At 39.1% G+C, this 127,590-nt stretch overlaps 3 protein-coding genes and 1 pseudogene across 3 annotated transcripts; 2 read left to right on the top strand and 2 right to left on the bottom strand.

Moving 5' to 3' along the window:
• Positions 1-23,479: 23,479 nt before the first annotated feature.
• LOC148852582 (uncharacterized) lies at positions 23,480-24,028 on the bottom strand. The gene has a single exon (XM_088945833.1). The coding sequence runs from the start codon at positions 24,026-24,028 to the stop codon at positions 23,480-23,482; it is 549 nt and encodes a 182-aa protein (XP_088801959.1).
• A 1,455-nt stretch (positions 24,029-25,483) lies between these two features.
• LOC148852583 (uncharacterized) lies at positions 25,484-29,038 on the bottom strand. Its single transcript, XM_088945834.1, has 5 exons — positions 28,910-29,038; positions 28,066-28,197; positions 26,871-27,650; positions 26,007-26,224; positions 25,484-25,919 (listed from the first exon to the last, which is right to left on the bottom strand). Exons 1-5 carry the CDS (start codon positions 29,036-29,038, stop codon positions 25,484-25,486), a joined length of 1,695 nt encoding a protein of 564 aa, XP_088801960.1.
• An 8,285-nt stretch (positions 29,039-37,323) lies between these two features.
• Positions 37,324-38,526, top strand: LOC148852584 (granule-bound starch synthase 2, chloroplastic/amyloplastic pseudogene; annotated as a pseudogene).
• Positions 38,527-43,318: 4,792 nt separating this feature from the next.
• SYP132 (syntaxin of plants 132) lies at positions 43,319-88,816 on the top strand. Its single transcript, XM_088944357.1, has 13 exons — positions 43,319-43,628; positions 49,261-49,371; positions 49,550-49,606; positions 54,208-54,256; positions 68,345-68,433; positions 68,514-68,587; positions 80,705-80,747; positions 80,850-80,910; positions 81,026-81,051; positions 81,143-81,220; positions 85,394-85,474; positions 87,831-87,896; positions 88,388-88,816. The coding sequence occupies exons 1-13, from the start codon at positions 43,611-43,613 to the stop codon at positions 88,556-88,558; spliced, it is 924 nt and encodes a 307-aa protein (XP_088800483.1). The 5' UTR covers positions 43,319-43,610; the 3' UTR covers positions 88,559-88,816.
• The last annotated feature ends 38,774 nt before the right edge of the window (positions 88,817-127,590 follow it).

The following is a 127,590-nucleotide window of genomic DNA, read 5'->3' on the forward strand; positions in this document are numbered from 1 at the left end:
AATAATAAGCCAAGTAGGACTAGATTTATGTAATGATCTATGTCTTAAAAAGCAACTTAAGAGAGAAAAAACTAACTATAAGAGTTAGGTGATTTTTGCTACCAGTTTGGAGTAGGTCCTGAATCCACAAGTGCTAAACCAGCACAAAAAAAAAAAAAGAAGAAGAAGAAAGCCTAAATTTCACAAAAGGAAATATGAGAAAAACGAAAGAAAATCAAAATCTTCTAAAAATAAGAAAGATAAACCTCAACCTTTTCAGAAGCATGTTACAACAACCAAGGGTCTATGTACATGTAAATACGAAACCAGAACAAAAGATGAATAAAAAAAGAGTTAATATGCTCTCATTAAAGCAAGAATATCTATTAGAAATACTATAAGATATTCTTGATGAGGAAACTAGAAAAAAAACATCTACATGTGGCAATATAAAACAGTAAAGAATATCCACTCCCACTTTTGAATAAGAAAGAGAAACCTCTACCTTTTCAGAAGCATGTTGCAACAAACAAGGGTCTTTGTACATGTAAATATGAAACCAATACAAAAGACGAATCAAATAGAGTTAATATGCTCTGGTTAAAGGAAGAATATTTGTTAGAAATACTATAAGATATTCCTGATGAGGAAATTAGAAAAAAGCATCTACTTATGGCAATATAAAACAGTAAAGAAAAGGATAAAAAATCAGCCCCAAACCTTGTCAGATCTAAGGTAGGAAGTCAATAATCTAAAAAATGAGGTAAGATCGCTAAAAGCAAGAATTAAAATATTAAAATCTTATAAAGATTCAGTATACCAAGAACGGCCTAGTAGATCATTAGAAATGGAAAATGTAAAACCTACTGAATTTGTGGGAGGTGATGAAAACTTTCTGTATTCAATTGAAGAAGTCAAGTATCAAAAATGGTACTCAAAGGTAACAATTAAAATTAAAGATTTTAGTTTCTCAGTTATAACCCTAATTGATTTAGGTGTAGATATAAACTGTATCAAAGAAGGAATTGTACCTTCTAAATATTTCAAAAAAAAACTTTCTAGCAAGTAAATGTCATTGATGGAAGAAAGTTGGGGATCAAATACAAAATCCCTATTGATGCAATCCGACCCGAGGTGTTCTGAACCGAGGATACGATTAGATGATCCTACCAATTAGACAAAGTCGAAGAGAAAGGACAAAGCCACGCATGGAAATCTACAACTAGGAGAAATGTCAGAGGCCTGAGGAATTGTTCCTCGGGTAGGTATTCTGACGCTCAAGTCAGTTGGGTAGAGAAAGAGGTAGTCGGGCCGAGTAGGTTGAAATAACGCTTGGTCTGAATCGAAGAGATAGTGTAAAGATATTCATAGAGACTTCTTCAAAAAGTCCCTTACCTCGAGCGAGGAATACCTGTTTATAGCTAGGTGTCCATGTTCTAAATGGATAGTGCTTCCAGGGTTGTTGGGATAAGGTCGTCCGCTGAGATCTTCGGGAGGTTTCCTCTTTTTTTACGGAATCCGCTTCTTTGTCCGTGTAGGACACTCTTTCTTAGTCGTGCTCTTTTGTTACACGTGCCATCTATGGCTACTCGACCCGGAGGGAGGGACAGATAAAATGGATATGGAGTTTGGAGTCACCACCTAAATTTTTAGAATTGGGAATTTAGAAAAACCTGGGATTTTTCAAGAAAAACATTTTGTTTCCTTGATGACTCGTTGCTCGATGGGGATGAGATTCTTAGGGTTCGGGGACCAAGGTATGGTGCGAGAAGGTGTTAAGCACCCCACACACGTCAGGTTAAACCGACCTCTAGTTCACCAATGTTCGAAGGAAAATTTTATAATCTTGGGCAAATAAAAGAAAACACACATTGGAACTAAGAACACGTAAACAAAAAAAAGCACCATGGAGCATAAGTCACTAAAAAAATTCAAGAGAAGGGAAAATGATTTAATGATTAAAGTATGTAAGCTATGGCTACAAGGAAGTGAGAAAATAAAAATTAATGAAATCCTAGTGGCAAGCAATGCTAATGTACTCTAGAATGCAAGACTAGAAAAAGCAACAATAAACACTTAGGGAGGGATACTTGTATGCTGAATGGATTGCTAAAAACCAATGGACAATTAAACCATGAAAAATCTAAACGATTTTGACCGGTACTAGGAGTTCCTACCTGATCAAATGGTTATGCATGAGGAATGAAGAAATCTACAACTTAAACTACTAAAACACATACTAGCTGCGATGTTTATTGGTATAAGGGGTTAAATAAAAACTACTCAAGACCCTAGATAATGTGAAAGGACTGAACCAACTAATACAATGGACTAAGGGAGGAGAAAGTACACGAGCAATGACGAGGATTTGGAGTCCACTCACATCAAACCCATTACATGCTGAGAACGTAAACGTTGATAGGGGCAACTATGCAATGAGTTTTAAAAAGAAAGGAATAACCGCAATGCTTGCTGAGAACTAAGAGGACAAAGGAAGAAAGAAGAAAGAAAAAAGAAAAAAGAAAAAAGAATTAGAAAAAGAACGGACAGATTGGAAGGGTGAGATTGGATGTCCAATGAAACAAGCTAAATAACTAAATAATTAAATAAACCTGGACCTTCACTCTAAAATTTAAAACAGAAAAGGGGGAGATGAGATTTCGGTTAAAACATGTTCAATGCTAAGTGTAAAAGAAGTGAAAGTGATACTGATGCCGAATGCCGATGCTAAGAATAGATGTGTTAAAATTCTAAAGTGGTTTACACGATTAAAACAAAGAAAATGAATGCATGCACACAACCATCGAATTTGAAAATTGGTATATAGCTATGAGACAAAATAGAAGTTATAAAAGAAACGGTGGGAAATCGGATGCAATCCATGAGATTATTGTCTTTGCATACCTAATATGCTGATTCTATTAAACTACTTCCAAGAAGAAAACTGAGAACAGAAATTGTCTGAAAACAACTAACGTAATCGATGCAATATAAATGGTACGAACATCAACAACAAGACTAGGTAAATCAAGAAAATTTAAACAAGTATCTGGAATGACAAAGGGAAGAATTCCATGCGCATTGCTTGGTCCAGCCGTCATTATCAACTTCAAACTTCAGTTGTCTACCATGCCTCTTGAGTGCTATAGGTTATGAAGAATGTGCCCCAAATTATGTAGATGATCCACTGAAAGTATGTGGTGTCGTTGTTTCAAACATGCTTCATGCTTTCTTCCTTGACCATAGGGTTTCTTGGACTGATACTATTATGGAGGGACCCAAGAGACGTGAGAGGAGGTGGGGAGTGAGTTTAGGATGTGGGTTAGGGAAGCTTGGAGCTGTTTGGGACGTGAAGGGAGTATTCTCTGGGCTAGTGAGTGTAGGATCATCTCCCTAGGCTTTTCTTGTGTGTTTTGGATGTGAGAAAGGGGTGGTATTTATAGATTTTGTAAGAGGGGAATGGAGGGCTGAGATGGAAGATAAGGGAGATCAATGGCTGATGTTTGAATGGTTTTTGGAGGGAGATTCATTGAGAGAATGGTCTGTCAAGACAGCATTGTGAGAGATACTCTCAATCAATCAAGACAAAGAGTGAAAGATTTCACCAATTTACCTAAACTGGACATTCCAAGTTTAGATAATTTGGCTTGATTGGTTGGAAGCCATAACTGGTCAAATCATAGATTTTTAAGATGTTTTTATAGGCTGAGGGGAAGTTTGGGTCGTGGAATGCCCTAGGTTCGAAGTTATTGTGAAGAGGATTCTGAACGGAGGGCCTGGATCGAGTCTAGCTTCGGGTATCAAGATAGAGGGGTAAACAGTGTGGGATTTCGGTGATCTTGGTGTCATTGGGTTTGGGCTTCTAGGCTTTACGTACCTATGGTATCGGATTTTAGATTTGATGTGAAATGAAGATTAGGATCAAAATGACTCTGATCGAACGATCAGAATCGGTTTTGGCTTCGGGTCTCAGGATGAAGTGGTAAACGGTGTTAGATTTGGGTGATCTTGGTGTCGTTCGATTTGGATTTTCCGGCTATATGTATCTATAGTTTTGGATTTCTGATTTGGTGTGAAATGTGGTTTAGGGTCAAAATGACTCCAATCGGATGATCGAAATCGGTTTTGGGTTTGGGTCTAAAGATTAAGGGGTAAACAATGTCAGATTTGGGTGATATTGGTGTCGTTGGATTTGGATTTTTGGGCTCTATGTACCTATGGTTTTAGATCCTTGACGCACCAACTTTTGTAAAATTCCAAAAATAACCCCAGGTCGACCGCAAGGTTAGCTGAAGCATGCTTGAAGCTCAAAATGCTGTAGAAAAGACTAAAGGACACAAAAATGGGGTGTCTACACCATCAACATGGCTAGAGAGAACAGCCGCGGAGGTTGCCATGTTGCATCCTCAACTAGCTCAACCATCATCCGAACACCACTCCCTCAATTCTGAAGTTAAGGAGTGTAGTGCTCGGACACAACTAAGTGTGAAAGAGTTTTGCAGTCCTTGATTGAGGAACTTTAATTTTTTCGAGTTGATTAGCCTTGAGTCAAGCCGGTTTGCAAGGTGGACCAGCCAATTCAATGCTCGTGCTATTTCCGAGGTGGGTCGGTAGACACGTCATTTCATTTTCCCGAGGTCACGCGCGTGCGAAGGGCCATTGGCATCTTTTATAAAAGGAGAGTGGTGAGCCATTTCACTTTGTCATTTTGATTGAGCAATCTTAGGAGTTTGGCATGAAGTAGTCCTCAGCTGGTAATTCAAGTGTTTCGTGGTGTAATCTCTTCATCTCTTTGATAAGATGACTTCATCTTCCTCGTCTTCTTGTTCCTCCTCTTCGTCTAGTTCTTGCTCATCGAGTGGAAAGTCTGAGCTAGGATATCATCTTGAGGTTGTTGCGCTCGTGGTCCATGAGGCCGATGGCCACAGGGCCGGGGTCAAAGGGCCTAAAGGTGAGGGTGCTGTAGTGGAGGAGGTCACGACCCTTTGAGAGGTTGAGGTTGACGAAGCCGAAGTAGAGCTTGTGTTAGAAGAAGGGCCCAACACCCCTGTGCGGTTCGGTAGCTGCTTCGTGTCTTCACCTTGCAGACTGACTCCTGAGGACTTGGCTTGAATTAGGGCCCTTTATTGTATTCCCAAGGAGTATGAGCTAAGGTCTTTCGGTATTTGTGAGAGAGCTACTTCGGCTCAGCGAGTAAGCTTTAGATATACGGGCATAGCCTAATAGTTGGGCTAAGGTTTCCTTTTAAGTGAGGGTATTGCAGCGGTGTTGAGGTGGTACCATGTCTAACCGGTTTAGTTGATGCTCGACTCCTTTAGGTACCTAGTTAGTCTTCTCTGCTATTGCTCGGTTCATGATGTGGACATCACCCTGCCGATGTTTTCGTACTTTCTGCATTGGAAGAAGCACTGACAGGATTACTACTATTTCTCATCTCAACAACATAATAAGGTACTCATCGGGGACCCTCCTCGGTGAAATACAAGAAGGATATAGGTAGTTCTAAATGGATGAGAAGTGATTGGCCCATATCTAATAGAGTTTGGTTTCTCCTTTCCGACACACCGTTTAATTGTGATGTAGCATGAGGAGACAACTATGATACAATTCCATTGTCCTTAAGGTAGTCCCTGAATTCATCGAAGAGATATTCACCTCCTCGATCTGATTGAAGGGTTCTGATGTGTCTCCCCAACTATTTCTCGACTTCTTGTCTAAACTCTTTGAACTTTTCAAAGGATTCAGACTTATGTCTCATTAAGTACACATAACCATATTGAAAATAATCATCAGTGAAAGTTATGAAATAATAGTGCTGGTTGTGTGTCCTAACACTCATGGGACCACATACATCAGTATGTATCAGGTCAAGTGTGCACGTAGATCTTTCAGGCTTACCCATAAATGGTCATTTCATCATCTTGTCCTGAAGGCAAGGTTCACAAGTTAGAAGATCTTCTACAATTAGAAAATCCAAAGGACCATCCTTTACTAATCTTGTGATATGATCTATGTTAATATGGCCAAATCGGTAATACCACAGGCACATGGGATTAACCATATCACATGTTCTTTTCTTGGGGATTATTTCTAACGTAGTTTCGGTTATATTCATTTCCAGAGAAGGATGGAGGACATAGAGATCATTCTCAAATTCTCCATAGGTAAGGAATTTGTTATTCAATTTAACAATAATCTTACCACTGAAAAAAAACAGAATAACCATCCTTACAAAATTTTGAAAATGAAATCAAATTTCTTTTAAGTAATGGTACATAAAGACAATCTCTAAGCATTACAATGCCTTCTCTGAAAATTAAATCTACAGTTCCTATAGTTGTAGCTGCAACTATTGTAGAAGTCACCAAGTAAACAATTGGTCTCTATGACAAGAGATTCGAAATTACCTTCTTTGTTCTTAGATTTCAGGTATTGAGGATAGTTCCTCTTTCGGTGTCTAGTCTGTTTGCAGAAGTGACATTCATTCGATGACTTGTCTTTCTTCTACCTTTTTGGCTTGCCCGCTTTCTTCTGAGGCCTCTTCATGCCCTTCCACTTTCTTTTGACCGATTTTCCACCTTCAACAAGCACGGCTACCGACTTGTCCTTCATAATTAATTCTTCGACCCTCTACAACATATTGTTGAGTTCTTGAAGGATAACATTTAGTTTGTTCATGTTGTAACTCATGACAAACTGATTGAAGGAGGGAGGCAGAGAGTTTAAGACAGCATCAATCTTGGTGTCATCATCGAGCTTGGATCCAAGTGCCTCCAGTTCATTTATGTACCCCATCATCCGCATGACATGGTCATGAACTGGTTAACTCTCAGTCATCTTCATGGTCATCAATATCTTGAGGACCTTCTTATAGGCAGAACGATTCTGATCCTCATACATAGTCCTTAGACTATCCAGAATGTCTTTACAGACTTCAATCTTATCGAATTGTCTCTAGATAGCATTATCTAAAGATGCTATAACGCAACATTAGGCAAGAGATTTTTTCTCTTCCCATTCTTGACACTCTCTCCTACAAGCCTCAGGAGCCCTATTACCCGGATGTTCTGGAGATGGGTTCTTGGCAACCTTCTCCAATTTCTCGGACGTAAGGACCATATTAAGGTTCCAGCACCAGTCAGCATAGTTGGGTCCCTTAAGTTTGTTGTCATCCAATAGTTTCGCGAATTGTCTGTGTGCCATTTCTGATAAAATGCAACAGATATTAGTCCACGACCTAAAATTGATTCATGTTATCTTACATAGAATGGTATTTTATCTATGTTCCATCTCCATTTTTTTATCTTTGAGGTTTCCCTCCAATTCCAGTGATAGGGACACGGAGCATGTCCTTGGAAATATGGGAAATCACATAGGTGCATGGAGCCAACTGTTTCGGCTGCAAAACCCCACCACTATCTATGAAGGATCATATCCACCCATCTAATGAGCTTTCCCTTTGGCCGCCATCAGACAAGGTTCATTGCCATTTTAGGTTAAACCTTTCTGTCTGGTAAGTGTAGACCCGTCATATCGTGGACCCCAAGGTACTGCGAAAGAGTCTTCCATTTTAGGATAGGCCTCTCCCATCTTGGTCTATGACATCCCTATCATCTCATGAAGCAATCCAACCGACTGGACCAGCAAAATGGATAGCCCAATTTTATGGTGCATCACCCACCGATTCAGTCGGCCTTCATGCTAATGACAAAAGGCCTTTAGAGAATTCATCATATGATATTCCTTATCTCTTGCACTTATATTAATCCAGAGGGAATAAGCAAAATAGTCTCTATGTCTCTGGTTTAGGTCATACCAAAATGGCTCCCACTAACTTTCATAAAGTCTGATTCAAATGGGCCCAAAATGGGCTAGGATTCCGCGGGGTTCCTCTTGGGGAGGAAGCTGAATAGGGGGCCCATTGAGAAAGGAGATCATCCAAAGATCTTTGGGCATCGTGGCACTGATGTGCATTCAGCCATGATGTTCGCAGAGAGCCACATACGATTAAACATGGGCCAAGCACTTATGGCCTATGTACGAATCACATTCAACACATTACAAGCATTCACAATCACAAATTGATCTAATCAATTAAAAATTTGTAAAAACCCTAATTAATTTAAGTTAACACACAATCATCCCATTAAAGGCCCATGAATTATCCAATAATATCATCTAGGTATTTGGGCTAAACTACAAAAAGCAATTCGACCCATATAGCAGTTATGTTGAACTAGGTTGATGTTGCTTTAACTTAATTAGGTTTTCAAGAGAGGGCTGAATTGGTCCATGTGATGGCCATCAAACCCCTGGCCCATAACCAAATTTGAGCCATTTAAGACGTGACTCATGGGGTTGAGATCAGACCCCATCGAACCATTGGTTCGGTCCAACCAATTTGGACCAAACTAGGTCAACTCGGCATAGGGTTTGGTGTTCAAAACATGCAACAATCTAATCCGGACGAACTGAAAACCTGCAAAAATCTCCTTCTTCTTCTCCGTGCGCTCCAGCATGTCTTCCAATGTAAAAAAAAAATAGAAACCCTAATTTTCTATTAATTACATCAGAATAAATCCTAGTACATTTTTCTAAAATGAAAAAAATATTTATAGACCAAAGATCAAATAAATAATTCCCGGGTGTGCAGATCTTGGCACCAATTAAAGAATTCGATTTCCATCACACAAATAGTCCAAAAATCCAATAAATAATAATATAACAATATTAAAATTATATCAGAATATAATAAAATTATTTTCAGATCAAATTGCCCAAAATCTGAGAATCGATTTCTCAAAAAACAGCTAATTACGCAAATCGAGTAAAACAATTCTGTCAATTTGGGTTTTGCTTCTGATTTCGTTTATTTCGGTTCAAGATTGAACCTAGCTCTAATACCACTGAAGGAAGGGGAAATCCATCATATGGATTACCAAACCATGCCAGATGGTTGGGTGAAATTTCAAAAATTTTCTTTTTACCCTTTTCAGGAATCGTATTCCCAATTTTAGAAAAACTGCTTTTTTCTCGAATCATTCTTGCATCGAAACCAGACCAGATTTGAAACCAAAAGAAAGGGAAAAGTATACCTGATACAGATTCCAAAAATGTAGCTCCCTAAGTGGAAGTTCACGCCCAAAGAGAGTACCAAAACCAGCTTTCACTGAAGATGGCATAGCTTGAATTGAAGCCAGTTTAGCAACACAGTTTTTCAGCAAAAACTGTAATCCAACAGTTTGGATTGAGCAATGGAGGTAAGCACGAATTGAATTTGATATTCTCTTACAAAAATCAAAAATCATAACTAATCTTTATCAGTTCAAGAACTGGAGGTCAAAATACAGTTTCTGGGCGGCAAGAGCAGAAAGAGATAACTGAGAGCATATGTGATAACTAGAGCAGTTCGCCCTCCTCCTTTTTTAAGCCTTAATGATCACCACTCATAATCAAATTAAGAGGTTCCTAATCCAAATCTTTATTTGGATTTGGACTCTCTAAGTGGATAAGACTTATCGTCTTATCCTAATGGTTGATCCAGACCCATATTCAAGCTGTCATGTGACCACTTGATTAATCTAATTAATCATCGGCTTTTGTCCCATTAAGCAAGTGGCCCACGTCCCTAGGTAGTTGCTGGCCCATTTGGTTCTCTTTGTATGGCATGGGACCCCAAGAATGATCTCACATAAGCCCATATGAGTTCGGCCTAGATTCTGTGATGAAACTTGGCCGAATTCACTATCAAGTACAGTGAACCCTTGAGTCCATCAGTATGGGCTCTTAATGGGCCAAACCTTTACATTAAATGATCCTTGAGTCCAACTATCCTAACTTAAGTGAGATATAGCCCATCAGGTAAAACAACCCTAAATGGTCTCTTACACTTAACCTCTCAGCCCTTAATGATCAACCATTGCCCGATTGAGAAGGACATCTCCCCTGGCTGCAAGGTGCAATGTTGCACTCTCTGCTCAGATGGGTCCCAAGAATTAAAACCTTTTGCAAACCTATTCTTAAAACATAATACATATATATTATCATATAAATATATTTTTCAAAAAAAATCTCAAACACGGTTTTAATCGACTGTCGGCAGTTTTGGTTTACAACAGAGAGAGTGCAGTCCCAATCATTCACTTTGTCCGACAAAGGGGCTGATCCTGTCACTGTGATCACCCACTCGAGTGAATTGTCAGACTACCCTAACATACCCAGGTTTTGACCCACGAAGGATCTCACTAATTGGTATATCAAAGACAGTCCAATCCGACACCCAGTGTAGTACCATAATCGAGTATAGGGGTTATGTGTAATTTTTCAGTTTTGCCCACCAATCTCCAAGGTCTAGGGCATAACTGGAAATTGCTTTGGGTTCAGTGTTTTAAACAAACACACACTGGATGTGCTTCGGGTCCAACCCTAGCAACTGACACAAGCTGCCCCAACCTTCTTGGCAACACATCAGTATCAGCCTTGGCAGGATAAACTTCCCAAAGTCTATCCAATGGCTGAGAACATTCTAAACTAACATGAGTCTCATAAGAGTCCAATTTATTGGTAATTACACAAAAACACTCCAATTATAACATGAATCAATTATGTACTTTTTTTCTTTTACAATAAATGGATATGTACATCAATCTAATTGGAGCTAAGGGCATACACTATCTAACAGAAATTTGGTATTTTGGTAGAGCATGTTATATGTTGTTTTTCCCTTCTCTTTCTTTCTTTTGTTTTTTTTGTTGAGATGTTCTGCCTAAAGCTGGAAGGTAAGTGATGTCCATAGGTCATGCTTAGGTCTTCTAGTGGATGAGGTTTTGGTTTGAAGTTAGACAATTGGGTTTTTGACTTTATGGCCTCAATCTTGTGCTGGTCAATGTGCTTCCACGCTCTCAGTGATGTCGGGGGGCTTAGTGGTGCCTGGTCTTGGAGAGTCTTACACTCTTCGGGTGGCCTATCAGTGGTCCTTGGATGGCTTTCCTTCAACCGTTGGTCGACGGTGTGCAGAGTTCAATATCCATCCTCTTATCGTTGGCCGATGGGAACATCATTCCTGTAGCACCCATTGGGGCTTGTTTGTCTTCCAATCGTTTGTCAGCCAGGTTTATTAGTAGCTTATATCAGCTCGGCATGGCCATGTGTGTGAAGATTTGAGTGTCTCTGACAGGCTCAACATCCTTCCTTAGGCAGAAGGCCAAAGACTAGGGATGGGCGTGAGAGGAGTCATTGGCTAGTGGTAGAGATTTGAGTGTCTCTGATAGTGGTCACATTTTCGGATGAGCTAAGCTGCGTCTTACTTCATGGTGGGCCAAAAGCAGACTTGATGGAGTGTCTGTATGCTAGGGTTCATGCACTGGGGTGATCTCCGCAGATATCCTCGTGTATCTCCCTGAGGATGTAGTTGGCCTCTATTGGGGGGAGACACCTCAAGTAGGGAAGAGTGTGTGACCGGTAGTAGAGTTGGCCCCAGATGAGGCAATATCGGGTTGACCTGTGGGTGAGCCTCTTTGCTTTGGTCTGTTCCATCAGAAGGGTGCCGTCTTGGAGGCACAGTATTATGGGGTCCATCCATGATGGCTCTTGCTGGATTAGGAGGACTATCAGAGTTGCTTCTAAAATGTTGGGTTGTGTTAGAGTGTCCATCCTGAATGTCGTGCTAAGATCAACACAAGGCAATCTTCCAAGCTTTAATAGTGCATCAGCCCAAATGTTCTCAGCTTTAGGGATCTATTGCATGGTGAAGCTCTCAATTTGTTCAACGAGGAATTGCACTTTCTACCGGTAGCTTGCCATGGTTGGCACTCTTGCTTTGAACTAACCGGTAACCTGGTTTACCACCAGTTGGGAGTCATTGAAAGGTTTAACGCGCCTTGCTCTGAGGTCTAGGGCAAATCGAAGTCCAACTATCAGGGCTTCGTACTTGGCCTCGTTGTCAAATGCCTTGAACTCGAACCTCAACGCGTGGTCTAGGAGGGTGTTGTCTGAGCCAAGGAGGATGAACCCGACTCTGCTGCCATGTTGGTTAGATGACTCATCCACATGGAGAGTCCAGGCTGGTGGTACCTCGACTAGATTCTATGCTGAAAAGGTACACTCGGCCAAGGCCTGGGCTTTGATGGTGGGTTGAAGTGCGTAGTCGATATTGAACTCACTCAGTTCCACATTTCATTTGATTAGGTGGTCATATGTCACTTGCCTTTGCATGACTTGCTTTAGTGGCTGGTGGTAAATACACGGACACTATGTGCTTGAAAGTACAGCCTGAGCTTCCTAGCCGAGGTGACAAGAGCTAGGGTGACCATCTCTAGGTTCGAATACCGTGTTTCTAATTCAGTGAGGACCTTGCTGGTGTAGTAGATTGTCCTTTGAGTCTAACCTTCCTCCTTCACTAACACCAAGCTGACCACTTCATCACTAGCAAACAGGCAGAGCAAAAGTTGGTCTCCCGGGTTTGGTTTTGTGAGAAGGGTTGGCAAGCTTAGGTAACACTTCAGTTCTTCAAAGGACTGTTCACATTCCTTGGTCCATTAGAAGTCCTTTACCTTTTTAATGCTTTGAAGGGCAAGCACCGGTCCGTAGATTTTGACATGAATTTGCTCAACGCAACCACTTATCTAGTGAGGGGTTGCGCTTATTTGTACGTCCAGGGTAACTACATGTCTAGGATGGCTTGGATCTTTTTTGTATTTCCCTTGATTCCCTCTGTGTGACCATAAAACCTACAAACTTTTTGAAGCCAACACCGAAGGCACATTTCGTCGGGTTAGTTTCATTTGGTATTTCTTGAGTGTGCTGAAGACTTTCTTTAGATCAGCCATGTGATGCTCGAATTTCTTGCTCTTAACCAACATGTCATCCACATGGCTTCCACATTTTGGTCGAGCTATTCCTTGAAGATGTGATTCACCAACCTTTGATAGTTAGTGCAAGCATTATTCAGACCGAAGGGCATCACTTTGTAGCAATACAGTCCTCGATCGGTGATGAAGGTTGTCTTCTCCTGGTCATCCAAGTGCATCTGGACTGATTATAACCGGAGGAGGCATCTATGAAACTCAAGAGCTCGTGCCCTGTTGTTGTGTTGATGAGCTAGTCAATCCTCAGCAAGGGAAAACTGTCCTTCAAGATGGCATTGTTCAGATCAGTGAAATCGATGCAAATCCAACACTTTCCATTGACCTTCATGACCATTACCACATTCGCCAAACAATTCAGGTAACACTTCTTGGATAAAGTCAGCACCAAGTAGCTTTTGCACTTCCTCGTTGATTACTTTCCACTGTTCCAGGCATAGCTCCTCCTCTTATTCTATCCCATGGGTCGATAGTGCGGGTCGGCATTCAAGCAGTGGGTGATGACCTTAGGGCCAATCTCCAATATGTCTTTTGCGACTAGGCGAACACATCAGTGTTGTCTTTGAGGAGTTGCACAATGTCATCTCGAAGGCGGACTTCTAGGAGGGATCACACTTGCACTGTATTCTCAAGGTCTTTGCCGAAGAGGGGTACTTGGACGAGGTCTTCCACGGGTTGGTTGTGCTATGTCGCTAGTTTGTCCATTAGGTCGATGTTTTCCATGGTGACTGTCTTGATGGAGTGTGGTCTCCCTCTATAGGCCGTTAAGTAGCATTGCCTTGTAGTCCTTTGGTTTCCATGATCTATGCCCACTCCATATGGAGTTGGGAACTTCATGACAAAATGGTATGTAAAGACTGAGCATTCAGCATGGGTCGGCTGGGGACGGCATTGTAGGGAGACAAGACGCAGATGATAATGAAGTCGACCATCTCCGTGGTGGTGATGAGGTCATTGCCTATTAGCAGCGAAAGAGTGATTTTTCCTTGGGGTATAAAGGAGTCCCCAAAGAATCTCACCAGTGGAGTGTTGACTGGTGTCAAACGGTCTTTGTTGATGCCGAGTTGTTCGAAGGCTTCTTCAAAGAGGATGTCGGTTGAGCTACCTGTGTCCACCAGTATGCGTTGGACCTGAAAGTTGGCGACCTCAATAGTTTTCACGAAAGCATCATCATGTGGTGTCTAGACCCCCCTGAGGTCATCGTCGGTGAAGGTGATAGGATGGCATAAGCCTGTCTTCGATTTGTGGACCCAATTGCTCTCCCCTTCGACATGATGTAGTCTGGCATAAGCCTTGTGGGCCTAACTGCTCTCCCCTTCGGAGGCCATCCCGCCTGAAATGGCAGCAATGACTCCGACTGGGGGAGCTCGGGTTGGTGGCGCATCGAGACGACGCTCTTCTCCCTTCGGTTTGTGCTCATTGATGTATACGAACCTGCCAAGGTATCCGCGTCAGACGAGGTCTTCCAAGTGATGGTGTAGGTCGCGTCAACTTTCGGTCTCATAGTCGTGGCCTTGATGGAAGATGCAAAACTTGTCTCGATTTCTTTTGTTGCTCTATGACTTCATCTTTCCGGGCCACCAAATGAACCTGAGGTCACGGATCTGCATCAGTATCTCAGCCCATGGTGCGTTCATAGGAGTGAAGTTTCTGTATGTCAGTGGCGGGGTTCACGATTTGCAGTCGAGTTGGCGATCCTGTCTCTTATTGTCCCTATCTAGCCTGCACTCACCATGCTCTTTCCGCTTCCGTTCCTATTGGTCCTCTTCGCACCTTTGTAGTGCTTGGACTTCCTCAGCATTCATGTACTTTTATGCATGTTTCATGAGCGCGATCAAGTTAAACGGAGAATTCTTTTGCAATGAGAAGCTGGACATTGAGGAGCACAGTCCGCTCATGATCGTTGGGTTGGTTGCCCCAACTTCTCCATCATGGCTAGGATGCGGTTGACTTTTTGCTACATGGATTAGAATTGTGCAGGGTCGACCGTAGTCTGATGTTAGGCCTCCCGAGGTGGAGAGTTGCGGAATGAGTGGGATCCCTGAGATGGGGAATGGGCTCCAAAGCAATCAGATGTGTTATTAGGCATGATTGTTTTGAGTGTGCGGAAGGATGTTTGGGAAATGTCTTTTTGTACGTATCCCATAGACGATGCCAATCTGATGTTATCCGATCTGAGGTGTTCTAGACCGAGGACACAATCAGATGATACTACCAACTGGACGAAGCTGAGGTGGAAGGACGAAGCCACGCACGGAGATCTACAACCAAGAGAAAGGTCAGAGGACCGACGAGTTGTTCCCCAGGTAGGTACTCCGACGCTCAATTTAGTTGGGTAGAGAAAGAGGTGGCCAAGTCGAGTAAGTTGAAATAATGCTTGGTCCGAGCCGAAAAGACAGTGGAGAGATATTCACATAGTGTTCTTCAAAAAGTCCCTTACCTCGAGCGGAGAATACCTATTTATAGTTGGGTGTTCGTATCCTAGATGGATAGGGCTTTCGGTGTTGTTCGAATGAGGTCATTTGCCGAGGTCTTCAAGAGGTTCCTCTTCCCTGGCAGAGCCCACTTCCTTGTCTGTGTAGGACACTCCTTCTAAGTCGTGCTCTTCTGTTACGTGTGGCATTGATGTGGCTAGAGAGAGAATGACCACAAAGGCTGCCACATGGAATCCTCAACCAACTCAATCATCATCCAAACACCTCTTGCTCATATCTGTAACCAAGGGACCTGCTTAAAGGCTATGTTTTTTATGGTTAGAAACTTAAGGCAAGATGTTATATTAGGAACACCCTTCCTATTATCAATCCTTCCTTGCCAAATAGACTCTATAGGAATTACTACTACCACAGGTGAAATAGCTGTCACCTATAAGTTATGTCAAAAGCCAACAATAACGGCAATAAATACTTTGAGAGAACACTTAAAAAATAAAGTCAATTTTATTTCTGAATTACAAACCGAAATAAAAGAAAAATAGTTGGCTAAATCCTTAAAAGAGCCAAAAACCCCAAGTGCATTTTGGTATAGAAAGAAACACATAGTGGAACTTCCATATGAGGAAGGATTCGATGAGGATTAAATTCCTACCAAAGCCAAAGCCATCCAGATGAATAGCAAATTATTAGAAATTTACAAGAATGAAATTCAAGAATTATTAACTAAAGGCTTAATTAGACCAAGTAAGTCTCCATGGAGTTGTCCAGTGTTTTATGTATAAAACGCAGTCCAAATGGAAATAGGGGTACCAAGGCTAGTGATTAACTATAAACCACTCAACAAAACTTTGAGATGGATCACATATCTTATCCCCAACAAACAAGACCTAATTACTAGGTTATATGATGCAGAAATATTTTCCAAGTGTGACCTAAAATCAAGTTATTGGAAAATTCAAGTAAATGAGAAAGATAGGTATAAGACTGCCTTTACAGTTCCTTTTAGGCATTATGAATGGAATGTTATGCCCTTTGGATTAAAAAATGATCCCTCTAAATTCCAGAGAATTATGAATGAATTTCTTAATCCTTATACCCAATTCATCATAGTCTATATAGGCGATGTATTAGTATATTCTCAATCTTTGAAATTTCATTGGAAGCATTTGAACATATTTCTCAGAGTGATGAAGGAAAATGGCTTGGATGTGTAAGCAAGGAAAACAAAGCTTTCCCAAATAGAAATCATATTTTTAGGATATCAAATATCCAAAGGAAAAATAGCACCTATTCAGAGAGTAATATAATTTGCAGACAAATTTCTTGATGAAATAAGGGACAAAACTGAGCTGCAAATATATCTAGGTAGCCTTAACTATGTAGTAGACTACCATAAAGACTTAGCTAAAGATTGCTAGCTACTTCAAAAGAGACTAAAGAAAACTCCCCCTGAATTGAATGAGTAGTTCACTCAAATTTTGAAAAGAATAAAACAAAGAGTGAAAACCCTTCCATCCCTCATTTGGAAATTCCCAAAATCGTTGAAACAGATGCTAGCGAGATTGGATATGAAGGAACCCTAAAATAGCATAGGAATGGAAGAGAAGAAATTATCTGATTTACCTCTAGCACCTGGAATGAATCCGAAAGAAATTATTCTACAATCAAAAAATAAATGTTGAACATTGTTTTATGCATATCAAAATTTCAAGGAGATTTGATAAATCAGCATTTCGAACTACAAATTGATTGCAAGTCTACAAAAGAAATTTTGGAAAAAGATGTTAAAAATCTGGTTTCGAAACAAATGTTTGCTAGATGGCAAGCTATTTTATCAATTTTCAATTTTGAAATTAAATATATTAAACAAGGTTCAAAGTTTCAGAAATGTTAAGTGTATTGGAAAGGCAATTTTAAGATACATATCGGGATACGCCTTAGATACACATGCGTATCGGAGAAAAACTAAGATACGCATAGATACACTTGTAAACACAATAAATACTTTAATAAATCAAAAAAATACATCAACAACACTAAATATAAGACCTCAATGAGGTGTATATACATTAAATTTATATATTTTATTGGTTTTATAAAGAAATATATTATAGCTAATTCTAATTTCATTAAAAATCATATTCTTAACTATAATTTATAAATTATAATTCTTAAGTTTTAATGACTTATGGGATGAGAAAAACCCAACTCTTTTATCCAACCATAAAACATGCATTAGCACAACTTCTATATGAAAATATAATTAATAATTATTTATTGTTTAAATAATTACTATTTATTATTCATTTCCAAAAATTATAAAAAACAAATAAACATTTTATAATATATTAAAAAATAGTTATTAAAGAAGAATTTTCAATTGTGCATATGATAGATCATCCATAAAATTATAACATATTCAGTCATTGTGATCAAATGATAAACTATAATTAATTATTTATTTATTTTTTTAAATCTAAAAAAATAAAAAAAAATAATTATTAAAGAAGAAATTTCAATTGGTTTATGGATATGATAAATCACCCATAGAATTATAATATATTCAATTGTTATGATTCAATGATAAAATATAATTTATTATTATTTATTATAATTCTATAAATATAAAAAAATAAAAAAAAATATTAAAGAAGAAACTTCAATTGTTCTATGGATATAACAACTAAATCCATAGATCTAAAACATATTTAGACTTTATAGGCAAAGAAAAAACTTACATTTTCAAATTTTTTGTTAATTTATATTTTCCCCAAATATCTTCATGAAATTTCCAAAAATCTACTAATAGCACAAAAAATTGAAATTTTGAATGTAAGAAATGTAGATCAACATAAAGTTAAACATTCAAAAAAAAGGAAATAACCAGATATTATAAAAGATTGAAAACATTTACCTATTTTTGCCTTAATTTTTTCAAAAGTTGAAAAATCTTTAAAAAAATTAACGATTCACACTAGTTTCTTGTAAAATTTTTCAAATCTAGCACTCTAGGAATGAAGTTTGGAGTTTTAGAGTCATTTGGGGGTGAAAAAAATGCATATTTCGGGGAAAAGAAGCTTGTTTCCCCTTTAAATTTTTTAGTTTTTGGCTATATCTTTTTTGTCAATACGCCCCGATACACCCCCGATACGCATGAAAAAAGACAAAACATTCGATTTCCATGCGTGTCCAGTATTGGTTTTTAAAAGATACGATATTGGGCGTATCGTATCAAAATTTTAAACCTCGATATTAAAGGATCTGATAATGCTTTGCTAGACTTTTTGACCAGAAAATTCCTTTAAGGGCATTTAATAAAAGATGGCCAGCATGAGAAATGATCTCCCTCCAAGTCCTTATCAAAGGCATCAAAGAAGGACTAATCAGTCAAGCCCATGAACTTATCAGTTGGGGTCAAGCTCTTCTAGGAGTAATCAGTCCCCCCAGCTTTTTTCCCTTAATTAGGGAATCTTCACTAGCAATTGATGAGGCTAATTCAAGCCAGCACATAACTAATCAAACAGATCATGTTGTAACAATAAGTCACGGAGAAGCCTCAATGATAACTTCTCATGTCAACCTAGAAGGTGCCCTTCAGTGTATCGCCTCCAAATATCTAGAAGGCCATCATTTTTAGGGGTGAGCAAAAAATATGAAAAAATGAACCAACCAAAAAAACTAACCGAAACCGAACCAAAAAATTGGTTAACCAAACCGATAGGTTCGATTTCGGTTAACCTTATAAAAAAACCGGTGGTTAATCGAACTAACCACTATATATAGAATAATATTATATTTTATATTTTTTTAATTTTTTTAAATCGAATAAACCTGGGTGTGCACCTGTGGCCTATCCGCCTTTTCATTTTTCCCCTTTCCTAGTTTCCCACTTTTAAAATCGATTTTAAATGGGACAAAATTTTCAATTTTCCCCTTTCCCAAGTCCTAACAGGCTAGTGCACACTCGCCGGAGCCGAGTGAATAAACTTGGGCAAACACTCGCCTTTTCAATTTTCCCCTTCTTCGAAAATTGAAACCTAAACCAGTAAACCTAATAGCCTATTAGGTTTCCCCTTTCCCAGTTTCCCACTTTCCCCTTTCTCACTTTCTCAGTCGTTGTCTCTTCGTCTTCCCCAATCCCCAGCTTTTTCCTCCGTTCCAGTCATCCCTAGTTTTTCCCTGTGTCTCTTTCTCTCTTTAAGTCTTTGTTGCCTGTCATCTTCGTCTTCGTCATGCCAACCATCAAGCAAACAAGCATGTAGCAACAATGCAACATCAATCGCCACCTCGCCGGCAAGCACCAAGCCAGCTTAGCCAGCCCTAGCTACAACAACCAAGTAACCAACCAAGACGTCGGTCGCCACCTCGACTTCGCCAAGACCACCACCTCCTAGGCTCTGTCTGACTGTCTTTGTCTCTCTCGTCTCTCATCTTCGTGACTCTGGCACCTTTTAGGCTTTCACTTCAGGCAACAACAACCACCAACCAGTCCGACACCGGCAAATCATCGGCCACCACTTCGCCCTCACCGGTTTGCCCCTCTGCCATGCTGGTTCAAGTATTTTTTTCTTAATTTTTAATGCAAAAAAAAAATCAAACTGTGCTTAACCGGTCCACTAGTTAACCAATGGACTGGTTAACTGTTTACATCGATTCGGTTCTAGTTTAAATTTTAAAAAAGTCGATCAAGTCGGTTCGGTTAAAAAAAAACCCACAGTCCTGTTAACCAAACCGTGAGCACTCCTAATCATTTTATGGTCTACGAATCAGGCAAAGACAAAAAATACTATGAAAAGATCCTCCTTCATATATGATCATCAAGAATGCAGCATTATTTCTGAGAAAATAATAAGACTGAAATAGCTTATTCTAATCAAGTAATCGTCAAATTCATGACTAAGGAAGCATGGGGAAAATTAGTAAGCCCCGACTCATTACCAAGGCTATCCGAGGACCCAAAGCATTTAACTATTAGGACTATCTAGATGCTTGGCACAAAGTATTCTTAACCCAGAATTCTATATTTTGGCATTCGTGGTTCATTCGATTCTCTAAAGATTTCCAAGACCCACATCCAGAATGGGTATATGTTTGGTAGACCACTTGGGAAGCCTCAGATAATATTTTTCCCAAACCAGAGTAATTAGATAAAAACATAAAGTTTGGTCAAGGAAGATGTTATTTGGAATTTGAACATGTAAAACAATTTGAGTTCTTCAAGACTTACCATCTCCCTTGGATTCTAAAGTGGAGCTATCATCTAGATGTTTCATGGATTCCCCTAGCCATTAAGAGAGTTATGGAAATAAAGTGGTGGGATAAATTTGATCTCACATCAACTCTAAAGCCAATGGAAGACAATGAGGTGTTCTAGGCGATGTTTGAATCTTATCAAGAAATGTTCAGAAGCAAGTTTCCTAATCTGGACTCCATCGAACTCGAAGAGATGTCTCTTCAGTTCATAGAAAAGATGAAAGAAAAAGGCAAAGGAATCTCTAAGGACATCAAGACTGAAAGTATTCGGTCCTTAGCCCCCATTAAGGCCTGAAGGGAAGAGTGGGCCTTAGTGGGCCTCAAGGAAAAATAGCGGGATTTAAGGGAAGAATGTGCATGGCAGGAGCGGATCCTGGAAGATTATAAGGCGGAGTTGGAAGACCTGAAGAAATTTGAAGAAACTAGCGGGGTGTTGGACGCAATATCTGCCATACGGAAAGAGTGGGCCAAATGACCATTGATTTTTGTTGTGATGTAATGGACTATTCTAGGATTGTCCCGTCATTGTATGATAATTTTTGTTAACTAGTGCAGAATTTAATTGTGCTCAGTATTAATCTTGTTGCATATTGTAAAAGGTTTTTCGGATTCTAGATCTTCGTAATAGTCAACCGCATTGTGTATTTCTTGGCTTTTCGATGCTTGTGTGAGAGGGTTTATCGCAATGCGTTGAGGTATGTGGGGAACATAGTTGCAGTATGCTATCCTTGCGCCTGCACATATCACGCTATAGGGCTGTAGAGATAGGCGTTTTTACGATGTTCCTTTATCGCAATCGAATGCGAGTACTCTGTTGCTTTGTCACAAATTGTTTAGCGCTTATATGCGTTGCCATGCCTTAAATCAGTGAGGTCCTTCATGAGTTGTGTGATGGGCCCTTGGTCCAGTGCGACGATAGTAGTGTGTTATTATTAATGTTGTGTGAGTGAAATTTGTCCTATCAGATTTTGGTGGGGGTGTGGGGGTTGTGTGTCTTGTTGACAAAGCCCCTGGCGATTTTGTGGATATGTATCATCTCTACGCAGGGGTCACGCTAATCTTCTCTACAGCATTCCAATTTTATTGTTGATTGTTGTTCCTTAAGAAGTTAAGGCTATGCACTGATCGATATAGTTGGGGATCAGTGACGGCATAGATAGGTAGCATAGGTTGGATTTTCATTGCAACTATGTTTGGAGAAGTGAAATGTTGTTTGTTAGCGAAGTTTTATTGTCAATGTAGAGATAAATGAAGTTTATCTTCCATTAGTTCATCACAATTTAGACAGAGTGTTTGTATGAATTGAGTAAGAATCACTTCTACCATCGATAAATCCCTCAAATGGTTACATTGGGGTGCGGATGCGCCTGGGTTTGCCAAGACTTTAGTTGTGCCTGGGGTTTCCAAGACTTTGTTTGTGCCTGGTGTTGCCAGGGCTTTGTCTGTGCCTGAGGTTGCTAGGGCTTTGTTTGTGCCTGGGGTGTCGGGGCTTACTGAAGTGCTCGGGGTGTCCAGGACTTTGGTAGTGTGCCTGGAGTGCCAGGGCATACTGATGTGCTCAGGGTGTCTAGGGCTTTGTATTGTGCCTAGGGTGTTGGGGCTTACTGATGTGCCCAAGGTGTCCAAGGCTTTATAGTGTGTCCGGGGTTGCCTAGTTCATCACAATTTAGACAGAGTGTTTGTATGAATTGAGTAAGAATCACTTCTACCATCGATAAATCCCTCAAATGGTTACATTGGGGTGCGGATGCGCCTGGGTTTGCCAAGACTTTAGTTGTGCCTGGGGTTTCCAAGACTTTGTCTATGCCTAGTGTTGTTAGGGTTTGTATGTGCCTGGGGTTGATAGGGCTTTGTTTGTGCCTGGGGTATCGGGGCTTACTGAAGTGCTCGGGGTGTCTAGGGCTTTGGTAATGTGCCTGGGGTGCCGGGGCTTACTAATGTGCCTGGGGTGTCCAGGGATTTGAATTATGAATGGGGTGCCAAGGCTTACTGATGTTCTCACGGTGTCTAGGGCTTTGTATTGTGCCTGGGGTGCTAGGGCTTACTGATGTGCCTGGGGTGTCTAGGGCTTTGTAGTGTGCCTGGGGTGTCAGGGCTTACTTGATGTGCCCGAGGTGTCCAGGGCTTTCGCATGGAGCATGCGGCATGTAGTGCCCCGGGTTGTCGGGGCTTTGAGAGTATAATAGAGCAGCTTGTATTGCTATAAGTAAGGTATTTATGTAAGCAAGTAAAAGAGTGATCATTCATTTTGTCACAGATTGTGGTTATGAACAAGACATGTATATAAGCAAGTAAAAGAGTAACTATTCATTTTGTCACAGATGCATGTATTCTTAATTGAAGGGTAGAGCAACTTTATCATAATGATAAAGCTAGACTTCATTGCAGGCAAAGAGTGATTGAAGAAAGTACATGTAAAACATTGTAGATTATGAAGAAAGTACATGTAAAACATTGTAGATTTATTCATAAAACATGTACATTAGCTTGTGTGGATACAGAATTACATAGCTAATCAAAGTAAGGTTTCAACCAGTAACCATTTATGGTTTCATCATCCTCGCTTGTGTCTATAGTTTTTGATACATAGTAGCCCGAGTTGTGGGCTTCTTTTATCAAGTATGGCCCTTCCCAAGTTGGTGTGAACTTTCCTGCTGACTTGCCTTGTCTAACATCGAACGTTGTCTTCAATACTGTATCCCCCTCTTTGAAGCTTCTAGGCCTTAAGTGCCTATTGAAGTTGTTAGCTAGGGCCGGTTTGTACTTGCTTTGCTCTTGCGAGGCTGCATCTTTGATTTCATCTACTAGCTTGAGTCTTTCTGCAATCAGTGCATCTAAGTCTTCTGGCTTGATTTTCTTACCAATTGCGAAAGCTACCCTGGCAGATACAACCTTTATTTCTACTGGGAGCACTGCCTCTTGCCCATAGACTAAGGAATAGGGTGTCGCCTATGTACTTTTCCTGATAGATGTGCGATAAGCCCAAAGTGTTTCTGATAACTTGTCTGCCCAATCCCTTTGATTATTGGCCATTATTTTGCTCAACATCCTTAGCAACGTCTTGTTTATGGCTTCTACCTGACCGTTTCCCTGGGGGTAGTATGTCGTAGATGTTCCTAATATAGCCATGTATTGCCTTAGGAGGTCACAGACTTCTTGATTTTTGATGAACAGGCCATTATCGGTCAGTATCCGCATTGGTACTCCAAATCTGTGGGCTGCTTCTAGTACATCATCGATCTCTTCACCAGCTAAGCATCGCAGAGGTTTTCCTGTATATGATTTCCTATACAGCACTTCATCTTGGAGGTAGAACCTCTTGACCTTAGATAATAGATTCCTTCGCAATTGGATATCGAAGGGGAGTGTGTGTTCTTGCAGATATTCTATGTACATCTTCCTCCAATCCTCATCGCAGACTATTAGACATTCTCTGTCGTCTGCCAGTGGGATGCATTTGTCGCAATCTCTTTGTACCTTAGCAGAGTCCCACTTCATCATAGGCTAGTAATACCCTAACCTCTATAGTTTACAGAATATGGTACTGATGAAATCCCCGCAATTGCCTTTATGAACTTCGTTCAGCATCACTTTCACCTCTGACTTGCCTTGGCACCTTGTCCTTACGCCGTCTGATTCTCTATGGTATGGCACCCCATTCACCAGTTGGAACTTTGCAATTAGCCTAATGTCATGCATCCCTATGGCCTAACCTTTTAGCTTATGCATTACTTCATACCTCCAATCTTCTATTGCTATTTTATGCTCATCCTCCACTCGGTCTCTCAGGGTGAAAGTCGATTGTTTATCGACTGATTGGATGGTAATCCATATTGGCTCTGCACTGCCTTGCGTCTTGGACCCTAAGGTAGCTAATGCATCAGCGAACCTGTTTTTGGCTCTACTCTGATGTTGGAAGTCTACATCTAGGTTGTGGACTGGCTTCTGGATTAGGGTAGTATATGGTAGGATGGTTAGCTCCTTCACTGTCGTGCTTCCGTCAAGCTGTCCAATCACCAGCTTGACATCACCAATTACCTTTATCTTCTTTGTCCCAGCCTTTATTGTTTTTATCAGGCCGAGGACTAATGCTTCATATTCTACTATATTGTGGGAACAGGGGAATTGAAGTTTAAATGAGTAAGCAGAGGTTTGGCCATCAGGGGAAGTTAAGGTTACTCCAACATCGACCGAGGTACTCGTGCTACTCCCATCAAAGGTTAGGATCCACTCTCTACTTTTGGCTAGGGCAATCATGGGCATGTCTCCAAGGACCTCTTCTGATATGGGAAAGTTAAGGCTCATTGGAAAGGTGGCCAGTAGATCCACTACTGCTTGACACTTAATGGCTCTAGGCTATGTGTACTCTATTGCATACTCACTGAGCTGCATCATCTATATGACGAGTCTCCCGGACAGAGGAGGTCTGTCCATGAAGAACTTGATTGGGTCACTTCATGTGATGGGCCTCACCTTTTGCCCCAGGATGTAGTGCCTAATTTTTTGTATAGCAAAAACCAAGGCCAAGCACTATTGCTCCATATGGGAATAGTTCTTTTCCACCGCTTTGAAGGTCCTACTGGCATAATACATGGGGAGTTCAACTTTGCCATCATCCTCCTGTGCTAGTAGGCATCCTATGGCTTCTGTCCCTATTGCGATGTATATTCTGAATTCTCACTCGTCTTTGGGTGGTGACATCATCGGTGCCCTAGCCAGTGTAAGCTTTAGTTGCTCAAAAGTATTTTGATGCTCTTGAGTCCATCTGAATTCAATAGATTTCTTGACTAATTTCATCAACGGTAGAGCTGTGTGCGCGAGGTCGGGGATGGACCTTCTTAAATACGAGTTTTTTCCAAGGAAGGTATTTAACTGGGACTCATTCGCTAGTGGCAGAAGATCTAAGATGGCTCTGACCTTGCTTTCATCTGGGTGTATCTCGGTCTGATCTACCTAGTAGCCTAGGAACTTTTTGGACTGTACCCCAAATGCGCACTTTAGTGGGTTCAATCTTAACTTAAATTCTCTGCATCTTGTGAACACCTTTCTGAAAACCTCTGAGTGCTCCTCTCTTCTCCTTGCTTTGACAACTACGTCATCCATGTAACACTCTATTTCCTTGTAGATCATGTCATGGAAGACACTAGTCATCGCTCTCTGGTATGTGGCTCTGGCATTCTTCAAGCCGAAGGGCATCATCTTGTAATAGAAGTTCCCTATGGGTGTCCTGAAGGTTATGCGGGGTGCATCTGCGGGATCCATGAAAATTTGGTTGTACCCACTATAGGCATCTAGGAAGGAGAAGAGCTCATGTTCCGCAGTTGAGTCTATCAACACCTCGATGTTGGGAAGAGGGAACTCACCTTTCGGACCGGCCCTGTTCAGGTCCCTAAAATTGACGCAACAACTGAGATAAGGTGGAGTTAGTATTTCGATGTTGTACTATTGTTGAGGGATGAGGTGGGAAGATACTAACCTCAGCTGCCCATTCTTCTTCTTTACTAGAACTATGTTGGCGAGCCACTGAGGGTGAGCTATAGGTTTGATGAAACCTACTTTCAAAAGCCGCTCCATTTCCTCTTTGATCTTCAAAGTTATATCTGGCTTAAAGATCCTCTGTGGCTGCTTCACTGGCCGAAATTTTGGATCTGTGCATAAAGAGTGGCGAACAAGCTCTAAATTGATTCCTGGCATCTGGTCATATGACCAGCCAAAGAAATCCTGAAATTCTGTGAGAGAGAGGCGGGTTAGACTGGTTTTAGGTTCTAAAGTTCATGCGATAAGGACATTTCCTTACCCTTAAAAAGTACAACGAGTTTTTCTCTACCCTCGGCTGATAGCTTGAAGAATATGTATAAGGGTCTTTTGTCTATTCTGTTAGTTGCTAGGTTAATCTCCTCTAATGGTTCCTCGACCGTGTCGATGGAATCCATTATGCACCACAAAGGTGCTTTGACTTCATTGCAGTATTCCAATGTATCTTCTTTCGACTCCTGAAGTTGTCCAAGTTGTTATTTGCTCAGAGGTTTTGGGAATTTCATGTCTACATATGTTTGTGGTTTAAATGCCGTACCTTTGTGTCATGCTCAATGGTTGGATTATTGCTTAATGGTAAAGCCGTAGCGACATCGATTTGCATGTGGTGAAATGGTACTGATTGAGACATTACTTAGAGTCTTCTATTAGAGAAATGCAAGGATTTTGTGACAAATAAATATATATTTGATTTGGAAACACATTGATAATAGATAAAATTGAACCCCCATTTTTTTGGAAAATAAACTTCATTTTTTAGTACATGCTACAATAAGGCTACATTAAACAAATTATAAAATCATACCTCAGAGATCGCTCTCTTAGCTATAGGTGATTTGTCATCCTCATGGTCCTCGAAGATGGTGTAGTATTCCTTCCCGTCATCACCTATCATCCGGATGCATCTGCTCCTCTTCCGACATTCTGGTGCTCCCACGGGTTCTCTCTCACGTGGGTGTGGTAGCTTTGTTCCCTCAACCTTGGCTATCTTCGTTTTGTAGTCCCTTGCTAACTTAGTGAAGTAGATGGCGTCTTGGAGGTACATCTCATTCTTGTCAAATGGGGCCCTGGTGGCCAAAATCCTTATCGATCTCCCTTGGTTTCCAGCTTTGAAGCACTGGTGGTAGGTTGAGGGGACAAGGGCAAGGTCATGTATTAGTGGATGCCCCAAGAGAGCATGGTAGGAGGTCCTTCCCGAGATCACATGGAACTCTTGCATTATAATGAATGGCCCAATTGCCACCTGTAGTTCGATGGACCCTTTGGTGACAGACGGGTTCCCATTGAAGTATGTTACCTCTAAAGGCAATCCTTTGATGTCCCCCTTTTGAATGTTCATTAACACAAGTGTATGGACAAAAATGAGATGAACATAACTTCCAGGGTCAACCATCAATCTTCTCATGTCAAAACCCCCTATCTTTGCCATGATGTAGAGGGGTATATTGTGGTGAGGATCAGCGGCCAACATGTCATCCGCTGTGAACTCTACGCTGCTGCGGTCAGGACTGTAGAGTTGTAGAGGGTACTGGAATACTTCAGCAAACACTCTGATGGATAACTTCTGTATTGATGTGTTGGCCCCCTGCTAGGTGAAAAACTATCGTAATTCTACGCTCTGTTCTAGCTTATCTATCAGAGCGTCAGCCTGGTACTGTCCAGATGCCCCGACCATGTTGATGCTACCTCCCTGGGTATGGGCTGGGAGGGGGTCGATTTCCACGCGAGTCGGGTCTTTCTTTACAAACTCCTCTAACTTTACCTACTACACTAATAAGGGAACATTTTGGTCGCCCTACGGAAGCATCGACATGTGGATATGGATAGTGATTCAACATCTAGCCTAGAAAGGCAGCTAGCCCCAAGGGACACGTGGCAATCAGCATCAGATGTACGGCCAAGCAGGAATAAGCTCAGCCCACAGCACCCAGTACAGTAGAGCAACTCGATGAGGAAACATATGGTAGGTACACAGCCAAGCTAGGGCGAGCTCAACTCACCGACAAGACCCAGCTTGCCCGAAATAGTCCTGCAAACGACGCCTGCGTGAACGCTGTAACCGCAGCACTAGGAGCAGTCCACCAAGTTAACCGCCTCAAGACCAGCAAGTGACCTGTGACCGCTGCACGGATCTAGCAATCAACTAACCAATACACCCTAAAACTTAGGAAACAGCCTCGCACAAGGCTTACCTTGCCCAACAGCACCTGAACCTCAGATAGCTATAAAAAAACCCCAGGATCACTCCAAAAGGTATGTGCACATAAGCTCTCACTCTCTCACATTCTCTCAAAGAACTACTCACTGACTTAAGCATCGGAGTGTCCTCCTGGGTAAAACTTACCTAGGCACTCTAACCACTCTTTCCTCTTAGCAGCTCTCATCTCAGACCTCTAGCTCGGCTTCCACCGCAGACTGAACCCAGTTCGAGCCATCTCACTTGACAAGAGGGAGTGAACAGATTTTGTTCTTCATCTATTGGTGGGCATATTTTGTGCTTGATCAATTGGCACCGTCTATGGGAATTGCAACGAAAAGCTAGCATTCTCTCTTATTTATCTCTTACTTTACTTCAAAAAAGAACTCTCTCAATGGAACTTTCAGGAAATCCTTCTGCCATTAACATCAACGGCCAGATCCCAACCATCACCATTGGCCAAATTGACGTTTCCTTACCACAAGCAGAAAACGTGAATATGCCTCCCCCATCCGTGGAACCAACAGCACCACCTTTAATAGTAGATGTGCGGTAGTTTAATGACCTGGTGCGGTGTGTTAACAACATGACCGAACAAATGCGGTCATTGGAGAACTAGTTTATGTTTATTGTCGGACAACAACAACAGTTGTCCTAGCAACAACTATGACAGCAATAGCAGCACTAGCAATAGTCTCAACAGCAGCTTCATCAGCAATCTCAACAACCTCACCAACAATCTCAGCAGCGATGTCAACCACACCATCCAACGACATCTAGACAACTAACACCGAGGGGCAGCCAGCCTTGTAACAACCAACAACCCCCTCAATCCAACAATCTGAATCAAGGTCTATCCCAATCGCAAGTGCATAGCCAAATCCAAGCACCAAATAGAGAAGGCACTACAGCCCCGAATGAGCAAGGACCGGCAGAGAGCCAGGCGGAGGCCCCCACTGAATCTAATGCAGTAAGCTCCGCCAAAGGCACCAAGAAAAAGAAATGGACACACCGCGCACGAAGGAAGATACAGCTCGCCCAGGCAGGGGCGAGGCCCATCTGGGAGAAGGTAGCACGACAATAGGAAGAATGATTACCTTATCAGAGCAACCCTGCTTGACTAGGAAAACCCCTCTAGCACCAGAATTCCTCAAAGCACCATGCCCTAAAAACTTCCGAGCACCCACCTTGGAATCCTACCGAGGGAAATCGGATCCGGTGGAACACACTAACAGTTTTCAAGCTCTAATGCTCCTTTATGGAGCAAATGATGCTAGTATGTGCATAACATTCCCCACCACCTTAAAAGAAGAAGCCTGGCTATGGTATTCGGGGCTGGCCCCAGGATCCATAAAAAACTAGGACCAATTCGCCCAACTCTTCATCAACCAATTTATCACAAGCATGCCACATTCAAAATCAGCTACATGCTTGTTTAACATAGTCCAGAAGCCCAACAAACCACTTAAAGATTACATACAGCGCTTCAACATGGAACAGTTGTAGACCCCTGATTTAGATCCCTCTGTATAGTTCATAGCAGCCAAAAAGGGCATCAAGAACCGCAAGCTAAAATGGGAACTAGAACTCCATCCTCCAGCTACTATGGAAAGATTCTTCGCAGTTGTCCATGAAGTCATTAGAGCGGAAGAAGCAGTAAGAGCAGAGACCGAAATAGTGGGAAAAAGGAAGCGAGCGGAGCAAGAAGCAAGAACAAGCAGAACCATGCAAAGGAGCAGGTCACCTCATAAGAGTAGGTCCCCAAGGAGAAGGCATAGCAGCTTGCACCACCTACATACAGTAGGATATTTACGCCATTGAACACCCGCAGAAAGGAGATTCTCATGCAGATCCAATCTAATGATTAGGTGAAATGGCCTCCCAAGATGAGGGGGGACCCCAGCACCAGGAACGCAAACAAGTACTGCCATTTCCACAGGGACTTCGAACACGATACCGAAAACTATTGGAACTTGAAGAATGAAATCGAGGACCCCATTAAGCGAGGTTACTTGAAACGTTTTATCAAGGACAAACAACCCCAAGAAGCGAAAATCAGCAGGGAAGCACTGCAGAGTAGTAGATAGCAGGAACCACCTACCTGAAACTAGCAGGCATGGGAGAGACAGGTTAGAGGAACTATCAACGTAATCATAGGAGGCTCGATTATAGCAGGATGTACCACATCTGCTAGGAGGAACGCAGTACGCAAGCTAGAACGGAAGAGTTCATTTATTTGACTAAAGATGACAGGCGAGGGATCCATTACCCTCATGACAATGCTTTGGTTGTGAAATTGTTGTTCAATGATTTTAAGGTGGAAAGGATTCTGGTAGATTCAAGTAGTTCAGTTGACATCTTGTTCGTCGAAGCCTTCAGAAGAATGGAACTAAGTAAAGCCGGCTGCAGCCCGCTAATATACCACTGGTGGGATTCAGCGGCAAAGTAGTTCGCCCGATTGGCAGGATCAGGCTACCAATTGAAGCAGGCTCCCCCCCCTCCTACACACACACACACACACAGTTTGCTTGGAATGTGATTTCCAAGTTGTAACAACCTCATCGCCTTATAATGCGATCCTGGGGCATCCAATTCTACACGCGTTGCAAGCTGTAGTATCCACCTACCACCTAGAACTAAAATTTCCAACGGACACAAGGGTGGGAGTGCTATGGGGTGATCAGCTAGAGTCTCACAAATGCTACGTGGCCTCATTGAAAGCGAAAGGTAAAATGATAGTCGACATCATCTTAGAGCTTCCACTAGAAAACACTGTAGAAAGAGCTTGCCCAATTGAGGATACGGTAATAGTGCATGTCTCCAAAACTGACCCCAAGAATGTACTACGGACAGGAGCCCACCTGAAAGAACCTTTGCGACCTGAATTGTTAGACCAGTCCAGTAGAGGAAGAGAAACCTTGCCCCAGAAAGGTGGAATGTAGTAAATGAAGAAGTGGGGAAGTTGTTAGCCACGGACTTCATAGAGGAAGTCCAGTACCCGAGTTGGGTAGCAAACCCAGTCTTAGTGAAAAAAGCGAATAACAAGTGGCGGATGTGTATAGATTTTATGGACCTAAACCGTGCCTGCCCAAAAGACAGCTTCCTCCTACCCAGCATAGATCGCTTAGTGGACGCAACTTCAGGATTCGAACTGCTCAGATTTATGGATGCCTATTCTAGCTACAACCAGATCTTGATGGACCTTGAAAATTAAGAAAAGACTGTTTTTACCATCGAGACAGGCTTGTATTGTTACAAAATCATGCCATTTGGTTTAAAAAATGCTGGAGCCACCTACCAATGATTAGTGAATTTTGTTTTCTCAGAGTTAATTGGCAATAAAGTTAAGTGCTATGTCGACGACATGGTTGTAAAAATTATTTTTAAAAAAACTAGTTTCTGATCTAAATCTTGTATTTGAAGTTTTGCGAAAACACAACTTAAAATTAAACCCAAACAAGTGTGCTTTCAGTGTAACCTTAGGAAAGTTCCTGCGTTACATTGTTAGCCAGCGATACATAGAGGCTAACCCGGAAAAAATCCAAGCGATCTTATACATGAGACCACCCAATTCGGTTAAGGAAACCCAAATGGGAATAAGACATCAAGTTCTAGGATTGGTCCACCCAAATGGGAATAAGACATCAAGTTGTAGGATTGGTGCACCCAAATGGGAATAAGACAAAATTTCACCTCGATAGCACATCCTCAAGCCAACGGACAAGCTGAAGTCACCAATAGAGTCATTCTTCAAGGACTTAAAGCCCGGTTATCACGTGCTAAGGGTTTTTGGGTGGACGATCTACCCAACATGTTGTGGGCTTACAGGACCACTATCAAAACAGCAATTGGCGAAACACCCTTTAACTTAACCTATGGAACTAAGGCTGTGATACCGACTGAAATAATGGTTCCAACATTGTGATCCGAGACCTACACTGAAGACTTTAATGAAGAGGAAATATGAGCTAACCTCGCCCTAATTGAAGAAACTAGAAGCCTCGCCCACATCCGGATCGCAGAATACCAGCAGCGAGTAACCCGGTATTATAACGCATGAGTCAGGAAGCGCAACTTTAGGGCTGGCGACCTGGTGCTCACGAAGGTTACAATATTGAAACCCGGTGTAGGAAAGCTCGGACCAAACTGGGAAGGCCCTTATAGAATCTCCAAAACTATCGGAGGAAATGCATATGAGCTCAAAATGTTGGAAGGAAAATTAGTACCACGAACGTGGAATATAGATAACCTACTCTGGTATTACGTCTAAAGGGAAGCTCGCCAATGTTGGTGAACAACTCGCGCAACGACAATAACAGGGGGAACAATGAAAAACCCCCATAAATGCAAGAGATCATACAAAATTGGCAAAAGATATGGACATAACTAGATAATATCATTCAAAAAAAATACAAGAGGGGGATAAAGCACCCCCACAGGAAGCAAGCCAAGTGACTTCCTAGAAAAAAAAAGAAAAATAAAAAAGGATCTGATAAGTTCAAACAAAGCGAGGCTTGCAAGCCCCTTACAGGAGCATAAAGCCCCTAAAACTGAAGAAGATTCACCAAAAACAACCACCACTACCGGCCAAGCTGGAAGAGTGAGCTACTCGTCATCAACGAGGTCACCCTAGATTTCTTCATCGCCTACCCATACCTCCTCTTCGTCATCCTCCTCCTCTTCGGAAGTCAGAGGTTCTTCATCTACCTGGGTGACGAGCTCAGGCAGGACCCCCCGGGAAGTTACAGAGTTGACATCAAGATAAGGAAATAGCGACTAGAGGAAGCGGCGACATAGCTTGAACCCCCTCTTAATAGAAGGGATCCCATCCTTAGCCCACTGCTTACCATACTCTGGACACTCCAGATAAGAAGTGACAGCCTCATTCCTCACCTACTGGGCCCCCCGACACACCTTTTGCATACACTTCGACCTCAACTCAATCAGCTAACGCTACATATCCAGGTTTGCATTATACATCTGTTGGCGCTCCACCTGCTCCTCCTCAGAGTCCAGCTTAAGCTTTTGCACCTTGACACTGAGCATACAAACACTGGCTTGCAAATTGGCCCGCTCCTTCGGGCTGGAATGAGCACGGTCCAGCAAAGCTTGTCCGTAGGAGTTCGCTAGAAAGAAGAAAGAAAAATAAAAAGTGAATAGCGCAGAGAAAGCAGTAATGGATGGACTATAAAAAGACAACAGAACCTGAATAATGCACTGGGTCATCCTAGCCCCATCTTCCAAAAGATCCATCTCGCTGAAGTACCATATGTCTTCGAGGAGGAGAATCCCCCTACCAATCTACACCACCACCCGAGGGTCGTCTGTCCGATCAATCACCCTAGCATCCGGGATACAAGGAATGAAAGGAGGGATATCAGAAGCGTAAGGACTTGCTTCTCGAGCCACCTCGACAAACTGGGAGTCAGAAGAGCACTGTTCGGAATTCATTGGATCCCCCTATCCCTCTAGGTCGACAATAGGAGGAGGCCCCGATGAAGAGGCCCTACCCCTTGATAGTCGATGCTCAGCTCAGCGCTTTTTGTGAGCAGTCCTCATCTCCTCATCAATAGACATCATGGAAGCAAAGCTCGCCATGCCTACAACAAATGAGAACGTCAGTCGCCAGGCAAACAAAAAGGAAGAAATGAAATGTGTAACATGCAATACATGGCCAGCTATCCGACCCACCTATGCGGCTCAGGCCCGCCTTTACAAGCATTGGCTCGGCCAAGAGAGCCTCAACCTCAATGCGCTCCTGCTCGAGTCGTTGAACTGCAGCTCGCAACTTGTCATCCTTGTACTCCACCACTCTCTAGGGGCTATCGTGCCAAGCCGTGTTGAAATCCCAACCACTGACGTTCTCCAAAAAAAAGAATTGTTGCCTCCAGCCCCTTACCTTGTTTGGAAAATTAAAAAATTTCCTCCCACTACGGATGGGAAGGTAAAATCAGAAAGGCCCGGAGACCCTTTTCATATGCACTAACGCCGAGAAGGCCTCGATGCCCAAAGGAAACCCCTAGTGATGGAACAAGCTAATCAACCCAATTAATGTCTTAACTCCTAACCCCATTTGGGGTGAGTTGGCCCAACGACACCCTATAGCGCCACAACAAAAAAATGATAAACGAATGGAGGGCAAACCGAAGCCCGATAGCAAGGGGCTCTTCATAAACACATAGCCATTCACTGCCATGACCCCAGGGGTAACAACCCGGTTGTGGAGCTATCCATTGGTGCTCGTCAAGAATCTTGTACCTATGGCAGATTTCTACTATCTCGTCCCCAGTCAGCTGAGTTCTTCCAAACGAGCCCAGCGCAACGTCTACCTCCTCCCGCCTACCCACCAAAGCCCCATCAATAAAGACCTCAAGAGTCTCCTCCTCTGAGGAACTAGCCCCCCCCCTCGAAACCACTACCAAACACCCTATCGTTGGCCGAACCTTGGGACATATTGAAGAAATAAAGGATACTGACCAGAAAAGTGTCGAGAACAAGTGACTACGAAACTCGACAAAGGATCAAACAACAGCTCGTCAATGGGAAATAGAGCTCGCCTCCACTAGACAGCAACAGAACACTAGCCAAGAAACACTCGACTCACTTTACAGAAGAGTCCAAGAGCAGCGATGGAGTGGGGACCCCGATGGACCACCCCCTTATTTATAAGCCCACTGGGAAGAAGCTGGCGACCTAGACTCAAAGCATGACCAACGGGAGCGCGCCCTGCCAAAACCTACAGTGCCTGTATGTGGCAGTCTATTAAACAGGCATAGTACAATGCGCGTAGATTCTGCCAATGCGCCTAACGCTAAAATTTTGGAAAGTGGAGAAAAGGGGGAAAAGGCACGCGATTTTGAATTTGAAAATCCTTTGACCCGTGCGTGCTAAACAAAAAAATCCAAAGATAGCAGGAGCAGACCGAACCGCATGGGACAAACGGCGCTGACCCGGTAGCTAAAAGCGAGCTGACCAAAAAGCCCCCAATACACCTCTACTCTCTTCATCTACTTGATAGCGACTCGAGAGTGGGGGGCTATTGATGAGGGACATTTTGTTCTTCCCAGGCTAGCATCGCCATGTGGATACGGACAATGACTCATCATCTAGCCTAGCAAGGTAGCTCACCCCAAGGGACACGTTGCAGTCAGCATCAAATGTACGGTCGAGCTGGAATAAGCACGGCCCATAGCGCCCAATATAGCAGAGTAGCTCGATGAGGAAACATATGGAAAGTATGCGGCTGAGGTGGGGCGATCTCGACTCACTGACAAACCCCAGCTTGCCCGAAACAATCTCGCGAACGACGCCCGCATGAACTCTATAACCGCAACACTAGAAGAAGTCCACCGAGTTAACCACCTCAAGACCAGCAAGCAACCTGTAACTACCGCACAACTCTAGCAGTCAACCAACCAGAACACCCCAGAACTTAGGAAACAGCCTTGCACAAGGCTCAGAGACGTTGCCCAACAGCACCTGAACTTCAGGTAGCTATAAAAAGACCCCAGGATCACTCCAAAAGAAATGCGCACATAAGCTTTCACTCTCTCTCACATTCTCTCAAAGAATTACTCACTAACTTAAGCATCGGAGTGTCCTCCTGGGTAAAACTTACCCAGGCACTCTAACCTCTCTTTCCTCTTAGCAGCTCTCAGCTCAGACCTCCAGCTTGGCTTCCACCGTAGACTGAACCCAGTCCGAGCCATCTCACTTGACACGAGGGAGTGAAGAGATTCTGTGCTTCATCTATTGGTGGGCATCTTTTGTGTTTCATCATGCACAAATATCATTCTCAAGGTGATACAGTCCATTGGGTCGTGGTGACGTGTCTGATGGTATTTGCATCACCTTCCTCTATGCTTGTCTTTCTCTGGGTCTATTCCAGGCGGTGGCGGCGGAAGGTTGATCACCCTGTCTTCCACTTACTTGTTCATGATTATGATCACCTCCTCCCTTGTGTAGGAGAAAGGAGGGGGTGGCGTGTTATGGTCACACCAACCGGTAGCGCACTGCGGCGCAGTCATAGGCAGCATGCAGCACGCATCGCCCGATAGCGCGCAGCACGCACCGCCTGGCAGCACAAAACACGCACCGCCCGGTAGCGCGCAGCACGCACTGCCTGGCAGCACGCAGCATGCACCGCACGGCAGCAGCACGCACCTTACGGCAGCAGCACCGCATGACGCTCGCACCGCCCGGCAGCAGCAGCAGTAGGGTGGGGCCCATATGACAGCTCATCAGGGTGGTCCACACTCTGCTCACCAACTCGCCGCCAGCTTCACCATCCCTTATCCCTTATCCCTTATCCTTATCTTATTTTATCTTCTTAAGTAAGAGTTGTGTTACCATTAGGAGTTTTAGTTTAAGTTGGATTACCCTAGCCTAGCCGAATCCAACAAGGAATTCCCCCTGTAATCTCCTATTTAAGGAGCCACGAATTGAAATAAAGCATTTAGTTTTCCAGTCAAGAAAAGAGTGAGGAGAGTTCGGGTGGTCTCTTGGACAAATCACCCATTCGGTTTTCCACAATAGGTTCTACACGCAAGGGCAAGGTCAAGGGAAAGCAGGGCTTTCTCCCCGTGGACCGACCCGAGACGAGATCCTACACGTGGGCCCATAACATTTGGTATCAGAGCCAAACGTCACGGGCGATATGGAGCAGCTATCATCCAAGGTCAACGTACTGGAACATAGGCTAGCAGAAACCAGCATGGAGGTTCGTGAAGTCAAGGAAGATGTCCGGGAGCTGCGACGCCGGCTGGAAGCATTCCTCTCCAACAAAGAAGGGAGTTATGAGGGAATCGCCAACACAAATAGTCGTCGTCCAAACTGGGCAGAGGCATCCAGCGAATAGCAGATCGCTGCCCCTACAGCCGCAGTTATTCCCAAGGATCAGCATAGGGAGGATGAAACTGTAAAGTCTCCTCCTTTGGCCGGGGACAATGTCACGAACATTATATTGGTACCTGCAGAATGCGCTCCTTGATCGAAGACAGGTGGGCTTGGCGATGTTGCTGGGGCTTTACCGAAGGGTTTGGCTCGACGTGGACATAGAGTTATGGTTGTGGCACCACGGTATGGTAACTGTGCGGAAGCCCAAGAAACAGGAGTGCGCAAGAGATATAAGGTGGATGGGCAGGATATGGAGGCCGTTCTTGAGGTTCTCTTCTGTAAGCATACCCGGTGCGTTCTTGTGATCCACAACATAGCACACCGGGGTCGTGGTCCAGTATGCGATTTTTGTTATGTGGATCTTCCACAAAACTACTTCAAACTATATGACCCAGGAGGTGGGGAACACTTCAATGTCCTTGCGGCTGGCCTGAGTGCTGCAGATCGTGTAGTCACTGTAAGCCATGGTTACGCCTGGGAGCTGGAAACTAAAGAAGGTGGTTGGGGTCTGCATCAAATAATAAATGAGTTTGATTGGAAGATGAAGGGCATCGTGAATGTGATTGATGCAAACGAAGGGAACCCATAGTTAGATGTTTACCTAGCATCGGATGGCTACACCAATTACCCTGCAGAGACTCTTCAGACTGGCAAGCCTCAATGCAAAGCAGCTCTACAAAGAGAGCTTGGTCTTCCTCTTCAGGAGAATGTTCCTCTGATTGGGTTCATTGGCAGGCTTGACCATCAGAAAGGTGTTGATCTCGTTGTTGAGACCATTCCTTGGATGGTGGACCAGGATGTGCAACTAGTCATGTTGGGCACTGGGAAACCTGAATGGGAATAGCTTCTCAAACATCTTGAGAGTCAACACCATGAAAAAATCAGGGGTTGGGTTGGTTCCTCTGTGCAAATGGCCCAACGAATAACTGCTGGTGCAGACATCCTACTCATGCCTTCTCGATTTGAGCCATGTGGACTGAACCAGCTTTATGCACTGAGCTACGGGGCAGTCCCTGTTGTTCATGCTGTTGGTGGACTGAGAGATATTGTGCAGCCGTTTGATCCATTGGCAAAGTTCCAAGCCCCGTATCCGGAATTCGAGCTTGAGGACAAGCTCGTTGTCCAGGAGGGGTGTAATGTTATGGTCACACCAACCGGCAGCGCACTGCGACGCAGTCATAGGCAGCACGCAACACGCACCGCCAGGCAGCACGCAGCACGCATCGCCTGGCAACACCGCACAGCAGCACGCACCGCCCGACAGCGCGCAGCACGCAGCATGCACCGCATGGCAGCAGCACTAGGCAGCAGCACGCACCTCACGGCAGCAGCACCGCAAGACGCGCGAACCGCCCGGCAGCAACAGTAGGGCGGGGCCCACATGACAGCTCATCAGGGTGGGTCCACACTCTGCTCACCAACTCGCCGCCAGCTTCACCATCCCTTATCCCTTATCCCTTATCTTATCTTATCTTATCCCTTATTCTTATCTTATTTTATCTTCTTAAGTAAGAGTTGTGTTACCATTAAGAGTAGGTAATTAGGAGTTTTAGTTTAAGTTGGATTACCCTAGCCTAGCCGAATCCAACAAGGAATTCCCCCTGTAATCTCCTATTTAAGGAGCCACGAATTGAAATAAAGCATTCAGTTTTCCAGTCAAGAAAAGAGTGAGGAGAGTTCGGGTGGTCTCTTGGACAAATCACCCATTCGGTTTTCCACAATAGGTTCTACACGCAAGGGAAAGGTCAAGGGAAAGCAAGGCTTTCTCCCCGTGGACCGACCTGTACGTGCTGCGTGCTGCTTATGACTGCGTCGCAGTGCGCTGCCAGTTGGTGTGACCATAACATGGCGGTGGGTTTCTTTTTCCTTGGTATTGTCTTCGCTAATACGACCCTTGTTTGGCTCCTCCGTTATTCCTGGGCCTCCTATCAACTGCGTACACCTCGTTTCTGTTATAAGGGGAGGTGTCTTTGACGGTTTGCACCGTTCTCTCTACGCATCTCCAAAGTTGGCTGAAGCTTTTGACTTTGATGTTTTCGATGCCGATTCTATAGGTAGAGCGCATACCTTGGACGCACTACTCGACAAAACTTCTTTTGGTGGCGTGCTAATCGAAAATGGAGTGTGTAAGTTTCTGGAGTCTCATGACGTATGCCAGAAGGTCTTCTCCCGGTCCTTGCACTATGTTTCGTAGATCGACCATTGTCAACTTCCTTTCTAAGGTGAACCATTTAGACAAGAACCTCTTGGCTAGCTCACCCCATGAATCGATGCTCCCAGTGGTGAGACTTATGAACCATGTATACGTTGGGCCGATCAGTGACTTCAAAAACTCTTGCACTTTGAGGTCCCCGTTGAGGGCGAAGGAGCCAAGGATGTCCTTAAACTTGATAATGTGCTCTTGCGGGCTACCTCTTTGTCCGTCATATTGCGGCCATTGCTGAGGAGGGGTGTACCCAATAGAGTAAGATTTGTATAGGATAGCTGGGGAGCGGTCTCTTTGAAAGACTAAGAGAGGCCTTGAGAGTGGAGAAAGATAAGATAAAGATCGTTTGGTTAAGGCTATGGAAAAATGGGAGAGCTATGGATATTCGGGAGTACTAGTAGCAAATGCTTAGGATCGGATGAATTCTATTTCAAGGAGGATCTCTATTTATGGAGGAGATCCTGAGATCCTAAAAGGTAAGAGATGAGGATATTCGCTCCGTATCGGGGAAGGGAATATTTGATTCGCTGCTAATTATTGGATGTGCTACTGGGGTATCGCCATGTGTCTCATGAGGATCTTCTCAAGGATTTGCTTTTCTTATCCTTGAGATCCCTCATTACTCACGATTGCTACTACCTTTTTGCACTATAACTAATCCTATGTGGCATCGGTGACATCACCATTCGGCAGTTGGTGCTTCACCGATTCCATGTGGTGGTTCACAAGGTCCTTTGTTGTCATGGGTCCGCATGCCTCTAGGCATACGCGGGCCTCACCATGAGTTTGGCCTGCATCCCTTCTAAACCGTCATCATGAGCAGGCTTGTAGGCTGTGTTAGTTCATCGCACGCGGGCGTAGCTTCATTGCACACTTAGGTGGGCTTGTGACCATCGGATGGGTACGGTTGTGGTTTCTTTAGGTTTGGGCGCTGACTAGATTTGGTGAACCGCAAGTTTATCGTGGTTTTGCAGTATGTACTACTAGTTCATCATAGGGTTGATGGTGTGCAACGAGTTTATCACCACGTCGGGGTTGATTGTAAGTTGCTCGTGTGCGCTTTTGTGGTGTTAATCATGATGTTTGGATGTCCGCTGAGGGTCTGAGTGAGCGGTTCGTACCTATAGAGGGAAAACAAGGATATTTTTGAATCGATTGATGAGATCAAGCTGGCCTAAATAAGCTCGGATTAGGCAGATCTAGAGGGATAATGATTCGATTAATTTATTAACTTTGAAATAGAATCTTGGTGTGATAGAAGGGAAAATGAGGGAATTTTTTGTTGAAATTTGGAAGGGAGGTGTTTTTGAGCATTATGGGTTGATTGGTATGGTTAGGTTGTTCCAATTATGCTGAGATCAGACAGATACATAAAGGACTTGATCTATTCAATGTGAAGCTTTGAAATGGAATCTTGGTGTAATAAAGAGGCAAACAAAGGTATTTTGGGCTGAATTTTTGTGGGTAGAGGTTTTTAGGGTGTTTATGATATTATGGAAACATCTGATTGATTTTGGATGGCCAAAATCACAAAAATTTTGGTTAATGGGAGCATCCAAAATGGAATATTTGTTTGATGATGGGGCAAATGAGGGAATTTTAGGTTAAAAATTTATGGGTAGATGTTTTTGGTGTGTCAAGGGTTTAATTGTATGGTCTAATTGATTCAAAGGTGTTAGGAACAATGAGATTTGGGTTGTAGGGGCTTCAAGGTAACGAAAGGGTTCTAAAGGGAACCTTGGTTTGATAAAAGAATAAATGGAGAAATCTTGGGTTGAAATTTTAGGGGTAGATATTTTAGGAGGTCTTAGGTCTAATGACGTTGTTGAAGGAGTTTTAGGTACTTTGGAAGGATCAAAACGGTTTGATCAGGTGTTTGAGGTAGTTTTGGTGGTGAATTGAGCAAAAATCACAATGGGATTTCTAGAGGTATTTGTCTCTTAGATCATTTGATGAGGTTTGATTGGTCCATAAATGGTATGACTAAGGGCATTTAAGAAATGAATATCTTGGCCAATGAGATAGCTCGAATTAAGATCTTAGTGTGATGAACTATTAAATGGAGGATATTTGTGATAAATTTTTGTTGTTAGGTGTTTATGAGTATTTAGAGCTCTTTAAAAGCCCATTAACTCTAATTTGCAATTCAGTTAAAAATCCCATGCATCGCACGGGGTCCGGTTAGTATATACTAAAACATAGTAGTCTAGAAATTTTATCCTTTTTTAATTTCTTTATTCCATGTCATTTTTTAAACAACCAATGGGATCATTTCCTTCCCTATAAAAAAATATCTATTATCCCCCCTGCTCTCGCACACATGTTCTTAACCTACATAATCTCCTCCTAAAATTTCTACTAAACCACCTCCCCCACTTTCTCCTAAATTATCTCTAATTCATATTTATCCTCTTCCCCACTTTTTATCTATATCTATTTAAATAAAGTTTGAATTAAAAAATTTTAGAATTATTTAAATATTCTAATGAAATTATATAATAAATTTAAAATATTTATTAAGAACACAAAAATAATTATAATAGATTTAATATATAATATTCATATTATTAATAATTTTATATTCTTACAAAATTCATCATGAAATTATGTAATGATTTTTCAAATTATTCAATTTAATTGTTATTTAAATAATAAAACATTAATAAGGTAAAATATTATTTAAATACTTCAATAAATAAATATCTTAAATAAAACTATTAAATATTAAATTAGCTAAATAATTATATAACAAAATATTTAATACTATGTAATAACTTTAAAATAAATAAAATTCAAATAAAAAATATTTAAAAAATTTTACATATTATTTAAATATTTAAATAAATAAATATTTTAAATAATGAAATATTTAACATAACTAGATTTTAAATAGTTAAAGCATTTAAAAAGTTTCTTAAAAGTAGAAAAATAATTATAACATAATACTCAAAATAATAATAATACTAATTCAATATTTTACAAAATTATTAACAAATTTGAATAATAATAGTATAAATCATAATTTTACGGATTATTAAATTCAATAAATAATTAATATCTTAAATTTAAACTATTAGTTTAGCTGAAATTAGGGGTATTCATGGGCTAGTTTGGTTCGGTGTAGGTTGTTTGGCCAACCAAATTGACTTGGTCAAGTTGGGGAGTTGGTCACTCGAAACCAACTTACCATTAGTGAAAACTGGCCAACTTGGGTTGTATTGATTTGGGTCAATTTTCGGTTTGGTTAGTCAATTCAAAAGATTTAAACTTACAAAATTAAATTTAAATTAAAAAAATACAGTGACATTATTAAAAAATTAAAGATGAAATTTATATACTAAAATTATATCATACATTATATTTAAAATATAAAATATTAATATATATTTATGGACGGATTGTTCGATTTTGGTTGATTTTCAAATGGTTAAAGCAAAACTGATCCAATTTGGTGAGGTTGAGAAATTGTTAAACCAAAGCTGACTGGACTAGAAAACTGACCTAGTAGTTTGTAAAAAAATTAAAAAAAGTAGTATATAAAAATATAAATAATTATTATTTATTTTAAAAGTTAAAAATATAAGATAATTATATACTCTTATGTGTTTCTATTGTTTAGCTTTCACTTAACAAATCTAATAATTATTATTTATTTAAAAAGTTAAAAATATAAGATAATTATATACTCTTATGTGTTTCTATTGTTTATCTTTCGCTTAACAAATCCCGTGCATCGCACGGGTCTTACTAGTAATTATGTATATATATATATATATATATATGTATTATTTGCGATTATTTAAAATTTTTGTTACTTCAAACACAATAAGATGGATGCGGATTAAATCTGAATCCGATCAACCGATATACGGATCCAAATATCAGATCGGATGCGGATGTACACGGACCCGATCCGATTACAGCCGTAAAAGTGTAAAACCCACTGTTTCAAATCGACAACACCCCTCTCTCAGCCGTAAAACCCCCTGTTTCAAATCGACAACACCCCTCTCTCAGCCGTAAAACTCACTGTTTCGAATCAACAACCCCCCTCTCTCTGTCCGATCTATCGCAGCTCTCCGTAAGCACCTTTCGTCTGCTGTCTGGTCCTCCCTTCGGGACCCTAGACCTGCTTTTGAAAGGACAGTGGAAGAATTTGCTGCTAGATCTGTTATTTTGTGCTTTTCTTGCGAGATTTTTATCGCAGATCTTCTCTTCGAAATTTACGTTCAGTCGCTTCTGCCAAAATGAACGACCTTCTATCAGTGAGTATTTTGCTTTTGCAATTCCACATTCTATGTTTGTTCTGGTGGATTTTGGATATTAGCAGAGTTTTTTTCCAGTATTTCTTTATTTCATGAGTAACTTCTGGAATTAAATAAAGCCTCTATTAATTTATGGTTGATGAATCTGAATTCTCTACTCGGTATATTGGTTGTAAGTGCTGGATGATTTGGGACTGTTACTGAATTATCTTTTGGATGATTTGGAACGAACTTTTAAGGGTTAGGATTTGGGGAATTGTGAAACACAAGAAAAAGAGTAAAAAATGGAAGAATTTGCAGTAAGATTCTTGAAGAGATGCTTGCAATACCTCCCTCAATTAATGCCTCTAGTGGAATACAGTATGATAATTTCCTAATATTCTTTTCATCCCTCCCCTTATGAGGTTTTCGGATATTCAAGCTCTTATGTAGTAGAGTTTTTGCTTCGGTTCTTCGCTCATCTGCATAGTTTTGTTCCCATGATAAATGTGGCGAGATGGTTTGTGGATGGTAATTATAATAATTGTAAAGAAAGAGAAAAATAACTCGAGTTTTGATTTTTTTATGCTGAATGATAGAGTAAGATCGTATTGATATCTCAAAAAGGCGTGGAGATGTAACTTGATGCCCATGTACAACAGCGCCATACAGTGAGATCCAGAAACGTGTAGATGAATCTAAGAGTAGTCGCTTTGTGTTAAAAATATGTAGTGTTGGTTCTGTATCCAGCCCACCCTTGCCAAGGTTCTGGATAGATAGGACCATCATTGTGCAATGGATCTTATTCACATACAAGGAACTGGCAGTTAGAAAAAGAAAACTCAAAGGGTGACTTCCTTGAATTCCTTATGGATTGCCATCCAAGGGCATGATCAATGCCTATGAGCTTCCTAAACTCTATGTTTGAGGTGCTCGCCTTTCAATTTTCAAAATATTTCTGGAATTATGCTCACCTTGGATCATCCATAAACAGTTACTGTTCCGTGTGACCTTTTTTCTCTTATTTAACCTTCTAATGTGTCAGCTTTGCAAAACTAACTTCATTGTTTTTGAAAATAACCACTTAGCATGAAAGGTACTCATAAAATGGGCTCATAGGATATTTCTGAACTTGCAATGAAGGAATAACTTTTTAAGCTGTTTCTTGGCATAATACAGAAGAAAACCATTCTAAGAATTTCCTACTTGTATAACAAGAAAAAATAAGAAGGAAGAAGAGAGAATGAGCTGTTCAAGAGAAAGAAGAAGTTGGAAGAAAAGAGGAAGAGAAGAGAAGAGAAATCGTCCCTCTCTCACTCCCTTAGCTCCTTTATATATGTGCTGGATTAAATTAAAGAAGAGATTACATTAGGTGGCTGGCCCAATAAAAATAGGAACTACATGTGTTAAGGGCCCATAAAGACAGCCCATTACAGTAGAAATAAAACAATAAACAACTGAACTAAAGCAAGGCCAATTACAGTCCTTTTTGTATAGAGGATGACCTTGACCATCTACATGGTCCTTTTGTTTATGGAAACTCCATGCCAACACAGCATTGATTGGAAGAAGGCCTAAAAGAATTCCTCCAGTATTTGTTTTTTTCTTTTTTTATGTGCTATTTCTACTTCTATTGTCACATATACTATTTTAAGTGTGGAATTAATAGTATAAAGGCATCTGTTATACTATTTTAGAAGTTAGAGTCTTAGAGATAAACATAAACAAATAAAAACTAAAATAGAACCTTGTAATTGGATTAGTTGTTAATCAACTTAGTTGATGCTTAGCTGTCCCAACCAATCATATAATGGGTATTGACCTACTAGTCAAAAATACAGCCCCCAAGTGGTTAGTTGGTTGACTAGTTAATACTTTGATATCATGGTGGTATATCAGCAGTTCAGCACCATGTGATGGATGTGCATTGGCATCTTAGGAAACTGCATTGATCAATTTTGTTTTATCAATACTTTTTTTATTAGCAATACAGAAAAATTTCATTAATTATGAGAGACATGATTACAACAAGAAGTTGTGAAAGGGACCAGCTATAGAAGCTGTTCCAAATTAGTACTACATTTGAGCCCAAAACATATGTGTTCTATGTACCCTTGCTTGGCTAAGCTATCTTCCAAGCTATAGCAGTCCTCCTCACCCATTTCACTCAGATTAACATGTCCTGTGACAACCATTTGAATTTTCTGAATTCATTCCTCAAATGCCATGCTACCCCTTCCCCTTTAACCAGCCACTTAACCACAGTTTTAGAATCTTCCTCAATAATCAGCCTACTAATACCTGGTTCTTTTGCCTTCTCAACCCCAAAAACTGCAGCCAAAAACTCTGATCTTGCCACATCACCCTGCTCCACAGGGCCGGAGTATAAAGCAATTATGTTCCCCTCTTCATCCCTAATGACTCCCCCAATACATGGGGAGCCTGGGTTACCCAAACAGCTCCCGTCAAAATTCAGTTTCTTCCAACCATTTATTGGAGGAGACCACACCTCAATAGATCTTTGTTTTGTAGTTGAGGATGCAGCAATGATACCCCAAGCTCTGAAGAAATGTTCAATCTTGAAATCCGAAAACAGCTTCAAACTTTTTGCCTAATGAGATACTCTCAATGTTATAATTTCAACCAAGGCTTCCTTACTTCGTTCCTTCTCTTAAAAAATTCTTGTGTTTCTTTCCTCCTACACAGTCCAAATTAGTGCTGCTCTAGTGCATCTCCACAAGGTCCTACCTCTCCTTTTTGTACAGCTAATGCTATTAGGGCTAAACAAACCCTCTAACCTACTAGGAGAAGACCAACTGCATCCAAAGAGAGAAGTAAACCAATCCCAAAGAAAGCTAATAAATGGGCAAGAGACAAGAAGATGAAATGCAGTCTCACCATTCTACTTGCAAAGAACACACTAGTTGGGGGAAAAACACCAATTTGGTCTTTTCCTTTGAAGTAGATCAAAGGTATTAATGCTTCCATGAAACACTTCCCAACGGAAGGTGCTAATTTTAGGGGGGAATGGGAGAACACCAGATTTCCTTGACTAGGAAAGAGAAAGAATAAGACGAAGAGGTGGCAACCAGAGAATGAAAGAAGGACTTGCAAGAGAACTTCCCATCAGAATTAGGACCCCATACTCTAGAATCCGAGCCGCCTTCACACGAGAAAACTGAATTCCGCAAGCTCAAAAGATCAGTCATCATTGAAAGTTCAGATTCTGTAAGGTTTCTAAAGAAGCCAAAATTCCAATTCAATCCTACAGAGAAGTGATGCTGAGTAAGGAAGTCAGAAATGGGTCTACCCTTAAACCTGGAAATATCAAAAGAAGGGAATTTAATATCCAAAGGGGTATCCCCAATCCACACATTCTCCCAAAACCTGATTTTTTTACCAGAGGCCAAGTGATGCCTGATACGATGTAAGAAGGTAGGAAGGAAATCATGGATGGCCTTCCACGGGGCAGACAAGGTAGCTCTACGAAGACATCCAGCATCCTACCCATTGCTTGATATTACCATGAATACTTGCCACAACCTTGTGCCATAAGCCATAACTTCTCATTTTCATTAGGAAACCTCCATAACCATTTCCTGAGTAAAGCCTGATTCTTCATCTTAACATTACCAATTTCCAACCCACCTTTTGTTTTCAATTTCACCACTTTTTCCCATTTGACCAAGTGGTCCTTCTTTTTTCCCCCCAACTCCTAGAGAAAATCCCTCATGAGTTTTTCGATTTTCCTCACTACCTCCTGTGGCATCCTAAACACTGACATGTAACATTGGAAGGTTTGCTAGGGTAGACTTAATAAGGGTTAAGGTTAACGTCCCCCCCATTGAAATGTAGTTCCTCTTCCACCCAGCTAATCTCTTCTCAACCCTTTCCACCACTGGGGCCTAAAAACTAGCTGATCTAGGGTTATCTCCTAGAGGTAAGCATAAGTATTTCATAGGCCACTCACCTTCTCACAACCTAAGGATTCTGCCAAGCTCCTCAAAAGTTCCTCATCGATATTGGTTCCAACCATTAAGCTCTTTGACCAATTAATCCTTAAGTTAGACATTCTCTCAAAAAGTTTCACCACTTATCAATACTCATGTGTTGGAGAAAAATATTGGCATGCTACCATCATTGTATGACTTACATGTGGATCCAGTCCTGGTTTTTATACCTAATTTTTATGAATGAAATTTCAAATACTAGTAGTTTTTCTGTGTCATATTGGGGGGAGATTATAACACCAGTGTTCAAATATTCAGGCTTGTTTTTATATACTCTGTTTATAAAGTGTTAAATGGAAAAAAAGAGCTGTTGGGTTTTTTTGATTTGTGGATCATCATCATCATCCAAGCCCTATCCATATGGGGCCAGTTACATGAATCCTGTTTCATGATTCCATTCTATTTAATGCCATATCCATTATTAAATTATTGGCACTTAAATCATTTCTTACTTCTTCTACCCATGCCCTTTTTGATCTACCCTTAGCCCTTCTAGTCCCTTTAACTTGCAATAGATCACTTATTCTTATGGGTCCTATTGATGGTCTTCTATGCACGTTAGACCATCCTAGTCTACTTTTTCTCATTTTATCACCTATTGGAGCTACTCCTAGGGTCCTATAAATGACTTCATTTCTGATCCTACCCTTTCTAGTTTTTCCTCTCATCCATCTTAGCATACACATTTCCATCACACTCATTTTTTGGACATTTTGTTTCTTGACTGCCCAACTCTCTGCTCCATATAGCATAGATGGCCCTAGTGCCTTACAACTATTTTATAGAATTTTCCTTTTAATTTAACTATTTAAGTGGTGTTCACTTATCACTTAAAACTCCGAGTGCACCCCTATGTTTTGCTCATCATGCTCTAATTCTTTGGGGAACATCTTCCTCAATCTGTCCCTAATTCTTTGGGGAACATCCTTCGTTTTGCTCACCATGGGTCTCCTCCTGAATATGTTTAGTCAATTCATCTATAATCAGTGTGGGTAAATGATGGCTAAGTGTTTCTTGATGAAGACTCATCATAACTGTAGAATCTGATTTGTGGATATGGGATTCTTTATTGGCTAAGTATTGATTTAGAGACCCCATAAGTTGCCAACCTTCCTATGTTTTGAGCATTGAAACCCACTGCCAGATGGGTCCTACTTAAACAACTGCTAGCCAAAGAACAGCTTGTAAAAGGTTATGACCCTCTGGTGTTAATGTATTTTAAATGGATGTTGGAGAAAGGTTTCTCTTAAAGTTGAAATGTAGTTCTACAAATAACTCCCATATGGTTAAAAGTCACTTGAGTAAATTGATTTTTGGTAAGTCATGGTTTTAGTTGGAACCCACTCAATTGTTTATCCTGATTCTTAGACTTATGGGCATTCTAGAACCAAGATACTTCTTTATTTAGAAGGCCTTTTATTTATTATTTATTTATTTATTTATCTAATAGAAGCTTCAACAGACAATCTTGTCAATTTTATTCTCTTTATGGAGTTCGATTAGGATGTATATAATCTAGGGATCTGTGAGTCTTGGCCATGATTCTCCTGATGCTACTTTAAATTAATGCTTTGAGTTTTTCGATTGATTTTTAATATTACAATTTTGCAGTGTAGTCATCTTTTTTCTTGATTATGTTGTAGGATTCCTTTGAGATTCCTAGAGATCAAGCTTCAAGGAATGCAGATGTTGAAATGGGCACATTACCTCCAGCAAATTCAGCAGACCTGGGTTTAGATAGTTTCTTTAAACAGGTAGCTGTGGCTTATCCCAATTATCAGTTCTTGCATGTGTTCAACAAGAAGAATGCTAGATTTCACTGTATTCTTTCTCAGAGATGTTTTTGGAAATGAGATTTTGATATATGTTAATCTTTATTGCATCTCTGTATCCCATTTTCAAATGATTTCCTGGACCCTGTTTTTGTGTTAGGTTCAAGATATTGAAAAACAAATTGATAAGCTTAACAAGCTACTGAAAAAGCTCCAGGTATGGATTTAATTTTTATTTCATTTTTCTGCTCTGGTGAAGGTTATGCTAACCTTTTGTTTAGAGGTGTTAATCAATTTGTGATTTGGTTTACTTTCGTGTCTTCTGTTTGTCTACTACTACTTTAGTTATTTAATTGGAAATGAAGGAAAATTTTCAATTGTCAGTCAGCAGAAAGTTTTTTCCCCTTTTCCTTTTTAACCTTAAATCAAGTGATGGCAATCTTTTTGTGAATTTATCCTTAAATGCTGTCCTGCCTACCTATGTTTCTCATAAATGGGAAGGACATGGCTAGACAAGCTATTGGGTACATAATTTAGACTAATCCCAGGATATCCCCCAACTTAGGGATGCAAACGGATCGGATTGGATTTGAATCAGGGTATATTCAAATCCTACCTGACACTGTTCATGGATCCAATATGATACAAAGATCCGATCGGATCTGATAGGACTCGATCTGAATTCGAATCCTATCGGATCTTTGGATCTGATTTGATCCAACTTGTTTTCTTTAAAAATTAATAAATTATTAAAAGGAAAAAATAAAATATACCAATTTAAATAAAGAAAAAACAAAAATACAAGTATTTTTATCATATATATACATATTTTTTATAAAAAAATAAATAATATAACAAATTTATAAAAATACAATATAAATTATATATTTATAAATAAAAAAATAACATATATATATATGTATTATATATATTTATATTTATAAATATATAAGACATTGAATCGGGGGGGGGGTGATCCAAATTCGACCAAATAGGATTGGACCATGTACTGATCCATTTTGCACCCCTACCCCAACTCATCCCCAAGATCCTCCCTGGCAACTTGACTAAATTCTGGTGATATCAGAACCCAGACTGCAACAGATTTACTAACAGCTGCCACCATTTTGTCCTAACTCCTAGATTTGTCTTAAAAAAATTCTTCTATTTCTTTCCATCCATATGTTCCAACATATTGCAAATGGGATACAGCTCCAGGTCATCCTCGCTTTCTTGTTTCCTCTTATCTTTGGCCATGTAGAAAAAATTTCTACAGATAATCTTGGATGAAGTTTGTTACCCCGAACATCTGTAGAAAAAATTTCTATAGATGAGCTATGCCTGGGACTGGTTACCCAAGGTTTTTTGAGAATATGCGATATGAGAAATATCAACATGTTGCAAGATATGCAATGAACATGTTGTACGATATGTGCTACCACACATATTCAGACATAAGTAGGGGAAAAAACAGTCCATATGCATACCTATCAATCAACACTGCAACATAGATGAAATCCAGTCCAAAGGAGAGAGAACACACTATACTATCACCCGACCATAGAGTTCTATTTGCACCTGTTCACAACCAGCCCTCTTCGAGTCATCGAGTAGAGGGTTTCTAGTAAACCACCACAGCAACTGGAGGCATAGTTACCTCTAAGAAGGAAAAACAACCATCTTTTTTTGGTCTCTTGTTGAACCTCTGACTAGTTTGTGAGTTATTTTAAAAAAGGGTTTTGATATGGAGATCCAAGGAAAGGAAAAAAATGAGTTCAAGACTGTTTTTCTAGTGCTCTGATACCATGTGAACGATTCGATTAACACTAGTTCAGTTCTAGGTCTGAGGTAAGAGAGAGAGAAAGAAGAAAGGAGAGAAAGAAAGGGTTTGGCCAGAGAAGAGGAAAAGTCTCACCCTCTCAGCTGATCCACCTTGTATTAGAACACCGAAAGACAAATCTGTGCCTCATTTAGTGTGGGACACACAACTTAAACTCAGACAAAATAGACAACTCATCTTTAATTAAATAGACAAATGACCAAACTACCCTTGTACTGTCGATTCTAACAACCGAGAAGTTGGCAGCATGGAAAAGAAATTATATTTCAATGGAAGGAAGAATCACATTGATCAAGCCACCATGTCAAACCTTCTAGTTTATTTTCTCTCCAACTTTGGCATCCCTGTTAAAATTGTAGGGCAGGTAGAAAGATTATGAAGGAGTTCTTGTGGGAGCTGGGGGAAGAGAAGAGAGACCACTTGGTGAAATGGGAACATGTTAGTAGGCCTAAAGAGATGAGGGGATTAGGGTTAGGGAACCTGGTTTAGAAGAATCTAGCTCTTTTAGGAAAATGGTTGTGGATATTCCCTTTAGAAAGTGAAGGGCTCTAGCATAGGGTTATTAGAAGCATACATGGGCAGTCAGACAATGGCTGGGATGCAAAAGTAGCCTCCAATGTAACCTCAGTCTCTCCTTTGAAAGCAATTCATGAGGTATATCCTTCTTTCCTAAACCTTATTCGCTATGATGTGGGGAATGGACTAAAAGTATTGTTTTGGGAAAATCTCTCGTTGGGTGATATTCCATTACAACTCTAGTTTCCTTTACTCTTTGCACTCTCCAACTATAAATTGGGATAAAAAAATCTGAACCCATTTCAAAGTTTGTGGTCTTCTCTGACTTGAGCTTAAATTGGGATTTTGGGTTTAGAAAAGGTCTTAGGGATTTGGAATGTGAAACTTTCATCTTTCTTTTGGCTAGGCTAGAATGAGTTTTTCTATACCAATCTGTAGAGGACACCGTGGTGTGGTCTATTTGTCTCCTTGAATGTTCATTTCACTTGTGCTTCTTTATTTCAATCCTGGTGAAAGAAATTTGGAGCAAGCCTATTCCCCCTAAAGTTCAGGCCCTTCATTGTGAGGTTTTTCTTGAAAAGATTAATACTTTTGATGTGCTGAAGGCCAAATAAAAGTCTTTCCCCTCATGTGTTTCCTCTGCAAGGACAGTGGTGAAATTGTTTCCCATATTTTTGTATCCTGTTTCTTTGTGCTTTGTATTTGGAAGTATCTTTGTTCTCTATTTGGGTGCAGGTGGACTCCCCAGGATATTGTGGGCCTCTTTGATCCTAATTTCCTAAGGCAACCAAAGAAAAGAGGAAGACTACTTTGGAAAGCAGTGAGGACTGCTGCTGTTTGGACCATTTGGGAAGAAAGTAATGGAAGATTTTTCAATGATAAAAAAGCAGATCCTAGGAGGAAATTATTGATTTAATTAAAATAAAAGGCTGCACATTGGGTGAAAACTATGGAGGCTTTCCAAATTTTCTCTTTGAACGATATTTTGACAACATGGAAAGAGGTGGCACTCCCAGATCTGACAAGGTGAGGCAATTCTTGGCATGGAATCCCCTGGCTCCTAACTTCCTAAAGCTCAACTTTGATGGAAGTTACATAGGCAATATGGGTTTGGCTGGGGTAGGGAGTGTCTTTAGGAATTCAGAAGGAAGAGTGGTGGCTTTGTACTCATGACCACTGGAGCATAGTGATGCACTGACAGCAGAAATGGTTAGCTTATTGCAGGGCTTAAAATTTGCTAAACAGATTGGTTTCCACAATCTAGAAGTGGAAGGGGACTCTCTGGTGGTCATCTCTTGGACAGGAGGCAATACCCAAATCCCTTGGGGTTTTTTGGCACAAATTTAGGGAGATTGAGAACTTAATAAGGGGGCTAAATGTTTCCTTTAAATGGGTGAGAACAGAAAATAAGGTGACAAACACTCTAGCCAAACAAGGGGCCTTAAGACAACAGTTGTTCTGGGCCAATCTGTGAATTCTTGTTCTTTTGGGGTGGATTTTACACCCATCTGCTTGTAATCTTGAAGTTGCATTAATGAAATTACTTTCTACTGATAAAAAAAAGTCAGAATGCCAATGGAACAAACACTAGAAAGGAGAGGAATTACCAAGTACAGAGGCAGGAAGAAGATTTACAAGATACACCATAGTGCTTGCAGCTTCCACCTAAAATGTAGGTGAATAGGAATTTTATAGAAATATTCTTACCAGCTCAAGATGTCTATTTTTATGCTTAGCTACCCCTTTCTGTTATGGTGTACATGTACTGGGAAAGATCTCTAAGATTCTATTTTTTGATGTTTCGAATATGTCTAAAATTCACCAATTCCCCATCCAAGTATTCTCCCTTTGAGTTGAAATGAAGTATTCTAATTGTGGCTTTAAATGATTTGCAACCAAAGCTTGACACTTGCTTTCCTTCCTTCGGTGATATCTTATCTCCTCCCTGATGTATCTCTTTTTTTAATAAAATTTTATCTTTATTCTTCGAAAAAAATTATTCTTATTTTCATTTCTCCTTGGATGCTAGAGCTGTACATGGGTTGGTTTGGTACGGCCCCACTTGTACCAAATGAGTCGAGACTATTGGTTTTGTCTATTTGGCCAACTAAAACCACCGACATGCATATAAAACTGTTAAACCAATTTTGCATGCAATTGGTTGCTTTAATTGGCTTACCAAACTAAATGCCTAAAAAAGAAAGGCTAAGGCTGCTGTACGTATCACTGTAATACTGTATGTGTCGGTATGTGCCGGAGCTTATATGCCAGTTTAAGTCCACTCTGTCAGTTTCCTAACTCCAAAGCCAAAACCCTATCTCTCTGCACCTGACATCGATGGTTTCACCGATCTGCTCAACAGTCTCACCGGTGTTCTCAACATCAAATCCTTTGCTTTGGTAGCCTTGTAATCAAGTATGTTACTGGATCATTTTTTAATGTTCTGCAAATGATGTATGCAGGATGCAAATGAAGAGTCGAAATCTGTAACCAAGGCTGCTGCCATGAAAGGTAATATTTTTCCTTTTGTATATTCTGTTATTTTCATGCATGCATTTACACACATATCCATATATAGGTACATGCATAGAGCATAGGATAAGATCCCTTGTTCATGTAGAATGTAGAATTATTTATTTATTTTTTTGAGAAAGGTAAAGTATCAATATTGTATTGATTTACCATAAAGATCAAAAGTAAATCAGCCCTTGTACAATGAGAACCTTTACAATGGGAATAAACAAAACCAAGAAAAGTTGACTATAAAATGGTCCAGCTTGCAAAAAAGAGATGAGCTCACCCTGAAATATTTGTACACTCAGCCAAGAACAAAGCAAACCTTCAAGAAAATTTCTGACTTCCTCTAAGGCAGAATAGTTGTTTTTATTTTTCTGAGAAAAGGTAAAGTATAATTGTATTAATCAAAAGGTCCTTTGTACAATGAGATATTGTTCAAAGGCAAACCAGAAGGACCTGAAAAAAGGCCATCCTCAAACAAGTACAATCAGATGTATCTTCTTTAAAACCTGTATGAATAGACAGCCAACTTCTAGCAAACTCCATAGCCACGTTGATGACCTCTGCTTCAGAGGAGGCTCTCTGATAAAAAAAACCTACTGTTCCTTTCAGTCTACACAGCCCACAAAATTGCCAAAGGAATAGAGGACCAGCAGACTTTCCTTTTCTTTGTCATCCCTGGTATATGCCATGCCACCAAGCATGCTTTAACTGAGTCAGACATGCTCCAACTTACCTTTAGGATCTTTAGAAAGTAGTTCCAAATCTCTGTTACAAACTTGCAGTGTAAAAGCAGATGATTAACTGTTACCGTCTCCACACTACACAGACTGCATTGAGTTCATTGCAAATAAAGCCTCTCTTCAGCAACATTTCTTTGGTAAGGCTCTTCTCTAAAGCTGCCACCCATACAAAAAATTTTACTTTTGAGGGTGCCTCTGCCCCCAAATGGCCCTGCTAGGAAAAGGAGATTCATTTTCTCCTACTATAAAGCTGTAGAAAGATTTGACTGAGAACTCTCCTGATCTGCTCCAGTTCCACACTCTTAAATCCTGAGTTTGTAAGTTCAAAGCCTGATCTTGGAGAAGAGCTAGGGGATTTCCCACTTGTTGAATCTCCCTATCATTTAAGTCCCTTCTGAATGAAGGAGTCCAGCTAATGATATCACTCCTCAGCACAAAAGAATCATATACCAGCACCTCTTTATCAACTGCCAAATTAAACAGTGTGGAAACAGCTCTTTGAGAGAACACTCCCTAATCCAAGGATCTAACCAAAATCTGATCCTTCTAGCATCTCCCATGTTAAACCTGATGCATCGTCTGAAAAGATTGGACATATTCCTTTCCACAGACTGCACCCATAAGTCAAAAGGGGAGAACCACTGTCCCCAACCATTATTATCCAGCCCATATTTCTCAGCTATTACCTTCCCCCATAGGTTATCTGGCTCGGCAGCAAACCTTCATTGCCAACTGCCTAATAAGGCTAGGTTGAAAGACTTTGAATTTCTTATCCCCAAGCTCCCTTGTGATTGGGGATTACAGATCTGAGCCCAGTTCACAAGATGATACGTGTGTCTTTTCATCCTACCCAAAGAAAATCTCTTTTTTTTTTTTCTAAAACCTCCACTACCTCTGAGGGGATTGGAAAAAGAGCCATAAAATAGGTTGGCAGGCTTGCTAAAACACTTTTAATAAGAGTTACCTTCCTGCCTTTGGAGAGATACCTTGCTTTCCAGGTGGCCAATTTTTGACCCATCCTCTCTAAGATTGGGTTCCAGATAGCTTTGGATGTGCATTTGGCACCAAGTGGCATCCCCATATAGTTAGTAGGAAGAAGACCTACCTTGCAGCCTAGAAGATCAGCCAAACTCTGAATGTTAGAGACTTCTCTCACAACTACCATTTCACTTTTTGCTAGGTTCACCTTTATCCCTGAAACAATCTTGAACCAGAAAAGGAGATGCTTTAGATTTTTTTTTTTTTTGAGAAAAGATGCTTTAGATTAAGAACTTGATTCTTGATGCTTTACAAAAAAAGCGGGTGTCATCTGCATATTGCAGAATAGGAATAGATGCACCATTTGGGCTCACTTCAAAACCCTCCAACTGCTCCAGCTCCACAGCCTTATCCACCAATTTACTAAGACCTTCATGACTACTAAAAAGATGAGAGGAGATAAGGGATCCCCCTACCTTAAACCTCTCGAACTTTTGAAGTTGCTTCTAGCTACACCATTAACAAGCACAGAGATTCTTGGAGTGGAAATGCACACTTTCATTCAGCTTCTCCATTTTGAGCCAAAGTGCATTCTTTCCAACAAATAATCCAGAAAAGACCAATTAACACGGTTGTAAGCCTTCTCCAGGTTTATTTTACAGACCAATCCATTCCTCCCACTTATCTTTCTTGAATCAATTAGCTCATTAGCTATGAGCACCACATCATGAATATGTTTGTTGTGAATAAAGCTCCTTGGTACATGGGGACCAGGGAATCTATGACCTTACTTAATCAGTTAATCGAGTGGTCAGATTATTGGTCCATGTATACTTTGCTCCAGAAAGCAGCAAGTTAATCAGTAAGTCCCACCTCTGAATAAAACCTGCAAAGGTTTTCATGCTTCTTTTAGCTCTGGAACAACCTTTTTTTTGTCTGCAGGATTGACAATGGCATTGAAATTGCCCCCTAACACCCAAGGTCCTTCCGACCTTCCTCTAACAAAATCTAACTCCTTCCAGAAATCCTCCTTTAAACTGGACTCAACTGGCCTATATACCCATATCACCATAAACTGCAAGTTATTTGCTTCCCACAGAAACTTTGCTGAAATGGAAAAAGCTCTCACATGTTTATCTAGCAACTTGAAGGAGCTTCTGTTCCAAATAAGTGCTACTCCTCCTGCAGTGTTCAAAGCTGGAAGTTCAATCCAATCACATGGATCGAAACCCCAAATGCTTCTGAAGGATAATTTTTGTAATTTTGTCTCCTGTAGTAACAGAAATCCGGCTTCTTATCCCTTAAGAAACCCCCAATTACCATTCTTCTTCTGCCTGAACCTAGGCCTCGGATATTCCAAGAGATTAGTTTTAAGTTTACCATTACTAAAATTTTGAAGAGTTGTTACTAATTCTTGCACTTCCCACACTGTCATTCAAACCCGATGCAAGCCTCAATAACTTCTTGGACTGCCTTCTATTTTTCTTCCCCTTTTTCTGCCAAAATTCTATTTTCGATGGCCACCAAGAGTGCTTTTGTTTTCTCTTCAAGGCCCTTGAAAGACACCCCCAAAAATTCCCCAAATCCAAGAAATTTAGATATAACCCAATTAGAAACTTATTTTCTGCTACGTACCTTAAATTCACCTGTTGAGGCCGATTCTGTTGGACCCCGTTGGCTGGGAGGATTACCGTTAATGGTTCTGGCACCTGCTGCATCTGGGCTTCTGCTAGAGAAGGAAAGGCTTCTAAACCGCTGATGTCTTCTGATACAACAATAGATAACGCCAAGGCCTCCTACTTCTCTGAGATGGGGGAAGATAACACTGCTGACCCTTCTACAAGCCTTCTCTTCTCCGAGATAACTGTCCTTGGAACTTCTTCTGTGGCTGCCGATTTTGCCGCCTCTTCTTCCTTTGAACCCCTCGTATCTGACTGGTAACAGGTGTTTGCTCACCTTCTTTGATTGCTTCTTTTGGAAGACCTGAGCAGGGTGTTTCTTTCTCAGAATAAAGCTCCTTTTTCTTTTCACTCTTGTGCCTCCCATCTTCACTCCAGAGGTCAGTGAAGCTTGAGCCTTCTTCAAACTCTGAGCCCTTGAAATCTGACAAAGACAACGAAGAGATTTCCAACTGGGCTTTACCTTTTCCTTTTCCCTCCCCACATCAAGGCCTGGTCCCAGCCCCCAAGTTCTTTTCTGGGCTTTTGATTTGCAATTGGCTGGGGTCATGATGGGCTAAGAAAAGGTCCATCCTCTTTTTTTTTTGTGACTATTAAAGCTTTCGGGGTCCACTAATGTTTAAGCTACTTTGGATTTGAGGCAGTCCTCAACCGCCTCAGCTAACTTGTCGATGAGGGCCACGTCAACCACATCGGGAAGTGTAGAATTTGAATTTTGAAACTGTGCTGACCTCTGTCCCTCCTTCTCAGACGAAAACCCACCCTGGCCGTTAGATCCCCTTTAATTTCTATGGCTGAGATTATGTCTTCTTCCTTTCCTTCGTTCTACCACTGTCCAACTCCCCCCCCGCCCCCCCCGCCCTCCGGTGACCGAGGTAGAACCCAGCAGTTCTTCTGTTTGGGCCAATGATCCACCCTCCGTGTCACCCACTTTCTCTAGGTTTTCCTTACCTGATCTTACTTCCTCTTCAGTAGGCTTCCGTTCTAGCACCTTTTGCACAAGGTCCACCCCTATTGGAACCACTGCCTTGAAATCCGCCGGGGAGTTTTCATTTTCTCTGTTTTAATTTCCAGGCAAATGGTAACAACAGACATTTCCTCTCCAACCACTAAATTTATGGACTAGGGAGGAATTCCGTTCCAGTGTACCTTGAGTCTGATACACTCAAAGAGTCTCTGTAAGCCTTTCCATTGTTTACTTCCACAAAACCACCACAGTGGTCTTCTATTTTGTGGGCATCTCCATTGCTCCACAGATGTAACAGCAGACCAAAGACTCTTATCCATAACATATTGCCTAGGCTGCAAGGGTATACTCTGCTTTTCCTATAATGGATTCCACCTGATGTTTCCTGTTTTCAAATATTCTGCTGCTGCATTCTTCCACAAGCTCCAGCACACCACTGGAGGGACCGACTTCCGTAGAATAGTAACCAGCAGCTGGCCAAGAAGATAAAACATATGCCACTTTTCTGCCTTCCATCTTATTTAATCCTAAACTTCTGGTCTTGGTGAAATTCTGGCTAATTGATCCATCAGAAGCAATAACCTTTCAGCCTCCCAGTCCTGGAAATTTCTTCAAAACCTAAGCACCTAGATTGGTTGATTGCTTAGGATCTCACAAGAATCAGAAGCTGAGATGTATATATTCATCGTTGTTGAAGAGTAACCACTCTATCTGAGTGTGATTATTTATGAAAAAGAGTAACCACTTTGAGATTGCTTGTCATTGAAGAGTAACTGGTTGAGAGACAAGTGAAGAAAGACAAGACCATAAATTGCAAGCCTTGGAACTGAGATTCACAACCCTTGAAACAGGGAACAAAGAAGATGAAAAAAATCTGGAAATAGAAGAAGAGTAATGGCGTTTTTGAAAGAAAAGACTGAAATAATAAGGTGAAATAACAGAAGTGAGAGATGGAACCTTACCTGAGTGATCGACCACTGATGGGAGGAGTTTGTGCTGTTGAGAGAGTGTTAGGAAGAGAACAAAACAGGAGAACAAAAATGGTTGTGCATTAGGGTTTATTCAAGCATTCTTATGTTTTTCACTCAAGATTACCGTAATACCCCTCCTTTCACGTGAGAGGGTGACACATGTGTTCGTTATTTAATCCAAGACATAGTGAGAATAACACTCATCTGAGAATCATTTTTCTCAGAAGTGATTTTTTTTTTTCACTTCTGAGAAATAGGCTTCTGACCTTATTTTTCTATTCAGAATTAGATGGTTTCTTGAAAGCTGAGATGACCAAACATCATTCTCATCCAAAAGATCAACAGAATTGCCAGAATCGGTCCTTCAGAGTGATGCCAAACGGGGCCTAAGCATCTATTGAGGGCTGCAATCTAAACCAGCAAAGCTATTTTAGATGGGATGTGAGGGTACCAGATTCTAGCCTGAGGGAAAGCAATATCCTGCCTGTAGCTGAGAGAGAGTCATTAGAGGGATTGTACTGTGAATTTGCTTGATTTCTCCCAAAATATTCTGTCATTTACCTGATCAAAGCATGTCTCTACCACAGCTTCCTCATTTTGAGCTATATCAAAGAGTGATGGAAACCTTTCTTTCAATGTAAAGTCCCCACACCATTTATAATGCCAGAAATTGATTTGAGTGCCTTTGCCTACCCTGTATCTTCCTTTTAGGAAATCCGGAAGGGATTTTAGGATATGACACCAGACTGTGCACTCCCTAGGGGAGACACTAGGCTCTGAGTCCCATCCAAAGCTTGAACGACCATATTTTCTTGCTATAATCCTTCTCCAAGGCATTTTTTTTTTCTTTGCTAAATCTTCACTCTTCAGCACCATTTACCGAGGAGGGAAGTGTTGGTTTTCCTAATATCCATGATGCCAAGGTCACCATATTTCCTTGATTGGCAAACAGAACTCCACTTAGCCAAATGGAATTTAAACATTTTCCTCCAGCCAGCCCAAAGAAAGGTTCTCATTTTCTTATCTAGTTGTTTTGTGACACTAGCAGAGGCTTCAAACAAGGATAAGAAGTATATGGGAAGAGAGGACAGAAATCACAGAACACTTTTTATCAATGTGAGCTTGCCACCCTTTGATAGGTATTTAGAATTCCATTTCGCTGGCTTCCTGTCAAATCTTTCAATAACTGGGTTCCAAATTCTCCTAGCACCAAGGGGGTAAGCCCAGATAAGTGGGTGGTAGCTTCCTAACTTTGCAGCCCTAGATGTCTGCCAACTGGTTGTTTATATTTCCTTCACCTATCAGCATTAATTCACTTTAGAAATGTTAATTTTGAGATCTGAAGCAACTCCAAACCAGCTTAAAATATAAGTCAAATAAATTAGTTGATCAGCTGAAGCATTGCAGAAAAAAATGGTGTCATCCGCAAATGATAACAGTGAAACCTGCTCTAAACCATTAACAACCTCAAATCCTCGAATGAAGCCACCTTCAACTGCCCCGTTACTGATAGGAGGTTTCATCTCTCCCTTTGATTTACTAGAAACTGATTGTAACTGAATATTTTTTTTCTCATTAAGAAAATCTCTCTCTCTCTCTCTCTCTCTCTATCTATATATATATATATATATATATACACATGAAAGTATAGAATGATATTCTGTGAAGTGATAAAAGAAACAAAGGTATACTCGTTTAAATTATTATGTTGTTCCATACCCTCAAGAAATATATGAAAATGTAGAATGTTCTGTGAAATGATAAAAGAAGCATAGGTACACTCTTGACCTGAGACATGGGCAAAGAAAGTACAAAATATTTAAGTTCAAGCAAAATTTACTCATAGAAACTGCAAAATATTTAAATAGATCATCTAAATAATCTATTACATACACAAACACACAAAAAAAGGGGCAGAGCCTTCTCCTGGACTAGGTGAGTTTCAGAAGGAAAGAACAGCAGAGGAACAGTTGAGGCGGAAGAAGGTGGGAAAGTTGGGTGGTCTAAGGGGAGGCAGAACCTGAGAAATGGGTGGAGGCGCCAAGCTGAAACATACACAGGAGCTGTCAACAGCTCTTTATGGTCAAAAGAAGGTTCGGCAGAGGTTAGGGTGGATAAAGCTGGCCTGTACATAGTAACAGGGGAAGCGGAGAATGAGAAGAGAAGGCTTTTCCTAAACTCCTGTCTGGTAGGCAGGATAAACATCACGAGATCTGGAGGAGATTAAATGATGGGCCAGCCAGAGATGGAAACCAAAAGGGAGATTGAGAATCCGAAGGTTACTGGACGCCAAGCCTCTTTTCATCTTTGCGAGTGAGGAGGAAGCCAAGAAAATTTGGTGCCTAGGGGACAAGAATTTTGAAGGGGAGTTACTTCATTTGGTGCCTTGGGACATGGGGTGTTTAGCCTGGAATGAAGGGGAAAGGAAAGATTTCTGGGTGAGAGTTTTCAGCCTACCTTTGCACCTCTGGAGTACGAGTTTAGTAGAGAAAATTGGAGATGTCTCCGGGGGTTACCTTGAGACAGACGATTCTAACCAGGCTAAAGAAACAGCAGAGTGGATTAGGATCCAGGTAAAATGGAAAGGGTGACCAAAATCCATTAGAATAAAGGATGGGGTTTCAATGGTAGAGGCAAGTATCTGGTTGGAGATCCCACCTGTTCGTGTTGACAACCAGACAGTCCATTCCTTGTCAGTGCCAGCAAAACAGGAGTGGATTGACAAAATTCTGGCGGGATTGGATATTTCTGCAGAAGTGGGGAGAAGACTAAAGGGGAAGGAGATCTGGTCAGAGGAGGAGGCAGGGGGGTTGGTCGTCACCTGAGAAGGAGAAGGCGCAACACAAAATTGGAGTGTTTGGACACTCAGCCGAGTAAACCCAGAGCTGACATGGTGGAACCGGGCAGCTTGATGTCTGACGAAGCTGGGAAAACCGTCTATGCTCCTAGTCAACCTGGACAGTTGACAGCTTGTGGTGTTCACATTTCAAATGAGGACTGCCTAGTGGAAAGGGTAGCAGCTCGTTGTATCCAAACTTTAGTTGGGATGGGAGTAGTTTGGTGTTTTAAAGGAAATCCTATGGGGGGAAAGAGATAGATCAAAGGGAGCTTTGCGGTAAGGGGGGTAGCAGGGAATCAAGCTTTGTAGTGCTGGAGCTGGACCACCCGACCCAAACTGATTCCCTTGAGCTATCGCAAGGACCAATAATTCCTACTAAACTTTTAAATGGGTCGCATCAGGGACAAATCGGCACACTTCCTGTCCCTCCTTTTATTCCTACTGTTAATCCCCTTCCCCAAACCTATAGTTCTCCAAAGCCGAGTTTGGGAACCAAGGAGGGAGATGAAGCAATAGTCGACAACCAGCAGGAGCAGTTTCTTGGGAGGCAACTCTTCTCCCCGATGACAGAAGAGAGACACAACAATGATCGTAGTGCAGAAAGTTTGGGCAGCCAGTTGATAGAGACAGAGATGACGGGGATGGTATAGAGACCGGTTGGGGAAAGGACTGACGACGTAAGTAGGGTGGTCGATGGGGGAGAAGGTGGATAAGGTGGTTTGGATGAGTTGGATCCCAATGTCAAAGTGTAGGAGGTAAGCCCTCTCGCCCTAATACCTACAGAATGGCTGTTAATGGGGGAGGCTTCGACAAGCTGTTCTGGGGGTAAAGTCACAAAATGAGAGTTCGGAATTGTCTCTCACAGCTGGTGCGCCAACCCTAGAACCGTCAACTTGGGTGTTATGGAAGTTTTTGGAGTTTGGGACATTCTTGGTGGTCTCCCTGAAAGGCATGGATGATGAAACTTTAAATTATCTAATGGGGGTGGAGAAGAAAACCTTAGAGGAGAAAGAGAAAAAGGGAAGACGGATTCCGAGGGAATTGCTTAGGCTGGCTTGGGGACTGAACGAAAAGGTAGGGTCGGTGTCAAAGGAAGGAAAAGAGGGAAAGAAGGGAAGAAGTTCTTTGTAACAGAGGATGGAGGGTACAAGTTTTTTCTCAAAAATGAAATTAGTATCCTGTAACATGAGGTTTGGACTCAGGTCGCAAGAGGATGGTTGCAGGTTTGGTGGTGAGGTCCTGGAAGGCAGACATTCTTCGCTTGCAAGAAACAAAAATGGAGGAGGTGGAAGCTCAAGTCATTAGAAGCATTTGGGGAGACAGGAGTTGTGATTGGGTTGTGTTACTGGCTGAAGGTACATCTGGGGGTGTGGTGGTGATTTGGGACACTGATACAGTGGAGGTAAAAGGAACAGAAGTGGGACTTTTCTCAATTTCAATTTGGTGTAATGCTATAGATGCAGGCTGGGATTTTGTCATTACTGCAGTTTATGGTCCAAATGACAACAGTTTGAGGGATCTCTTTTGGGCAGAGCTAGGTGGCGTGAGACAAAAGTGGGGTTCTCCTTGGGTGGTAGGGGGTGACTTCAATACAATCCGGTTTTCTTACGAGAAGAAAGGGGGTTCCAGGCCAAATAGGGGTATGAGAGGTTTTGCTTCTTTCATCGAAAGGTAGGAGTTATGGATTTACCTTTGCTGGGTGCTAAATATACCTGGACAAATAATCAAGAAGAGGCGGCGTTAGTGAAGCTAGACCATTTTGTAGTCTCCCTGGAGTGGGAAGATAAGTTCCCAAATCTATGCCTCGAGGCTTTGCCTAGGCCACTTTCAGACCATGCACCGATTTTTCTAGATTGCAAAGGGGTCCAACCTTTCAGATTTGAAAACTTTTGGCTGCAGGAAGAAGGTTTTATGGAGAAGTTAAGGGGATGGTGGGAGAAAACACAGGTGGTGGGGGCAGCAAGTCATAGATTCAGCAAAAAACCTAAGTCCTAAAAGAGAAGATAAAAAGGTGGAGGAATGGAGACTTTATGGGGCTGGAGCAGAAGAAAAAAGAGTGCCCTAGAAGTAATACAAGAAATAGACAGAGCTGAAGAGGAGGGTCTTTTATCCCAAGAAGATAGGAGGAAAAGATTAAATGCGAAGACAACTTTCGACAAGATAGCTTCCCAGGAAGAAGTGAAATGGAGGCAAAGAGCCAAGTGCTTATGGTTAAAAGAAGGAGATAACAATACAAAAATTTTTCACAAAATGGCAACAGCTAGAAGAAGGGAAAACTCCATTAAAAGAATTATGGTAAACGGGGAAGTGATGGAAGAGGAAGACAGAATTAAAACCAGTATAGTTAACTTCTACAAGAACCTTTATAAAGAAGACTGGAAATACGAGCCCAAACTCGATGGTTAAACTTTGATGGACTGATAAATGAGCAAGCAAGGGAGCTAGAGAGGGATTTCCAGGAAGTGGAAGTGAGAGAGGCAATTATGGATATGGAAAGGGACAAAGCTCCAGGACCAGGCGGTTTCACCATGTCTTTCTACAAAAGGTGTTGGGATTTTCTGAAGACAGACATCATGAAATTTTAGAGGAATTCCATATATTAACAACCTTAGAAAGGATGATTCTAGTCCCAAAGAAGAAAGGGGCTGAGGGTGTTAAAGTCTACAGGCCTATTTGTCTAATAGGCACCATGTATAAATTCCTTGCAATGGTGCTAGCAAAAAGGATGAAGCTAGTCATGGGGCACATTATTTCGGAGTGCCAGGGAGCTTTTGTAGAAGGAAGGCTGATGGTAGATGGGGTTTTAGTGGAAAATGAGCCGATCAACTCAAGACTGAGAAGTGGAAGGGGTGGGCTGATATGCAAAGTAGATCTGGAGAAAGCATATGATCATGTGAACTGGAGTTTCCTAGACTATGTGCTTAGAAGAATGAACTTTGGCTCTAAATGGATAAATTGGATGAAGGTTTGTGTGGGTACTCCTTCCTTCTCTGTTTTAGTAAATGGGAAAGCTTCTGGAAACTTCAAAAGTTTGAAAGGAATCAGGCAAGGGGACCCACTATCCCCTTTTCCTGTTTATTTGTGTGATGGATGTTTTAAGCAGATTGGTGAAGAGGTCTGGTTCGGGGGGGGGGGGTCCTAGAAGGCTTTACAGTAGGTGACGAGAGGGTGGAGGTTAATTTACTGCAGTATGCTGATGACACCTTGATCTTCTGTGATGCATTGAAGGAGCAACTCTATTTTGTGATGTCAGTGCTAAAATGGATTGAAGTAGTCTCGGGCCTGAAAGTTAACTTAAACAAAAGTGAGTTAGTGGCTGTGGGAGAGGTGCAGGAGCTGGCCAATTGGGCGGATTTGTGGGGATGCAAGGTGGGAAAGCTGCCTCTAAAATATCTGGGCATGCCCCTAGGTGCTAAATGTAATTCCAAAACAATCTGGGAGCCAATTATTGAAAGACTTGAAAAGAAGCTAGCATCCTGGAAAACCAAGTATCTTTCTTATGGAGGCAAGGTTACCTTGGTGAAAGGTGTGTTATCCTCCCTCCTAAATTATCTGCTTTCCTTGTACCCAATCCCGGCAGGAATGGCTGCTATCATCGAAAAGAAGATGAGGGATTTCCTCTGGAGAGGCTGGAAAGTTCAGAAATACCACTTGGTGAACTGGAACAAGGTATGCCAGCCCAAAGCTGTAGGGGGTCTGGGGGTTAGAAGGGTGAAAAGTATGAATACTGCTCTGCTGGGGAAGTGGTTTTGGAGATTTGGGGAAAGTCAAGGAGGGCTGTGGAAAAGGGTGGTGCAGGCCAAGTATGGCGTTAGAAATATGGGATGGGATCCAGGAACTTCAAATCACTCCTATGGATGCTTAGTTTGGAAAGTTATTGTGAAATCTTACCATTGGTTTGCAAAAGGTGTGAAATTCAAAGTAGGAAATGGGGAAAGGGTCAAATTCTGGAAGGATGTTTGGTGTGGGGAGAGACCTTTGAACGAGAGGTTCCCTGTTTTGTTTGAAGTTGAAGCAAACAAGGAAGATAAGGTTGCTGAAAGTTTGCAAATCCAAGATGATAATGTGGTTTGGATCCCACAATTCAGGAGGAATCTAAATGATTGGGAAGTGGAGTGGATGGAACTTCTGCAACTCCTTTACAGTACTCTAGTGGAGGCAACAAGGGATGATAGTAGAATCTAGAGGTGGGAGAAGACTGGAAGGTTTACAGTCAAATCTTTTTACATGGTGGACAGTTCTGAAGGACTTTCAGTTCCAATCCACATCATTTGGAGTAAAAATGTGCCTTCAAAGATTTCATTTTTTGTATGGACTGCTTACCTCAACAGAATACTTACAAGGGATAACCTCTCTCGGAAAGGTGCTCTGCTGGACTCAAATAGCTGTGTCCTATGTGAAGGACATCTGGACACAATGAATCATCTTACTTCACTGCAAATTTTCTTTCGAGATCTGGAACAGAATTTCACAATTATTTGAAGTGAAAAGATGCTGCCCAGGTTCAGTACAGGATTTTGTAAAAGGTTGGAGACTGGAGGGCTTGAGTAAAAGAGGAAGATTAGTTTGGAATTTAACCTCAGCAGTGGTTTTTTGGTCTGTGGCAAGAAAGAAACAGTCGGGTTTTCAAAAATAAGACAAGTTCTGCTGACTCCATTTTTCAGAAAATTTTGGGGAAGATGTTTTCTTGGTTGTCTGGTAAGTGGCTACAGGCTGCTTAGGGCCTAGGGGTATAGGCTTTGAGTCCTTTTTTTGTACAGGATAATCTTTTTGTAAAGCAGGGTGGGGTTCAAGTTTAGAGGGATCAGTTTTCTGGTTTCCTTTAGCACTTTATCTTGCTGTATATTTTGTTCATATTTAATACAATGATACTCTACTTTTTCTCTCTCAAAGAAAAAAAAGAAGGAAAAATGCTATACACATTTCTACACTATTTTCACCAAATTATATTTAATATCATCTCTCGTTCTCCACATAAAGCCAGTAGTTTCCATTGGGGATCGATAGTAAAAAAAATCATCTTGGTACCCATGGAAATGGAAATATGTCATGGAAATATTAGGAAATACATGGACATTTTAAACCATTTTAAACCAGTAGCCTTTCCCCTTGGATGAATTCTACAGCAAGAAACCGTTACTTATAAAAAGAGGATAATTTTGCTTATGTTTTTTCTTGTACTTGAATACTATGGGAGGAAAGGCTACAGATTATATTCACAAACATTTAAAAGCTTTTCACTAGTCTTACTATCTAGTTTCTTTACTGAAAGGATATATGGAACTTAAAAGTTACTGATCAAAACAGAAAGAAGAGATGTAACTCTGAGCTGTAAATTCAGATGTTAAGGTGCAGTTGTTATGTTCCCCTGGAACAACCTTTTTGTTTCGTTTGAAAACCTATTGTAAATTTGTACTTGATAATATTTAGGATTTTCTTTGTTTTGGGCCATCACTCAAACTTGGATTCAAATAAGGAGCAATTTCTAGATTCAGTCATTCAGTGTTAAAATATCAGCCTGATGAGTGTGAGAATATGACTCTGAGTCTGAAAATGATAACTTTGTAAGAAATGCCAAGGGTTGGGTCTGTATCTAGATCACCCCTTACCAACACCTGGATAGCCAGGGCCAACAACATAGGGTAATGGCCTCTTTGCTTCCTAAAGCCCTGATGTAAGTGGTGCACCAGGTTAAGAACATGGGTTCATATAGGATATTGGTCTGACATACCGGACTACCTGCGAATGCTAGATTTGAATTATGCTTAGAAGGAATGGAAGCATTTTTGAAACTAAATAGTTTTATTACTTTCCATCCATTGTCTTCAATGAATCTATTTATCACCCACGTTATTCAACAGTGATGTTTTGAACTTACAAGTCATGGTTATATCATTATATGCAGCAATCAAACAGCGAATGGAGAAAGATGTAGATGAAGTTGGAAAGATTGCTCGTTCAGTAAAATCAAAAATTGAAGAGATTGACAGAGAAGTAATGCTATTTTTTGCATGTTTCCTGTTCATTTGCACATATAAAAATTCTCTTTTGACCCTTTGATTTCTCTTCTTCAGAATGTCACCAATAGGCAGAAGCCTGGATGTGGAAAAGGAACAGGAGTAGATCGGTCCAGAACTGCAACAACTGCGTAAGTTATGCTTTATCTTTTTCTTTTTTGTTTGTATTTTCTTTTCAGCTAATTCTTAAAGGGGACTGATTTTGCTGATATCCCATTTTTGATAAAGGGGTTATGCCCCTAACCAAAAGTCCAAAATTACATGTTTAAAGACAAAAACCACCCTATGAATTGATATTTTTTTGCATCATTATAATTAGGTGTTTCTTTCTCGTTTGGCTATGAATTTTTGTGTGGTTTATCAGAAAATAGGATGTACCCAGGTCACTTTCTCTTAAAATGGCCGATTTTAGATGTGCTTTGCACAATCCTATATGGGGTAGATGGGATCATGAAATAATATTGTCTGGTTTATCAAAAACAAGATGTGCTAATGTCACTCTTTAAAAACACCAAATCCGATATATTTTTTTATTAAAGGAAAGCCCTTAGAGCAGAGATCTTTTCTTTCAGACAAGTGACATCCTATCTTTTCAAGAAAGAGCATCTTAGAACTTAGAAGTGGTTGCTCCCCCCCAAAATAGAAGCTTTCTTCCTCAGACATGTGTCCGCCCATTCTTAAAACAAGTGAGAGTAGATAACTCTACTCTCAAAAAAAAGTGCTAAATTGAGAAGCATGGCTTCCCATAGAAAAAAAGTATCCACTCCAAAGGATGTGTGGCCCATACTAATCTTTGTAATTCAATTTTCCATGGAAAAAAGTGTTCACTCCAAAGGAATCAGTAGAAAAGTGTAGAAATTCTGTTTTGATATAAGATTTGTGTAAGAAAGAGAAAAAGAAAGAGAAGAGAAGGCTTATGCAGAGAAGAAAAGAGGAGAGAAATTGAAGAGAATGGGAGAAGCCAAAATTAGGTTTGGCCGCCCCTTTCATTAGCTTATATACTCACAAATAAAAACCGAATACAAAGACAAGTGTGCCCTTAGTAAGTTGGCTACTTGTAAATCTAAATACTCTTAACTTAAACATAAACTAATGGGCCTTAGGCCCAATAACTCCCCAACTATACTATGTAAATCAAAAACAAGTAATATCAGCCCAAAACTCAATACTCCCCCTCAAGTTGGGAATAGATGTCACACATTCCCAACTTGTGTAGATCATGCTCTAGCTTGCTTCTTGCAATACCTTTTGAAAGAACATCAGCATGTTGCGAGTCAGATGCAACATATGGTAAGCACACTTCTCTAGATGTCACCCTTTCCCTTATAAAGTGTCTATCCACTTCTATATGCTTTGTGGGCAATGTTAGTTGCTGCTTGATTGCCACAGTATAGCACCATAGGTTCTTCGGCCGGGACTCCAAGTTCCCCTAACAAGGATCGGACCCAATAACTCCCTAACCATATTATGTAAATAAAAAACAAGTGATATCAGCCCAAAACTCAATAGAATCATTATAAAGATTTAAATTACAAAAAATTACTAATTTTAGACACATGGCTACCCATAGAAAAAAGTGTCCACTACTCACACTCCAAGTGATGTGGGGCCCATGTTAATCTTTGTATTTAATTTTCTCATTTAATTCAAAGAAATCATTAAAGACTTTTAGATTACAAATTAAATCTGATTTAATATTTAAATTATATAAGAAATTCAAATTAGATATACTTACTATATGGGGCCATATTAATCTTTGTAATTTAATTTCCTAATTCAAATAAAAGAATCATTAAAGAGACTTTTAAATTACAAATTAATTCTGATTTAAGTATTCAAATTAGATATAATTACTGTATGGAGCCCATATTAGCCTTTGTAATTCAATTTCTTAATTCAAATAAAAAGTTATTATAAAGTAATTTAAATTACACGTTAAATCTGAGTTAATTATTTAAATTAAATAAGAAATTGAAATTAGATATAATTACTAGGTAAATAGTGAATTTCAAAGAAAATGATATTATTACCAAAAAAACCCAAAAAGAAAGACACATAGGTGTAGTTACCCCGTACTTGTATGGGGGTCATTCTCTATTATATATATTAAAACAAAGCCATCGGATTAGAGAGCTTTTCTTCTAGACAAGTGGCATACTACTTTTTCAAGGAGCATCTTAGAAGTGGATATAACTCCACTCTCAAAGAGAATGTCTCTTCCTCTAACGTGTCTACCCACTCTTAGAAAAAGTGAGAGTAGTTAACTCCATTCTAAAAAAATGCTAAGTTTAGACACATGCCTACCTAAAAAAGTATCCACTCCAAAGGACGTGGGACCACCCAATTAATCTTTGTAATTCAATTTCTTAATTCAAATAAAAGTAGGGTGATCATGAAAAATGGAAAAACCAAAAAATCGAATTGAACCAAACATTCCAGTTAACCGAACTGACTGGTATACATATATATATATATGTATGTATGTATTATATTTTGTATATTATATATATATTTTTTATATATATTTTATATTATCTATATAATATGAATGAATATATATGTGTTATATATATATAAATATATATGTATATATTTATAATATACAATATATTATTTAGTATTTATAATATAATATTTTATTTGTATTTCTAGTTTTTATTATATATTATATATTTATTTGTAATATATTATAAAAATAAAAAACTGAAAAACTGACAAATGGAACCGGTGGTTAACTGATCGACTTCAGTTTTGTTTCAGTTACTGGTTTTCCAAAAACTGGTACTACCGGCTTGGTTTGGAAAATAAGCCCATGGTTCGGTTAATTGAACCGTGAACACTTCTAAATAAAAGAGTTAGTATAAAGACTTTTAAATTATAAATTAAACCTGATTTAATTTCTTAAATTAAATAAGAAATTCAAATTAGATTTAATTACCAATAGTGAATCTCAAATAAAGTGTTATTATTAAAAAATAAAAAACAAAAGGATACATAGGTGCAGTTGCCCTGTACTTAGTAGCCTAGTAGGGGATCATTCTCTAGTTTATATGTGCATTATATAATCCTATACTGGGTAGATGGGATCGTACAACTGTATTATATGTGACTGTAGTTGTATATAATGTTACATGGGTTTGGGTTTGGGTATGCGCCTAGGGGTGGCATCTCTAGCCTTGACAATCTTGGGATATTAGTTTCCTTCTTTTATACACCCTTTTTATAGTTCTTTTTAGGCCCAGACCCAGCTAAACCAAGTTTCAGATGAGAAAAGATTTTGGTTACATGAACAGTATGAGAATATCTAACTCCAGAGGCTCCTCGAGTCTTTTTGGATGTCACAGATTCAGCCTCATTTAAATCTCCCTTAGCCTCTACCCTCCTGCCCAAATCCACACCTAACTTCCCAATCACCACCTCCTCGAACAAACAATTTCCAGCAACAGTGTCTTTGATTTGGGAAGGCAGACAAAGTTCACCAAAAGTCACTTCCTCCACCTCCAGAGACATCACCTCTTTCTAAGGCAATAGCAGACCCACTCAAATTGTTTTCCTCCTCTGTCAGGTAACTCTCCTCTCCTTCGTGCATCTCCCTATCTGCATTAGGTGGACCAAAATATTGGGAACCAATTGGGGAGGATCACTTTTGTAGAGGTGGCAGAGGTCCATGATTGGCTTACAAACAGGTCAATCAAAGGGTTGAGAGCAAACTATATTGTTGTTGGTGATGGTGACAATCAGAATCGACTATGGTACTTGTAGAGATTGTTGTAATGGGTAATTACTCATGTGGGCCTTTATTTCTTTTAATTTTTTTGAAAAGTAAAAATAAATTTCATTAAAAAACAAAAAGAGAATGCAAGAGGAAGGGGATAAGATATCACCAGAGAGAAAGGAGAAAAAAATTGATGCACAGCCTAATACATGACCAGCACAAACTACAGCAGTCTAAGAAAAAGAACAAAAGCACTTCTAGGGCTAGACCCTCAGCCAGCTCACAATGCTGGCTTTTTGTCATTAGTTAAGTGATGTTGCTAATCAGGGGCAAAAGTTTACTGTTTTGTATTATTAGCATGTTAATATAAATACTATTCTTAGAGCTGGATGGATGCACTCTTTTGCTGCCCAAAACTATCATTTCTCTCTGTTTCCCTCTTCTATGCTCTATAACTCCATTGCAGGTCTGCAAACATAGTATCAGACTATCAGTACATTGAAGATCTGTCTGTGCTTTATCCGACTATCTACTTCTCATGATCTCATCATTTCTCTCTTCTTTCTTATTCTTCTTCTTCTTTTCTTCTGTTTGCTGGTTAAAGAGACAGGTCTGGTTGTACCTCACAAAGGATCTGTCCCTAGGGTTTCCCTTTGGGTGTAGGGACTACAGGAAGCTTTCAGCCCAATTTTATGCCCTACTATAATTTGCTTGAAGCCAGTTTCATTCGTCTACTAGAGAGGTCTGGTCTAGGATAGATCTACAAGGAGTACTGATTAGAAAGTCCTAGTCTAATCCCGGATTAAGAATTCAAAGTGCAGCTGACTGTAGTGGAAGAGTTCTTGTGTGGGAGTATTGCAGTGTGTTTTTGGGGAGTTAATTCTTTAAGTTTTGGTGCTGCAGGTTAAGTTTCTAGCTTTGGTTTCAGGATTCAGCTTGGAGAACTTTGTGAGTTATGCCCAAGATTATATAGTCTAGTTGATGCTAAAGCGACCATCATGAATTGCTATGAAAGTAGAGGGAAACAGCTGGTTTGGTGTCCAAGGTTCAGGTGGACATTGCTTGAAAGGGAGATAGAAGAATGCATTGCACTGTTGGAGAAGCTGGAAAGTGTGAAAATTGAAGTCCATTGAAGGGATGAGCAATGGTGGAAGGAATGATGAATGGAAAATTTACTGTGAAATCATTTTACTTTGCATTGTGTAGGGACCGATTGGCCTCAAATCAGATTGAAGGTGTTTGGGGCAATCCAGTCCCTCCTAGGGTAGAGGCATTTGCATGGCTGGTTGCAAGGAACAGTATATTGACAGCAGATCATTTGAAGGACATAGGATTCAATATGACCAGCATATGTTACCTGTGCAAATATCATGAAGAAATGGTCAACCACTTATTTATTTCCTGAAAAATTTCTGGTTTCATTTGGAGCTTGTTCACAGCTATGTTTGGGATGAGAAACTTTCTGCTAAGGTGTCCTTCAGAGATTTTTTTTTTCATGGCCAAAACTCAGAGCAAGTAAGAAAGCCAGATTGATTTGTATCTATTTACCTTTTGCCATCTGCTGAAATGTATGGAAAGAAAGAAATAGGAGTGTTTGAGGATAAAGTTTTGAAGTTGGATGGGCTTATGGCGGCTATTGGAAAATCTGTATCAGATTGGGTCCTAGTTTTGCCAGAATTTGATCAAGTCAATAGAGAAGACCTAAGGGACATTCTTGGAGTTAGAAATTTGTAACATGGATGATATGATTTAATGTGGTTTTCCTTTTATTTTGTTTTGTTATGGTGATATTAATGATTTGTTGTGATTGTAGGTGTTGACTTAACGCCTATTTAGATTGTATTCTTTTTCTTTTTTAATGAATTATTTTTTTATTTACCTATAAAAAATCAGTCAGTTTTCTTCCAGCAGTAGCAGTAGTTCTTGTTGTTGGAGACAAGGGATGTCTTAAGTAGAAGTGTCTTCCAAAGACAACTAACCTGTTGGGGAGGGCTCTAACATTGAAAACCCCAACCTGCATATCCTACATATTACTAGTTTGTTATTGGATATGTACAATTTCTGAGATGGTCTATTTCAGTGAAGTTATTCATCACTGAATGAGGAAGTTGATGAATACCCAACCTGGTGTAGAGAGAATGCAATTGTTATGTCTTGGCTACTATCCTCTGTGACTCCAAGGGTTGCTAGGACCGTTTAGAACTTTCCAAGTGCTTTGAAGATTTGGGAGGTCTTTAAGACCTATGGGCAGAGGAAAAATAATGCCCAAATATATAGATTAACCCAAGACATAACAGGTTTGAAGCAGGGAAGAACTTGACTACCATCTTGTGATTGATTGGGATAGCGCCAGTGACAAGAACTATGACAAGAAAACAGACGAAGGTAAAACATTTAAGATCCTAGCTGTATTGGATCCTATGTATGAAGACATAAGATTTTAAAGGGGAGAGATGAACTTCAAAACCTACATCATGTTTATTATCTTGTGAGAAATGAAGAGATGAGTAGAAAAGAGATGCAAGTGGATAACCAGTCACAACCATAGAGCATTAAAAACTTTTCTCTTCAGCTCCCAAGGAAGGAAAGAGTGTTAATAAGAAGCATCTAAGTGCTCTAACTATAGAGGGGAAAAAGACACTAAAGAGACATGTACGGTACTTCATCCTTATTTTAAACCAGCCGCAGTAAGGAAGGATAAGAGGCCTCAAAAGGGATAGACATCCGGGGGGGAGTATAGCTATATTTAACATTGTTGAAGGTCAGAAGAATACACCTATAGTCACTTCTTCACCTATGACAGAGACCACTAATTCCTCTACTTTTGGGACTTTTTCTGGGACTTTATAGCCGATGAGGTAGAAATCCTTAGTCGAGCAATGGCTCGAGTTATCCCACTCCTTTATTTTCTTTTGCAAAAGTAGGTACAAGCTCTGCCCGTAGTGTTACTAGTTCTATTAACTCCAACTCCTGCATTATTGATTCTGGTGGCACTGACCTAATGACAAATATGTATTCCTTGTTTACTTCTTATCACCTCATATCTAGTTAGGATAAGGTGAGAGTTTTTGATGGTTCCCTCTCCACCATTTCTAGTAAGGGGGAGGTGAACCTCAGCAATGATCTCTCCCTTAAGTCAGTCCTTCTTGTTCCTAATTTTTCTTCTAATTTGTTATCTTTTTCTAAGCTTACCAAGAACCTAAGTTATAGTATAACATTTATTGCTACCCATTGTAATTTTCAGGACAGATTGATGAGGAGAATGTTGGGAGTGGTCATGAAGCCTTTACTATTTCAAAGAAGATATCGATTTAGCCTTATTCATCTACCTTCAATGCTCGTGATAACCAGAAATCTAAACTAGGGTGTGCTTGTGACATGCTAAGCTAGGTCATGTGTCTTTTCTTTAATGAAAGTGTTATTGCCAGAATTGTTTCTGTGTTTCGAGTCATAGTTTAGTTTGGGAAGTCTATCAAATGTGAAAACAATGTATATCTACTTATCTAGTTTCAGATAGTGAAATTTGGACTGCTTTTGATTTGGTTCACTGATGTTCGGGGCCCTTCACCCTTTGTTTCTATTAGATGGCTATCATAATTTTATCAATTTTATTGATCACTATTCAAGATGCACTTCGATATACTTGTTGAAAAGTACTGAAGTACCATGGACAACAATGCTATTCCATAAATTTATTGAGACAGTTTAGAAAAAGAATAAAGTAGTTTTGCTTTGACAACTCAACTGAATATTTTCAAAGTTCCTTGAATATGTTCATAGGAGGTGTTCTACATCAATCTTCCTGTGCTCATACTCAACAAAATGGGGTTATTTAGAGGATGAATAGACATCTTTTGGAAATTATTAGGGCCTTGTTATTTCAGCACAAGGTGCCTAGGAAGTATTGGTCTTAGGTGGTCCTTTTTTTTATGAATGATAATAGATTTATTAATTCAGAAGCTGATTTAGAGTGAATTCATACAACATCCCAGGGAGAGGCGTGAGCTGCAGCCCCTCCTTGAATCTTACAACTTCATATTTGATAAAGAGGATGCCATCTAGGGTATTAGGTATGAAAACTCCTTTCTCTGTCCTGTGTCCTACTCAAGATGACTTGCCTATGCCTCCCAAGGTCTTTGAGTGTGTCTTCTATATTCACGTCAAGGATCTAAAGCAGACTAAGTTGGATCCTAAGGCTATATGTGGGATATTTCTTGGCTACCCTCCTACACAAAATGGTTACAAGTGTTGTGGTCATGTTTCTAGATGAAAATTTGTAACCGAAGACATTGTCTTCTTTGAGTCTCAATCAAGGATCAAAATCCGCAACGTATCGGCCAATGCATATCATAACAGTGGGTCATCATACATGAAATAATAGGTGTTTTGAGGTTTGACCTATTTCAGGGGTAGATATGCTTTATATCATGCCCCCTGAATAAGTTTCAAAAAAATACTAAAAAAAATATAAAGCGCCCTGATACAAAGTTTGATACACCCATCCTACATATTAGACTATCGATATTTAGAACCTTGGTCTCAATCCGTTTTTCAACCTTCCAAGAATTCTCCTCAGTGTGAGACTAGTTGGGTAGAAAGGAATTCTTCTTCACTTTTTGCGACTTTTCCTATTTCTAGTCCTTCATCTTCTTCCCTTGAACAACAAAATGAGCTGAGATCTTTACATAGAAAAGGGAAAATGAACTGTCTAGCTTGTGATGGCAACTAACTAGACTCCAACCAATTTGATCTAGTAGATCCAAGTAAACCTATTTTTGATGTTCCTCCTACTTTAGACTCGGACCTTCCTATTGCTCTTCATAAACCTGTTTATTCTTATGCTATTGCATATCCCATTCTTGTTTTTTTTTTTATGAGTATGTTTCTTATTCTTGTTTGTCTCCTTGTTATTATTCCGTTGTTTCTACTATTTCTTCTGTCCATGTTTTAGGTATTTTGAAGTTATAAGTGATCCTAAATGGAGAGAGGCAATGAATAAAGAAATGAGGGCTTTAGTGAAGGTCAAAACCTGGGAATTAGTGGATCTACCAGAGGGAAAGAGCACTGTGGGATTAAATGGATATTTACTGTAAGGCAGATGGTTCAATGGAAAGATATAAAGACTGTTGGTAGCAAAAAGGGTTTACCTAGAAGGAAAGGATTGATATCAAGGAGATGTTTGCCCTAGTTGCAAAGCTAAACAACATACATGTTCTGTTGTCCTTGGCGACAAACTACTCTTGGAAACCACATCAATTAGATGCAAAGAATGCATTCCTGAATGAGGACTTCCATGAAGAAGTGTTTATGAATCCTACACCTAGCTATGATTTTCAAGGGAAGGTGCATAGATTAAAGAAGGCTTTGAATGGGCTGAAACAATCTCATCATGCCTAGTTTATGAGGAAGCGGTATTGATCATACCTTGTTTATGAGGAAGCAGGGTGATAAACGTGCAGCTCTCATAGTGTATATACAGATGATATGGTCATCACTGGGAATGATCCAAAAAGAGATAATGGGGCTGAAGAATTTGTTAGTGTATAAATTTGAAATCAAGGATTTGTGTCATCTGAGGTACTTCTTTGGAATTGAAGTTGCAAGATCTAATGAAGGTATATACATATGCTGGAGGAAGTATGTCCTAGATCTACTAAGGGAGACGTATGATAGGGAGTAGGCCAGCTAATACTCCAATGGAACAGAATCATGGTTTATAGACAAGGAATGATACCAAAGGTTGGTGGGATAACTAATCTGTTTATCACTTACCAGGCCTGATATAGCTTATGTAGCACATGTGGTAGCTCAGTTTTATGCATGCTCGCAATGTTCCTCATATGAAGGCTGTTCAGAGGATTCTCAGATATCTAAAGACTTGTCTAGGAAAGGGAATCTTGTTCAAGAACCATATCAAGTTTGAGTTTGAGGCATTCACTAATGCTGATTGGGTAGGTTCCATAGGAGATAATATATATCGAGCTATTACATCATTGTTTGGGAAACTTAGTTACTTGGAGAAGTAAGAAGCATAGTGTAGAAGTTGAGTATAGGACAGTGGCCAATGGTGTTGCAAAATTGTTGTGGCTCTGGATTCTACTTATTGATTTCGGAATCAAGATTGATGCAGCTAACATATATATATATATATATATATATATATATATATATATATATATATATATATATATATTTATTTATGAATATGCAGCTAACATATGTTCTTACTAAAGGACTTCCTTCGGTGAAATTTTATGGACTACTTGGCAAGCTGAGCACAATAGACTCTTATGGCTAACTAGATACACTCTTCTGCCGCCCAACAACTATCTCTTTTCTCTCTATTTCTCTCTTATATGCTCTAAAACTCCATTGCAGGTCTACAAACAGAGATGTCTGGTGGGAAAGATAGAAGGGGATCTATATTTTCATTAGTTGAGATAAAGGTTCAAAATATCGATACAAGATGATATGCTAGTTGGGGCTAGACCTGTTCATGGGCCAGGTAGCCTGACGGGCCGGCCCGATCTAAGTCGGGCTTGGACAGGATTTCAGGCCTGTAGGCTTGGGCCTAAAATATCAGGCCCGGCCATTTTTTGGGCCAGGCTCAGGCTTTCTCTAAAAAGCCTGGCTCGAGCCTGAGCCTGACTTGATAATGTATTATATAATAAAAATATATTTTATATAATAAAAAATATATATAATATATTTTTTCTTTATTTTTCATCTCTTTTTTCAAGTAATAGTGAGATCTTTCGTTATTTTTTTAGGTTTTGAGTTATTTTAATATAAACAAAATAGTTTTAATTGAATAAAAAAGGAACAAAAAACTTTTTTTACAAATTTCTGGCCGGGCTCGGGCTTGGGCCTGAGCATATTCTGTTAATGTAGAGGCAAAGCCTGGCCTAAACCTGGCCTAACCATGCTCGTGAACAGGTCTAGTTGGGGCATATCGGCTTGTATCTTTGGTTGCTTTTATCTTTTTTAGTTTTTTCTTTTCAATCTGGTTCAGAGGGGTCGATTTAAGGCCTGTCTACCCCTTGAACCATGTCACACCTCGAAACACCCCTTGTAGAGTTGTATTGGTGGCCTCTCGATACGGCACGTATCGGACGATACGGCCCGATACACATGAAACTTTGATCCTTGGTTGAGATCAGTCAAAGCTAAGTGGGGGTGGGGGGTCCTCGTCCTAGCTGAGGTGAGAAGACTTGTGTGGGGCACTGCCCTTTTGCTTGCCGTCAGAGCAGGAAGTCTGTTGAGTGCTTAGGGAGTGATACTAGGGATTGTAGTTCAAAGGTTTTAAACTGTGGATAGGCTGATGGTACATTGTTGTTAGGTTTTAATGGAGTGATGAACGGATACATATTGGACTAGGGTTTTGGGTTTGCCTTTGTAGTGCATCAGTTCTTAGGATGACTGTTTCAGGAGATATGGTGGAAAGGGTCTGTACTGCCACACTTAGCATTGTTTCAGGAGGCCGATGTATGTTGTAGTCATCTGGCTAGAGTTTCTGCCAGGGCATGGTTATCTGATGGCAGCACCAGATGCTAAAGTTGTGAAGCTGGTTGTTCTGTCTGGACCACTGGCAATGGCAAAGATAGGGTATTAACTACACTATTCACTCGCAATTTTATGTCTCATGGCACAGCTAGTTGAAGATCCTTGATTCAGTGGAGAGGAGGCACTTGTAACTCAAAACGAGGTTGATTTTGATGTTGTAGAGCCCCAATAATGGGGGCTTTGTCAAGGAGCATGTTGACTTGTACAGCTCTCAGATGGTGCGAAGGAATTCTACAAGATTGGGTACTGTTCTCCTGGATTTTTACTCTAGGGATTCTAGACTGTTTGTTGGAGAGATCTGGTGGTTTCTCAACTAGATCCTGGTACAAATCTCTCCTTGGTCCATGCCCGAATATTTCCTGTTCCCTAGTTCTAGGGATGCAAACAGATTGGGTTGAATTGAAATGAATCTTATCGCATTGGATTTATATCAGATTCAGATCTAATTTGGATTGCAATCTGATATTGAATTAGCATTAACAAATAAATTAAAACTGATCAAAATTTTATATATTATTAATAAAATAATCTAAAGATGAATTTGATATTGTATATCATGGACAAAATATGTTGAAAATAAATTTTGTAAAACTTGAACCAACGACTCTTTAGTGTTAAAACATCCAGGCCAACTTTACTAAATACATAGAATATAAATTTTAAGTATATTATATATAAGAATATGCATTTAAATTGAATCAAAACAGATTATATTGGATCAGATAGGGGTGGATTGATATTTGATCCACCCTTAGCTGGATTGTTTTCAGATTGAAATTCAGAGAAGCACCAGTTGCAGCCCTTTTAGGTTCCACCTTGTCCACAAAGGGGTTCTCTATACATGGGCTTGCATGCTTTTCTAGCTTTTCAAGGTCAACAATTTGGCAACCTCGTATCTGTTTCTATTAGCAAAAATATTGTTATTCAAGTTCACCAAATTTACTAGGTTTTCCTGGATACTTAATTGCAGTTCCTTGAAGAAGAAATTCAAAGATAAGATGTCTGAGTTTCAGGTATTGCTTTTCTTCTAGCTCTCTTCCCTTTGACCTGGGTTTCTTTAGTTCTATGTCCTTTTGTTATGATTCTCTTTTCTAAATTCCTTAAAAAATTTCCAGACTCTACGGGAGTGCATCCATCAAGAGTATCGGGATGTTATTGAGAGAAGGGTATTTACAGGTTTTTAGCTTCTCCATGACCTTGACTCGAAAAGTGCATTTTCTGTATATGCAATTACGTTTACCATCATTATGGATCTGATACTTGTTTTTTCCTTGGTTTTTGTGATGATTAGTAACTGGTACAAGAGCTGATGAAGAGGTGAGTTTATATTTCCTTCTTAGAATTCCTCATGGAATCCTGTATTTCTGTGAACTGTAAAGTTTTGTTGTAATTGTTATGTATTATACAGACAATTGACCGGCTAATGGAGTCCGGAGACAGTGAGCAAATATTTCAGAAAGCAATTCGGGAACAAGGCAGAGGCCAGGTTTGTCCTCCCCCCTACCCTTCCTGTTTTCCTCCCTTTTTTTAGGTTTAATTGGATTCAATCTTGTTGTAGTCCAATTTGCCCTAGGTTTAAGTGTTTGAATGAGGAAGTGCAACTGCCAAGAGAGAAGCACTAACAGAATAGTCTATGGGTTGTCATATTCCCCCATCTGTCATTGTTCCCAACTATACAAACAGATAAAAATTTATGAGGTGGGTACACTGAAAATTTGCCTTTGGTATACACCACTACTCAAAATCCTCTTCTCTAAAGTTTCAAGTTGGAGCTAATGCAATACCCAAGAAGGAACATAATGGAAAATACACAAAATGGAGTATGCTTATACAATACACCACTATTTAGGATCTTCTCTACAGTTTTGAGGCGGGGCTTTCAATATCATTATGAGAACTGAATTATTTTCAAGTTAGGTAGATTTTGGAAGTCCAAAGTCTGATGCATCTATGTCTAATTAGATCTCGTTGTCATATCCGAACAGTTCATGGCTGCAGTTTGATTAAACTAGAGGTGCAACTTGGATGGGCACAGGTTGAGCTTCTGCTAAATTATGAATGGGCCTGGTCTGAGGGCATGGGCCCAGTACAGTGTAAAATCTTCAACTTGGGTACCTGAGTTGCATGCTTAGATTAAACTGTCATGTTGGATTTGTTAATCGAAGTGACCATTGTAATTTCTTATATTTAAATGTGGGTATGAAGGATGTCCTTGCCATTATGGAAGCATTAAAATGTTGAGAGTGAGGAAACAGTTCATGTGCCACCAATAATTAGACCAAAGATTTTAGATATAAGTGGACCTTTCAAATGATTTGGATTTTCAAATGCTACTGACTTAAGTTTGCTTCTTTCTCTTCAAGAATCTAAGAAAACCAGATTGCAAAATTTCCATTTTTATTTGACACTGACAGTTCATTGTGAGACATAATGTTGTAGGGTACGGCCTTTACTGTTTATGTTTTGTTTTATTTTCTCTTTAGGTTAAATGGGCCTAGGTCTATATTGTAATTTTTAATCTGTTTTTCTGCCTACTAATGAGGGGAAAACTTGTCTCTTCATGTACTTTATTTTAATATCTCTATACATATCAATTTAGGGCTGGTAAGAAATTATAGCCACCCATTTCCTTTCAACCTCTTTTCTCTCCTAACGTAGAACTAACACCTTGGTATCAGAGTACCTGAAGCTTCATTAGAGTTTGCTTGTTTCACTTTTTTGTCCTTCTTTTCATCTCTTTTTCTTATTTCATTGCTGTTTCTTCAAACCCTAGTTCTGGTTTACACTTTCCAGATTGTTCTCTCCATTTTTTAGGGTTCTACCTTTTAGGGCAGTTTCTGCAGTGAGTAGTCAATCAACTACTAGAGAGACCTGTTTTTCTTGCAGGTGTGCAAGTTCAATTGACTAGCAAGTCTATTAACATTGCTGTTCAGGTGGTACTTTGGTGCTGGGCAGAAAGAGGGCTGCTGTCGAGTGACTAGCAAGTGACATGAAGGGTGTTGATATCCAATCAAGTTTTGACGCTACTGGTTGCAGCCCAGCTATTTTCTGAATTGTTTCATCGGTTTTCGTTGTCCAAGTGCTCCTTCCTAGTACTTTGAGGCTGTTGCTAATCCTAAATGGAGGGAAGCAATGAATGGAAAATGACTGCTTTATTTAAAGCAAACACTTGGGAATTGGTGAATGTACCAGAGGGGAAGAACATAGTTGGGTGCAAATGATTGTATTCTGTTAAGCACAAGGCAAGTGAATGTTGAGAGATATAAACCTAGGCTGGTTGCAAAGGGGTTCCTTCAGAAAGAGGGCATAAATTACAAACAAACCTTTGCTCAGATGGCTAAGTTGAATATAATGCGGGGGTATTACTTTCTTTAGCAGCAAAGTTTAACTGGGAACTACATTAGTTGGATGTCAAAAATGCCTTCTTGAATGGAGACCTTCAAGAAGAGGCTTTAATGGACCCTCCTCCATGTTATGATATGAAAGGGTGGGACCTTTGAGATACTTTTTAGGAATAAAAGTAGCAAGATGCAGTGAAGGAATTTTCATTTGTTAGAGAAAATATGCATTAGAATTATTGAAGGAGACCGGGAAATTAGGAAATAAACCTGCAGTTACACTTATAGAGAAAAACCATGGGTTGCAAGAAGGCGATGAGGATCTATACCCAGACAAAGAAAGATATCAAAGACTTGTGGGTAAGCTACCTTATTTGTATCTTACCAGGTCTGACATTGCATATGTAGTCCATGTGGTTAGTCAATTTATGCATGCTCCATGTGTTTCCCACATGAAGGCAGTTGAGAGAATACTAAGTGATGTAGGACCAGCTCAGTTCTAGTCCTTAGAGAATGTTGAATGGGCTCTTGGATCAAAATTTTATGGCTGTAATGGATTTTAATGGCTTTTTGAAGGGATAAGAGAGAAAATAGGGAGAGAAAGAAGAGGAAAAATACCTGGAATCACTGTAGGGCATGGGAATCACTCACCATAGCATAAGCTGAAGAAAACTCAATAAACTTCATTGCCTTTGTGTAAAACGTCCCTACATATTTATAGACTCTAAATTCATAATAATCCTTGGAGTCAAACTGTTAGACTCATAATAGTCTTAGGAGTCAAACTGTTAAACTCAATAATCTTAGTAGGATTCAAACTAAGCTATCATATCCTATTTCAATTCAAAGAAGACTCAATAACTCTAATCCTACTTATGCAATGACTCTGAAATTTTAAACATAAACAAACTATAGCTAGACAAATTAAACCCTATCATTGGACCCTACAGAAAAATTATAAATGGCAAAAATACTCTTGGTGTTTAATTCAGTCCAAATCCCAAATACCATCACTATGCCATATCAGGACCTGTTGGAAGGCCTTCTTTCTAGAATAAGTCTTCAAGGTGCTGATTGATTCCTATCACTAAGGTATCTAAAGACATGCCCTGGAAAAGGGTTGTTGTTTAAAAAACATGATAAGCTTTGATTTAGAAGCATATATTGATGTTGATTGGGCTGGATCAGCTAGAGATAGGAGGTCCACTATCGGGTATTGTACCTTTGTAGTGTCAAACAAGCAGTTTGTACTAGAGAGGAGAAGACAGAATTCTGGGGTGAAGAACTGAATGATTCAACCCTACCCCAAGAGCCTCAATATATAGATTAATGAAATAAGAATATTTACAGAAAAGCCCTTGCAGGGCTTAAGAGAAAATAACAAAATAATAGATACAATACAACAGGGACTACATTAATATGGTACATCAGTGAGACTCTTCACATGTAGGTGGTAACCTTGTGACTTGGATGAGTATGAGGCAGAGCACAGAGTAATGGCCCATGGTGTAGGCTGTGTAGCTGAGCTTCTTTGGTTTCAGATTCTCCTAAAGGAATTGGGAATTCTAGTTACTAGTCCTTTGAGATTCTACTGTGACAACCAAGCATCCATTTACATTGCAATTAATCCAGTTCAACATGATAGGACTAAACACATTGAAGTTCATAGACACTTTGTAAGAGAAACAATCACTTTTGGGGAGCTTTGTGTTCCTTATATGCCTTCTGCAAAACAGCTAGCTGATGTTTTTACTGAAGCTCTCTCCAAAGCCAAATTTGATGAACTATTGTGCAAGCTAGGCATGATAGATATCTATTCTCAGCTTGAGGGGGGGTGTTGTGAGACATAATGTTGTGGGCTTGGGCCTTTACTGTTTATGTTTTGTTTTATTTTCTCTTTGTGTTAAATGGGCCTGGGCCTATATTGCAATTTTAAATCTGTTTTGCTGCCTACAAATGAGGGGCAAACTTGTTTCTTCATGTACTTTCTTTTAATCTCACCATAAATATCAGTTTAGGGCTGGTAAGAAATCATAGCCACCCATTACTTTTCAACCTCTTTTCTCTCCTATTATTTATGATTTACACTGAAATTGTAAATTCCAGTTTGAATTTTCTCTTGTATATCTGGTTCATTCAGTGAAGATAAAACTAAGTTCTAGGGATTACTTAGCTCAATTTTGGACTTAGTTGAGTCATCCTTTGACTCGTGTAGTAATCACACAAGTAGGTGTGGGTAGACCTGGAGCTGAAAAAGGTAATCATTCCTATGTTCTTGCAAATCAATTCTAATTACAAAGATAACCTTTTTGTGTTTACAGATAATGGATACAGTAGCAGAAATTCAAGAGCGCCATGATGCTGTAAGACAACTAGAAAGAAGGCTTCTTGAATTGCAGCAGGTATTTACTTAAGTACTTTTTGTTTCTATTTAGAAGCTTGATCAAGCCTCTGGTCAACTGAGGAATATTAATTGGAGCTTAAAATTTGGGATTGCACGGTAGCTTTTGAAATCCATTTAATGGGTCAAACACTGAAACTGAATTGCCATTGGGTTATAGTTTATAGTTGTGCCTCAATGCCTGCTATCAATGAAAACTAATAATGACTTGTCAAATATATAGAATGAAGTCTAAGTTCTAAATTGTATATTAATTGGGTTTTAGTCAGGGGATTGACTGCTATCGGGTACTTGTACATGTGAACATATTGTTACTTGCTCTTAAATGTAAGGTTCAACAGAGGGTGTCCTAAAGCTTGATAGTTAGTTATATTATACGACTTCTTTTAGGACCTAAGCCTCATGTTTCTCCTCCCACAGAAAGAAAGAACTCCTTTATTGATTTAATTTTTTTTGTTGATTTAATCATTTTAAGACCAAAGAAAATGTGGTCTGAAGTAGTAAGAAATGATTCAAGGACTTACAATTTGATGGTAAACATGGCTCTTGACAGAGCATAATGATAGGATGGGTTTTGTTTAGCTGACTCAAATAGCTGCAATTAAGGACAACTTCTCTCCCTACAAAAGAATGGGTGAGCTGCTCATAAAAATATCTTCACAGATGAAGTTCAGTGTAGTCAAAGCTGTATAAAATGAAAATGAGCCACTGACAATAACAGTTACATCCTATCTTGCACAGAGAAATACAGGCTTCTGCCCTTTAAGTTCTTCGATGATCATAGTCAAATGAATGAGCACTATTGTTTTTCAGATTATTTCAAAATCTGTACATTCATTATACTTATTTTCTCATTTCAATTCAAATGCTCTGAAAATAATGGAGTGAATGACCAAAATTTTTAATCATTGAAAGATGTGACATCCAAATATGACATCTTCAACTGTTACTTGGTTATCCATCTCCACCTTGCTTGCACCGCCTGGTCCTAAGTTCTTAACCAACTGGCACACTTCATCAATGTGAACCTCCTTGGCCTCAGCCATTTCTTCTCTGGGATGACAATCTTGTATCAACACCACCTTCTCATTTTCTAATTGAGGAAATGCTCTATTTCCTTCTTGTCAGGGAAGAAGTATACCTTAGAATGGACTAGTAAGAGCAGCTGGTGTTTTAAAAGCACAATGTGCAAAAAAAAGCATGAGGGACAATTTGCGCCCAAGGTGCAAGGCGAGTACACCTTTTCGGAGCAAGGTGCAAAAATGCAATATATATATATATATATATATATATATATATATATATATATTAAACATAATATTAATTAAATATATAAACTTAAATTTTAAAATAAATGTTTTAAGAAAATATATTATCTAAAATTAAAATGCAAAACATAACATGTAAAACATATTCAAATGAATTTATCAAAAAAAACATTTAAATTTAAATCATGTAAAACCCCCTATCTTTTTTTTCTCAATTGCATTACTACAAGGAGCTAATGTGATGTGAAACATTTTGCATTCCTGATTCTGTGAGCTGCCTTTGTACCAAGCCCCTAGAGGCAAGCCCAAACAAGTCCGTGTTAGGGCCTTAAATTCTTAATCCCTGCACATAAAAAATGATTTTGTAATTTTAGTTGTCTTTAAGAAGATATTTTATTAGAATGAATGAATGAACAACATTAGCAAATAGGGGTTCTTGGAGAACCATCTATTGAAAGTGTTGCGCTTGCGGCCTAGGCAAAGCACAGACCTTAAAATGTGCCTCGCCTGTGCACTTTTAAACCACTGAGAGGAGCTGGATGAAGAGAGACCATTACTGTCCTCTCCATCCACTTCCATCCCAGATCTAGCATCTGCCAGACCACCCAAAGGCCGAAAAGTTCACCATTGGAACACTTCATTCTCCACCATCACCAAACTAACAGTTTCTGGTTAGAAATAGAACTGGAAAAGACTTGCATCTAATAGTTTCTGGTTAGAGGTAGAATTAGAAAAGACTAGCACCTGACCACCATATCTGCAAGCATTGCATAGCCACTGTCTTAGGTGACCCCTAAATGTTTGGACAACTTCCATAAATAATTGGCAGGATATAACACCAAAAGCACAAACTATAACGGAAGGCTTCTCTTACAAGAGTGCACCTTACTATGCCCCCAATGGTCCTGAATAGACTGAAAACTCATATTTGTTCTCTCTCGAAATACCACCTAAGCTGGCACTTTTTGACCTTTGCTTCTTCCAAAATTATATTTAACAGATTGTGTTTTATTTGTAAATCTCTGACAGTAAAGATTGAATGTGCGTGCATTTATTTTCTAAATAATCTTTGATTTGTATGCCTACCAGATATTCCTAGACATGGCGGTGTTGGTAGATGCACAAGGTGATATGTTGGACAACATAGAATCACAGGTATGGAGTTGCTCACATTTGATGCATATAATATCTTGTCATGAATAAATTTTCAGTGTGTATTTGTGAGATGTGTTCTCATGAAACAGGATTTAGAGAAATTCCTATCACACCATATAAGAACCAGGAGGATCTTGTATTGCATTAGTCAGCAGTAGTTGTAGCAATGATCAACAGAAAATATTTGATTTATTTGAAACAGACTAAACATGATAAGTTGATTTTTGACTGTTTGATCTTTAATTCTGGAAAGTTGTCCTATTGTCCCAAACAATAATAGAGTATCGGTGAATGGTTGAGATCATATGGCTATGTGTTGACTTTTTGGTGCTTGTAGATCTTCAGGGTTTGGTAAATATTTGGTTTCCAATACCCTGTGAGCCTGCTATTTTCTTTTTATACATACCAGAATTAAGAATTCACTCTAGATTGCCCCGAGTCCCCAACTACAGTATTATTGTTAGTGATTTTTTTTTATGCCACATTCTCAGGTTTCTAGTGCTGTTGATCACGTACAGTCAGGAAATACTGCACTACAGAGGGCAAAAAGTCTACAGAAGAGCTCCCGGAAATGGATGTGTATAGCAATTCTTATCCTTCTTATAATTGTGGCCATCATAGTTGTGGCCGTGATCAGGCCTTGGGTTAATAAGGGTTCTTAACTGGAACACTATATGTGATGTAATAGTGTTTTTATACCTCAGATATTTAGTTTTTGGTTTTCAATTTATTATCATATATTGCTTTTCCTGGTCCTTGTTTACACTTTACAGTTCCCAGCTTCTGGTTGTGTCTTTCGGGTGCTATAGAGCAATTGTTTTGGCTTTGATTGTGCATTCCATGTATGGAATCGGATATCTTGTATTCTTGTTCTCTGTTACTATAGATTTGCGCTTAGGCAATTTCTACTAAGCTCTCAATGATGGGTTTCAAAATGTGTAAATAATAGGGTTAAGTGTGATGTTATTTTTATTGTTGTGTTATCTTCTACCATGTGCTATTTTATTTTCTTTTGCCTATATATCATGTTGTAAAAGTAAATCATGGGCTGGGCCAGGCCGGGCTGGGTTTTTCACCTATGATGAGGGCTATCACCCCTAAGGCTGCATTTGGCATTCCTTATTTTAAAGAATTATCTCCTTTTTGTAGTTAAAAATCAAGTGTCCATAGGGACATTTTAAAAGCAAAAAAGGAGACAAGTTTTTTAAGGAATGCCAAATCCAGCCTAAGACAGATCCAAAACTGTTATTTGCTTTTAACCTTGTAATATAATTTTTCATGTTTGTTGTTGGATTCTTTGTGTCTCATTCTAGGCTGGGAAGTAGTATTAAAGACACGACGTATAATCTCTATTTAGGTTGTCAATGATATAGGTGCCACGTGCCAGTTCTGATAGGAATTGTTACATGGTTATTTTTATTTATTTTGATAGAAATTGTTTTATTTAAATTGTAGGCTAATTAGAGGGGTAAAATTATGGGAGGCAGAGGGGTGTTGAACAATCATCTTACAGTTTTTGGATGATTGACTCATTATAAGGCTACAATCCCTGCCTTCTTGCAATAAAATCCGAATCATCCTTAAAGTTTCTCCAAGACATCGGGTCAAGCTCTGAATTATAACAAAGCAGCCCATCTGGCATCTCAAGAAACCTAACAATTAAACTAAGATCCTAGCTAGAGTTTTTAAGACTTTTATTAGCAAATCAGATTATCAGAATGGTAGGGTATTTGAGATCTCCCATCATAACAGTCATGAGAAGAACATTCAAAGTATTGTCAGAATCATACTCAAACTGGCCGAACGGAAATCCCAGATTCTAAGGTTGGATGGATCAGTCTAAAATCTGTCACTCATTTCTAAAGTTTCTTGTAACTGTATTTTCGATCTCCCTTGAGAAACTTTAGAATGAACTGATAGGAATATTTATATGACCTAAAGTTTCAGGATTTGTATTAATTAAACAAGTTGTAGCGGTCAACGCAGCTGGCAAAATAGGATGGAGGATTTTAATGAAAGAGGACAGTGTGGGTTATAACCAAGCACCCCAAATATTTAAACAATAACATCTTTGAGTTGAGTCCTGAAATAAAGACAGCTTTTAATGGGCTCGAGTTGAACATATACTTTTCCATGTGAGAATTCTTTACACTTGGTTGGAAACATGATATTGACTTAAACTCTTTAAAGGATTGAGGGTGTCACTGTATTAGGTCTTCATGTATTTGACACTCTCGACACGTCTTGATATATTTGGTGGCGTTTCTCTCCAGCGTTGGCTAATAATATTCTATTTCTATATGGACCATTCTCTCATATTTGGTGTTTCTTTCCTTTATGCAGTTCTTCCATTACTTCTTTGGCCTCAGATCACCTTAAACAGAGTTGTGGTTTGCCAATTGCCACGGTACCCCCGTCAAAGCTTCCCTTCTTTGACCTAAACCAATGTTCCTTTCCTTTCACTTTTTTTTGGTCCTGGCTATTGGCAGGGTAGAACCTCATGGATGAGGTACTGTAAGTAGGGTTGATCATGGGCCAGGCCGGGCTTTGCAATTATCATAAGGTCTATAGCTTAGGCCCGGGCCCAGCCCGACCTGGCTCGGGGTTCTGGGCCTAAAACATAAGCCCTAGCCCAAGTCTATATGGGCCTGGGCTGGGCCGGGCTTTGCACTTATGATAAGGTCTATAGCATAGGCCCGGGCCCAGCCTGGCCCGAAATTTCGGGCCAGAAACATAAGCCCTAGCCCAAGTCTATATGGGTTTGGGCCAGGTCGGGCTTGATTCTGGGCCAATGTCACTCATACATAAAACATTACATCTATATATTAAATTACATAACATGCATATAAACTTATTTTATACATTATATAATATAAAATATTACATATACTATAAATTATACATGTCATGTTATAATATTTATATATAAAATACATAATATAATGTAAAATGGCCTGTATACATTATACACAAAATGTGTAAGTTTAAATATATGTGGGTCGGGTCGGGCCCAGGCCGGGCTTGAAGTATTAAGCCCAAGCCCAGTCCTAAAATTTATGGGCCTAATGTGGGCCCGAGTCGGGCCTGAACACAAAACCCAGGCCCAAGCTTGGAATTTTCTGGGCCAGGCTGAAATGATCACCCCTAACTGTAAGGAAAGCTACCTTCAGTTGTTGTATGCACATTACTCACATGCTTTAGCGCATTTGGAGAATAGTTGTTGGAAAATCGTAAAGAAGGCAGAATGGAACTTATTGGTAATTGCTTTCCAAACTGAGAACTTGTAGAATTGTAGATCTGAGAGATTACAGAGAGGATGGATGAGTCATGCCACTTGGTCAGTTTCCTTAAAATTGCATTTGCTCCTATGGTGCAGCCGGGTAATTGCGAATCGGTCGCCAAGATAAAACATAACCCACAGGCCACTATTAGGCGTGCACTCGCTTATCAGACCTCCGTGAACCACAAAGAATGATGCTTAGAGAAGAACAATTGACAGAGAAGAAAAGACTGTGTTGAGTGCACTGGTGTGTGTTTCTAGGTCAACCAACACTCCTTATATAGAGTGTTCTCAATCACCTGAGTGAAAGTGTCATTTCAGTGAGATGTCTTTTCAGAATAGTGCACCTATTTGAAGAGACACAAAGAAGAAGAGGCACGAAAAGGAAGAAGAAAACATTTAAAAAATAAATTTTGAAATTCAAAAGTCAAATTGTTTAAACCAATCAAAACTAAAATGATTCGGTGTAGCGTGTGTATACGCGTACACGTACCCGTGCCCTCACCCACGCCCACGTCCTGTCTTGTCCTGTCCCTGCTCGACTTGGCTCAATGCGTGCGTGTGAAAAGCACCCCCACATGTACCCGTGCCCTTGCCCATGCCCATGCCCACGTCTTGTCCTGTCCCCACCCCCACATGTAATCAAACTCAACTCTCTTCCCAAGCAATGTGGGACAAGGAGTCTTCCCATGCATTCAAAGTAGGGAAGAGAAAAAGACAAACCCAAGAAACACAAGGGAGGGAGGAGAGATTCTTGAAATTTTGAATCTCCCTCTAACAATAGTTGTTGTATTGCCTAAGCATCTTCCAATTGTGGGCTAATAAACTCCAACTTGTTGAAGTTGTCTATACAATGCAATTTTCTCATCGTACCCAACCCGATGGACTTCTTCCAACCAAGGTTTAAAATATTGATATGCCCCTGTGTATTGGCACAGGCATAGCAATACTTAAAATGCCCCAGTAAATAAGCGTATCATGAAGCCACCGATACAATATGATACACCTGATGTGGGGTGTATCATATCAAAATTTTGAACCTTGTTTCCAACATTTGTTGAATATCTCTAGGGTCCATGCACCCAAATAAGGTTCCTGATAATATACTTAATCCATTATTGATTCTAACAAATGTCTTCATTCCCCTTATCTAAGGATGTTTTTAAATCACCTAATATGTTCCAACCCATGGTTCTCCAATCGTCCTTGTTAAACAATTGGTGGTGATTAGCCATGTCCCAAACTGTGGGCACGGTTTACCTTTGAATGACAATGGTTTCTTTTGTTTGTGCTAATTACAGCCAGGATGTCAAGGAGGCCAATGCAATTGATAGTTTGATTTTAATTTACTCTTGTGCTTGTATTCAAGGGTTTCAAATCCCTTTGCTAAACATTGTGCCCATGTATTTGGCTAAGCTGAGTTCTCGGACAACAAAATCCCTAGTCAATTGTTTGATTACCACACTACTGGAGTTGCCCTGTCTTGCTTATCCAGTTTGAGGACTTTTGTTATTCTTGTTGGAGGGATATTCAAATTTACAAGAATCTCTCTCCTCCCTCTCTCGTTTTTTATCCTTTCCTCTTCCCACACTTGAATGACCCATTGTCCCACATTGCTTGGGAAAGGAGTGGAAGTAGAGTATATTTGTAGTTTTGCTCCCTCTATGGATAGGGACCCATAGGAGGAGAGGACTATAGGTATTCTATGCATGTGAGGGGGGTTGGGGGTGCTTTTCACACGCACGCGCTAAGCCGAGCTGGGGCATGGGCGCAGGCGAGCACGAGTGCGGGTGCAGGTGCGCACGATGCATCGAATCTTTTTGGTCTAACCGAATTACACCTTTTCTTTTTTAAATTGAGCCTTTTCAATTTCAAATTAAAACGTTTCTTTTTTGTGTCTCTTCTTCCTCCTTGTGTCTCTTCGAACAGGTGCATTGTTCTGAAGAGTCTCCTATCTGAAAGGACACATTAGTGTCCATTCGGGCTGAGAGTACTCTATAAGAAGAGTGCTAGCTGACCCAGTCTACACACACCATTTTTGACATTCTTCTTTGTTTTCTCTGAGAAATCTGAACACCAATCTTTTGTGGTTTGTGGAGGTCTAATAAGCAAGTACACGCCTACTAGTGGCCTGTGGGCTGTTTTATCTTGATGACCGATTTGCGATCACCTGGGTGCACCATAGGGGGCAAATACAGTTTTAAGGAGAGTGACCAAGTGGCACGACTTAGCCCTCCATCATCCTACAATTCCCATTTTTGAGTTCCTACAACAACTTCACACCATTGCAACTTCGGTTTGGAAAGTGATTACCGATAAGTTTCATCTGCTCTCTTTACTATTATTACAACATTGTTAAAACCATATTCATGGAACCTATCACTGCTAACCCCTTCATGAGAAACCGGATACTGTCAATAGTTCCAAACTTCTCTAAGATTGGACCATTCAATGGAACCAACTACAAGCATTGGAGACAATGCCTGCTATTTGTCTTAGAACAGTTAGGGGTAGCCTTTGCTTTGACCGAACCCAACCAATCAAACATGGAGGAGCTAGCCCATTCTGTTGTTGCAGAACACTGGAATACAGCCGACCACCTCTGCACCAACCATATTCTTAACTGCTTGTCCAATGTACTGTACAATGTTTATTCTTCCTACAATTATGCCTATGAAATCTGGAATACATTGGACACTAAGTATGCTCTAGAAAATACTGGAAATAAAAAATATATAATTGCCAACTTCCTGCACTTCATCATGAAAGAAGACATGGACATGTCTGCTCAAATAGATGAGTTCCAGGTTCTTGTGGGGGAACTGCCAGATGAATTCATTGTCGGTTCTCTCATAGAGAAACTGCCACATACATGGAATGATTTCAAAACCAGTATGAAGCACAAGAGGAAGGACACTACTTTGGACCAAGTAGTGGTATGAATTAAGATTGAAGAAAAGAACAGAAAGAAAGATGATGACCAGTTTTCCAAAACCAATCTGGTGGAGAAAAAGACTACAAAATTCAAAAAGAACTTGAAGGTGAAAAATGATCAGAAATTCAAGAAACAACAAAGGAAAGGAAACTGATATGTACGTGGCAAACTCGGACATTACAAGAAGAACTACTGGTACCGAAAGAAGAAGGATTTTGGGAAACCAAAAGTCAATTTGATTGGGTATGTTATTGCGGCAGTGGTAACTGAGTTAAACTTAGTTGATAAGCCGAAGGAGTGGGTACTGGACATTGGTGCTACCAAGCACATATGTGGGAACCGCAATTCCTTCTATAAGTATACAATTCAGTCTAAAGGAGAGCAAGTCTTCATGGGAAACTCACAAACTTTGAAGGTCATCAGCAAAGGAAATGTGCTCTTGAAACTGACTTCAAGAAAAATTCTAATGCTGAATGATGTACTACATGTGTTGGAGATCCGACAGAACTTGGTATGGGGAGCACTCCTCAACAAAGTATGACTAAAACTCACATTTGAAGCAGACAAGTCCGTGTTGACTAAAAATAATGTATTTATTGGAAAATGGTACAATGCTGGTGGATTATTTGCACCGAACATCTCTAATATTATTATGAATAAAACTATTTCTTCTTCTGCTTATATTGTTGAATCTTTTGATATTTGGCATGCTAGATTAGGACATCGTAGTGCTCCTTATTTGAAACGATTATGTAAATAAAGAGTTTTGAATGTTCTTATTAATTTTACAAATGAAAAATGCCAAATATGTGTAGAAGCAAAATTTACTAAGAAATCTCATAAAAGTGTACAAAGAGAAACATAACTATTACAACTTATACATAGTGATCTAGGAGACCTTAAATGTCATGAAGCTAGAGGAGGAAAAAGATACTATATAACTTTTACAGATGACTTCTCTAGATATGCAAAAGTAGTTCTACTTAGATCAAAAGATGAGGTTGATCAAACTTTCATAAACTACAAAACTAAAGTAGAAAATTAGTTATGAAAGAAAATAAAAAGACTTAGAATAGATAGAGGAACTGAGTATAATGGACAAACCGTTAGAAAATTCTTTGAAGAAAATGGAATCATACATGAAATCATAGCTCCCTATCAACCTGAATCTAATGGAGTCGTAGAAAGACTGAACATAACTTTAAAAGAAATGATGAATGCAATGCTAATTAGTTTAGGTGCACCTCTGAATTTGTGGAGGGAAGCAATCCTAATGGCTTGTCACATATATAATAGAATACCACCTAAGAAGAAATGGCATATTCCCTTTGAACTTTGGCACAATAGAAAACCTAGTCTGAACTACCTAAAAGTTTGGGGCTGCCTAGAAAATGTTGAAATACTCGAACCTAAAAAAAAGAAATTAGGACCGAAAACCTATGACTGTATGTTCATTGGCTATACACAAAACAGTGTAAAAAATAAAACAATAATAAAGTTGTAATTAAAACAATTGAAAAAGTTGTAAAAAATAACACAATAATAAAGTCCCGAGATGCAGAGTTCTTTGAGCACATCTTCCCTTGGAGAAAAGAAACATTAAATAGGGAACCTTCCCAAAACCAAGTTACAAACCAAGAACAAGTGAGTGCTCAAGGAATCAATACTTCACTTAGGCAAGACCTAGACTTAAGGAGAAGTAAAAGACAAAGAAGATAAACAAACTTGAGTGACGAAATGTTCACATTTTTTGTGGATAAGGACCTAATAACCTATCAGGAAGTTGTAACTTCATCTGATGCAATATTTTGGAAAGAAGTCATAAAAAGTGAAATAGACTCTTTAGTCACGAGTCACATGTGGAAACTTGTAAATCTCCTACCTGGAATTAAGACCTTAGATTGTAAGTGGATCTTTAAGAAAAAACTAAAACCAAATGGCACAATAGACAAATTCAAAGCCAGATTAGTTGTTAAGGGGTTCAGACAAAAGAAAGATGCAGACTTTTTTGACACCTACTCCCCAGTTGCAAGATCAACAACAATTAGGGTTTTGTTTGCTATAGCATCCATTTACAAACTGGTAGTTCATCAAATGGATGTGAAAACAATTTTCTTAAATGGGGAATTAGAGGAAGAAATTTACATTAGGCAACCTGAAGGCTTCATAATGCCAGGACAAGAAAATAAAGTATGTAAATTAATTAAGTCTCTGTATGCCTTAAAACAAGCTCCCAAAAATGGCATGAAATCTGATAGATGTGTCTATAGCAAATTTGAAAATAATACAAGAGTCATAATCTGTCTACATGTTGATGATATGTTAACAATGGGAACTAGTCTAGAGGTAGTAAAAGAATCAAAACAATTTCTAATGTCCAAATTTGATACCAAGGACTTGGGTAAGGCTGATGTAATCTTAGGGATTAAAATCCATAAAGAACAAGGAAGCTTTATTCTCTCCCAATCACATTATGTAGAGAGTGTTCTTAGGAAATTTGGACACTATGATTCTAAACCAGTTAAAACACCTCTTGGTTGTAGTATTCACTTAAAGAAACATGTAGGAGAACCTGTTTCACAAAAGGAGTACGCAAATATAATTAGATCTGTATCTTACTTAATGAACAATACAAGACCCGACATAGCTATAGTTGTGGGAAAATTAAGTCAGCATATTCATAATCCCGAAAATGAACATTGTGAAGCTCTAATAAGATTATTAAAATATTTAAAATGAACCATAAATTTTAGTTTACATTACTCAAGTTTTCCTCCTATTTTAGAAGGCTTTGCTGATGCGAATTGAATTTCAAATTCAAAGGATAGTACTTCCACCAGTGGATATGTGTTTACTCTAGGAAGAGGAGCAGTATCGTAGAAATCAGTAAAGCAGTCATGCAATACAAGTTCAACAATGGAGGCCAAGTTCATTACACTAGAATTGGCAGGGTTTGAGGCAGAATGGCTAAGGAATTTGCTAGTAGATATACCACTTTGGCCGCAGCCGGTTCCGTCCATATCTCTCCATGGTGATAGCCAAGCAGCAATAGACAGAGCCAAGAACCAGACGTACAACGGTAAAAGAAGGCACATCCGCTTAAGGCATAACCTTGGAAGAGAATACCTCAGCAAAGATACAATCGTTCTAGATTTTGTAGGGTCTGAAAAGAACCTTGCAGATTCATTAGTCAAACTATAGACTTCTAAGGTGGTTTATGAGGCATCAGTAGGAATGGGGTTGAAGCTCGTTACAAAGTCATTAGTGATGGACACCCAACTTATGTGAAAGTAGATCCATGGAATTAGGTTGAATGGGTAAAAACGAATCACTACATGACTTGGGAAAGAACTATCATTTGTGTCCCATTTTAGATGCCAAGGTAAGATAGTGCTCACTACAGATTGAGGAGGTTGAGTATGAGGCTCTTAATCAGTTAGGAATAGTGTGAGCAGTGCACATTAATAACAAACCTAAGTGGGTGTGAAATGTGGTTGCTTCTAAGAGATATCTAGGGCTAAGTCTCTAAAACACTCATGATTCCAAGAGAGGAATAAGGCTAAAATGTTCCAAAACAAAAAAACCACTAAAGAACTGGTGAATTGAGTTGGTTCGCCGATTATCTAGTTACGATAAAGAGAAAAGGCTAAAGGAGTCTGACTCCACCCGTACTCTATAGCATAGCCTGTCATACCTGAGTGTTGATTGAAGTCCAAAAGACATCACCATGAATACTTTTCTCACTGTGATGCTCAGATTGTTTGATTTTCTTGTAATTTTGAATCTTGTGGAGGATTATTGGAGTGAGATTCAAATTTACAAGAATCTCTCTCCTCCCTCTCTTGTTTTTTGTCCTTTTCTCTTCCCACCCTTGAATGACTCCTTGTCCCACATTGCTTGGGAAAGGAGTGGAAGTGGAGTATATTTGTAGTTTTGCTCCCTCTATGGGTAGGGACCCATAGGAGACGACTATAGGTATTCCATGCATGGGGGGGGGGGGTTTGGGGGTGATTTTCACACGCGGGCTCCAAGCCAAGCCGATCTGGGCCGGGCCGAGGCAGGGCACGGGTATGTGTACGTGTACGTGCACGTGAACGCGCAATGCACCGAATCATTTTGGTCTAACCGAACTACTCCTTTTCTTTTTAAAATTGAGTCTTTTGAATTTCAAATTAAAATGTTTCTTTTTTGTCTCTTCTTCCTCCTTGTGTCTCTTCGAACAAGTGCACTGCTCTAAAGAGTCTCCTGTCTGAAAGGACACATCTGTGTCCATTCGGATCTAAGAGCACTCTATAAGAAGAGTACTAGCCAACCCAGTCTACACATACCATTTTTTACTTTCTTCGCTGTTTTCTTTGAGAAATATGAGCATCAATCTTTTGTGGTTCGCGGAGGTCTGGTAAGCGAGTGCACGCCTACCAGTGGCTTGTGGGCTATTTTATCTTAGCAACCAATTTGTGATCACCTGGCTGCACCATAGGGGGCAAATACGGTTTTAAGGAGAGTGACCAAGTGGCACGACTTAGCCCTCCATCTTCCTGCAATTCCCAGTTTCGAGTTCCTACAACAGCCTTACACCATTGCAACTTTGGTTTTGAAAGCGATTACCGATAAGTTCCATCTGCTCTCTTTACTATTATTACAACAATTCCCCATATCAATCATGGCCTTGTGTTCTGCCACATTGTCATTGCAAGTAAAATCCTAGTTTGGCCAACACAACAACTTGCGTTCCTTCAGGGTTGATCATGACCACTCCAAGTCTACCTGCTTGGTCTAAGGCTAATCCATCAAAGAATACCTGCTTGGTCTAAGGCTAATTCATCAACTATAGCAACGCAATTAAGTGAAACAAAGATATTGTAGAAGAAATGTAGCTAGGGCTCTCTCAAGCCTATAAGGCAGACACTACATCAGATGGTGACACCATCAAGGACAAAGCCCTAAAGGGCCGAACATCCAAAGCAATGTATGCATGCTATGTTGTGAAGTCATTATGCGCAAGAAGCACGATCATGTGGAAGAACTTCATCTTATTGTTGAAGTCTTTGACAATGCAATGGGGAATTGGAAGACTGCCTAAATGGGGTCATAGATGAAGTATGTGATGTTTTGAAAAACCATCAAGGAAATCTACAAAATTACACCTTAACAAGTAGAAAGTTCTTCCCACTTGAATGTTCAAGGCATGTTTGATAAATTTCATGCCCAACTCAATGAAATGAGAAGTGAGAGGGCAACATGAAAGAGAACCATGTCCACATCCATGGTCGTCCAGGCCCAATTGAATGAGAATAGAGGAGAATGGGCAGCCATGAGTACCTCCACCAACATCCAAGCTCAGCTAGATGAGATTAAAGGGGAGTGTCCAATCATGAAAAGAGCAATTGTTAATCCAGATAGCACCTCAACCATGCTCTCTCCCTCCCATATTAAAATTTGGAAGCTAATTCCCTATTTAGGCACTTGTGATGCTTTGGAGCTCGAAATTTCTTGTGGCAAATGGAACAATATATTACTATAGCCAATATTGATGATGAAAAGAATTGGATATGTACAACTGCCATGTATTGATTAATGTCACTATGTACAAAAATGTATTTACATTGAACAGGATATGTGTATTATAAACGCGTGAGCCAATTTTAAGTGGAAGTTGAAGAAAACAATTCTATCTAGAGAACATAAAGTATCTCACCTATGTAAAGGTAAAATCCCTAAATCATGAAAAATCCCTTTATAAATATGTTAAAGAATTCTTAGCTCTCACATTGGAGATCATGGACATGTCGAACAAAGACCTACTATTAAACTTCATGGATAGACTACAACAATGGGTGGAATTAAAGCTCCAACTATGAAGTGTTCAAGTTCTCATTACAGCCATGGTTGTGGCCAAGCATTTCAACAAGATGAAATTATCAGATGATGAATCCAAAAAGTCTTTCTGTCCCAATCGAGTGCTAAAGAGAAAAGCAACCATAAGGAGATCAAAGCTCCTACAACTATAAAATATAAAGGAAAACTAGCTCGCACTTCCTCTTTCTTGGTTTATGGGGAAAAATATTTAACAAAGAATTGTTTGAATAAGGAAAAGTTATATGCTCTTATTGCCAAACTTGGTGACAATGAAAAGAATGATGGGGAGTGGAGTACATAAGCACAAAGTGTGAATGCCCTTTAACTATTTAATGCCATGCTCAAGAAAGGGGCAACATCTAAATAGCCTACCATAGTCAAGAGAGGATTGAGGTACATAGACATATGCTTTGGCGCAAAGTCAACTCAGGCCCTAATCAACACATGGGCCACTCATACAACTTCATATTTGTTACTAGGGCCAAACAACTCAACTTAGCCATTTCAAAGGAGTTAGGTTAGCTCAAAGCTATCAACATAGGTGCCAAACCCATTGAAGGCATGGAGTTGACAATTGGTATGGGGAGATTGATTTCTCTATTGTTAACATGGACAATTTCAACTTTGTCTTAGGCAAGGACTTATTCACATAGGCAAAGGCAGCATTGACTCCACACCTGGACACTTTGCTTATCCTAGATGAATAATCACCTTGCTAGAGTACAATGATTGAAGCAATTAACAAACCAAAGAAGCATATTTTATACTTTAACTCCAGCAACAAGCCCCACATCGAGTTGTTCCCGAAAAGGCCCCAGTTGTAGCAGTAATCGTCATGATGAGAAAGGTGTAGGACACCATCAAGAAGAAGATATCACCAACATTGTCAATGCCATAGCATATGCCACACCCTCTATCAACAACTAAACCTACTACAATGATAATTAGGAAGAGAATTTCATTGACACCAATTAAGGATTGCACCCTTACATGGACCCAAACCAACACTTGTAGTAGCCCTATGAGGAGTCACCTTTGGGGACTATTAAACAACAATCAAAGCCCTGATAATCCAAACTTTCCTTTCTCTTCTAAGACTACCCTAGTCGGTACCATGAATCAATCTAGAGCATGCATGTACTATCTTGAAGCTATTAGCTAGTGGCTTAGCACAAACTATAGCTATACAATACACACTAACTTATAAAGAACATGCCATCCTACCACCCAAGCCTTGGAAAAGCATAACTTTGTGGAGAAATTGAAGAACTCTCCTCTCTCTCTCTCTCTCTCTCACCCGCAGAACCAATGATCGAGTTAAAGAATATCTCCAAAGATGTAAGTCAAATTGAATAGAGAAGATTGGCATGGTCAGTTTCATCAATTGCACCATCAATATGTCATCCGTGTGTCAGCAAGTTTGTCTTAGGTGGGGCATTGCATACTTTTTGTATATGAGGGAATACCAATGGTAATATTGTAATTATTAATATGATTCCTTAATATTTTGGTATATCCTTATGTTAGATCGTCAAAAGCTTAACATCCTCTTTAGGGGGAGATGAGTAGTTAAAATGGAACTGGGGTGTAAAGGTTAAGTATAGTGACATCTTGCCACATAAACTATGTGCTTGTACTTACCTTATTAATGCAATATAAAATGTCTTTTCACTAATCAATGTTTAGGAAACTAGATTGTTGGCTGAATCGGTTAAACTATGATTGAGACCCTAGTCGATTCGGTCACACCCCAATAACTAAATTTGCTAAAACCAATGAAAAATGGCTGACTGATTGGTTTAACTAGAAAACTAGTGAATTGGTCTTGATTTCATGAAACCACTCGGGTCCATAATTAATTGAATTTTTAAAAGGTGTTTAACAAGACTTGAACCCATTACCTATTATCTTCATATATTACTTAATTACCACTTGTCCACCTATTTACCTATATTAATTAACGGTTCTTTAGTGTACATATTACTTTATTACGCATTTATTTTAAAGAAAATGTAAATTAAGAGACTTGAACCCTAGTCATTTGCTTTAAAAGTTAAGGAATTTGCTATTCATTCACCACATTTAATTATATCAAAAGTTGTAAAATATATTATATACAGTATTTATATGACCCATAATATATATATATGTATGTATGTATGTATGTATTTGACTCCAGTTGAACATCTAACCCATGAACATTTTCCTTCTCCGATTCTATGCCTGGTCTAATTTTCTGAACATTGCTACTAATTCGTGTGCCATCTTGTTGCCTTTGTTGTGTTGTCTTATCTTGTATGCTTACTCAACCCATTCAAACCGCATGAGGCCTTGATAATTGACCCCTTGACAATAGGGCATTTGATACCTTGCTCATAATCTTGGATGAAGTATAGACTTATAGCCTTGTTGTTGTCTACCAAATAAAGCTTCGGGGAGCCCTTTGATAGGGGACACCAATGTTGGTAGTTGGATAAGCACCTTTGTATTGATGAAGGCTTGTTCTAGATCATTCCCATAGGCAAATACAACTCCCTTTTTAAGTGGTGAGAATGATACTTGGTTAGGCAGCATTTGATAACACTTTTAAGACCTCTAAAGTCTGGAAATGTTGCTTTTTAGACGTCAAAGGTGTTTAGAAGTGTATCTGAATTTGGTTCTAAAAAATATTTTCATATCTGAAATAATAAGACATGGGCTAGGTGCTAAATGCACTCAGATGCGTTTCAGACCTGGCCAAAAGTCCAAAATACCCTTGAAAAAGTTGCTTGTGTTTCTCCCTCTCACCGTTCATCTTCCCTCTCTCTCTCTCTCTTTTCTTCTTCTTCTTCTTCTTTTGTCGCTGCTACTCCTTCGGCAAACTAGCAGCGACGAGTTCTGGCCTTCTCTCACTCTCTCTTTCCTTTCTTCTTTTTTCTTCTTCTTCTTCTCTCACCACTGCAACCAAATAGTCTAATTTAGGGGTAAATTAGTAAAATTAGTGAATTTCATATGCTAAATGTTTGATCCAATACAAACAACCTTCTTTATTCAGAGCTTCTAAAAAGTCAAAAAACAACTATATCTCTTTTCAGATTTTAGACACTTTTAATATCTATTTTTTCAGATTTATCAAACACCACATTAGTGAGCTAAAGTATGTATCACCAAATGTATGACACTTGGCCCACTAAGCCCTTTACATTGATCACATTCATTGGTGCCAACAAATTTATCCTAATTTTGTGTACAATGAATCTCAAAAACTTTAGTCAAGTTATCCCAAAGGCACATATTAAGGGTTTCATCTTTTGAGTGAATGTCCTATATCTTTCAAACAACTTTTTCAAGTCCTTAAGATATCCTCTTTCCATTGTGACTTGACCACTAAATCATTTACATAATCTTCTACCTATCAATGTATTATATCATGAATGATGGTTGTCAAAACCCTTTAATAGGTAGTTCTTGCATTCTTGAGTTTCAAAAGTCAATACAACAATGAATTTTTCCATTCTTCTTTCTTACTAAATGAGGTTTGCCAATTAAGTGGGAAATTGTATAAAACTAATAAACCTTACTACAACTAGATTTTCTATATCTTCTTTTATTTGTAGATCAATTTCTATTAAAAAAGTTCTTTGAGCCTGCTTGATGGGTTAACATTCTGGCCTTACCTTTAAGTCATGCATTACCATGCTTTCATGGTATCCAAGCATCTTATAAGTCCACGCAAACATGTCTCTATATGCTTTTGACAACTTAGTGAGTCACTTATTATCTTCAATGGGCAATTTTGCATTAAGCCAACTTTTCTTGAACATTCTTTATCTCATCTAGGAGATTCCATGGAGCAAAGAACATCTCTTCACACAACGAGAAAAAAGTACTTACTATTTATCCATAAGTCCTTGAAGCCATCTTTCGACTTGGGGGCAAACCCACTACTGCCCTACATCGTCAAATGTAATAGATAATCCTCCCATTGGGCATTCTTATATTTACTATCATTTTGTTGGGTGGTAGCTTGTTAAGTCACTTCATACTAGTTATGCCCTAGTTGTGAACACCCACTTCTATTGCTATCTTGTATTCTTCTCTCCACCCTTTATTGCTCTAAAGCCCTCTAATGCACTTCTCATACTGGCCTTGTTGATAGTCTTCCCACTTTTACACCGGTATTCCCCTTACCTAGTTAAATTGGATCAACTCCTCTTCTGTGTGAGCTTCCTTTGAATTGAAAATTAAAGGGACTTAGTGGTCAACATCTTGACCCTCCTCCCTTTGTAATTAAACTTTACACATTGATGATATGTGGATGTCACAACTCATAGATCATGGATCTAGGGTCATCTTAATAAGGTATGACACTCCAACAATGCTTTAGTGATTTGGAATGCTACCTGCATCTCAAACTTGTCCATTGTTAGGGTGATTGTGATATGTCTTATATGGTTTGACCTACATTGTTGAACCCCACAATATGGACTAGTTCTCTAGTCATTCTTCATTTGTACCCCTGGGTTACAATAACATATGATGGTTGGTTATGATGCCAAGGACGCACAATATTTCCCTGCAAAAAGGTAATGGGCTGCCATCAAGGTTTGTCTTCTCTAGATGGGACCAATTGGTGGTTTCCTTTGTTAGATGTTGTATCTCTTGTAGTGGCATTGTCAGCATCCCATTTTTGCTCAGTCCTTTATCTGAACCCTTAACTCACCCTAGAACACCATTCAAACCATTCCGACCCTACCGAAACTCAGAGAATCCAAGGAATCCAAATCTCAACCCCTAAATCTTCAAAATCCACTATTGATATCACTTGATACCCTTTAAGGCCAAAATTACCCAAATACCCCCTTCTTCTAAATTCCCAAAATACCCCTTATCTAAATTCCCAAAATACCCCTCACCCAAATTACCAAAATACCCCTTCTTCCAAAATTATCAAAATATCCCTTTTTTGCATCCCCAAAATCCCCCCCCCCTTGCCCAAATTACTAAAATACCCTCTAGATTGTGTTTTTCTCACAAATCAACAGAGTACCCCTCACCCGAACTGATAAACATCACCAAAATACCCTTTTAAGACAATTCCTAAAGTACCTTCGCAGAAATCATTGGAATAACCCACATTACATGTACCATTAAAAGCTTGAACCCAAGTCTCCCACGGTTCCCCTATCCTATATTACTAAAATTTCCCCTCACATTCTAAAAATCCCTAAGAGGCCCCCTAGGAAAACCAACTCTTACAATTGGACACCCTCCTTAAACTTCCTAAAAACCCCAATTTGATCTAGACCTCTGCTTTTCCTTCAACCTCATCATTTGAACCCCACCCCTCGGATAGGCATCTCGGCAGGTTTTTGTGCTCCCCCTCACCATTATAAAGGGAGGGAGCATTGTTCCCAAGAGGGAGAAGAAGAGAGGGGGAACTCTTCAAATGGAAGAGAAAACTTGGTCGAACAAGAGAGAGTTTGAGAGAGAGAGAGAGAGAGACTGAGGGAGATTTAGAGAAAGGAAAGGAAAACAACTCTAAGCAAGAAGAATGGTGAGACAAGAGAAGGTGTAGTAAGAGTGGGATGTCGAGAGTGACACTAAGATAGAGGGTCTTTCGATGCAAAGAAAGAGGTAAGATAGGGTTTAGGAGAAAGATGCTTGTACAAAGAGAAAGGTAGAGATGAAACTGATTCGTGCAAGAAGAGGTCGTCGTTGAAGGGTGGTTCCTCCATCTTTCCGTCAAACCCAAGGAAGTGTCTGGGCATTCAAAGGCAAGAGGAGTTCACGTTGTTCTACCTTCAGTGAGATGTTTCATGTTATTAGCGCATCAACTTCTACCAGTTTTATTCGAAAATTAAGCCAGAGAGCCTCTGGTTGAAAATCGTTTCCCAAGAAGTTTAGGTCTCAGGATATCTTGTAGCATTGTTGATTCTTGCAAAGGTCACAAGAGGTGAAATTGATTGCCTCACCTTCCATATTTCGGTTTAATGACTAGATTGCAGTTATGTTTGCCTATTTATCTTAGTATCTGATTTTTGGTTAGTAAATCAATCTTGTTCTATTTTGATGTGCATTTAAATTTGAATATGGGCATCCTAACACCCTCTAGCATCTGAGAGGCCAGTGCTTTTTCTCTCTTCCGATCAACCAACTGAGTCCGAAAGTGGGGGTTCTGATAGAAAAGGGGCAAGGGAGTCATCCCATGCCCTTTTGCTTAGACTCCTACCTCCAAAAGGGTGTCGGTTTGGAAGTAAAGATAGAGGCACTTCTGTTCCTTTCGGATGGTTGGAGGGTTCAGTTCTCGATTCAAATCTAAAGTAAAGAGGGGAATTTGGTTTTCTCACACTAACCAGAGAAAGGGGTGCATAACCCCTTCCCTCTCTCTTTCTCTATCTCTCCTTACCCAGACTAGCCTTGTCCAGGTTGAAAAGAATGGAGTCACCAACATTTGTCTAATTTTGAAAAATGCAGATATGGTAGACCCATCACTCACAGTTATCAATTTTGATGGATGGTGACTCCATCTAATTGGCCATGAAGTGAACAGTTGGGGTTTTCTCCGACGTTCACATGCATGAACACTCGTTCTTTTGGGATCAATGAGAGAGTTTCATATATTTGTAGAACTCATTGAATTTCAAATTACTTTCAATTCGTTTTGTGTACTCTCATACCTTTGGTGACTCTCAACGAGTATTTTTTATCAATTTTGTGATGTCTAGGCTACTTCTTTTAAGTTACCAAGCCTCAACAAATTCCCCTTTCTCCAAGGAGATGTAAGGAAAGATCCTTATTGCATCCATTGGTGGTTCAAGTTGCGGTAAAGGTCCCTCATGTACTAGTTAGTAGGTCTCATAAACCATTTTAACATCGCCCACCTTTACTTTAGTAGCACAAAATCTCCGTAACATATAGCATTCTAGAGTAAGGGTGGACACATACCAAATTTTTCACAAGTTATTCGAGTTTGGTTCGCAAAAAGCTCAATCTGGATAAGTCTCAATTGAGTCAAGATTGAACCCAATAAAGCCTTAATCGTAAAGCTCGTAAGTCTAATTGAACTTATATTATATATAATATATTTAATTTATAATGTATAATTATTTGTGCATGTGATTTTTTATATGAAGCTTGGCAAACTATTGACCTCAAACCAAGTTGAATTTAAACACATGAGCTTTTGAGTTGAACTGAATTCAAGCTCATGTTTCTAGCCCGAACTGAGCTTGAGCCTAAACTCGAGCCTCATATTTTTTGTCATGTCAAGCTTGATTAGCTAGATATTTAGCTCAACTTGGCTTGAATCCATCCCTACTAGAGTCTAGTGCTCAACATGGGCATGGTAGCCATAGTAGGTTGTCTTGGCCTTGGTTTTGGGGCTTGGTAGCAGGGTGTTCATAGATCGGTTTGGTTCGATTGCAAGTTGTTTGGCCAAATGAACCAACCTGGTCGGGCTAGCAAATTAGCCACCCAAAACTGGTTGGGTATAAGTGAAAACTGGCCAACTTGGATCTTATCAGTTCGGGTCAATTTATTTGTTTGGTTGGTTAATTCAAAAGACAACCCATAACTAATTTGTTAAACTAGGAAACATAGTTTCATTGGATAAAAAATGTAAAACAACAAAACTAATTAATAGTTGTAGAAATATTATTAATAAAATAAATTTAAAATGTAAAATATTTTAAACTAGGAAATATAAGAATTTTCCCAACTTTCCATATTAAAATTTTAAATTTAAAATATTAATAAATATTTATAGTTGGGCCGAGTTAGTTTTGGTCGGTTTACACAACCAAACCGAAAGCAACACAACCTCTTAGGTTAGCATAATGAATGAATCAAAGCCGAGCGATAATATTTGAAAACAAACCAACTTAGATCGGGTTGGGTTGGGTTGGTCGGTTTGGTCCGTCTTATGAATAGGGGGTTGGTTTGGAATAGTTTTTCGGTCTCTTTAACAATCCCTTTGTGAGCCAATCCTCAACTATTGGGATCAAGACCTTTCTAGTGGCGACTCCCGGAGCAATTTCGCCCTTGTATTTCTTAGTCTCCTTTTGAGGATGTTCCTTTAATGGTTGCTTCAACTCTCCCCTTTCCTCTACTATCATCACATGATGTTTGCACACTAGTTTTTTCTCCTTCTCCTTAAGTTTAGAATGGATAACATAGTTCATCATGTTGCTTAATGGAGGTTCATGATCAACTTGTCTAGTTTGATGTTCTCCAAATAAATCTTTGTATTTGGAGAGAATGCAACCTAGGCATTAGGCAAAGTTAAATTAGGGCACATTCACCTCTTCCATAACATAACATGCTTATAGTCAAGACTTTTTAGGTGGAATCTTCGATGCCTGCATTTACGTATTCATTAGGCTCTTGATCCATGCACCCTAGATTGGCAATGGTAAATTTTTTCTTCTACTCATAAAATAAAACAACATTAGCATTTCTTTTCATGCTTTTGCCTACCTTGGTTCAAGGTTGTAGTACCAAGTATAGGTGCACCCCTCTAGGGACTTATTGAACTCTCTTAGGCACAAATCAAAATCATACTTAGTGTTGTCCTTGGGCATCCATGAATTATTGCACATGTTCCTTGGATTCCCCCTTCCCTAGTAAACTTAGTGAATGTGGACATTTTGTATTACTGTAGGTAGGCTTTATTGCAGATTTCCAAGGGGTAGTGCTGCAATGAGTTTATTTCCCTTTCAGCATTAATTTCATTTTGAGATGTTCAATCATGGCCACCACTTCCTCTATATTGTCACATTACTCTTTGTGACTAGTTCTGTTGGCACAAGTTGTTACACCACTAACCCCATCATCGTAAGGAATGTTTGGTATTGTGTTGCATTCCCGTTTCAATGCCACATTAGCGCCACAAAGGTGCTTTGACTTTATCAACTAAATGAAATGTTTGGTTGGGTGTTTAGGCACAATTGGAAACACAACAGTCTACCTTGGAAATCAAGAAAGTGGCCTAAGTAGGAAACATCAATTTGTTGTTTCCTCAATGGGGCAGCAATGGTTAGTTGAGTTGTGCTTGGATGGTATTGATGTGGCATCCTAGGTGTCATCAATTTGAAATGATTCGATGCAATGCCAACTTACATTATAATGACGCATCACAATAGTTTCTATTTCCCTAATATATACCAACTTCTCTTTATCATTCAATCTTGCTGTTGGAAGAGATACATTGCTGTGGGGTACGCTTGTTGGAGATGAAACACTATAATCCTACCATTTCACACCATCTAAGAAACCATCATCTCCCATTTTTCTTTCTTTTCCAACTATGCTTTGTTTTTAAAGTTCTCCTAATCAGCTGGTAAGCTTTGACCACTGATATTGTCAATTGATTTTTGGATTTCTATATAGCATACTAGGGGTTGATTTTGGAACCTACCCCGTAGGGGTTGGTTCTAAGATTTTGGAACTGAAACTGATGCTGTTCAATCCAAAGTGGTGCATGAACTGAGGAGAGCAATCAGATAGTCCTTGCCAATAGGGCGGAGTCGAGGTGGAAGGACAGGACCGCGCTTCAAAAACTTGTGATCAAGAAAAATGACAGAGGCCCGAGGAGTTATCCTTGGGTAGGTACTACGATGCTCAAGTCAGTAGGAGGTAGCAGAAGGTTGGGCCGAGCAATGAGAGTGCTGGTCCGAGCAAAGGGAAAGCATGAGTACGAGGAATCAGATGCCCCCTACCTTGAGCGAGAGATACCTTTTTATAGCTGAGGGTGCATGTCCTGGTCGGATTAGGCTTCCGGGGTTTCTGGGATGAGGTAACTGCCAAGGTCTCTGGGATAGTCCTAGTCCCCAGCGAAGTTGTCCTCCCCGTTCTTGGTCGTGCTTATTCGCATGACGTAGAGTTGACGTAATTGAGGAGTTGACCGGGGGCTATGGAAGTAGTGTAGCACGGTCAGGGCTGTAGGGTCGGTTCGCTTTGCGGAGCTGGCTAGGTGTGGCTGACGTGGCTGAGGTGACTTAGTGCTGATTGGGCATCCACATGGCACTCAAGGCCAGATCAACCATGACTTGAACACCACTCCCCCAATTCCGAAGTTGAGGGGTGGAGTGCTCGGTCGAGGTGTTGGCGCGACTGGGTGTTTCAGTTCTCGGCTGAGGAACTCTGAGTATGTCTTGGTTGAGCGTTGCTTCGGCTGGTATTCTGCAGCGTCATCCAGGGAGTTCTTCAATCACCGACTACGAAACTCCAAGCATTTGGGCTTCAGAATCTGAACCACTCCCCTAGTTCCGTAGTCGAGGGGAGGAGTGTTCGGTCGGCGGCTACGAGCACTACCTCGGCTATGTGCCGAGGAGTTTTCATCTTCGGAATTTGAGCTTTTGTGTCGTTTATCCATGTTGTACCGTGGAGGACCCTTTGTTCTTCGACTGAGGAACTTGAAACTCCTATTTTCAGAATCCGAACAGAAACCTACCCTATGAAGGTCAATTCTAGCCTTGGTGGTTCTAGGGATCTATCCATGGAACTTGCTCTTTCCCTCCTTAAAAAAAGCATGTTCTTCAAAAAATTTGATTTTTCAATAAATATAATATATAGTTTAAAACTTATATCATCTTTTTTTATTAGATTGGGTAACTTAATATGTAGATTATCATTATATGGTTTAAAACTTAAATTTAAATTTAAATATTGTAAATATTACATTTTACATTACTTATTGTACACATTCAAATATTAAAATGAAAAGAAATGACCAAATTACTCAAGTAACTCAATGGTTAAGTGAGACCATAGTCTTTATAACCATGAATGCTTGGGTTCAAAACTTCACATCCCCAAAAGTATTTTGGGATTTTATTTCAAGGCAAGTTCAATTGCAAAGCAGGTTCCACCAAGGCCACTCAAGGCCGGTTCGTCAAGTCGGTTTGGGTAGGCAAACCCCTAGACTTAAGGTCGATTCTATTTATTTCCAAGTAGAACCTACAATTTTCTCATCCCTAATTGCCACCTGATATTTGATTCTAATACTTCCCATCACTACTTGTAAACCATTGGTTCCATAATTTCCATTGCATGTCATCTATATAGGGTTTTTAATATAGTGGTCCACTAGGCATGATTCCAATGGTTCCTAGTGGGAGCTATGAGTGAGTTGTTTCTACAAGAACTTAGCTTACAAGCTGGGTGTGTTTGTATTGGTTCCCAATGAACCGTTGGTATTATGGTGAGCTAAACCTTTTTCTAAGAATTAAAGTATCAGTATCAGGTATTGTATCAGATAGATACGGATACATTATGAAAACGCATGGATACGACCGAATAATATGGAAATACTTGGATACACTAGGGAAAATGCATACAAATTGCATAAATGCAGTAATAACACTAAATCTAAAGTTAAATTATCTATAAATAAAGTATAAACACATAAGAAATGCACACTTTAATAGGTTATATGAAAAGAAACATTACAATCAACAACACACATGTGTACATCATACAATAATCATCACTCTATTTCAATCTTTATAATTATAATTTCCAATCTTTATTAAGTTTTTGGGAAATTTCATTTATTTAGTGTTCTTGTATAAATAATAACTCAATTTTTTCAAATAATAAATATGTTTTCATTTTTAACATATAATTTTTTTATGTTACATTTACATGTAAAATAAAACATAAATCATTTAAGGTATATAAAATAAATTACTTTATGAATTTCAGTTTTTACTAAAATTTTGGAAAAAAACTAAATATTAAATTATCCTTTTAGCTTTTAAAATTATAATTTTCTGTTTTTTTGTTAATTGTATTTATTTAGTATTTTTATATAATAACTCTAGTTTTTCAGATTATAAATATGTTTTCATTTTTAACATATAATTATGTGTAAAATAAAGCATATATATAAATGATTTAAGGTAGATAGTTTTTATAATTTTCATTTTTTATATAATTTTTGGGGACAATTAAATATTAGATTATTTAGTCCAATTTTTATAATTATAGTTTTTAATTTTTATTAAAGTTGAAAAACAAACCAAAAGTAGTCAATATATATACAATTTCATCAAACTAGGCACTGATACACTTCTATACCAGTGCGTATCAAACTGTATTCACTAATATGGCCTGATATGGAGGTGTGTCATGCTCATATGCATGACTCGTGGGAAACATACACAATCATGGTGTATCCCATATCCATGACCATGGATACAGATACAATACGTCCTGTATCGGAAGTATCATATTGATACTTTAAACCTTGCCTTTTTAATAATGGAATGTAATGAGTGGTTTGTCTATGCAATGCAGTGTTTTGAAACTACAAATAGCTTGTCATTAAGATAATCTTAGAAATCTGAAGGCTACCATTACCATGATGAATTTTAATAATTTATGATGATTTTTTGAGCATTTTAAATACCAATGGTGCCAAATAACAATAATTATTTTTTCAAACAAAGCATCCATTAAGTTGAGGACTCGACATTTATATACAATAAGATTGTGAACAAAATCAGGTTTAAATGGCCATGTGATGATGCTCTATATTGAACAAGCAAACACTTCCATGCTATGTGCCACTTTCGTTGGCATTTCTTTTTGTATGAGGGAAGGTGAAAATAGAAATGAATTAAACGTCTCCAATCAGCAACTATTAAGGCAGTACACCATGGATGTGTGGAATTCTCCAATAAAAGTTTGATAAGAGAGAGGTAGTCACTCTCAACTTCAATCATGGAAAGTCCAAGCTCATGAGCCAAAAGCAGGGCATGCAAGATTTCAAAGGGCTTAGCTTCTTTAGTAGAAACGGCTAGCAATCTGATTGCTCTACCTTAGATGAAGTCCCATGGCCTTGTTATTTCCACCAACAAGACCAGCCCTATCCCTGTTTGGAGAGAATGTCCCAATGTTGCTTCTTAGGCCCTGTTAGTTTTGGGGATTTCGAAGTAGGGGGGAGTTGGTCAATGGGATTGTGGTTCCATTGATCGACTTACCCATGTTCCTATTTCATAAACAAGTGGGACTTACAATAAAATTGATTTTCCCGTGTATCACTTACAAGGATAAGTTATACTCTAATTGAGTTTTCCAAGTAGAGGGTAAATGAAAAAATGGTCAAAAATGCCCCCTCAAGATACATTTGTCTAGATGAATTAAACAAAATAATTGCACTTATCGGGAAAGTAGATTCCTAAAAAATGAACAGGGCCTCAGAGTATCTAGATTTGGAGGGATTCAATGAGGCACTGCAAGCTCACTAGCATGGAAGGTTGTGTTTAAACTTTAAAGAACTACTAGAAGAAAGGTGTGAGGGTAGATCATTTATTTGAGCATTTCATGTTACAATCATATCCCACAAAATGAACTCTTTACCCTCGAAAACCTTCCTATACTGCCATTTCCAAGCGTGTTAAAGCACAATCACACACTGAAGGAACAAAAAATGAAGCTAGCAGAGTCAGCCAAGTACCATTCCACCAACCGTCTTGCCAAAGATCAACCAATAAAAGATTCTACATGTATGGATGAAAGAATAGCAAACCACATCGGTTTCATAATGGGGCAGATAATAAAACAGTGTGCAATGGTCTCTACTTCCTCCCCGCAGACAAGGCACAAGGCATCTACTAAGGAGGATTTTGAAGGCTATGCCATCACCAGAAGAGAACCTATCAAACAACACTACAAAAACATTAAACATACGTGTTCACAGTGGGGTGTTCTTTAGGCTTCATAGTCCTTTCCATGAAAAACCATCTCTCATGGTTCGATTAGACAAGGAACTCAAGTCCTATTCCAACAACTTGTAGGCTAATGAGCAACAAAACACACCTAGTTTTGTATTGGTCCAAATAATTGAGTCCATCGCATCTATATTTAGGAATGTATTGAGAGGATCCTATCAGTCAATTGGGATCAAAACAACTTAGTACACGAGAGCATATGTCATGGATCCATGACCTACTATATCATGATCAATAAGTTCAGCTAATCGGAAATCAGGTTATGAGAGGAAAGAGTGTGAATATCATTATGCACAGGAAATGGGATAAGGGTCAAAGTGAGTAAATATATTCCAACCATCACTACACAAGTAGTGTAGATTCTACTATAGGTGTAAATGGATCGGATTTGAATTCAAATTCGATATTGGACAGATATTGAAAATCAATGATCAAATTCAATTAAATATTCAAATATTTGATTTAATTGGAATTAGAGGTGCAAATCAGGTTGTGTTGGGTTGAACCAAGTCATGCTTCCCTCCGCTAGGATAAGTTAGGGGGTCAGCCCGACACGACCCACAACCCAAACCTATGTTGGCCTGTGCCGTGTCGGGCTGGGTTATGGGTCAGGCCTAGGCCTGGGCCGAACTGGGCCTGTTTTTTTTTTTTTTTTGACATTTTGATTTTTTTTTTTGGCTAAGTAAAACTAAAATACTTAACTTTCCTTTGGGAACAAATTGAAGTAATAAAAATTCCAACAAATATATAAAAAACACTTAACAAAATACAAAATAGACAACAAATTGGAAAAATTTTGGAATTTTATTTCATTTAAATTTGAAACTTAAGAAATACTTAACAAAATAGATTAAAACATAAAAAATATAATACAATTACAAATTGAAAATAAAAAATTACAATGTTGAAAAAATAACAAATAATTTAAATAAAATTAAATAACAAAATTTACAAATTGAAAATTAAAAGAAATACATATTATATTAATCACTTTTCTTTAAGTTCCACCTCCATCTCCATCTTGATTTTGATCATTTGCTTCAAGTGAATCGTGAGGTGTAGTGTCATGCCCTCCTTTGTCTTGTAATCTATCCTCAGCATCCAACCAATCTTTGAAGCAAATGCACATCTCTAGACTTTCATCATTCATGCAGCTTCTCTTGTCATCTAGCACCCTAGCTAGTACTTGCACTAAAACAAGACTCAAATGGAACTATAAGCACTAGAGGGGTTAGTAGATCGCATGCTATGGCGGCAAGGACTTAATACATTTTTTCATGTCCACTCCACCAAGCTAAAATGTCAAAATTATTCATTCCTTCCGAGTCGAAAAAATCACTTAAACTAGAAAAAAATTGCTTGTAAATAAAAATTAAGTTCAGTAAATGAACTTGTTGATGATGTCATAGCAAATTTCTACTTCCTACTTATTAGAGACCAAACTCTATCTTTTCCACCACGGGAACTAGTTTCAAAAGTGGATGTTGCATCTGTACAAGCTATAGATTTTTTATGCCCTACCATTTTTCAAATAGTAAGTTATAACTTTTTTCTTTTTGATTTCAAATTTTAATATTTATATTTGCATAATATGATTCAAGTAAAATATCTAAACCATCTTTCTTAATCCTATGATCTAATATTGTAGCTAAACAATAAAGAGGAGAAATGTTCTCCCAATATTTTCCATTACTTCAATAATTCTTGTAAATTGTGGATTTTTTCTATATTTTGAAAAATATTCACTAATAATGAATAATTGATTAACTACAAGACAACTAGTTGCATAATAAACACTCAAAAATTCATTAGTTGCAACATAAAAATTATGTAAAAATCTCTTATACAAATTGTCATTTCCCAATCTTCCTCAAATATAATATCATGTGGCAATTTTGCATTATAAAAATCAATAAGAATTTCCTTGCAAATAATACAATTTTCTAAATAGGTAGAATTCCATCTATGCTGAACATACAACAAAAAATGTTTATATTTTAAACCATAATTATGACATAAATATTTAAATTCTTGTTTTATTGCTCTAGAACTTTTAATATATATATATATATATATATAAATACAATTAAGAAATAATATTTAAAGCATCTTGAATATATAAATTTAAGATATGGCATGCACATCTAATATGAAATAATTTTCCGTTTAAACATAGTTTTAGTTGAGATTTTAAAATATTTATTACTAAATCATTATCACTACCATTATTAAAACTAATATAAAAAAGTTTATTGTCAATTCCATAAGTGTGTAGAGTTTTTAAAATACTTGCAGCAATAATTGGGCTAATATGTGCCATTCAAGCCTAGTAAGGTAGTGTTTGAAAACACTTAAAAGAAGTATTTCTTTTAACAAGTACTTCTTTTAAGACATGGGACCACACATTAAGTGGTTTTTATGTACTTATGAGTGTTTGGTAAAAAAGTGGGGAAGAAATACTTCTTTGAAAAAGTGACTTCAAGTTGTCTTTTTTTAAGTACTTCTTGAAGAAATACTTCTCCAAAAAAAATAGGATGAACAAGTCCCTAATAAGTTTTTACAATGCCTAAAATACCCCCGCAAGGGTTATACCTCCTCATTCTCCATTCATTTGAACCTCAAACCCAGGTAGCGACGCACTAGTTGCAGGTCCACCGGCGATGACTAGCGATGAGGAATAGTGGCAGGCGGACCTGTCGTTTGACATCTTTCTTCTATGTTCTAAAGTTTTTTTTTTTCATTTAATCTTTTTTTTTTCCTAACTTGAACTCCCTATTCTTTGTAGATCTACACTTCTGAACTCTCTTGTTCGAACGGCGATAGATTCACCATCTAGCCACCAGCGACAAGAGATTGTAAATCTACACTTTTGAGCTCCTTGTTCTTTGTAGATCTACACTTGTGAACTTTGTATTTTCTTCCTTTTTTAACTTGAAACTCAATAGAGATAGATCTCTATTTTTTTTCATTTGTGAGGCCAACAGCAAATGGATATTTATTTATTTGTATAAGCTTGACTATTTGAAGAACTCAATAAAGATCGATCTCTGTTTTTTTTTCTCCTATTTTTTTCCATTCGTTAGGCCAACAACAAATGGGTATTTATTTATTTGTATAATCTTGACTATTTGAAGAACCAATTGCTCATTTTCTCTTAAAAAATTAATCTAGGTGTAGCTATTATTGACGCATATTCAGTTCAGTTGTCATGGTTCTATTTCTACATTGGGATTTAGAACAAAATCCCCGTGGCTTGTTAGTGGATTCTCCTTTCTTAGTACTTGTGTGAAGTGGGTGTCTGCCTGTCTGGGTGTATGTAGGGGTTCAAGTGTCTTGAAGGGTTTAGAGGGGACGCCCATATCTTGGACTCTCTGAGCTGGGGGAGTCTGATCAGGTATAGTTTTTTCTTTCTTTCTCAATTGCTCTCTCTATTCTTTTCATGTTTTTCTTTTTTTCTTTTTTCTTTTTTTGTTCTTGGTATTTATATATGTTGTTTTATGTCACGGCATGTGGATATTTTTCCCTGTTTTCTCCCTTTCTCTACCCCTTTCTTCATCTTTTCTGTATATGAGTAGTTTGTCTTTAGTTCTGATTGGTTCTTCTTCTTTAACACAAATTTCATATATAACTTAGTAGCAACTACACAAATTTCCTAACAACAAAGCTAGAAAGCCAAGAATGTATGTGCATTGATGAAAAAAATATATGCATATCATGTGAAACCATGCCAACAATTTGATAATCTTAAAGAAAATAATTCACTTGTAGTAATTCATAAATTAGAAAGAAAAAGGAAACAATAATGACCAAGCCAGCTTCATGATTAATAGACTGAATGATCAAGTACACATGGGACCTTTGTAATGTATTAACACCTGGAATTGTTGAAAGAAATCCTTGCACAAAATACCAATAAAAATAGATATAAAAGAATAATTAAATGCACCACAAACTGCTGGATTGAGGTTTCTGTCATTTTTATAACCATAATTAGATGTTTATTATGAGCAATCACAATTAGATGTTTCCCAATTCTAGTAATGTGAGATAGAACATGAGAATCAAAAAAATACTAAGTGATATGGAAGCTATTATAAGATTCCAACTATTGATAAAAACATATAATACCTCATTGAGCCATTCAGCATCCTCCATTTTTTGTAGCATCCAGCGATCAATTAACATCTTGTTTTCAACCTCTACTTTTTTAACTTTTAGGATCATCTCCTCCTGTTGTGTTCTAATAGCCTAGTTTTCACTTGAAGCCAAGTTTAGAGCTTCTGTCTTTTCTTCTAGTACATCCTTTAATCGGGAGCACTCATCCCTGCACCATTGCTAAGTTCCAATTATTGAACACCATCTTAAAATCCAAAAAGTTTTTTTTTTTTGCATTTTTCTACAAATTTAAGAACTAGTACAACCTTGTTTAAGTAATCCCACTTTGTAGATCGATGACCAATGCTTCTTTCTGTTGAACCAATGCATTTAAGGTTCTGCATTCTACCACTCCAACAACGAGTTGCTCAAATAGTTGTGCTTGAGCTTTATAACAATGCTGAAGTTCCAGTTCTAGGTTTTCAGCTTTCTCTTTCCATTCTGAGCCCTAGAAGAGTATGTATAAAATTAACTAAATCAGAAAATAAAAAAAGAATATAATAGAAATTAAAACTAGAAAGAATGATTATCCGTGTAAACCAATAGGAAGTTAGTCAACTTTACTTGTCAATACTAACATAATTCATGTACTTGAATTCAAGTATATTATTCTTTTGGCCATTTTCTCTTCTATTTTATTGTCAATACTAACACAATTAGTATTACATAATTAGTAGGTTATGGCTAGTAGTCTCGTTATCCTACGTGGACTCTTGAACTACATAAAATTTGGGTGGATGTATGCTTGCAACAAGTCATATCCGACTATCGAACCAATATTACACTGAATAGAGAAGGATGGACAAATGTGATTCAGGATTTCAATAGGATAACGGGGAAAAACTACACCCAGAAACAAATGAAGAATCATTGGGATGTAGTAAAGAATGAGTGGAAGATACTCTATAAATTGTCAACTTTTACCAAATCGGGTTGGGATCTAGTGAACAAAACATTCACTGATGGAGATGACTTTTGGAATGACTATTTGAAAGTATGCTGTAATTTAGCATTTTAATACAATAAACATGTAGGTAAATCATTTTGTTAGGCAGGACCTTACATAGTTATGTACTTGTGTGATAGACATACCCTGATGTGGCTCAATTTAGATACAAGAGTCTTCCCCGTGCAGCAGATTTAGACATCATAATTGGTTGTACAAATGCCCATGGCTATGATAGTTGGGCATTGAATGAGGGTACATTATCGGAGGTGGTGCCGTTAACCCAACTGACTCTAGATGATGACCAGATGGATGAAGAATTACAACATGAACTAGAGACATCCATGTCTACATCTGAAAAAATGCAGGATGCTAAAAGGGTCCCAACAAGCACTTAGCCATATAGAGTTGTCAACAGAGAGACATAAGGGAAAGTAACAGCTCTGCCAGGAAAAAGAAGATGTCGGTTGCTATGCAAATTGACAAGAATCTGGATAGAACTGCCTCTACATTTGAGTTATCAACTACCCATAAAGTTGGCAAAATACGAGGCTAAGTTCTATGGAACGATGCTTTAACCTCCTAAAAGAGAACCTTAAGATTGAGGAGGGTAGTCCTTTATTCATGTTTGCTAGTCTCCAGTTCATGAATGATGATTTCTATGACTTGTTTATTGCGATTGGGTCTCCTATCTTACAATTGAAGATGAATCAAGAGTTGTGTAAGCATTCTGATAGTGTGTGAAACTTGTTTGCATCAATTTGTGTTTTACTTTTTTTTGTCACATAGACTTGAGAACTTGAGTACTCTTTTACTCTTTATTTTGACAAGTATTTCGTAAGATTATTATTGTTAGACTTGATTTATATTTTAATGTTAATTAAATGTGTATTTTTTATATTTTCTGCATTTATGTCTTCATTCAATGATTATTAATTTTATTTCTCTTTACCAAATTGCATGATAGTGTAAGAGATGGCTAGTGATAAGGAAATTGAAACGGATATTGAGGTAGTATCAGATACAAATTCGGATTCCGATAGTAGCTTATCTTACAATGGGGTGATGGATACTTATGAGGAGCATGAGTGCATTGTGAATGTTGTCTCAATGGTGAGTGAATTTTATTATAATACTTGGATTCACAAAGAATTCAAACACACCATGGACTGTACGGGAACAATGTACACAAAGTCTCTCCTTGAAGGGCATGATGACCGGTTGTATGAACTTTGTTGTATGGACAAACACCTATTTATATGATTGTGCAATACTCTGAAAGAGTGTGGCCTCATTGTAAACAATTAAGATATTTCGATGAAGGAACAACTAGTCATTTTCCTTTATGTTATTGGACATAATGAGAGGAACCAGATGATGCAATAGCATGAGACAATTAGTCGCTTTTTCAATGACATGTTGATGCCAATAGTCAAGCTCTCATTGTCAATAATATGCCCTCCCAACTTTCAAAATCCAAAATACTGGTCATATTTCAAAGTAGCATTCGTATACTATGAGCCCATTTTAAAACTACATCATAAATAATGGATATTGAAAGCTATTGGTTTTTCTTGTAAAATTGCATAAGGACTATTAATGGGACACATATATCAGCATGGGTCCCTATTGATAAGCAAACAACATACTAGCATAGAAAATGGCCTTGCACACAAAATGTAATGGCCGCATGTGATTTCAACATGCGATTTACATTTGTCCTTATTGGATGGGAGAGAACCATACATGACTACCACATATTTGTTGAAGTCGTGCGTAATCCAAAATATAATTTATCGCATCCACCACGAGGTATGGCTATATACATTGCAACTTGTTATGTATTATATGAAGTGTAAAAATATATTTATATTCTCTTTATTATTATCAGGTAAGTATGTTGTTGATTCTGCATACTCCAACATTACTGGCTACATGGCACTGTACCATAATACACGACACCACTTGCTTGATTTTCGAAGGAAATGACAGCCTACAACAAAGGAAGAGTACTTCAATAATGCCCATACTTCCTTGAGAAGTGTCATCGAGCGAAGTTATGGTGTGTTGCCTAAAATGTATGCTATGCTATCCATTAAAGATACAACAATTGATAGTTGTTGCTTGCATGGAAATACACAACTTCATCCGGGACAACCAGGACATGGGCACCCTATTTAATGAGTTTGAGAATGATGGAGAGATCAAAAATCAACATTCATTTGCAAGGTGAAGATTTTTATGAGGTTGTTATTGGCAGTGTGGATCAGCAACAAGAAATGTTGTTGCTTAGGCAATAACTTGCATATGCAATATATACTGACCAAACTCGGCCACCATTGAGGAGGCGTAGGTCAACATAACCAATGTTGGTGGTCTTGGTTTTGTTTTTCTTTGGCTTTGATAAACATTATGCATCAAATGCGGATATATTTGACTTTATTGTATGTTGGAACTTTGTGTTTTAGATATTTTATGTTAATCTATTAACTGATAGTATATATTTTCTCATTACAGATCGTTAATGGATGGTAGGAAATACTATGTAGTGTTCATTGTTCATCTCCCAAGTATATACGATACCTAGGCCGGATGCAACTTGTAGGTCCATCGATACAGTGGTGTAGTGTTTTGCTTATATAAAACATACGAAGAAGCAGATTGTCAATTTCATCATTTTATAGTTTTACATGATTCTTCAACTAGTAGGCCGTCTAGTAGGAATGATGTATCCAGATTAACCTATGTGTACTAGGCATCCATGTGTATTCTACTAGTTGGAGTTATTACAGTAGGCATGTTGTAAATGTCTAAATGATATGCAATTTTACAAATGTCCGCACTTTTATGTTACTTTAGGGTACATTAAACAAATATGGATAGGGAATTTGTTTGTGAAACTAATATGTAATTACATCTTTTATAAGTCTTTTGTGAAAACTACGCCTTAAAAGCACTTTCTAGAAGTATTTTGTGAAAACTGCATCTTGAAAGTGCTTTTCGAAAGTATTTTGTGAAAATTGTGCCTTAAAAGTACTTTTTGGAAGTATTTTGTGTAAACTATGCCTTAAAAGTATTTTCTAGAAATATTTTGTGTAAATTGTGAAAAGTAATTTCTAGAAGTATTTTGTGTAAACTACGCCTTAAAAGCACTTTTTGGAAGTATTTTGTGAAAACTGTGCCTTAAAAGTACTTTCTGGAAGTATTTTGTGTAAACTACACTGTAAGCGTCGGAAAACGGCTCACTTGCCACTTGGGCGAGAAATGGAGTCGTCACCCATTAGATTAGGAAATGGAGGTAATGGGTCCTTCGAGAATGATTTTTTTAAAACGGTTTTGGATCGATAACGACTCCCACAACCCAAGGCACTAGTCCAACCAGTCTGGGTAGGTCTTGAATGAGAGAGGGAAGGGGTTAGGCACCCCTCTCCCAGGTCTAATAGGTGGGGCCCACATGGTGATACCAAGCAAGTAAGACCACAATTATTTACTCAAACACATACTATGATGGCTAAAATAGCAAGAACAAACCAATGGCAAAGAGTCTACCTAACAACTCAGTCGTAAGAAATGAAGCATGTTATTTATAACAAAAAAGACTATAAATGATAAAACAATTAAGGAATTGAAATAAAATTCTATTTTCTCTTAGCCTTGAAGGATTATCCCCAATGAACTGATTTTCGTAGGTTCACAGAAATTGGTTTTAACCGCAGTTTCATTACCAATTCTGATGGCCGTCCGTTTCCATGGGTATCAAGGTTGGGAGAAGATAAAAGTAAGTATCAAGTAGAACTAATAATCTTTCGTGGGATTGGGCAGGTACTAGGAATCTACAAGAACCAGTTTAGCAGAATCTATCACCATCTCCATCGGTTCTTTCTCCCCCAAATCCCTATTACAGTAAAACACCGTAAACACCGAAGAAATGAACTAAAAAAAATGAAGAATAAATACAGACAAAAAGAAAAATCAATTTACCTAACCTGGATGTTGGCCTGAAAATGATCGAAGGAGCAGTGAAATTTTAGACAGTTTCAGTTTCAGATTTCCTGTCTTTGAATGGTGAAAATTTTTTGTGATTTACAATATGGGATTGTGGAAGCAAAACGTTCTCATGGACACCGTTTAACTAGTGGAATGCAAAAACTCCAAGGTGGCTAATATGATCTTCTTTGTCCAAATGGCATTCAGTTACTACAACTCGGAGAAGAAACTATGGAAGCTTTCAGATATGCCATTGTTGTTGGAAAGATAATGAATGGTTAAAGATTGTCTAGTCTAATCAAATCGGTTGGTGATTTTAGTGATTAGCGACTAAAAAGAATTCCATGGGAGAGAGAAATGAGTGAATGACGCTGCCGATGCTAGAAGTTACAGTGGCAATTCTATTGAGCGGTAGTGGTAGGGGAGAAAGGGGCGGCAATCTCTAAAACGAAGAAGAAGAAGAAGAAGAAGAAGAAGAAGAAGAAGAAAAGGAAGAGAGGGAGAGATCTGAGCGAGCAGGAGGGAACAAACGTTACAACCGCCACTACATGCAATAATGGGGAGTAGCAAGGGGTGAAGCCGAGGAAGAAAACGGAAAGAAAAGGAAGAAGAATGAGAAGGAGAGGAAGAGAGATGAAGGGAGGTTAGTCCCTACTGCCTTTGATTCGTTGCCGCTTGGGTTGGGTTTCGTTCGAAATAGGGAAGAAGGTGAATATTGTCAATTAGCCTGAATTTAAAACTTCATGTTTAATTTATAGGTAGGGCTAATGGCATTTTCATAATTTTAGGAAATCTAAGTGGCATTTTTGTAATTCTAGAAAAGTTTAGTCAAACCGGGTCAAAGGGTGGTCAAACCAGGGTTTTGGATGAATAACTAAGATTTGGGGTGAAAAATGGAGGGTTGAGATGGATCTGACAGCAGAAGAGGGGTTTTGTCTATAAGCTAATAAGATTGGCCGAAATGGAATCTTTTTGGATAGAAGGGTTAATGAGGGCATTTTTTGTTGAAATTTTGTAAGGTGGGGTTTTTTCAATATTCTGAGTTGATCGGCAAGGTCAAATTGGCCTGACTGGGCCTGGATTGGGTAGATCTGGAAAGGGTTCGATTCAGTTAATTTAAAGGCTCAAAATAGAATCTTTGTGTGATAAAGGGGCAAATGAAGGCAGTTTTGGGTGAAATTTCATAACGTAGGGTTTTTAGGTAGTTTGAGATGATTTGTAAAATCAGATTGAGCCAATTGGGTCAAGATCAAGCAGATTTATAGTCTGGTCAATCTGGAGCTTCAAAATGGAATCTTTGTGTGATTGAGGGTAAATGAAGGTATTTTGGACTAGAATTTTATATGTAGGTATTTGGGGGTGTTCGGGATCTGATGATGAGGTTTGATCTGCCTTAGAGGGCCAAGATTGTAGGAATATAGGTCAGTGGGATGTTTTAGAGAGGAATTTTGGTGTGATGAAAGGGCAAATTTGGGAATCTAGGGTTAAAACTTTGTGGGAAGGTGTTTTTGTGTGTTTTAAGTCTAATGGTGCGGTTTGATTGGTTTGGATGTGTCAATATCACAGGAATTTGGGTTCTGAGTGTTTAGGCTAACGAGGAAGGTCGAAATGGAATCTTCATTTGAAGAGGGGGTAAATAGGGGAATCTTGAGTTGAAATTTTATAGATAGGTGTTTGGGTAGATCTTGGGTCCGATGGTTGTGTTTAATCTAATGGTTGAGGTGTGAGTGAGTTGATCGGGGCCATCGGATAGGTATCGGGTAGGTTTAACGGTGGATCTGAGGGCTCTCGGGGTAGACTTGGGTCTTTTGGGTTTTTGGGTGCTTTGAAAATGTCGGAAGATTTTGATAAGGGATTTGGGGTGAATTGGAGGTTCAATCCGTAAACTGAGCAAAAATAGGGTGCTAACATACGCCTTAAAAGTACTTTTTGGAAGTATTTTGTGAAAATTGTACCTTAAAAGTGCTTTTTGGAAGTAATTTGTGAAATATGTGCACTAAAAGTACTTTCTGGTAGTAATTTGTTATTTATCAATATTATTCATTATTTGTTAATATTAGTTATTATTATTTATAACTATTATTTATTATGATTATGATTATTTATTTATTTATTTATTTATTATTATTATTATTGTTATTATTATTATTATTATTATTATTATTATTATTATTATTATTATTATTGTTGTTGTTGTTGTTGTTGTTGTTGTTGTTGTTGTTGTTGTTATTAATTGAGTCTACATAGTGATTCACGTGTGGGTCCACGTGGGCTCTTAGTTGAAATGTATAGTACAACATGTGAAAAGCATTGAATATATGTATAAGTGAAGTGAAGGCTAAAATTGTCATTTGCGTCAATATAAGCACTTATGGGGAAGGTAACTTACAAAACATTCCCACCCCAATAGGTGCTTGAAAAACATAATAAGTGATTTGAAAAGTGGGTTACCAAACAACCTTAAGTGATTGTTAAAATAAGTACTTCTAAGTGATTGTTAAAACAAGTATTTCTTTTAACAAGTACTTAATAATCAAACAGGGCCCAAAACTTGAAATTCTTTTTGGTAAAAGCTAGTTTTCATCAATAAAATGATCGATGACACAAATATAACTTATATTAAATTTAGAGGTCCAAATATCAAAAGTAATTGCATCCCTAGAATTAAGATTTGACAAAATAGAAATTAAATTGTGTTTATATAAATAAAAAATTTTAAAAGCATATGCTCTAATAGTATTTCTAAAAACATTTTTAAATTGAGGATTTACAAAATTATGTAAAAAAATTTAAAGTTTACTATCATAAGCTAATAAAAATGGTTGCTCACCATGTATAATATATTTTGCCAAATCTTGCCTCATTTTTTTATGAATATTTATAAGTACCAAAACCTTCACATCCAATTTATGTTTGTGATTTTTCTTTCCCTTCTTATTCTTCTTATTTCTCATGGATAAGCAAATGTTTGCCCAAGTGGTCAGTACCACCCTTGCTACAATAGGTAAAGTTAATCCTACATTTTTGGAAAATAATTATTTTTCCCTTCCCCACAACCTCCTCTATTTTAAATAATTTCCAAACTAGGCTAATCAATTAGTTCCCTTCTTTTTCTTTCCCCCAATAGTAGTACTAGGGGTGGGAACTTTAGCAATGTTAGTAGCATCCATATCAATGCTAATGCTAGCTATCATGTTGTAACTAAGTATCGTTGACATTGAACATGTTGGGTAATTGATTTTGGAGAGTAGAGAAATTAATTTTAAAAAAATAAAAATCTAATTTAATTGCACTCAACCTGATTACCAATTCAAAAACTCAACTTGATTTTAATGATCAAAGCCTCCAAGCCTCCCAAATTGCTAACTTGAGATACTTGAGCATGCCTTCTTTTTATTAAAACTTGAAAAAAGTCAAGACTTGATAATTGGAGAGTAGAGAGAATATTAAGTGTATGGGAGCTTGAGAGAGTATGAGAAGAGAAGCTGAATTGGTATGATGAGAATGGTGGAGGATAGGGCTATTTATAGGGGTTGAAAATAATTCAATTACCCAAAATACGTTAAAAACTAGTCACTCTTTTGCTTGTTGGAAAGGGTATTTTGGTCATCATAAAATTAATTTATCATTTTACCCAATAAAAAAAGCAATCAAATAGAAAAACAAAGGACTTGAATGTTACATAGACAAAACTGAATTCCTCCTTCCCCTCATTATGGAATTGTTTTTCTTTCTAATTCAAGTGGGGAATAGATAAAACTAAAGGTAACAAAAGGAAATACAAATGCTACAAAGACAAAACCTATGGTAGCTCATATATAGGCCACACCTGACTAAAATCATGAAATCCTATTTTAGTCACCATTACGATATAAGTCTTAAGTGCACCTATTTGGGATCTCTTAATTAGAGTAAAACGACAAAGCCCTTTGAAATGTTATTTCAATAATAGAATTTAACAAAAAAAAATGAATAGAGTAATAAAAGGGAGAAGGAAAGAAGAAATTAAGTGAACCCTTTAATAAGAAAAACTCATATGAAACCAAAAAGTGAAATTGAAAGAAATCACCTACATGCTTCACCATGTAGCAAAGCCTTAAAGGCCATAGAAAGGATAACATAGTAGGCACTTGGAAACTACAAATACGAGAAGCAAACCTTAAGCCCCATATTAGGCAACCACACAAATTGAGATGGTGTAGCCAACCCTCATTGCCGAACGGCAGACACAACCCCTCCCCCCCCCCCAAGTGCCAAAACCTACGGCGACCATGGAAAAATGAGACAATGGAGCAAACCCCTCATCACCAAATGATGGCCACAAACCTCTCACGATGAAGAAGGCCAAGAGAACACTTACATCGAAGAAGAAGAAGAAGAAGAAGGGCAAATGATGGTAAAAGATGGACCAAACCCCACAATAGTGGTGAAGAGAAGCCGACGAAGAAGAGGGTTAGGAGAACCCTAACCAAACACCTCATGCTACCAAAGAAGAACAAGAAGAGAAGCAAAAAGGCCAAATGAGAAGCGAGGAAGCAAAAGACAAAAATGAATACCTCACAACAACCCTAAGCTAAACTATTAGCTCGGGACATGGAAGTTGTTGGCAACTCGAACAACTCTCCACATGCTTGAGATTTACACAAGTAGACAATAGATACCTTTTATCGGTTCCTTAAGTGGCTATTCCTCCTCATCCCCATCCCTGATTTGGACCCCTATTAATCCCCGTCCCCGTCAAAACCTTGACTCTGCTAGGGTAATCTCCATCCCCAACCCCATCATGTTGGGTACCCAATGGGGATGGGGAAAATTGC

This window comes from Nelumbo lutea, chromosome 5, assembly GCF_056320005.1.
Source record: "Nelumbo lutea isolate HS-2025 chromosome 5, American lotus-T2T, whole genome shotgun sequence".
Taxonomy (NCBI): domain Eukaryota; kingdom Viridiplantae; phylum Streptophyta; class Magnoliopsida; order Proteales; family Nelumbonaceae; genus Nelumbo; species Nelumbo lutea.

Coding starts and splice junctions, on each gene's coding strand:
- SYP132 (XM_088944357.1), top strand. Junction 81,052..81,142: donor GTACAAGAGCTGATGAAGAG/GTGAGTTTATAT, acceptor TGTATTATACAG/ACAATTGACCGGCTAATGGA. Junction 85,475..87,830: donor GGCTTCTTGAATTGCAGCAG/GTATTTACTTAA, acceptor TATGCCTACCAG/ATATTCCTAGACATGGCGGT.
- LOC148852582 (XM_088945833.1), bottom strand. CDS start 24,028: ATGAAGTGGGACTCTGCTAAGGTACAAAGAGATTGCGACAAATGCATC.
- LOC148852583 (XM_088945834.1), bottom strand. CDS start 29,038: ATGTCGTTGGATGGTGTGGTTGACATCGCTGCTGAGATTGTTGGTGAG. Junction 28,198..28,909: donor TAGTTGTTGCTAGGACAACT/GTTGTTGTTGTC, acceptor GTTGATTGCTAG/ATCCGTGCAGCGGTCACAGG. Junction 27,651..28,065: donor GGGCAAGCTGGGTCTTGTCG/GTGAGTTGAGCT, acceptor TTCACCTAGCAG/GGGGCCAACACATCAATACA.